The 124,505-nt window shown below is 47.5% G+C and overlaps 3 protein-coding genes across 3 annotated transcripts in view; 1 reads left to right on the forward strand and 2 right to left on the reverse strand.

Annotated features, from left to right (window-relative positions):
- DNTT (DNA nucleotidylexotransferase) overlaps positions 1-393 on the forward strand; it is a 24,798-nt gene extending 24,405 nt beyond the window's left edge. Inside the window, exon 11 of the mRNA XM_087824153.1 lies at positions 307-393. Coding sequence (XP_087680279.1) covers positions 307-393 — 87 coding nt within the window. The remainder of the gene's footprint in view (positions 1-306) is intronic.
- A 2,872-nt stretch (positions 394-3,265) lies between these two features.
- Positions 3,266-12,666, reverse strand: OPALIN (oligodendrocytic myelin paranodal and inner loop protein). Its single transcript, XM_016219831.2, has 6 exons — positions 12,526-12,666; positions 9,751-9,786; positions 8,093-8,128; positions 6,529-6,651; positions 4,967-5,023; positions 3,266-3,439 (listed from the first exon to the last, which is right to left on the reverse strand). Exons 1-6 carry the CDS (start codon positions 12,664-12,666, stop codon positions 3,266-3,268), a joined length of 567 nt encoding a protein of 188 aa, XP_016075317.2.
- A 6,707-nt stretch (positions 12,667-19,373) lies between these two features.
- Positions 19,374-117,921, reverse strand: TLL2 (tolloid like 2). Its single transcript, XM_087824154.1, has 21 exons — positions 117,747-117,921; positions 98,308-98,418; positions 79,386-79,463; positions 68,811-68,966; positions 66,530-66,647; positions 63,623-63,801; positions 62,574-62,679; positions 55,191-55,315; positions 52,866-52,981; positions 47,643-47,745; positions 41,079-41,195; positions 39,909-40,054; positions 39,233-39,428; positions 32,485-32,610; positions 31,614-31,774; positions 30,860-31,040; positions 29,440-29,565; positions 27,313-27,440; positions 24,165-24,378; positions 21,432-21,682; positions 19,374-19,657 (listed from the first exon to the last, which is right to left on the reverse strand). The coding sequence occupies exons 1-21, from the start codon at positions 117,919-117,921 to the stop codon at positions 19,523-19,525; spliced, it is 3,048 nt and encodes a 1,015-aa protein (XP_087680280.1). The 3' UTR covers positions 19,374-19,522.
- Between the last annotated feature and the right edge of the window lie 6,584 nt (positions 117,922-124,505).

Consider the following 124,505-nt stretch of genomic DNA (forward strand, 5'->3'; position numbering starts at 1 on the left):
GTGGCTCTAATGAACAACTATGGTTAAGAACTACAGATCCACAGGAAAAAGACCAAGTGCCTTTAGCTGAATATATAAGGCTGTCATAATTTCACCTTAATGTATTAAGTGTCATGTTTTGGGGTGGGAGAATATAAAAATTACGGAAGTGGGTTAAGATGACTTTTAATGCTCAGAAGCATGGAATTCTGTTTTGTCAATAATTCATTTTGATAAGATAGTTTTACTAGTAAAACTTTCACTATGTTAGCACTGAGATGCTTAACAAAAATATCTGAATGCACCTATTTCTTGTTATGCTTTCAGAGGATATTTCTCAAAGCAGAAAGTGAAGAAGAAATTTTTGCACACCTGGGATTGGATTACATTGATCCATGGGAAAGAAATGCTTAGAAAAGTATGTTGACATTTTAAATTTTTTCAGGTTAAATAAATATGCTTCATATTTTAGTTAGCAATGCCTTAAGAAAGTTGGGGATTCCTAAGTCTTACTGAAATGCAGATTGCTGCTAGAATAAGTTGTTTTGGAAACATGACAAGGCACCGCCTGGTAATGGGTTATGCTCTAATAGGCCATTTGTATGACCATTGCTTACAATTCACAATGCATTTTGCCATAGAAACAGTGTTGTAATTGGTGGCTCCTTTCCAGGGAAGCTCACCGAAGCCCACTTGCCCACAGTGTAGCTGAAATACTGTAAATTTCCAATAAAAACAGGAGGACACGAGATTGTGGAGTCTTCTTTTTTCGCTCAAATATTATAAAATACTTTTAAACAAAAATACAAAATGAGAGAATAAAGAGTTTAAGATTTATCTCGAGGGGAGAAACCGGTTTCATTTGATCGGACATTCCAAAGCGGGGATCATGGAACAGGGAAGCCTGGAATGGCAGTGCCAGAGACAGATGGCCGGTGAGCACAACAGGGAGAGGACTGCCACCTACAGCGAAAGGTGGACATTACAGGCTTAGGCACAGTGGACAGCCATGTGGGCCCGAAGCCCAGGAGGGATCCCAGTTGGTTTGAAATAATGGGAGGATTTGGATCCACACCGTTTTTTTGCTCTAGAATGGAATTTTATCAATTAAAGTGGTGACTAGTTGGTGGAATCCGGACGTCCTCAGTGCCTCCTGCTTTGGGGGCAGCTGCCCTCTGGTGGTGACCAGAAGAACCTTTGGAGGCAAGTACAACGTGATCATGGCAGATGGAGTAAGAAGCCCACGAATACTGAGCAGGGCCTTCGAGACCTTCTAGTCCATCCCTTTGGTTCTACAGATGACAAACCAAGGTCTAAAGAGAGGCGCCGACCTGCCCAGCATCACACAGTTAATGCCAGAGCTGGTTGGGCAGAGAATGTGAACACGGCTGAGCCTAGAGGGAAAGCACTTCGATGAGAGCTTTTCTGATAGTGTTTCCTTGAGTGGATAGGAGACTCCACGTTCATTTATGTGGAAAGACATCTCCAGAAAACCCAGTTGCCTTTAGTCTTTCCATTATGTCCCTCATATTGTCATAGGACCTGGCAGTTCATTTGACATATGAGGGAAACCATGCGTATTTGTTAAATTAGCTCGTGCGTTAATCAATAAATCTCACTAGAATGGTGGGAGTGCACAGACTGTATGAATAGCCAGTGCTTCAAAGTTATTCATTGATGGGTTTTTTGGTTTTTAATTCGCATTATAGTGTTGCAGTGATAAATGCCAGAAAGAAAACTATACAAAACTATTATTTATTGGCAGGATGCAAGAAAAATAAGTCTCTCCACCTTCAAAGCCAAGAGCTGAGAAAGACCTCAGAGGCAGAAGGAGAGGACTTAGTTTGCAGGATTTGGGCAAATAAAAGTAGAATGTTTGAACTGGGAAGATGTAACCTTCCAGGCCAATCCAAACACCAGACGGTACATGAAAAAGTGAGACCGAGACGCATTGTGCGACTGACCCCAGGCCATCCGTAAGCTGGCAGTGGGCTGGGGAGCTCCAGCTTCGGACTTCCTGTCTCAGCGTGTTCCTCACAAGATGGGCTGCCCTCTGTCTAGCAGAGAGGGTGCCAGCACCCTCAAGGTTATCCTTGAGATAACCTTGGTTCCAACCCCAGGGCCAATGTCATGTACTTTAATGTAGGCAAAGAAAAACCAAAGGCGTGCTCTAGGTCCCTCAGAATGACACTTTCACTTTTCACTTTATTCCACAATAAGTTTTTGTCCATTGTAGCAGAAAAAAATGACAAAAGTACTGAACCTTGCTAGTTTGGTAGAAACAATTTGAACTAAAAATTCTAAGCAATGGATTGTAAGTGGGATTAAAATAAATGGCCCAAAGTATACGTCACACCTCATTTGATAGACAAAATGGCCAGATCTGCTTGTCAAGGTGACTGGACCCAGGGGACTTAGAGTAAAACTGAATTTCACAAGAGGCTTTGCAAAGCACAGGATAGCATTTGGCAGTGACTGGGTTTGTAGAACTTGTCCTTGGTTATCTGAAGAAGGCGAGTGTGCTTCTGAGCAATCAGGGGCCCTGTGTGAGGAAGGAATGTTTCCACGGCCAATCAAGGTGGTTCATGGAGCTGGTGGGTGGACTCTGAGGTCTCCTGGACCCAAGCTCTCCCATCAGGAGAGCCAGCCTCCTCCTGAGCAATGGTCGTGCAGCGGGGAGGTAAGGGGGTGGGCCAGGATTCCTGGAAGCTTCCTCACAGAAGTGATGGCGAAGGCCTGGCCCGAGCTGGCTGACACTGTCCATGGCTTCCCTCACATGGCAGGCACATTGCTACTTGCCCCACCCCACTGGCCTGGTGTTCATGTACTGAGTCCTCTGGATCTCTCTTCTTGACAATGAGCTTTTCCCCATGATAGTCCAAGGACTTGGGCTTTTCTCTCTACTCCCACAAAATGGATATAGCCTCATATCTAATAACCATTTGAAGCACTATTTACCCTGCACACACACACACACACACACACACACACACACACACACACACACGCCAATTCCCACTGGGGTCAAGAACAGGACCCAAGGGCTCCTTCTGGATGCACAGTGACCTCACTTGGTGCTTCACTGCTTATTAAACCACAAGATCTGAGAGCCAGAATGAATCTTGTCAGATCTGTCCCCTAAAGAGACAAATCAATCCAAGATTCTCCAGATCTGTCGATGAAATTTGGATTGGTTAAGAAGCAGCTTAGCCTCTCTCCTCACTCCAAGCACAGATCCCTAGGTTTCCAGCTCTGTTCCAGCTCCAGTTCTGCTCTCTGAGCTGCATCATTCCAGGCTCAGTCTGGGCACAAGCCACCACAACCCCCTCCTTCTCTCCGTTTCTACGGCAGGACTGTAAGTGTCGTGCATGGGCTCCTCACTTCCTGCTACAGTCTTCACGTATATGTGAGCTTCTTCTGCTCCCATCATATTCTCACGTGTGGGTGCTCTCCTAGGATTCTTGAGAAAACAAACAGGTTTTTTAAAAATACAGCAAAGACTTCTGCTTCTGGCCAAGTTGGAGTAACAACAATCAAATTTACCCTCCCACCAACAACAACCAAAATTCAGACAAACCATCTAAAACAAGTTTTCAAGACTCTAGACATCAGGCAAGGAAGGACAATGATTGGGACACAGAAAAGAAACTGCCCGAGCTTGCTGCCTTGGGCGGGTTTTCAGGCCATTCAACATTCTCTTGCTTAATGTTAGCATGCTATCTGTTTTTCTATTCTTTTACTTTTAATCTATTAGTGTCTTTATATTTAAAGTGAGTTTTAGTAGATAATATACAGTTGTATCTTGCTTTTATATCCAATCTAAATATCTCTGCCTTTTAATTGAGGTATTTATACCAACTACATTTAATGAGATATTGATGTGGTTGGATTTGAATCTACTATCTTGCTATTTGTTTTCTAGTCCATGTGTTCACTATTACTTTTTAATTTTTTTTTCTGCCTTCTCCCATATAGATTTTAGAAGCACCTTATTAAGTTCCATAGAAAAAAATCTGTTGCAATTTATATTGGAATTACATTTATTATGTAGACCAACTTTAGCTCATTTGACATCTTTATGCTATTGAATTTTCCTATCCAGGAGCATGGTATATAATTCCCATTATGCAGGTCTTATTTAATATCTTTTACTAAAGTTTTATTTTTCCCCATAAAGGGATTATATGTTTTTGTTAGATTTATTCCTCAGGGTTCTTCTTTCTCTCTCTCTCTCTCTCTCTATATATATATATATTTATGGGCACTACAAAATTGTATTTTTAAAAATTACTTTTTCTAATTGATTGTTATTGATTTTTAGAAATGCAAATGACATGTATACTGATTTTGTACCCAGTAAGCTTGTTAGAACTGCCTGATAATTCTAACAATTTATCTGTAGGTAATCCTATCATCTGAAAATAATGAAAGTTTTGTTTCTTCCTCTTCAGCTTTATGCTTCCTATTTCTTTTTCTTACCCTATTGCAGTGACTAGGACCTAATGTACAATACGGAACAGAAATGGTAATAGTGGGCATCCTTGGTTTATTTCTGATCTTAAAGAGAATTCATTAAAAATTTACCTTTAGGTCTGATGTTTGATTTAATTTTTTAAAAAAGATATCTCTGTTCAATTTAAGAAAGTTCAGATTCTATTTTTAGTTTGCTAAGAGTTTTCACACCACAAATGGCTGTTAAATTTTCTGAAGTCTCTTTCCCTATTGAGATGGTCACATGATTTTTCCCTTTTAATTTTTCAGTAAAATAAATTATATTAAATTGATTTTCTAATATTAAATCAAGCTTGAATTCCTGTCCAGCCAATAAAAGTACTGAGAACCTCCTCTATTTGAGTTTCACTCGGTCATCTCTTCTCCACATGTGCTCACACCGTACTCCTGTAATGAAAAAAGCTTTAAAACCCTTGTTTCACTAGGTTTGTTTACTGTGTGATGATACAGAGTGACTGCAACCAAGAGTTCTTACCTCAGCTATCTTGGGATTGTCATCAATTTCTGAAATTTCATATGGCCTCTCACTTTCCTAAGTTGGAAGGAAGGAAGGAGAGAAGGAAGGAGGGAAGGAGGGAAGGAAAGAGGGAGGGAGGGAAGGAAGGAAGGAAGGAAGGAAGGAAGGAAGGAAGGAAGGAAGGAAGGAAGGAAGGAAGGAAGGAAGGAAGGGAGGGAGGAAGGGAGGAAGGAAGGAAGGAAGGAAGGAAGAATAAATCACATTATTTGCCCATGACTGTGATTAAAATCAGTGGTGCTTAAACTTAGGTGCACTTTACAATGACCAGAGAACTTTGAAAACAAAACAATAAACAAATAGATAATAACTCTCTCCTCCCAAAACATAAATAAGAAATTCCATTTTGAGTTACTTCAAAAATAATCCAGGGTTGACAGTGTGGAGAAATGGGTGGGAGTAGAGATGAAATACAATTGGCCATGAATTGATAATTAGGTTTATCACATTATTCTTTCTACTTCAGTATGTTTAAAATTATCCATAATAATAAAAAAAGTTGTGTTTTTTAAAGACCAATGCTGCTGGTCTGATACTGTTTTAACTGGTTTTGGTGACTGATACTTTTGTAGCCTCCTAGATGATTTTAAAAATGCACTGGAGGTTGAGAAACTACTACTTAAATAAATAATATCAGCAACCACAATATTTCTTAATGGGTTAAGTTTACAGCTTGTCAACACATCTTTACATCCATGATCTCATTTCATCCTTGCAAATTTGCCTACCTCTTAAAATAGGTAGGATAGTTTTTATGACTCCTACTAAGTTGAACTAATCAAGGCACAGAAAAGGTGAAGTCACTAGTCGGGGATCACGTCAATGATAAAGTGGCAGAGCCAGGGCTGAAGCCTCGATTTTCTATTTCCCTGTGAGTGCTTACTGCTGTGAGAACACCAGGAATGGTCACAGAGGATGGAATCAGAACCCAGAGTCCACACGACACGGTTGTATCACAACCCTGGGACCTGGCTGGATGTGGGCTGGGTGGCCTTCGCTTCTGAGCGCGGTCCCCAGGGCCATCTGGCATTCGGAAGGGGTGGGGACGGTAGATTCCCTTGTGACTGACATGTGTTCAGATGTGGAAAAGGCAAACAGAGCGACATACTCGGGACATACACCTGCCACAGACGCCTCAGCACCTGTTTGTCTCCCATCCTTCCTTAGATGACCTCCATCCTCTTTATGAAGCTTGTGCCCTTCTGTTTCTCGACTTTAGAAAACCCATCCACTGTACACACATGTGTTTACCATGGCAACAAGCGTCCCTCTTTATTGCCACATTTTGCCACCCCCAAGTACCACCCTTGTGGCCACGGATTCCTCAGGTGAGCTGAGGTTGTAGGACAAACCAGCTCTGCCTCAAGCATAATGTCATGAGCCTGAGAAATCGAGGTGCAGGAACGTCCACCGTCTTGTCCTCAGAACATAGACAAAAGTCCAGATACACTTCACCCAAAAGCCAGTTCGCTGAAATACCGATTCCTGCCAACGCCTCCAGACCCAAGGAAGCTGCTAATCACCTCAGTGGACTCACTGCTGCTGCTGCTTCTTCGGTGAATCAGAGTAAACAGTAAAGCTACCAGCAGGGCGGTGGCCACCAGGGACGGGATGCCCGCAGCTAATCCAAGGGAGGGCCCGCAGTCCTGACAGAGAGAAACGCAGGGTCAGACTCTCAAGAATAAAGGAAATATTCAACTAATTAAAAATAAAAGAGCCCTGGCCAGCGTGGCTCAGTTGGTTGAGAGTCATTCCATGCGCCTAGAGGTCTCCGGTTTGATTCTCCATCAGGGCACATTCCTGGGTTGTGGGCTTGATCCCCAGTAGGGGGCGTGCAGGAGGCAGCTTATCCATGTTTCTCTCTCATCGATGCTTCTCTCTCTCTTCCTCTCCCCTCCTCTCTCTCTAAAATCAATAAAAACATATTTAAAAATAATAGTAATTAAAAAAAAAACCTTCAGGGACCCTAAGTGTCATACAAAAAGATAATGAAATATTCTGAAAAAATGTTTGCAATGTACATTGCAAATGACTCATTTTCAAAGGACTTAATTTACATAGTTTAAGCTGATTAGAAAAAGGCAATAATCCAGCAGGAAAATGGGCAAAGAATATGAACAGGACATTCCTAGGAACAGAAATACAAATGTGTCATCAACATTGGAAAAGCTGAGACCTGACTCAAAGCAACAATTAGATACCATTTTTACCTATCGGTTTGGCAAAAGGGGGAGATTTTATTATAGTCCACACCATTTGATGTGAATTTTTAAAATTTGTTTACACTAAATGCATTAACCAATTAATTTTCAAATTCCCACTTTGTTTTGATCGGAGTGGAAATAGCCACGTAAGTTTTCAGATTTGCAGAGTATCTAGAAATATCAAAGATAATCTGCAGAATCCATATAAATGTGCGGTTCTCATATATAACATAAATTCAGAAAAGTATATAAATCATAAACATATAGCTTGATGACTTTCACAGGACGAACCCGCCCAAGTAACCGGCATCCGGATGAGAAAACAGAACATTGCCAGCACCCCAGAAGCCCCCTCATGCTCCCTTCTAGTCACCCCGTGTGTAACAACTACCCTGAAATCTATCAGCATACATTAGATTTGTCTGTTTTTCAATGTCCTCTAGATGCAGGTAGAAAGTATGTACAGTAAGTTCTTACTTAACATTGTAGGGAGGTTCTTGGAAGGTGGTGAAACAATGCACAATGAAACCAGTTTCATCACGGGCTGGTTAACAGAAACAGGAGTTACATTCCTACAGCACCTCTCCAATGTGACAAGGAAACAACGCTGAACAAAACGTCCTTCCAGGGCCTTCCACACTCTCTTGTGTCTGGCTCCTTTCGTTCAACACACTGTGACATCCACCTGGGACTCGCACGCCCCCCCAATTCTGAGCTGAGTTGGTCATAAGAATAATAGTTGAGCCAGATTTTGTGGTTGGCAATGGTTCACACATCAAATTTATTTACCCCTCAAAACAAATGCCCAAGGGGGGTACAGCATTATTATCCCCATTTTATAAGCGACCAAACCAATGCTCTGAATTTTGAGTATCATACTTACCTCTTCTTTCCCACCTGTAACAACTGGAGAGGAAGTCTGTGTGGAAAAGAACATAGATCTTTAAAAAAACAGATCTGTGGGGTGAATATTATACAAGATGGTCTGTAAAAGGTGAAGCTATAGTGCCGAAGGTTCACCCCTTTGCTAAAGTTCTATTAAAACAATAAATGACAGTGACTCCAAACAGAACCTAACTCGATTGCTTCCCAGGTAGAATAAATGAGAATCTTCTACAAGGGGAGAGAATTCAGAAATTCAGGTGAGGTCTTTGTTATTTACCCCATGGATCTGCCATAACACCTTTTACAACTCAAAAAGGCTTTTCTCCCTTCCCTGGTCCCCACATCCTTCCCAGTAAGCTTTGAGCTTACCTGTCCCCCTTGCTAGAGGGAAAATGATAAAGACTGGTGGAAGCTAGTTAAGGATCTTATTTCTAGGTGTCCCTGCTGCTTGTTTGCAAACAAGCGCTGAAGCAAATGGCTTTGGGGGGGGGGGTCTGTCTAGTTGCTTCCTTCTCACTACAGATGACTTTTTCTGCCCTCGTGAACACCTGCTAGTCATACCAGTTGATGCTTGCAGGGTGCTCACTGTGTGGCGGGCTGTTCACTGTTTCTGTCTCTGCTCACTTATTCCTCACAGTAGCCAGGGAAGCAGGACTAGGATGATCCCCATTTTACAGATGACAAGAGTGAGACACAGAGAAGTGAAGTAACCTGTGCGAGGTCACACATTCCTAGGGGACAGATGCCGAGTGGTCTGGCCCCAGGTCCAAGCTCTTAACCACTGTGTTACCAAATGCCAGTTTTTGTACTTGACAGCCCAGTATGGCCCAACAAGGACCAACTTGCCTCTGTGGCCCTGTTTCTAACTCCTTGCAGAGGCTCTGATGTGCCAGGTATCCACCCCTTCCCAGGGCACTGGCACTCAGCTGCACCAAAGGGGAGGGTCATATGGCAGAGACATGACTGCCAGGTAGGGTGACCAGAGAGGTTGCTAAGTCAGAGTGACAACCAGATGGTCCCAGGCAGATCAGGATGGTGGGTCACCTACATAGGTTTAAAGGGAGAAGGGGACAGTTCTCAGATAAATGGGCAGTTAACCAAGAAGGCCCTCCAAATGGTGACGACAGCATCGTAAGAACACCCCCCCTCACCTCCACCGCCCCCAGCAACATCTTCCTGCTTATCTGAGTTAATGTCAGAGGGTGGCCACGCCAGGATAAGACAGAACCGGGGTCTCTATAGACCTGTGGAGTCTAAGCAGCATGGGGGGAAAGTTCTGGCAGTGACCATATTAAAGGGTTTGACAGTTGAGGAGAGGGAGGGGGAATTTGTCTGCCAACGGCCAGCAGAGGCTGAAACAGGGAGCCAAGCAAGTCAGGGAGGCTCAGAAGGCAGGTGCCCCAGCAGGAGGGCTCAGCAGGTGCTAGGGGCCTCGGGGCTGTCTTGTCACTCATGCTGGCCTCCTGGTGGCCCTCGCTCTTTTCCTTTTCAAGCTGTGTATTTATAATTTTCAGCCTTGAACACATTTCTCTAGCATCCCCCAGTTCCTCACACGGACCTTTGAAGACCTGCGTGCCCGAGGCATATGGGCCGGTGCTCTGGAGGCCTTGGGAGGCTCCACAGTGACATCGGTGAATGGGGACTCGGTGGACTTACCGTGTTCGCTGGCAACGTGAAGTTCAGTGAAAAACTCTGCAACAGAGAAGGAAACACTAAAGCTCCCAGGAATGGTCAAGCTCCCGACCTCTCCACCAAACGTCACTACCCTGCGGGTTCAAGAGCACTCACTGATCCCACAGTCTCAGTTAGCCCATGTCCTCTCCCAATCTCGCCCCCAAAAGAGGGCAGGGGAGCAGGGAAGTTTGAGGTCCCGGTTCCTCCCTCTGCATCAAGTCAGTCTCGCCAAGGCTGGCCTGCAGGGGTATTGCCTGAGGAACCCCAATCCGCAGGGGCAGTAAAAAAATTCTGAGAAATTCAGCAAAGTGCTAAAAATGGTCCCCAGCCCCCGAATTCTTTTCAGGGAGGGAACTGTGTGAATGTAGAAGTACTTGGTACTTTTTGCTTGGGTTAAGAAGTAAGACCCCTAAGGGACCTGCTCTAAAAAAGGCCCGCTCCTTAAACCCCTTCCAGGTGACAGAGGACAAGTCTGTGAAGGACAAGGCTTCCGTTTTTGCCGAGTCCAAGGCAGAGGTTCTGGGCTGCAGAGGAGCTGGTCAGGATGACAGAAGAGAAGCTAACCCTCCCCTCCCCTCCCTCAATACCAGCCTCACCTCTCCCCCTAATATGGAGTCAATATTTAAAGTCCGTGGGTTTAATGGGGCACCAAATTGTTGGCCCGCCTGGGTGCCCGCTTATCTGGGCCAGGCCCTGCCAAGGGTGTGCCTTCCTCTCCCAGCTTCATCTTCTGTCTCCGTAGTTTGGGCTCGTCAATGCCAGTCTTTCCAGGCTACTCTTTACCGAGACCAAGAGAGACGTTATTCTAGGACATCGGAGCAGGAGGGACATCTGGGCCACCACAAGTCAGGGGCTTCTTGCCCAAGGGGCCTACCCACTGCCCTTGGTTCTTAACCACACCAAGCCCACAGATGCTGCCAGGCCACTTGCTGGGCACCGCACGGACACAGCTGCCCAGAGCCTTATCTCATCGGTGAGTGCTGGGCACTGACGTCAGCAGGCCTGGGACAAAGCTTCCTTTGGGGGACAGCAGACGGGAGGAGCAGCAACAAGCGGGCCATTGCGTGTGCTGTTTATCAATATTTGGATGACGAAGGTTTTGGCCAGCTTCAGAAAGACAGTCGTGTTTTGTAGAAACACACTGCAGTGCTCTCATGGAGAGAAAAACACCACGTAAAGTTGGGCGGAGATGAATCTGACGCAGTGTTCTTTAGAGAGGCAGCTGGGTGGGGTGAGGCAACCCTGGGTCTGGAGTCACCTCATCGGGATCTGAGTCCAGACTCAGCCTCTCAGTAGCTGTGTGGCCTTGGAAAAGCGACTCAGACTCTCTGGTCTCCATTTCTTCACAACAGATCTATTCTCCCAGGCTCAGGTTTTCCATCCTCAGAATGGGGATACGATTAACTTGCCCTGCCCATCTCACAGGATAAGTCCCAAGGAAGTAACATCTGGGGCCGCTCCATGCAAACTGTGGGACACTCTGGGTGTGTGAGGTCCACATGGTGCCATATTCGTCATGACCCTGCACAGAGCACGGAAGAGGGAGGACACTTGGGAAGTTCTTTTTGGATGGAATCACATACATGCATCAGCAATATTCAAAGTACTGGAATTAGGTACATTACACTTGTGGGCAGAATACACTTATTGTTAGCAAAGCACAGCATGACATCCACATGATGGTCCTGAAGGCTCTTTGGGATCTCAGCGGCCGAGCGGCACTTGTCATAAGTTTGCCGTTCGTAAGAAGAAGGGGAAGAGTGGGAGAATCACCCCCCGGTACTGGGTGTGCTGGGTGTCAGACGCTGAGCTCACCACCTCCCCGTGAAAGGTGTGCTCTCATCCCTACATCACGGGCGAGGGGACTGAGACCAGGAGGGGCTGCTGAAAGTCACCAGCTGGTAAGTGGGGGGTTGGACTGTAGATCCTCCCAACTCCGAAGCCTGAATTCCACTCCTTTTAACAATCCCTTTAATAAAGAATCACTGAAGCCTCTTCAGTTTCCCCTCCAGCTTAGCAAACTTCATTTGATTGAGTCACAACCAAATATGTATCACAAGGCAATAAAAAATGGAGGGAAGTTTGATGCCACGTATGAATATCTATGTTGCTGATCAGGCAGCAGAAGGTAGACTGGACAATATGGGATAAAGGCACTGACCGGACCCATTGCTTCAACTGAAAAATTAATTCAGCTGAAACATCTACTTTGTACCCTTGCTGAATGTGGGGTATTACAAATAAAACTGAAATATTAAAATAAAAGATGACATATCTTGGATGAGAGGGTGAGAAGAGATAAACCAAAGAACTTACATACTTATATGCATAACCCATGGACACAGACAATATGCTGAAGGCCTGGGCGGGGGGAGGGGTTGGGCAGAGGAAGGTAAAGGGGGAGAAATGGGGGACATCTGTAATACTGTCAACAATAAAAAATATTTAAAAAAATAAAATAAAAGATGAGATCAGCAAATATTTGATGAGAACTTTACAAAAATGATTAATTAGTATTTTGCACATAGGAAAATAATTTAAAACCAAGCCCCTTGACTTTATTGTACCAAGGAAACAAGTATATTAGAATTAGAGATGTGAGCGTTAAAAGCCTGGGAATTGTTTTTATACAGAAAGAAGGAAGGTTATGCTGAGAAAAAGATGCTAGCTGCCACTTACCATTTCGACAGCCTCCCAGAACCTTCTCCAAACACTGTCCAGGCTCCTTTCTCTCCGGAGTTATTGGCTGTGTCTCACATTTGTAGAGACATCCAGCTGGGAGAGCAAGGGTGACAGGGCAAGAGGTGGCTCCAAGAGAGCCCTGGCCAAGCCATTTATGGTCAGGGGAGTAGCCAAGTCCTCAGCCCAGCCCTCAGGGAAGATGGTCTCCTGATCCATAGCTACTGTGTACGGCTGGGCTCACCCACCCTCTTTGCCTTTTTTTCCTCTCCTTACTTTTCGGGTCCCTTCCCCGGTTACACCTCCAACTCAGCAAAGAGGCCACAGCTAGCCGGAGAGCTCGGCGGCTCCTGCAGCTGGATCGTCTTTAGAAACAATGGGTCCCACAGGCTGAGGGTGGCCCAGCTGCCAGGCATCGGCGTCCCAGCAGTGATGGAGGCCACACAATACCAGCATCACTGCGGACGCCGCCTGGGAGACAGGGGCTGGGACCTGCTGTGTATTTGAGGCAGGACTGTGGCTGCCACAGTGCACACACTCCCTATTAATGAGCTGCCTGGGGGTGAGTGCGGCCTCACCCCTTTCTGTTCTCACACTTTGAGTGGAGACCCTCCTAGAGCTGGAGGAGACTGTTGACATGAGGCCACTTTTTATTTCTTATGAGTTCTGTTAGGAGTTTGCTTCTTTAAAATGGGGAAGGAGTTGGAGTCCCAAGCCAACAAAACAGCAGAGTTAAGACCAATAAATCTGACCGTTTAAATGAGTGCATTTCTTCATTTATTTAACAAATCTTTTTGGCACCTCCTATCTGCGGAGTGTTATCCTGGGCACCACTCGCCGAATTGGTGATGAAGACAAATGAGGCCCCAGCTCCTAGGGAATGTTTGTTCCAGTGAGGGCAGGAATCACTGTGGAGGAGCCAACAGGGTGGGCGGGAAGGGTGAGCGGAGTGACCCAGAAGCAGTTGCTTTAGATGTCCCGAGAGATGACATTTAAATTGCATGGGAAAGGTGAGAGGGCCCCAGGCAGAGGGAACAGCAAAGGCAAAGCCCTGGGGCTCAAGCAGGCCTGGTGCCCTCACATACCTGAGGCGCCCCTGTACCTGGAGCGACAGAAACCAGGGAGTAACCTGGAAGGAGTTAAAGACAGAGTGAGTTAGGGACCTACCTATGGTGTGAGCAGGGCAGGGCAGGTAAATTTCTACTGTAGACAACGGGAAGCCTTTCGAGTGTTTTAAGTGGGAAGGGAGCCTGAGCTAATTGATGTTAACGAAGATCACCTGGCCTCTCTGTGGCACCCAGATTACAGGGGACAAGAGTATTAACCCAGACACTGGTTCACAGAGTCCAAGTGGGCGACAATGACGGCCGCCCTGGGTTGGGGCAGAGGGAAAAGAGAGCTGTCTATGGGTCTGTGACTGATTGTGGAGGCAGAGGCCATGATATTTGATGATGCGGGGCAGGGAATGTGGGGCAGGGGAGGGGAGAGAGGATTAGGGAAAGAGCAGAATGGAACCGACTCCTGGGTTTGGAGCTTCACTAACAGAGGGGATGGAAGCCACATTTGTTTAGTTGGGTTAATACTGGAAAAACAGATATGGGGTGTGGATCCAGGCAGTGGGCTACGGACCTGAACAAGACCAACGTGGTCTCTGTCTCACGGGGTTTCCAGTTCCCAAGACAATGCCTAAACTGAATCTATTGGTACGTGCCCATCATGGAGACAGTCCAGGGAGGTCTGTATGGAAAGTCTTAGCTGCCCTTCTGGAGGCTGTGTGATCTTAGACAAGGGAAGTAACTCCTTCCAGCCTCTGTCCCAAGCTATGAAATGGGGATGATACTTCTGACAATGACTGGACTACTTAAATCAGCACAACTGGTACAAAGTATGCTTCTAACTTTGCTTGGTGGGCATAGAATCACACCTGGACTAGATAATTGGACAAGGAACTCCAGTTCATGGTTCCAGCCCCCTCTGGCTATGCTCTCTGTGGATGGGCAAGGCCAGTGATTTCCTTTTTGACTTTTTGTTTGCTGTGCATCCATTGACCACCAACTCTTCCTCCAATGGACATGTTAGTCCTTTAAAAGAATTACTAAGACCTCTCTAGTCCACGGTGTCCTGGCCTAAGTGTCTGGGTCAGTCATGATCCCCAGTCACAAGCATCAAAACAGATTTTGATTAATTTAAGAAGAAGGGGATTTATTGGTTGGGTGCAGTGGGGCTCGCAGAAAGAAGAGGGGGCCGGGGAACCAGGCTCTGGAAAGACAGAGTGAGGTTGCTCCTGAGGCTTCAGCAGCAGGAACTCCTAGACAGTCTTCTCGGGATATCCTCCCAGGAAAAATGAGCTCCAAAATACCTCAGCCCCTTTTCCCCTTGATCAAGACTCCAATTCCAGGAAGAGGATATTATGGTCTGGCATGGGGCATGTGCCCAAACAGGATCTGCCGCCTGGCTGACAATCTGCCCAATGTGGGTCCCTCCAATACAAGAAGAGATGGTTTTGCAAGAGGAACTTGGCACCATCTCCAAAAGAAGGGGGCATGGGTGAAGTGCATGGGCTTTCCTCCTCTGGAAGTATTAGGCCTGAGAATTATTTTCTGAGAAGTTGCAGAAGGAATGCCCTTAGTGGGTGAGAGGTTAGGGCCACCAACTCTGAGATTCTCTGATCATTTGTATTTTGCCACCATTTAAATTTGCACAAGCCAGATCACACTGATGACTTGCCTGGCAACTGGTCAGTTTAAAAAGCCTGTCCATTCTAAGGCCACATGATAGGTGACCTTATTCTAATTGTTAAAAATCTTTATCTAAAATGTCAGTAAGGAAATAGTGATGAAGTAAAATGTTGAAACATAGGAATCAGCAATGCTCCAGGTAGCAACTGGTCCATCAGCCCAGCCAACACCTGACTGATAATGACATGGAAGAGCTACCAGATACCAGAAATCAACATGTACGAGCAAGAAATAAGCTTTTCTTATGTAAAGCCCCTGTCACCCAGGGGTTGTTTTATTGCAGCATAAGCTACCTTTCCCTGACTGATTCATCAAGCAGTCATACCCTTGCACCATTGGGGCTCATCCTTTACGTACTGGTGACTACAAAAGGCAGAAAAGTCATAAAGCCTTGACACTCTACATATAGCATAAAACAGTAGCATGTGTTAAATAGTTTGGCACTAATTCTGAGTGTTTTTATAAACATGGTCCCTTATTATCCTTCCCTAATATGACCCACAAAACTCCAAGCATATCTAAAAGTCTCTTCATTGGGTCAACCTAAAATGATTGTCCTTGATTGGATAGAGTCTCTGTTCTTGAGTTAGAAATGATCCTGTATCAGTTAGGGTCCCCACAGGATATTAGTGACATACTCAATTGTGTGTATTTGAGAGGGTCTTATTAAAAGGACTGTTTATAAAGGTCCCTCATGGGGGACAGATAATGCAGTATCCCTAGGGGAATGAAGGTTAGGCCAGCAGTGTCATTACCATCCTTAGGGGAATGAAGGGGTGAGTGGAAGGAGTGGCTGCCAGAGCCCAGAAAGCCACCTTATAGGAGCCATGGCCTTTAGTTTTAGATGTCAGATGTGGTCCTCAGGCACAAAACCACATGGAGACGAGTGGAGGGAGTTGCTGAGGGACACATGGAAGGTGCCTACCACATCTATACCTGTGTAGGAGCAACCATCTCCATAATCATTACGTTGTCAGATTTCCAGTCCGTTTGGGTCTAAGAAAAGGGGCAACTTTGAAGCCACCTTTAGCTTTGCTCATGACTTTCTGGGCCCAATAGGGAGGCTTGTTCTGGAGTCAAGCATTAGGTACTCACCAGAGAGCAGAAGGCCATAGAGAAGGATCCCCTTTTTCTATGCTCCCCAAATTGTTGTGGTATTGGGGGAAATCATCATCAATCTTATCTGAATGGTAATACACACTCAGGACACAGCAATCCATCCACATTATTTAATAAAACAATTCTTTCTAGACCGAGACACATGTTTGTTCCTTTGCACTTTCCTCTTTGAAATTTCCAACACTTCATAAAATGGAAAATTACACAAAATTAAAATACAATATATTTATAGATAACCCTCTAAAAGTTTTTCTTCCTTATTTTTTTAAAGAAACCTTTTAGGCATTTGGGATTCTTTTTCAGAAGTTCAGTTTACAAAGGAAACTTGAATGACATCTGCTGGAGCCCTGGGAAGATCTATTCACGAACTGAACAATGACAATACCACAGATTACTTGAGGCTTATCAAAGGGACCTGGTCAATGGCAAATCCCAGTGCAAACGTGCCAGTTAACAAGATTTTACAAATGATTTAAACAGACTGAATGTGTCATGAGTAACAGGAAACTTCCCTTTACAAGGAAATGAAGTTGCAGTGAACCAGCCCACAGCCTCGCTTTCTCTGTTTGGAGAAGTTCCACAGGCTAAAATTACCTCCAGACCCTTGCCCTGCCCTGGGATCCAGGTTCTAGCTTCTGCTAGACCAGATGACACTAGCATTGGACCAAGCTGAAGACCCAGACCCTAAATATTTCATCAGGTCGTCAAGACAATTCTCTGAACTGAAGCTAGCCTTGGAGCTCTGTGCCATCCCCCAGGCCCCACATCCAGCGATGTGTGCGGGAGGGTCACTGAGCATCTGAAGCACCGAGGCAGGGGCCTGGACCTTCCTGCTGAATGGACTTTCCTCGCATGGAGCCAGCGTGCAGACACTTACAGAACCTGCCTCATGTGTAAATCCCATGAGTGTGGACTCTTAGGGGAGCAAGCTGACCAGCCCCAGCTGAATCAGAGCTTGTCTTTTCTGGGAATACGTCACTCTCAGAAGGCCCAACTAAAGGTTTTCATAAGAGTCTCATTGTTTCAAATTGGCCATAGGTTGATAATTGTTGAAGTTGTGTGTTTTCGAAAATACTCATGCTAAAGAGATAAAAATGACTCTCATTGTTTCACGAGGGGGCACACACACTGAGGCAAAGCTGTGTGTGTCTGACTCCCTCCCACTTTTCCAGGGAATTCATTACTTTTGTTTAGACTTCTACAGGTTGAAGCTACAGAATTTTCATGTCCTTGGAGAGAGACCCTTAAAGGCCACTTACGTGTCCTGATGTCAGTTTTAACTTGGATAGATAAGCTGAGACAAACCCAAAAGATAAAAAATCAGAGAAATGGAATCCACCCTCACAGGCAGGTGAGACCTCCATTTGCTGAATCAGAGATCCCCTGGCCAGAGTCTGCGATACACAGCGACATGAGAACAGGGTCAAGAGAGGCCGAGAGAGAGCTTGGTAAAAGGAAATGCACGAAATGCAGGGCCTGTCAGGAGGGCCTGCTCAGCAAAGCTATGGCCAGCAGGTCTGTGTCTGTCACACTGCCCAGATTAAGGCTGACAGCTGATCCTTTACACACACACATATATACAGACATATATTATTATTCATAATATTACTTTGATTTTTTTCTGTTTTAAGGAAAAAATATTTCCATGCATTTTTCCACTTTCTTTGTATTACTCTTTCTTTTTTTCTCTTTCTTTCTTCCTTCCTTCCTTCCTTTTTTTTTTTTTTTTTTTTTTTACTCCCAGCAACGATTTTAATTAAACATAGTCCTCTGGGGGCATATTCTGATCTTTAAAAAATATAACCTTTAACCTTTTGCAAATACTTTGTTTAAAATAATGTTGTTTCCTCCCAAAGGAATTCGGGTGCTTGGGAGCCGTCTACACTCTCACTGAAAACTGATGCTCTGTCCTGTGTCCAATACCAACCAGACAGGACTTACAGCTATGTAAACATTATTTAAAATTATTCCAACATAAATACTCTTTTAAAGCTACATACCACAGCTTTTAGCTCATAATGCCCATAGACGCCTTAATGAAATGCCATTCAAAACTACCTCACTGTTTAAAGTTTACCTGGAGGTTCTAAATTATGTAAACAACATGCTCTATACTTCTCTAGAACAAGTGCCAAGTGTGGTGAATTCCGACTGCAGGTTGGTGATTGGAGACTAGTCCGAGGCGAGTCACCAATGCACTCTTTAACCTGATCAGTTACAGGAAGTTAGACACAGGTTAACTTGTTCCACAAAGTTGAGTCTTACATAACTTATAATTAACCAGTTTTCAACAGTGTTCACCCCACGAGGGACCTGAACTGGTCCCTTGTAAGATGTCTTTGCACATCTTGCAAATGCGGTTTGAATTGGTTGTCAAGGAGTCAAGGTCAACCACAGCTGTCAAGGTCAACCACAGCTGCCTCCACAGCTGGAGGAGGAGAGGTTCTTCCAAGTCCATGGAATCCCATGGTGCACATGTCTCCTCAAAGTCAGTGAGCAAAGGAGCATCGAAACGAGCCAGGATGTTTTCTTCTCGGCAAACTGGGGGCCCTCCCCAGCCAATGTTCTGCTGGAATTCACAGCAGATGCCTTAGTCCCCGATGCAATTAGAGAAGAGGGGAAAACCTGGGGGCAGGGAGAGCCGATGACACAGAGGAAAGGCTTGAGGTCTCCTAACTTGATGACAATGATTCTCATACTCAAGCTCCCTCTGGGTGCTGCACACTGCGATGCCTGTTTCAGTCCTGATGTCCCCATTCTCAGGTTTCCTGGTTAACATGTCTCTGGTAGAGTCTCTGGCCAAAGCTGTGAGAACAAACCAGCCATGGCCAAGCCCTTATCTTCATTGCCCGGTGCAGACAGAAGACATTACTGGCACCTACGAAGCACGTCCAGAAATGGAGGAATGACCATCCCAAGGGCTGGCTTTGTGCCCCACAGGACCAAGGGACAGGAAAATGAATAAGAACAGGCATAGCTTGAATGATTGGTGACTCCAAACCTTAATCTTTGAAAGTCCACAATGGATCATGTTACGGCTGGGATCAAAGGAACATCTTCTCTCTTCCTTGTTGGCCAAATGTCATCAAATACACACCTCCAAGACTAGATTTTGAGGTTTTGTTTGAGAAAAATACTGTACATTGTTTTTGGGCAGATTCACAAGGTGCTATGTGTATAAAAACCTTCTCAGTCTCTGTCTTTCGAGAATATCGACCTTATTTCTTCATGTGCAGGGCGTCCTGGAACTTGGTGCTGGTGTATCGGGCCTGAAAGCCTTTCTTGTTGATGGTGTCATCTGTGTGGAACCGAATCATCAGGGAGTCCCCTGCAGAGTAGATTTCTTCCAATGGCTGAGGGAAGGAGAAAGGAAAAGCAGGGCACTTTAAGCCGGATGGCTGTAGATGGAATTTAAAATTAGGGTGAGACAGAACCTTACATAGACACAGGATGGCTCATGCTGCCACGAGGTGTCCCTGGCTCCAGAGACTCTGAAGGGCACCAAAACCAGCTTCTTTTGAAGGAGAGCATGGCAAATTCTGCTCTAGAGAGCTCCCAGCCCTGCTGTCCCAAAGACAACCCTAGACACAGCTCACAAAGAATTTATTAAGTGCATAGAGGGGCCAGGGACTGGTCTAAGTGCTTTCGGATCTTATCTCATGTAAATTTTACTAAAGTTTACAAGGTAGGTGCTATCTCCATTTTATGCTGGAGGAAACTGGGACTCGAGTGCACATAGGTAGGCAGGACCCAAGCCGAGGTCTTTCTGATGGTAAAGTGTGTACAATGAATCATCCAGCTCCAGGGGCACCATTGTGGTTTATCTCCCAGGAGACCTAGGACAAAGACATTGTTTAGGTTGTGTCCTGTCCAAGGACAAAATGGGAGATGGAGTCACTGCATTTGTCAGAAAGGTTTTGCCAGGTAGTCCATGAATGGGAGCCGGGTTCAGAGGCTGCTGTCTGCCAGGTGCTAGTGGAACCAAACTGGATTTCCCACATATTTCACTGCTCAGGACACCTCAAGGTTTTCCCCTGCATGTGGGCCCACAGTTTGAAAGATGTTATCTATGGAAGGCACTGCATTGGTAATGTCACAGGTTCATCCTTTCTTTTTGGGAGGGTGCAGGAAGATGAAGGGAAATTATTCAAAGACTTATAAATGCCAGTTTGAGGTTTTGATTAGCACAAGGACTCCAAAATGACTGGCTGAGTGTTGAGCCAATAGCTAAGAAGCTTGAGTGGGGAGCCCTGGAGTGGAGAGAAGGAGAAGCTGGGGCCCGGTGTGGGCAGGGCCCAGCGTGGTGCAGCCAGAGTGGGACCCGCACACTATTCTGCTGGTCCACACGCCTTCCCTGAGCACAGCTACATGGAAGGCCCTGAGGCAGGTGCTGGGGAAACGTGGACAAAAGGGCTCTGCCCTGTCCCAGGAGGCGGCCCAGGAAAGAGGTGATAGTGAGAAAAACGATGATGACCTTGAGCATAGCTACTGTCTTTATCTTAAGGTGGTGATTTGTAATTTTCACAAGCATTGGTTTTGCTTGGGGAGAAAATTATAAATATATGGAATATACAAAAGTATAATTTAAAAATTTCAACAGCCTAAAGATCAAATAAAAACTGGGGGGCAGGGGAGGGGCCTGGCTGGTGTGGTTCAGCTGGTTGACAGTCGTTCCATGAACTGAAAGGTTGCTGGTTCAATTCCTGCTCTGGGCACATGCCCAGGTTGTGGGCTTGGTCCCCAGTAGGGGGTGTGCAGGAGGCAGCCAATTGATATTTCTCTCTCTCATCAATGTTTCTCTCTCCCTCTTTCTCTCTCAAATCAATAAAAACATATTTTTAAAAATTTGGAGGGTGGGGGCTTTGCAAAAATAGGAAGAAAGTCCTAAACGGAAAATACTCTTCAGTAGCTGACCTCAGCCCAGGGCCTTTATGAATTGGTCCCTGGCTCCTCCCAGCCCCCTCTCTAGCCATTCCCCCCATCTCCCACTCTGTTCCGCAGAATAGGCCTCCTGGCCGGGGTTCATAAATGGCAGGGAGCTTGGACTCAACCCCAGGCGTGTCGACTCCACTACTCAGCTCGGAATCATCACGCTTTGTCCCCTGGGCCCAGCGCCCTGGGACTCACCCCGGAGCCACAGAAGCGGCCGAGCCTGGGCGCCGAGCTGTCGTAGCCGTCGTAGGCCTCCATGTAGTCATAGCCACAGTCAGCCTCCTCCTCGACTTCAAAGGTCCGGAATATCAACTCCACGCCGTAGCCGTCCTCCGCCACAATCACCCAGTCACAGCGGGCCTGACTCGGGTAGTTGTTGTCCCCAAACTGGGCGTGAGAATAGAGCTCTTTGGTCTGCACTTCGGCCTTCAGCCTGCCCCCGCACTCTGGAGCGGAGAGAGAACCGCGATGCTCCCTCGGCACAGAGAACCCGTGTGCCACCCCCACCCTCACTTCCCAGCCTGGGACTTCTCTCCTCACACCCTCATTACAGGCCAGCTTTGTCTGCAAAGCCTGCGAGTGCCCCGTGGGAGAGGTCAAGCAAGTCTGGTCATCCCAGTTTACAGAGGAGTAAACAGAGGACCATGGCTCTGTGTTTCCCAGATCACTGCGGGATCCAAATTGGCCCTTACCAGCCAGGGTCCTGTGTCCCCAGGTTGAAACACATACGGCCTCCGGGAATGTCTGAGCATACCGCTGAAAAAGCTGGCCGCCTGGATCTTGAACACTTAATTCCCTGGAAGTGCTAGAAGCATCTGCCTAAGGCTCACACCAGCCTGACCAACTTGCTGTAATTTGTCACTTTTGCCAACAGAGGGCACCAAAAGCACATCAGAACTGCTGGTCAAGTCCGAAACCTTAGCAACCTCAGAATAGACCTGACCGGCTCCTGCATTTCAGAGCGCTGACCACAGACGGGCCGCCTCGAGGCCCCAGTGCATGTCACACTTTGTATTCTGTAGTCTTGACTTCTGGAGTTTTTACTAGAACTGTAACTCTGGTTGGCCTGGGTCCCATGCTATTTTGTGTCTAGGCCACTAGAGGCCACAAAATATAAATGGATAAATGACAGTGATTAGAGATTAGAAAGCACCAGAAATTTTGGAAGCAAATCCCTCACTCTCTGTCCTCAATGTGTTCCACACCTCTGAGGGGCCCAGAGCTCCCTGGGGTGTGGCTTCTGCACCGTCCAGGCCCAGCTGGCCCAGTCCTGTGTAACTGCCAACTCTCGGGCCCATGTGTGCTCTGGCTTAGAATTTCATCTGGGTGTGAGCTGCCTGAAAAATTTCAAGTCCCTGAGATGTGGATGGCAATGAAATGGGCATAGAGCAGGGCAGGATGACTTCCCTCCCTCCTGCCAGATGCCCTCTCCATCCTCAGGAGGCTGACCTCTAGGTCAACATGGGTGGTCCCCTGCCCTCTGCCTTCCGGCAGCTGGGTTCCGACAGGGGGCGCACCAGCAGATCAGAGGAGGGAGGAGAGAGGTCAGGGTATTTAGTCCCAGCTCCTTCCCTGCCTGGTGGCCAAGGCTGTGTTCTTCAATTAACAGTCACAGCTCCTGTCCAGGGGCCCTCTGCTTGTCCCCGCTTCTGGGTCCAGAAACGACTCCCTCATCCTGACCTGGAGGTATTAAAAGCCCTACAGTTCTTAGTCCTGGCAGCTTCACTGTCCCCTGTGGTGTTCCCACCCCCTGCGCACCCCTCTGTAAACAGTTCCTTATTCAATTCCCCTCAAATAACGGCTCTGTCTGAGTATACCCCCGTTTTCTGCCGTGGCCCTGACCCACCTCAGGCACCTATGCTCTGTCTGTAGGGACTAGAGAGTGGAGTCACTAGTCAATGGCTTTTAAATTTCCCTCTGAGAAGCTAGAAGCCATGAAGGAGCTGAGAGGGTGCAGACAGTGAAGAGTTTTCTGCTAGGCAAGGACAGCTAGTCCACCTAAGGGTGCTGGTTGTTGTTTTGTTTTACCTGATTCATATTTTCTGGCTCTGGGGAAAAAAAAGAAAGCTGTGAGGAAGGGCTGTTAAAGGGATGGGAGAACCTCATAGGGTCCCTTGATCATGATCTCAGGCTCAGTGGGTGGCGGGCAGCCACTGCTTGGCCAAAGGGCCACAATCTAATGCCAGAACCAAAGAGTCATAGTTGCTTCCATGGGTTCTAGTCCCAGGCGATAACATTTTAATGGCTAAAGAGCAGGGCCAATCTTCTTACCGACATCTTCTATTTAACAAAGCAGATAAGTCAGCTATTAGCATGCATATTTCCTCCAAAGGACCGAGTAAAACTACTTACAGTTTAAGTGAGGAAAAATAATGGGAAACAGAACTATTTTCCATTTTCTAGAACTGGTTCTTAGAAAGGGCTGCTCTCCAGCACGCAGCCCTCAGACTTTTGAATTTCACAGACGAGCAAAATTACAAATAAATTTTTAAAAGAGAGGACAGGCCTGGCAGGGCATGGCTCAGTGGCTGAGCATCAACGTAGGATCCAGGCGATCGGGGTTCGATTCCCGGTCAGGGCACATGCCCGGGTTGCAGGCTCTATCAATGACTCTCTCATCATTGATGTTTCTGTCTCTCTCCCTGTCCTTTCCTCTCTCTGAAATCAATAAAGATATATTTAAAAAAAGAGAGAGGACAGGAGGAAGGAAGGAAGGGAGGAAAGGGAGCACCAACAAAAAGTTGCCACTTTAAAAGTTGTCAGTTAAGGACATTAAAAGGAAACAACCCTCCCCCCTATTGTTGCCCACGTTTCATTTTAAAGGGACATGTTATCACACACCTCCCTGCCCCCAAAGCCATAACAAAAAGGCAGCCCTTTCCTGCCCTTTATCCCGTCTATGCCCACGAGGCCCCGAGGCCCACGCACCTGTGCTGTGCTCCGCCTGGAAGCCCTTCCTCTGCACCGAGGCATCTGAATAAAACCTAAGAAACAGGCTGCTGCCCGAAGCCACCACGGGGTCTGGTTTCTTGCTGCCGCAGAAACGGCCAAGGATGGGGGCCAGGCCGTCGGGCCCGTCATACACTTCCAGGTGGTCGTAGGCGCATTCCTGGTGCTGCTCGATCTCAAACTCATTGAACGTCTGGAGATGGAAAAGCACAAAGTGAGGCAAGGGCCTGGCGTCCAGCCGGGGTGGGGGGCGCCTCCCTGGGGGTGGGAGAGACTGGGTGAGGCAGGACACGAGTCTGGCTGGCCAGCTGCACAGGGGGTGTGGACCCCATGGTGATCCTGGTGACATCTGTAGACAGGGAATGGACTTGGCTCCTCTTTTAGTCTCCAAAACAACCCCAGGAGGTAATGACATGAGCTGTTGCTACTGTGACCACTTTGCAGATGAGACAGCCGACTTTGGCTGGTTTTAATGCCTGTTGACGGCTGTGCTCCTTCCAGCACTTCACGAAGCTTCTCCATCACTTAATAAGGTCAGCAACAACCAAGTGCTCACCCAGGGCCAGGAGCTGTTTTAAGTGCTTTACAGGTATTAATCCTCATGACCCTGTGGTGTGTCTACCATTTTAATCCCCACTTTACAGGCAAGGAAACTGAGGCACAGAGCTGTCAGATGACTGGCCCAAGGTCCCCACTGGCAGAGCTGAGTCATGACCAGGAGGCCTGGCTCCAGAGCCCGTGCCCTTAACCTCTGCACTACACCGTGCAATCCTTCAGTACAGGTGATGTGAAGGAGCTTTATGAAGGGCACACAGTGGCCGACGTTAGCTGAACGCCCTGCATCTTCTCACTCAATTCTGATGATGCTGGGAGGGGAGAGCTATTATTATCCCAATGTGCAGAAGGGGAGACTGAGTCTTAGAGAAGTTAAGTGGCTTGCCCAAGCTTAGACAGCTAGAAGATAGAGCTGGGCTTGGCCCCCAGCTAGCCTGACTCAGCCCCTACTTCTAACCATCACCAGGCTACACTGCCTCCCTCCTCCCTGTCCCCCCAAAATGTAGGGTTTCTGAGGCACTGGGCAGATGACTGACTGATGACCCTGCCTATGGTTGCGAGGGAGATGGGACAAGTGAGAGGGGACAGTGTTTAATAAAGACTTGGATCAAAAGACAGGGTGGGGAGAGAGGACATAAGTTGGGGGGGGGGCGAATCAATTCACAAGAAGGGGGCTGGGGGATAGGGCAGGGATGGGGGTGGAGAGGGGCTATTAGCAGTGCAGGCCTTCATAGGAATGACAAACACACTTGAAACAGGCAAAGCTCTTCACACCTTAGAGAAAGGGGCCGGAGAGTGGAGGTAAGGACAGTGGGCAGGAGCAGGAAGGGAAGACCAGTGGCACCAGGGTGGGTGATGCACTGGAAGGAAGACAGTGAGTCAGAGAGGCAGGAAGCTCCCCAAAGGTCCATGGGACACCCTGTTGCTGTCCCCATGCAGTGTAATACCAGCTACTAGGAAGTATTCAACCCACATTGTATGGTAGCAAAAAAACAGAGCATGACCAATAAATCCACCATCCCCTTCCCAAGGAAGTTTTTTATGTGCATATATCTATGAACCTCAGATAAATTTGAGGTCTGGCCTAACTGCAGCCACTGTGATGCATTGGTTTAGTTCCTTAGTACCTTAAAGAACAGAAAAAGACGTTTGTGGCAGCTATTAAAAGCTTGTGACCCTTTGACTAGAAGCTCCCGTCCAGTTGTGCAGGTTGCACATTCCTAACCCCAGGGGGCGCCATTCCCCCGCCGTCCTCAGACATTTATGATGCCACTGTGAACATTCCCCAGCAGATGGCAGTCTTGGGGAAGGGGTGCCTTGAAGGTGCTCTTTTCAACTCACTTTCACCCAGATCCAAGGCTATTCTCGGGAGAGCAGCACCCGAAAACATTTCCCACATGAACAGCCGTGCATATGAGGTGCCCATTGTGAGCACCCTGTGGTCATGGGCCCTGCCTTCTCCATCCCTCTGTGTCCCAGGCCTGGCACTGAGAGACACCAACGCCACACTCTAGCCTGAGAGTCAACACCCTAGCAAGCCCAGGGGCCATCATCTATTTATCATCCTGTTCTCCTTCCAGTCTCCCTGCATCATTGTCCATAATTCAGAGGGACATCCACATGCCTCCTGAAGAGCTTACTCATCCCAAGTCTGAACAACTCATTTTTTTTAAGTTTATTTTTTGTTGTTGACAGTATGTCCCTGTGGGCTGGGTGAACAACCCATTTAAAAACTGTTTGTCTCGTGTACAGCAATTTCTCCAGCTGGCAGGAGAGTTTGTTTTGTGCTCCAGGACCTGGGAGTCCCTAGGGGCTGAGAAAGAGACATGTAGGAAAGACTCACTTCTCTTTGAAATAACCAAGCCTGGGGTGCAGACCACAATCTTATGCATGGATGGGACTTTAAGGAATGGCTTGGAAGATATATATTTTAAATTCAAGGACGAATTAGCATAAATAACTTAATTTGCTATTGTCAATTGAAAAAATGTAAGTCGTCTTAGAATATGAATAAACAATCCATTTGAGAAATTTGGGCAAGAAAAAGGATATCCTCCCCCCCCCCCCCCCCCCCCCCGTGAATATACATACATGATTGTATGCGCATAGACAATTTCTGGAAGATTCACACAAAAATCTTCAGAGAGGTCATTTCTAGAGTGGCATGAGGGATCTGGAAGTTTTCAATTTTCTCTCTCCAACCCTCTGTACTGATTACTTTTTTTAAACCTTGAGACTATATTGATTTGTAAAAAATTACAACAGGAAACAAACCTCAAACAGCACTGTGTGGCAGCTTCTACTTCATACCGGTGCCACTGTGAACAGGTGCCGTTCACACAGCTTGTCTCACCTGCCCCCTGTGCTGAGGGCTTTATGTGAATCCTCTTCTCATCTGCACAACAGCCCCATGAGGTAGGCTTCACTAGCGTCCCCATTTTCCAGATCATGAAACTGAGGCCTGGAAATGTTGAGTAATTTCCCCAAGTCTCAGAGCTGAGACATGGAAGAGCAGAGACTCACACCCACGTCTCTCTGTCCCTGTGGCCCATTAACTACGAAAATGACTCACGAGTTTCACCCTGTGGCCCGCGGTCGAAGAGATGTTCCAGGTGCACTCCCGCCGGCTGGGGTATTTGTCAGGCCAGTTGGGGCTCGCCAGGGTCCCCTCTGCGCCGCTGATCTTGTGCACACAGCCGGCTGGGTGGGGGGGAGACGAGCAGAGAGAGAAGAACTTCACTCGGGGGCACGTAGGAGGCATTCTAGGAAGACCTCCCCTCACTCTGCCGGTCACATGGTCGTAGGAAATGTGGGAGCAGGAGTGAATCAAGTGTCGCTGGCTTAGAGATTTGTTGATTTATGTGGCTTTGCCACCTTCCTGGCGGTAGCTCAGGAGCCAGGGCATCTTTCTCACTATTACTGTTCACATCATGGTTATCATTGGAAATATGGTGGAGTTAATGGCTAAGAGCAAAGGCCCTGGGGCCCCGTGGACCCTGGTTCAAGTCCTGGTTCTGCCACCTTCAAGCTGTGGGACTTTGGGCACTTATCGAACTCTTGGTGTCCTTATTTGCAAAAGGGGTGCCAACCTCATAGGAAGATGCTGTGGAGTAAATGAGATGATGCTTGTAAAAGGCTTAGCACATGCTAACAAAGATCTTCATCACGATGCCTTCGTCTCTATATTACTTTTACTTTTTCAGAGCAGTTTCCTTTAGAGGCTACAGATGTTGCCCTGGTTACGGCGCTGTTAGCAAAGAGGGGCCCCATGACCGACTCAGTGAGTAGCATTTTGACCAGTAGCTAGAGTTTGTCTTCCTCTGTGTTGGGCCCTGTGCTGAGCATTCTGAGTGCATCCTCTCAATTTGTCCTGCCCACTTTGCAAATGAGAAAAATAAGTTGAGAGCAGGTAAGTGACCTGCTGGTAACGGGTGGAGTCAGGACTTGAACCTGGGTCTGCCTTTGGGGGGCCTCGCACCACTGTGGTTTCAGGCTGCGGCAGCTGGAGGGGGCAGTTGAGGGCGGATGGTGGGGGTGAAGTGGCTGCAGGGAGGTCCCCACTGCGCGCCGCTGCTTCCGCTCTGCAGCCACACAGAAAACGTGCCAGCAGGGGCCAGGGCTCAGCTCCCAGGACACGCACTCCGGCACCCCTGCCCCGCCCTGGGGGAACCCGCAGGAAGGCAGCCGCGGCTTAGCTGGCAGGACCTTCATGGAGTTTATATCCCTCATGGCCTCCCCCACACCACATGAGGCAAGCATTGTTCCGTCCCAGGCCCACCTCACGGGTTTGACAACAATTTTCTAAGTTCCAGAATGACCCTTTCTTCCAAGTTCTTCCAACCTGCCTCCCAGCCCAACCCGTGACCGCCCTTGCCTGTGTCACAGGACTGGGCTTGGAAGGGGGACTGCATCCTGCTTCTAAGGACATCTTAGCTCATCCTGTAACAGTCTAGGAAGGCCCTGAGCAGACTGTGCGCCCAGCCAAATCTCCTCACTTCGAAATGTTTATCCGTCACCCTGATGTCCTTAGCAGGGCTCTGTGGTTGGGGCCAAGGCCTGGAGGCCTGTGTGTTTATCAGAGATGTTCACACTCCCCTTGCAGGGTGGGGTAAGAACACAGGAAGGCCTTTCCCAGAATGACTGGACAGTCAAAGCCATCTGGTCCTGAAGAACTCCCAGGAGTGAATGGAGCAGGGAGCAAAGTTTTCCCAATTCTATTTTACTATTAGCTCTGCATATGGTAAATAATATTATGACATAGATGGTAACATTTCAAGCGCTTTCTAGGCATTCTCTCATTTAATCCTCAGAAAAACTTTAAGACGGGGGCATCTTTAGTTCCCTTTAAACAGAAGAGGAAACTGAGGCTCAGAGAGGTTAAGTAACTTGTCCAAGGTCACACAGCTAGTAAGTAGCAGAGCCAGGATTTAAAACTAGATAGTCTGATCCTGGAGCCCGAGGGTTTAACCACTTTGCAGCAGTAACTCCAGGAGAGCGCGTGCGGGCCCCTAATGGCTCCTGAAGGACTGAGCTGCCCTGGGGAGCATCACTCTTCAGCGAGAGGGCAGGAGCCGGGGGGCAGATGCTGAGCCTCAGTGGTGCTCGGAGGAGGGCCTCTCGCTCTCACTCCCGCACCCAGGGCCCTCCTGGCAGCCAGGATAGCTTGCCCACACCCGCCCCGGCCTCGGTCCAGCCTCACCCTCTTTACAGTCGTGTCCATTCTCGTGCAGCCGGAAGCCGTTCCGGCACCGGCACAGGTAGCTTCCGAACGTGTTGACGCACTCGTGCTGGCACCAGCCGTTGTCCTTGGCGCACTCATCCTTGTCTGGGGAGATCGACGGGCTCTCTTCAGGGGAACCGCCAACTCGGGGTGGTCCCCTCAGTTCAAAAGGAGCCTCCCTGACTGCCCAGCTCGGATTGTCCCCTCACCGGGGGGAGGCGGGCGCAGCATGTGCCGGGTGTTACACGGCCCTGGTATGTGCCATTCCCATGCTTATAAAGTTTGCTCCCCACCAAAAACAAGGAGCTCCTTAAAGGACAGGCTAATGTTAATAAGAACAGTAACAACAATAAAAATAGCTACCACATATTGAGTATTTTTTATGCGATGGGCACTGTCCCAAGCACTTTCCACATATTATCTAAGTTAATTCTCACAACCCCCTAGGAGGAAGGTACCTATGCCCCCATTTTACAAGTAAGAAAACTGAGGCTGAGAATGCTAATGTGCCCAAGGTCACTCAGTGAGCAAGTGGCCCATGTGACCCGGGGTCTGGGCTCGTAGTCCACAAGCCCACGCCACCTCCTGCCTGTGGGGCAGGTAAGTGAGGGGCCAAGCGCCAGCCCTGCCCCACCAGTTCCAGCTGTTGTGACCTTGGGCAGCCTTGACCTCTGTGCCTCAATTGCCTCATCTTTAAAGTGGAGTCAGTCACGGCTCCTAACCTCATAGGGCTGTTGAGAGGAGGAAATGAATTAGTACAGGGAAAGCCCTTAGAACAGCTCCCAGCCCAGAGTAAGTGTTAGCTTTTATTTATTATGTTGTATTAACTCAAGTGTTAGCAGGTGTTACTGTTATGGCTCTTGTAGCTCAAGCCAGGGCAGTAAGCAGCCCTCTCCTGAGCCAACTTCTTCCTGTAAAAACAGGACCGACCTCCCTCCCCTCCCCTCCCCCAGCCTGCCGCAGTAACTGCAGGGGTCCAGGGGTCTCCTCTCTGTACCCCCTGCCCACTGCAGGCAGTGGGCCACTGAACACCTTATATCTTAGTCACACCCTCTTGTTTCAGGAGGACAGCCAAGAATCCTCGCACCACATTTGAAGACTGGATGATCGCCCAGCACATAAGCACTGGAGCCACAGCTGGGAAGGGCCAAGGAAGGAGCCTCCCTAGAGCCTGCAGGGGACACAGCCCTGCCCACACCTTGATTTTGGGCTTCTGGCATCCAGAACTGGGGGAATACATTTCTTTTGTTCTAAGCCACCTAGCTGGCGGTAATTTGTTATGGAAATACTGTGAGGCAGGGGCATCGGGCAGAGAGGGGCAGCCAGGTGCCCCAGAGTCTGGGATCTGGAGAAGCCCGGGAGCCCTCAGCACTGTGGCCTCCCCCCCAAACCCCCACACCTGAGAAGAAGTGGGCCCGGAAGCCGCGCTTGGAGACCGTGTTGTCCGACTTGAACTCCACGCGCATGTTGTTGCTCTGCGAGGTGATGACCTCGGGGGTCTCGGAGCCACAGAACCTGCCATGCAGCCTGGCATCTGCGGACAGGCCGCTGCGCACCTCCACGAAGTCATACTTACAGACCTGCAAGGAAGCACCGTGGGGAGCTGCCCGGTCCCCCAGCTCCCCGCCCCGACACTGCACTGCAGGATCCCTTTCCTGAGGGCTGCGCCTTGCCCGGTGGACAGAAAGGCTCAGCCAGGCCCCCTGGAGGGTCCTCCCGAATCCCACTGGGGCCCCTCAGCCCAAGGGACAGGCTAAACTCTGGCTGTAGGGCTCTGCCTGGGCCTCGGCTGACTTGGGTAACCATCGCCCAAGGGAGGGAACAGGCTGTTTACACCATCCTAGTCCCCAGCTCCACCTCACCCTCTCCATTTCCCTCAACTGGGCACTAACCTCCAGATTCCTTCCCCAGGGGCTATAACTGTCCAGACCACCTCTCCCCTCCCCCAAGACCACCTCCTCCACTCTTGGATTTATCAGTGACAAGGGACCCAAGCACTCTCTGTCTGCAGAGGGTGTCCAGCTGAAACTGCTACAGGTTCTTCTCAGCTAAGATGCCTAAGAAGCTACCTCCCTGCTGGCTGACCCCTCACCAGTGCCCAACCCCGAGCCACATCCCAACACAATCCCCAATCAATTAGAGCAGAAACATACATCATTGCCTTCCAGTTCAAATACTTCAAACTGAAGAGAGATCTGGTACTGAGCAGGGGCCACCACCTGCCAGACGCAGTTTTTGTTGGTAGGGTAGTCCTTCGGCCACCCAGGGCTGGTGATGGTTCCATTCAGCTTGGTAATGAAGCCGCCACAGGCCACTGCGCGGGGGGGCAAGAGTCGCTTGGTGTTAATTCCAAGTGATTGGGATTTCCCCTAAGCAGCAATAAGCCCTGCTGTTCTTTAATAATAAAAAATGTTAGACAATCTGAACTGATGAATTCAGTGTCCTTTCTTCTAGTCTGTTTCAACTGAGGATCTGGAGGGATACAGTTGAGGACAGGTCTTTGCTGCTTTGAAAAATAACCACAATGCATTTGTGCGGACCTGTCGCCCAGTGGCATAGTTGGGGACCCCACATGACTTGGACCAAAGGAAAATTAGAAATTTTGCGCCGAGCTGTGCAATGTACCTGACCTACGTAAACAAGCAGTCAGGCAGGTGGGCAAGGCCGCAGCACCGGCCAGGCGGAAGTGGAGTGAGTGGAACGCTACGAGCTGAGTCACACCAAAGTGCTCATGGCTTTTCTTTGCTCTTATTTTCTGCCTTAGTAATAATGTGAATTTTACATGGTCACAGGAGAAAATGAACCAAGGCTCCAGTTATAGTTTCTAGAATGGAGTCCCTGTAATTTGGGCAGTCCTCTCACATTCATGACTTTATCGAGCTGTTTATCCCTGAGAAGTAGGTGGGTCGTCCACCACATCTGTCCGTGTTAACTCACAGTCAGCCAGGGTCCACCTCTGCCACCGGTCCCTTAAGACTTGTCCCCCGCCCCCTCTCACTCGAGCTTGGCAGGTCCAACACCAACCTTCACACGTCTTCTTATCGGAGGCCAGCTCATAGCCTGGATCACACGCACACCTGTAGCTGCCCAGAGTGTTCACGCAGCGCTGCTCACACCCGCCGTGATCTGGCCAGGAGCACTCATCCACCTCTGTTGGGGAAAATGTGATTCCGTGTAAAGGTTTACAAAGCTGCCTGGTCTGTTCCCCATCACATTCCACGCCCCGGGGTCCCCAGCAAGTGTCCTCCAGGAACAAGAGGGACTCCTGGGGACACAGCAAGAGTAACTTGTTAGCCAGAAGCAGGCTCCACTAGGGAGAGATCAGGCCTGGAAACTTTCATTCTTCAAAGGGTTCAGTCAGCTATATTCACTTGTGATTTTAAAAAACCCTCAAAGATTCCATACCCAAGACTGAACCAATTTCAATGCCACCAAATTCCCCACAGCCCCAAATATGGACCTTCTCAGGGACGGTAAATAAAAGGTAAGGACAAGGGGTATGTTTCTAGATGAAAATGTATAAGCATTCTCTAGAGATAGAACAAGAACCTGTGATTTAGCATTGTTATAAATAATCTGAAGAGGCGCACACAGGGAGATTGTCAAGGTTACAGAAAATGCCAGGCTCTTCGGTTAGCCAGTTCTCAGGAGAAATCTCAGGAAGAGGTCATAGCGAGACGAGACTGAGTCAACAGAGGAGTTGGATGGGATTTACTGGACAGTGTCTAGTGATATGTTTGGGGCAATTAAGTAAGATACCAGGAGTGCTATCCAAAGGAAGAACAAAAGATTCATTGGAGAATCTCCCAGACACATCAGCGTGGGGAACCACTGAAGACAAGAACGTCCCAGGCATTGGGCATCTCCAAGAAAAGTATCAGAAATAAAAGGAAAGATCATCATTTTCTGTTGCCAAGTTGTGGTACCTCTCTCCCTGAAAGAGAGCATACAGACTGTGGCCTTACTGAGCCAGAGAGCCTAGTGGAGGAAAATCTGAACACTGAGACATCTTAATAATAATAACAACAGTAATAACAAAGTCTACTCTAAGAAGAAGAAAGGGCTGGGGCAGGGAGGAAAATATTGGCGGTTCATAACACCATGTGAGGTAGGAATAGAGTAAGCACAGAGTTGTCCACAAAATCTTAAAAGACCATATTACACGTAAAATAAAAGAAGTCAGGACATCTTTGAGTTAGTTGGTAAAGACCTAAAAAGATCCTCGATCCTGACACGAAGAGAACAATAACACTTGATTTTAGCATTGTAGGGATTAAAAATGACACGTGTGAAGTCCTCAGTATGTAGACAGAGTCAGTACCCATGGTTATCACTATAGATGGCAGTGGGGTTGCTTTTGAAATTCCTGTGGGTGCAGAGACACAATGATGGGGGTAGTGAAAAAAATGATACCTGGCCATACCTGAAACAGGTGAGTGGAGTACTGCAGGCCTGAGGAGGGGAGGGAGACAAGGCAGGAGCAGAAAGAAGGAAAATGCATGAAGGATGGGCTCATGATGACTAGGTGGGTAGCACAACAGAATCAAGAAACTGCCTGGTGGGCAGAGGGAAAGGGCAGAAAGGAACTGCAGAAAAGGCCCATCAAAATAGACTAAGATGAACGAAAGACCAAGGCTGGGGTGAGAGAGGAGACTCTGACACTAGATGATGCTATGGTTATGGGTAGGACACACGTATGTCACAGGCAGGAAAGGAAGGATCACAGAGGATTTAGCCATGTAGAGGGAGGGAGGCTGGTGGGAATGTAGAGCAAAGGGAATGTAGTTCCTCCAGAGACTAGAAGGGTAGGCTGTTTGACCCAGGGAGGTGGATGACAGGTACACATTTACACCTGAACTCTCTCCAACTAAAGCAGTGGGATGATTGGCCAAACCCTGTTCCAGCATGAGTGGATGACATGGAAGTGTACAAGGCACCCTGATTTGAGCAGGAGCCTAGGTGTCCTCAGTATCACCTCCATACTTAGGTAAAGTAGTGTCTGCTCCAAGCCCACAGGATGGTGCTTGCTCTGGGCTGCAGCAGCCAAGGCCAAGCCTGCCAGGAACATCTGGGAGAGTTTGGGGGTTGGAGAAGAAGCTGAACCAGGAGTCAGTTTTGCATAGCAGGAGCTCTGGCTTCCTTGCCTTCTCCAAGTGGTATTAGTGAGAGAAGGAACCATTCCGTAGTTAGATAATGAGATGACTCATGACTCAGGTAGGATCCCAAAAATTGTTTCAAAGAGGGTTAAGGAAAGAGAATGCAGGGTACATCCCTAAGGTTTTGAAGAAGTGCCTTGAAAGATGCCAGTTTCCCTCATCAAACACCCCATGGTGGTCCATCAGTAATGGGACAGTGGAGTGTGGGGACCAAGGTGGGAATCCTCATATATGTTTGTGGGAAGTGTGTGACCACAATGGCCCTGCCAACCCTCGAATGCTCCTACCATCTCCTGGAGTAACCAGAAATGTGAGGTGCTCTGCCAGCTGCCCAGCCAGCAGGCCCTGAGAGGGATGCCATCTGGCACCAGGAGAGGGATGCAGAGGCCAACTGGCACCCTGGTCAGTGTCATGCACCAGCTGATTCCTGAGCAGAGAGCCTCTGGCCAACTGGCACCGAGGCCAGAGCTTCTTAGACTTGGTCCAATTCTTCTGGGCAGCCTTTTAAGTTACTCTTCTAGTTCCTTTCACCAGAGAAGTCCTGACACACGCACTGGGCCCCATGTGTTCACAGCACATCCTATTCATGGCCTCTTGGGAAACGACTGGGTAACAAAGCTGGCTGTACCCAGTCTCTAGACCTGTGCTGACAGATATAGTAGACACCAGCCTTGTGTGGTTATCAAACACGTGAGATGCAGCTCATCAAAACTGGGATGTGCTGTGAGTGTAAAGCACAGTGAATTTACAACTTAGTATGAAGAAAAGCCCCATAAAATACCCCATTAATATTGTGTATATTGATTATATATTGAAATGATAGTGGGTTTTGGTATATTGGGTAAAATGAAATATAGTAAAATTAATTTCACCTGTTTTTGTTTATGTAAGAAAGTTTAAAATTACATACATGGCTGGCATTTGTGACTGGCTTTCTGTATCTATTGGACAGCAGCTCTACACTGAGTTCTCCATCTCATGCATCCTCATGGGAACCCCAAAAAGTAGGCAGAGCAGGTAGCAGTGTGCCCAATCCACAAACGAGGAGACTGAGTCTCATCCATTCATTCATTCATTGCCCAGTAAGTCTTTATTGAAACCACTGAAGGCCAGGCACTGGGAATAGAGTGGAGAACAGAACAGGTGTGATCCAATCTCAGAAAGGAATCTGGCTGCCTGAGAGTGGACAGCTAGTTAGAAACCAGGGCAGGACGAGAACCCGAACTTCAGATGCTGAACCCAGAGCCCTTCTCCCTATACTCCCATGGTATCGAGAACACAGAAGGGTAACGAAGTGTCAGCATGAAATCACAAACATGAATGAAAAATTCAAGCCCCGTCACTTTACTTGCCTGTGGCTTTTAGTCCCATCATGGAAAGAGTGCGCTGTGGAATCCTGCAGGCCCAGAGTATAGTTCTAGTTCTGCCACCTGAGAACTTGCTTCCCCAACTTGAAATTGGGAGTAATAATAATGCCTACCAAGAGGTTGTTCTGAAGATAAAGTGATAACTAATGTCGTTTCTAGCACACTTGGTAGATGTCCTTTCTTTGCCCTTTAATAGGCTCCAATGAGGTTTCCACTAGCCCTGGTTCAGGGTCAAGGTCGTTCTCCTTGATATTAAAAAGATGTCAAGCTGGGCTCATGCACTAAATTGGTGTAGTTGGATCTCAATGAACACCTTCATGGGCATCTAAAAAGACATTTGCAAATTGAAATGCCCTTGAAGTAACAGGCTGGGTAGCCTGACCCCCAACCCAGGCCAAGTCTGAAGGTCTCCTGGCCTCCTCCCAGGTTCACACTTCTTGGGCAATATCATTAGCCATTTGTTTGTAGGTTTTTGTCACCACCTTAAGCTCTCGAGAACAAAGACTGTGTGTCCCTTTTTGACCCCAGCCCCTAGCACAGTGCCTGACACATTGTTTGATGACTACTGAATGGATGTTCCATGGGGAGGAGGGAGAAGATAGATTTTCTCACCAGCAAAGGGAGCTGGTTATCATGGTTACTTAAAGCAGGCCTAAGGTCTCAACTCAGTCCCTTACACACCAGCTTAGCATCACAGAGAGAAATACTTCTTTTAGTTGCCCTTACTGGCATCTCCAATAGGGCTGTGATGCAAAATGCAGGAGGTCAATTAAATCTGAATTGGGACATACTTAAACTGAAAGGTCATTCTTCATCTGAAATTCAAATTTAACTGGGCAGCCTGTTTTGTTTCTTTTTCCTCTAAATCTGGCAACCCTAACCTCCAGCTTTGGATGGTCCTCTCAAAAATGTACATCGCTGATTATCAGCAGAGAATGAGGGGTGGGTGGGCCAGTGCCAACTGGCTTCCAGGTATCTCACTGGAAAGAAGCCCCAATACCTAATGTACAGACCTGGGGATGGAAGTCAAGGGAGGAGAAGGGCAGGAGAATGAAAGTAAATAGAATTAGAATAAAACCTCATAATCATTCATGATATGTGGCAAAGAAAGTAAGGCCTCCCAACACTGTCCATGATCTAGTCCCTAACACCTATCTGTTACCTTACATGGCAGAAAGGACTTTGCAGATATAATTAAAGATCTTGAAATAGAAGATTACCCTGGATTATCTGTGTAGGACCAATGTAACTACGAGGGTCCTTATAACTGAAAGAGGAAGGAGAGTCAGGGTCAGAAAAAGACAGGACTGTGGAAGCAAATGTCTGTGATGCGGGCAGGAGAAAGACTGAATAGGCCATCGCTGGCCCGAAGACAGAAGGGCACCATGAGCTGGGGAAACAGGCGCCTGCTCTTGAAGCTGAAAAAGACAAGAAAATCTGACTTCCAGAACAGTAAGATATAAATTTGTGTTGCTTTAAGTCATCCAGTTTGTGGTCATTTGTTACAGCAGCAATAGGAGGCTGATCCATGGCAACAGCAAGAAGAAATTGTTGGTCACTTTTTCCAGAGAGGAAAATAACCATCTCAAAGACTCCTTCCTAAGCAAAAACAATGAATGGGACTAAATATTATACCATGCATATTCGCTGACACTATGTCATTTTCTCCTGAAAACAACTCTGCAATAACCTGGACGTGCCATTTTTACAAATGGAGGGATTGGGGCTCAGAGAGGTTGTATAACTTGCTCATGCAGCCTGGGTGGCTGCTGCTAAGTCACGTGCAGTCTGGGCCAGGGTGAGGCTGGGGCTGTGAATTTCTAGGCATCTCAAGTAAGACGGTCATGTCCTTCTTCCTGCTACAAACGCTAGCTAACCGGCATTTGAAATACACTTACTGTGTGGCCTGGCTTTTTTGCTTGGGAAAGAATTAAGTTTTATCTGCAATTATTCAAAGCATTATGGACATTATGATTCTGTTCCTGCTTGGGTTCTGCTTTCCCCAGATACCTCAAGACAGCTTATAAAGTGGCTCCCAGCCATCATTGCGTTGGGACTTCACGACCAGCCATCATTGCGTAGGCAGTTTCCTTCCCCTCTTTTAAGGAGAGGCAAACTGAGGCTTTGGGAAAGAGATGGCTGCCCGGTCAGGGTCACATGGCTTGAAGTGGGTCCTGACACCCATCTGTTTATGCGGAACCTGGGAAAAGGGGCTAAGAGGGGGCGGGTGGGAGACTGGGAGTAAGGGAGGACCAGGATTTCTGGGTTGGCACAGCCAGGAGTCCTGGGAGGAGAGAAGAAAGAAAAGCAGCCTTCTCCTGGGTGTGAGTGACGCCACTAATCAGAGGACCTCAGATGCCGATTTGGTTTCTCGATTCAGAGGCTGCTGGTATGCTATCGGTGCCCAATCACAATGTATTTGGGGACATCAGATATTCCCTTGTAGGGTGTGGTCTGAGAAGCTTCCAGGGCCCCAGGAGCAGAGAAGGAAGACCTACCCATTCAAAGGAATCCTGGGAAGCCCACCGTGCTGGGGCCAGGAATGCTGGCCTTCCCATACCATTTTGGGCTTGGTTTCATCAAGACCCTGCAGAGCAGTCGGTCCCCAAGGCGACATGGAGGTCTGTTACCTGAGCGCCACCCCCACTCTCCGTCCTTCCCCCACCCACTAGTAGGCTGGGGCTGATGCTTCAGGAGCTGAAGGCCTGGATGGCCTCCCTGGCCCATATCAGGTAATGCGACGTAATGTCACCCTCGCTACGTTTGGATCCTTGATCTGCCACTTGACTGTCCGAGTGACACTGAGCAGCCCCTCTCAAAACTGATCAAAAGTGATCCAAAGCCAACTCAAAAGGTTATTTTGGAAATTAAATTACATCATGTAAATCAAGTACCTTATACAGTTCCTGGCACACAGTAGGTGCTCAATTAATGCTAGCGACTACAAAAATATGTATTGTTATCAGTGCTCAGTTTCACTAAGGTTCACTAGGTTGACCTTGAGAACTTATTAAATCTAATTTCCAAGCACAGCAGCAGAACTGCCGGCCATGGAGACCAAGGCCGAGCCTGCTCCTGAATTGCTGGTGTGCCGTCGGGGGCCTTAGCCCAGCCCTCACATAGGTTGCTGCTCCTCCCTGTAGGGAGCCTTGCTTGGTGCTAAGGTTCCGTATGGGTTTTGTGATTCTTAAGCCAGGGGGACGATACCTCTTCCTGTGACTAAAAATGGAAACAACTGCTAGTTCATACCCTTGAAAAAATTGGCTGCGAAGCCGGCTTTATTGATAGAGCCATCGGACACAAACTTCATCCACACCCTGTTGGAGCTCGACTTCACGTCCTCCGGCTTCTCGTAGCCACAGAAGTGGCCAATCAGGGCGCTCTCCTCCGTGGGGCCGTCACGGATTTCCAGGTAGTCATAGGCACAGCTGTCATGCCTTTCGATCTAAATGGAGAAACAGAGGCAACGTGGAAGACGACCGATGGCTTGGCCTTGAGGTTTCTGATGTAAGACGGGAACTTCAATATCTGAAAAATCTAACCAAGAGGCTAGAGGACCCAAGTGTGCACTGGGCTTCTCCAAGCCACTTCCTACTTGCGCAAGTCAAGGGTGAATCAAGCTGTGAACAGACTAAGAGTCGGTACACTGGGCAGATGGATTCTACAACACTTTCCGGGATCCTATCCTAGACTTTCACTTGGATGATTCCTCTCTAGTTGCTTTCAGAAAGGAGACAGATACAATTTCAAAGTCTACAAAGCTTTTGATACCAGATGTCTGGGTACAATACACCATGGCTTGAAATGGGCTCTTCGGCTCCTATTTTCAACCAAAGAATGGAAACCCATCTTTATAGAGCAGAGTGTGTCTGGCAAAAGTTGACATGTACTTCATCCTTGGAAAGACCATCTGAGCAGTACTTACCTCAAAAACCTGGAAGGTGAGCCCCACGTGAAACCCCTCTGAAACCGTGATCTTCCAAACACATTCCTTGGAAGGTCTGTAGTCATCAGGGTAGTTGGGAGATTGAATCTGGCCAGCGTCTTTGTTAATGTCTCCCCCACATGTAGCTTTAGAAAGAGAACCAACTTTAGAGAGAGAAAGGAAGAGGGTCCCTGGCTGGGTCTTACAGAGGAACTTGGTCACTTGTCACCACTAGGTGACTCCACTTGCCAACATTTTCACTTCCATCCAACCAAGACTGTGCCTCAAGAAAGGCATAATTTCATTTGTTTGCAACTCAGAATTTTTTCCATACACAGAAAATAACCACGGAGAGCAGTGGGTCTCCACCTGTGCTGTGCATCAAAATCACCTGGGAGAGTTTTCAAGCTGTAGAAGCAGGGGTCACATCCCCACAAGTGCTGATGGGATTAGGTCTGGGGAGCTCGGAGCCGCAGTGACCTTAGCGCTTCCCAGGTTATTCTAATGCAGAGGGTAGAGGACTGCTGGTACAGAGGGACAGGCCACTCACAAACACGTGTACACCCATGTTCTTTCTTTCATAAACACAAAAATCGGCCTCTCCAAAATTACAATTTAAGGCCAAAAGGGGCCTTAATAACCACCTAGTGGTTCCTTGGGGAACAAAGAGAAGCAGAATTGCCCCGGTGGCAGCTGCTTAGAGCCCATACCTACTGGTTCCCTCAACTCAAACACCATGGTGACCTCAGGGGCCCTTCCAAGAAATGTATTTGAAAATTCCCTGAGATTATCCAAAGTCCTCTTTTTGCAAATGAAATAAACAGGCTCCGAGAGGTTCAATTCTTTTCTCGGGCTAACAGCTATTCAGAGGCTGCTTTCATTTCCATTTCCATTTCCACAGGGCTCTATACCTCCCGACACCACCCATGCTAGACTGGAATGAGGGTGCAGCAGGGTGGTGACAGGTAGATGACGTCTGTCCTGAAGTGAGCTCAGCTGGCCCCCCGCTTCCGGAATGTAGAGGAAGGGGACAGTGAATTCCTCAGCCCGGCCCCCGCTGTGGCTGCCACACCATCGGGGCTCTGGCAGCTGCCAAGCCTGCCTGGGACGCGGGCTGCAGGCGAAGGACAGAGGATACCGGGAGCTGCCCAGGTGGCATCATGAACAAACCTTCATACACCGCGAAGAAGCCCTTGCCCAGGATGTTGCTGCTGCTCCGGAACTCCACCCAGAGCCGGCTGTCCGTGGAGACGAGGGGCTCCGGGGCTTTGTCGCCACAAAACCTGCCTGGGGAGCGGGAAAGAACAGTGAGGCTGCGGGCGGACGGGAAGAGGGGCTCGCTGCAGACAGAGAAAGCAGTGTTCCAAGTGGTTCAAAGCGATCAATAACCCCGCCGTGGCAACTGCTCCTGCGGCACAGACAGGACTAACGGACGGGTGGAGACAGTCACCAGGCGGTGCCCGCTTCACACTGTGCTCAGGGGAGTCCCATGCTCTAGTCATTCACAGTGCCCAGAGGACAGCCCAAGGGCCTCTCTCCCGCCAAACAGGTCCCGCTGAGGTGCTGAAGGTTGGCAGGATGATGGTCTGAGGCAGTGATGACTGCGCCCCTCTGGATTTACCCTTCCCCTGGGGTAGGCCTGTGGGCGGACATCCTGCCTCCTTGCCTCAGCGAGGGGATGCCTGAGATCACATGCTAGAGAAATCGAATCTTCTTGGCTTTTGAATGTCACAGCCCAGCCACAACACAAAGATTTAGAGGAGTACACAATGCGTAAGAGCACACTTCCCCATCCTTGCAGTCTTAGAAAGATTCCTGGGATGGAGGAGTGAGGGGACCAGGGAGAGAGGGAGTTGGAGAGGGCACCTGGGAGCCTCTGAAAGGGCCTCTGTCCCACCCACAGCTGAGACCTGAGTGGAAAGGGTGATAGAGGCGCTAAGTAGGTTTAAGGGTCTGGGAGAAGCAGAGAACCGTGCTCCAGTCCCTAGGCTGAGCCTGGAGGGAAGACAAAACTCAAGATGCCCATGTCCCACCTGGGGTCAGCACGAAGTGTCTGCATAGTTTGTTAGGACATGAGGCCAGGAGACAGGCAGACAGAGTTCCTCAGGCAAGCATGGCATGATGGGAGCAACGGGGCACCGGGTTCCTGGGGGGACGTGGAAGTGACCTTCCCGTAGCCCGAGGAACTGGGGAGCCACAGTTCTCCTAGGGAGAAGTGGAGAAGTGGACTTGGCCTCAAGTTGAGACAAGGAAGAGACACAGCAGCCACTTAGATGGATAGATGGCTGGACACCAGACAGGAGGCCATCCCAGCATTGCCAGCCCACAGGGCGGTCCAGAGGCCTCCCCTGCCACCACTCCCTGACACAAAGTCTGCCCCCACCAGCACACCTGCCCTGGGGGGAGGAAACACAGATGGACTGAAATTAAGTTCCTGCTACCTGATAGAAAGGGGCTCATAACTGTTATTGAACTTTTGTTACTGAAAATTATAAATAAGGGTCTATTTCTTGGACACGTGGGTACGAGTCTGAAATTTGGACCCTCTACAGAGGAGAAGTGGAAAGGCCACACCTTCCCGGCACGTGGGCATCACTGCCCGTGTTATTCCTAATGCCACGCAGGGTGGCGGGGGCAAGCGGGAGACGGCTGTGTCGGACTGACCAGTTCTCAAGAAGGAGCAGTCAAGGACTACCTACGCTGGAGGTCACGGTTCTGACAAGTACTGACTGTGTGGCTTACTCAGAAAATCGTTGAACACTGGGGGACATGGGGAGTGACTGTTAATGGGCATGGCTTTTCTTTTGGGGGTGATGAAGATGTTCTAAAATTGATTGTGGTGATGGTGGTACAAGTCTGTGGGCACGCTACAGACACTGATGTGTACACTTTAAATGGTGAGCTACATGAATTATATCTCAATATATATATTTTTGAAGTCCATACTTAGTGAGCACTCTCTTATTGCCAGCACCATGTTAAGTACTGACTCAGCCCCTTGAAGCTGTAACTCTGCTTTGCCTTTCTGAGAAATGGGGGAGTAAAGATGGGGGAGGAATTACTTCCTAGTGGCCAACTGGGGCATACATTCCTCGGGGAGACACGGGGGTAGAGGCTGCTAATCTCCCTCTGCTTCCTTCCGATTCTGGCCACCTGCAGCCTTTTGGATTTGGTGAGCTTAATATTAAGCGAGATGAGCTGAGACTGCTGCCAAGAATTCAGTGAGGAAAAATCCGTGAGAAGCCTATAAATTTTCGATAATGGTTCCTCTGGCATGGCCAATTAGTGTCAATTAGTTCTTGGAAAACAATATGCAAGCGTGGGGAAGTATTGCTTACCAGCGAGGGGATGGAGCTGCTGAGCCTCACTTGGGCAATGCTGGTTCACAGGGAATTCCTTCTCAGCCCAGCCCAAGTGTCAGGCCAAATTCTCCTTTTAAAGCCCCAGCTGTCACAGCCGCTGGGGACTGTTTCCAAAGGAGAGAGGGATTGCCACTGTCTTGCTGCCTAAGAACCCACCCGGACATGATAAAACACCCACGGCAGGGCCAGAGGACAAGCCATCTCTGTGAGTCCTCCGGAGGAGGTAGGAGTTGCAGACCAAGGTGTATTTTACTGCCTTGGCAGAGCCAGACTCTGTAAAGTAAATTACAAATTACTTCTAAGTAACTCCTCTCCCCAGATCACCTGTAGTTCTTAACTAGAACCCCTAACAATGTCCCTGGACTGATGTCTCAACATTCTCATCTTCACCATAATGGTACTAATAAAACCCCCTTTTGATTGAGCATGTTTATAGCAGACACTGTCCTAAGCACGTTACATAGATTAGCTAATTGAATCCTCCTACCCCCTGAATTAGGTACTATCATTAATCTCGTTTATGAGAAAACTAAGGGTTGAAGAATTTGAGTTGAGTTACACTCAAAGTTGTAAGTGAACACAGGATTTGAACCGTGGCAGTCTGAGATCTTGACCTTCATCATCGGTCAGACCATTTTCACTATCACCACCATCACCACCACCACCACCATCAAAAAGAACTTCTCGGTTTAAGGTGCAGTTCTGAACACTGGACATTTCTGGATCAACAGACATCAAGTCTGCTCTGAGGATGTAAATAACATTCCCACTTTCCAGTTTGGAAGCACACATGGGAATGAAGATCAGAGTCTCCACCATGAAGCAAGTCTGTGGCAACGCCAGGCTCGGCTGTTCCACTGGTTTCTGCTCATTTGGGAGGCCGCCCCTGCCCAGGGAGCCCGGCAGTGGGGCCACGCGACACTGATTGGCCAGCCTGGCCTTTCTGAACTTCCCTCCCCACTTCAGGAGAAGGGGGAGAAAGGGCTTTTGTGCGCATTGTGTGGCAGAGAATACTCAAGGACAGTTCTGCATACAAAAGTACTTTGTTCCAGTCACTCCTCTGCAGAAATAAGGGAGGGGAATCCAATTAACAGGAGGGCATTTCAGATCACTGGACGAGTTCTCCATGCGGCCACCTTCCCCCCCTCCTTTAGGTGCAATCTCATAAGTGACCCCTGAAACTGAAAAACCAATTTGATATCTTTAACCAGCCGTGAAATGTTCTCAATCTACTTACATTTCCCTTTAATCACACTGTGAAAACCCAGGTCCCAAACAGCCTCCTTCCAAGGAGACTTAACAGGCTGGGGAGAAATTGGACTAGAGGAAAGGTGTCCAATTCCTAAATGAAAATCGGGTTCCTGGCTTTGGAGGAGGGGTTTAATAAGGATATCAAGAGAGGAAATGCAGATGAAGACACGACAAGTAGGCTCCGTGGGGAGTCATAAAGGGTTCATTCATAAAAAGTTATGCGCCCATTATGCCTGGATTTTCACACACTGCCCTGGGAAAATATGCAGTGCACGGTTCTTCAGAGCGAGATGCATACTTTCACAATTCGCCTTAATCCGCTCTCCCTCCTGCCAAAGGGGCATTGACCTGCCTCCTCCCGGCAGATTTCATGGCACTGACCCCTCCCAGGGACCAGCTCGGCCCACACAATGCACTTGTTCCAAACACAAAAGTTCACTAACCACTGCATTTGGAAACATCAGAGTGGGCCAAATAGTTGGCAAAGGAGGACTCCTGTGAATGAAGGGTGGTTGCAGGCACCGGGCCATGCCTTGGCTGCGACGCGCGCGCACACACACACACACACACATACTGCACAAGTGTGTAAAATATAAGCCAAAAAAACCCAAAACAAAACAAACTTTCACCAACAACAACGAACAGCAAAAGCCCCATCTCATCTGTGAAAGTGTAGCCAGAGATACCAGGGTCTGCAGTGAGAAAACTCTCGTTTCAAGGAAAGGGGGTGGCTGGAGATCCCTCTGCCGTGCCCGTTCGGGAAGGAGCCTGGGCCTCTCTGGGGAACCTAAGTAACAGAGCGCTTCCTCCTCCTGAGCCCTTTAAGTCCATCACACTCCTGGGGGAGTATAGGGTTGCCAGATTTAGCAAACAAAAATACAGGAAGCCCAGTTAAATCTGAATTTCAGATAAACAATGAATCGTGCGTTTTATCTAGCAATCCTAAGGGGAGACCCTTCTCAGATTCAGCCTCTCCCCATCACCAGGACATGTACATTCTGGTCTGACCTCAGCCCTTAGCAGGCCGTGTGGCCTTAGAGAGTTGGTCCACACTTGGGGAGTGTGGTTGTCCTGTGAAGGTGCGGGGGAACTGACTCTAAGGTCCCTGCCAGGCTGACGAGCCTGTGATTCTGTGTTCTCATGTAACTCCTCCTTTTAGTATTTTAATTATAAACTAATACCAAATGCATTCGGCGTACTTGGTACTAGACAAGCTCGTGAGTACGTACATTTGTAGGTAAGTGGGAGTGTTCCCTGACCCAGCTCCTAGGGAATCTTCCCAGCTGATGCTGGTGGTTTAGGAACCTCTGTCTTCCGTTGTTTTGCCACATCAGTCAGTACAACGTGTAAAGCTGTGCCTCCCTCTCACGACTAGCACACTTCACATCTGCTCACTTTAGACAGGAGGCAGAAATCCAGGGCCGAGAGCCCCAATCTGCCATCAGGTGGCTTAACCATTCGTCCTGCAGTGCACACATGGCTCTATGCATGCGCAGGGATCACTTTCTTGGCTTGCTTACATGGACTGCTACCTGATTCCTCATTGCGTTGGTAAGCTGGTACCCCACTCAGAGCCTACCTTGGCTCCTTTCTAGAGCACCATGGATACAAATTCATACCTTTTGTACCTCTAAGAATTTAAACCCATGACCCTCTGGGCAGAGGGGGCTTGTGTGCTATTCCAGATGGTAGCTGACCTGGCTGAGACCCCTTGGTCATACGGAAGCCTAGTATCTGCCAGGCCCCACTGGGTCCAGCCAGAGCCTCCGGCTCCGTGTCTTCTGATTTACCCTAGAATCTGACATGATGATGGGCTCGGCCTGGCTGTGAAACTCCCCAACGTAGTTCTCTTCTGCCTCCATCCTTAGTCAGTTGTCCCCACAGCAGCTCACTCTCAGGCTATTCACAGCACAAGGTAGCCTTTCTGCCCACGTGAGCATATGCCAAGGACCAAATTCTCACTGAGAACTTAGACTTACAGACCGGAAACCCGCCCTACAGACCACTCTGTAAAGAGGACAGCCCACGCTCAGCTAAGACCCTTCCATCCAGCTCCTTGTGAATCTGCTTCTCAGCCTCCACCACGGTTGCCATTCCTGGGAGAGTCCTCATGCCCACCCCTTGGGCACCAAAGCCATTGGTCCTCCTTATGACATTAATCTTCCCTGGTCACCCGTGAGAGAGCTCACCAATCCTGTGTGAATTGACCTCTCTCTTTATGCCCCTTGCTCACTGCCTCTCACTCAAAGGTCCAAGCTGCCTTTTCATGTGTGAGTTTGTGCACTGTTCATCTCTCCAAAATAATGCATGCTCATCAAAGAAAAATTAGAAAATAGAGCTAAACCAGGAACAACAGAATAAATTTTAAAAAATACTCCATCATCCTGAAGGAACCACTGCGTACAATTTATTTGTATTTATAATTCTACTTGATATTTATATTGTAGGTCACAGGATGGTTTCTTCCAGGTGAATTCAGCCCACACAACGATTTAAGTATCTTTGGTCAGGATACCCATTGTTCACTTGGCCACACTCCCCTCCACGCCTTGTTTTACTACACCAATCCCACCTCACTCATGTACTTCTTGTTCCTGGAGGCATCTGAACTCGCAGTGCCTGCGTAATAGACTTAGAAGTGTATTTTTGTGAGAATGGAATCCTCCTGCCCATTCTATTTTGTCACATCTTTTCTTGTATAACAATGTAAAGGAACACCTTTCTGTGTCAATAGTCATCTCCAACTTTATTTTTAATGGCTGGATAGTTTTCCACTGAAGGGATGAATCATAATTTACTCAGCTAACCCCGACTGTTGAACATGTAAAATGTCTTCAATTCTTCCTGCTCCTGTGACCATCCCTGAAGCTAGGGCTGTGCGCACTTCCTTAATTAGCTCCCCAGGATAAATTCCAAGAAGTGGAGTTGCTGGGTCAAAGGGTATTCACAGTTTTAAAAGCTTTTAACATGTGTGGCCAAATGGAATGTTCGGAGTTTTACAATGACACGGACCCTTGAGAGCTTCCTGTGACTGATGTCTGGATGGGCCCTTCCAAACATTAACAGCATCATACGGAACAGCCGAGCACTCCTCTCTCCAGGCCTCCTTAGGTCAACTCACCCAAAAGGGGGGCTTTCCTCCAATAACCATCCCGGACCTCCACGTAGTCGTACCAGCACAGGCGGCTTTTAAACAAATCCATGGATGTGAAGTTTAAGACGATCTGTAAAGAGTTACCATAAAGTAAGTTTTGGCAACAAAGCCTGAGGAGTTCTGAACGATTCATCTCACACCCAGCATTCTCACGTTACCGGTTAGCATACAGAGCTCTCAGGCCACAGTAGGAGTGTCCCCTCGAAAACACACTCACAGGAAACCTCGTGACATTAAATAATAAACCTTAAGCAGGATGGGGGGTAAACAGAGGAGATGGGTCCTTTGGTTCTGTCTGGGGAATAACTTGAGCTTTTGAAGTCACTAGGTGGTTTACAGAAAGCAAGATGCATTAAAGACGGGCCAGGATGCATCGAGCCTGGGGATCTGGAAGGAGGTAAGGGGTCAATGAAGTTCAGAGATACGAAAAGATCTTATAACATCATCAATCATTCTAAAGGGTCTGGGGTTAGCCTGAGTGCATCTGAGCACCTCTGCGATCCATGTCCCCTCGGCCATGACTTCACTCTTCTGAGGTGTGGTGTGTCTAATAGCTTCCCTACAGTTCATTCGTTCATTCATTCATTCATTGATTCCACCTACTGTGTGCCTTTCGAGACAGAAAGATCAGAAAGACAGGGTTCAGACAAAGAGAGAAGGGCAGATGCATAAAGCCAATTAGAGCAGCATGGAATGAACGCTGAAAAGAGAGCAAAGGACAGAAAGGGTGTTGAGGAGCCCCAAGGACAGAACTGAGTTCTGCCCAGTGACACTGGAGAAGGCCTCTCAGAGGAGGTGGCATTTAACCTAAGGGAACAAGAGTTCCGTGGGCAGAGACGGAGGGTGAAAGCATTTCGGTGAGAGGGACTGACGCGAGCAAAGGCAAGGACATGTTTGGAGACCTGTGCTGTGCCGGACCCCAGCCTGGTTCACTGCGCGTGTCTGGAGTGAGGGAGCAGAAGGCGAAAGGCCAGCAGAGGCTGGGAGGTGGGGGATCCAGCTGGATGGGAAAGGAAGGTTTCGGTTCTTCTGGATGCCCTGAGGACACTCAGTGGGTGCCCGTCCCCACCCAGCACAGGCGGCTGGGTGGCGCTGCAGGGCGGGCACAGATGCTGCCCCCTGAGCTGGCCCTGGTCCCTACTGCAACCCTTCCGGCTCGGGGCTCCGCCGGCCCAGGTTTCCCCCTCCCCTCACCATCCAATCCCATTTCGAAGGGTGCCCCCCTTCTCCTGCGCTGAGCGGCGGGGCTCGTCCAGCCCAGCTCTCACGGTGTCTCTGCCCCCGCTCAGCATGTCCATGTCCTGCTCCATCATTTCTCAGGTCTTCTTGCTCTGCGGGGTCCCGCTGAGGGCAGCCCCGCGCCAGCCCCTGCACCCCTGACCCTATTCCTTTTCCCACTTGGGGGGACCCTCTCTCAGTCAGTTAACTCTCTCTAGCATCTTCATTCTCCCACTTTCGTTTACATTCGGGCTGGAGGGCTGCAGGTCAAAGGTTGGCCAAACAGACCAGACTGCTATGTGTTCGTCTTTGTTCTCAGGGCCTCCTCTGCTTTGAACCTCTCCTCTCCGGTTTTGCCACACTAGCCTGACCTCTCTCCCCTGCCTCTCCCCTCTGCTGACTCTTGTCCTCTCCACTCCCCATGAACTGTGAGGCTACCTCAAAACAAAGCACTTCCCTTCCAGCTTCCCCACCTGGAGGTGACTCCGTGGCCCCAATCACGCAGGTGCAACACCTTGGTGTTATCTCTGCTTTGCCCCTGTTGTTCATCCTGATGCTGACAGGCTCTTTCCTTCAAGACGTCCGTAGCCCCTGCTCCAAGCCAGTCTCTCTGTCCCTCCCACAGCCCTTCCTGCATTGCTCCCGCTGAGATGACTCCCAAACTCCTCCCCGCTGCGCCCAAGTCCATTCCGCACACTAGGGCTTCTAGATCCATCTTGTACTTTTATCTCATGTTTGCTAGAGCCCTCCTCTGCTCAGAAAACTTCAGGGGCTCCCTCTGCCCCATCTCATAAATTAAACTCACTGCTTACCTTCCAGAGCCTGCAGTGCCCACCCTAACAGGTGACCTTATCTCCCAGTGCACCCAAATATATCCACACAAATGGAACCCTCCCCAGGCCCAGCTCAAACCCCCCCCCCCCCCGAGTCCTCTGATTGCCCAGATGGACAGGATCTTTCCCTCTTAGAAACTCCCTCCTTCTCTTTCCCATAGTGATTCCACATCAGGTGTTTTTAGAGTCTAGTAGATCTGGATTTCTTCTTGGCTCCACCACTCACTAGCTTTGGGACCTCGGGAAAATACTTGTGCTCTTGGACCTTTAGTTTCCTCATCTATGAAACAACATGCACGCCACTGGGTTGTTGAGGGGACTGCACAAGACACTGTACAGAGAGTGTACGGTGCTATGCTCAGCACATAACAGCCAATAAGGAAATAGCAATTTTAAAAATCAAGCCGCACCGAGTGTCCCCTTGGTATGCCACAAACCAGGCGCATTAAGGGCTCTTCGCAGGCTGCCTGTCTTGATTGGCGTTAAGAGGGATCACCCGTCAACCTTGGGACAATCCCACCTAATGCTCAGGTCTCAGGACAAGGAGCACCTTCCCCCACAAATCACTGAGATCTCCTGGGGAATGAAGAGTCGGTACCAGAAAGTAACAGGCCAGCTCCTGTGTTGTAGTGTGTGTGTGTGTGTGTGTGTGTGTGTGTGTGACATGTTGCTCTTCTTTCAAACTAGACCAGTGATTCTCAACCCTACTTGCACATTAGAATGACCTCAGAAGCTTAAGGAAAATACTCGTGCCAAGCAAATTCTTCTCCTTCAATTAAATCAGACTCCCCAGGGGTGAGGGGAGACCCTAACTAAATTCAAAGTCCCCTGAAGACAGAAATTGCGTCTTCAGCTCCCTTCGTATTCCCCTCCAGTGCTCTCACATTCAGGTGGACTGGCCCGGAATGCTCGCTAGCTGGTTGCAATTCAGTTCTTTAGCCTTTGTTTTTTAAAATTTCAGGAAGGAAATGTTATTACAAATTCCTTGGTAACACATTCATGATCCGAATGAATGGGATAATTATTCAGGCTAATTCCTTTAAGTATGTTAGTGAGCCATAAAGAACATCAGGGAAGAGGTGATGAACAGGAGGCCATAACGCGAATCAATCAGGTTTGCTAATTACTGGCAGCTCTGGGGAAGGTTGGGTGAAGCAGAAATTGAAATAATTGGTGCAGGAATCTCAATGATATGTATTATCCCTGCCCCCAGTTAGCAATAATAATTAAGGCTGGATGAAATCTCACATAGTTCAAACATATCACAGAGGCTCTGCTACACAGGGCAATTCAACAATTTGGAGATTACTAGGCCCCTTCCTCTCTCTCCTCCACCTTCCTGCCTCCCTCCCACTGCCCCCTCCTGCAGGCACAGGGATGGCACAACCACCCAAGTCAAGTCCGACAGGTCTAGAGTCTCTCAGGCTCAAGATGACAATCACACTGTCAAATGCTTAGAGCCAGAGGAAGGGTGTGTGCATATGGGTGTTGTGTGTGTGTGTGTGTGTGTGTGTGTGTGTGTGTGTGTGTGAATGCATGTTCAAATGTCTTTTAGCCTGTCCCTCCCTTTTGTGGAATAGTATAGGATGATGGTAAAGCACCCAGATTCTCAGAGTCAAACTACCTGGGCTCAGATCCCAACTCTGAAACAAACTGAGTAGCCTTGGGCAAGTCCATTTCCTTACCTGCAAAATGAGTGTGTTAACAGCACCTATCACACAAAGCTGTTGGGATTAAATAAGAGGATCTACATAATACGCTAAGAACAGTACCCAGTCCACAGAAAATGCTCCCAATTGTTCCTAGACATTATTTCTCTCTAGTTATCACACTACGTTTAAATTGACATTTAAAGGAACATTTTTTTAAAGTTATGAATTAGGAATTCCTGTAGGTTGGCTATAGGCACCTGAAAAATCCCAACACCTCCCACTGCACCACCTGCTGCAGGTTTTTCACTCAGCTGCTCATCCATCCACATGTTCATTCAATAAATACTTATTGTGTGACTCTGTGCCATGGGCTGTGTTGGGTGCTGGGGCCCTGGAGGTGAACAGTCTCTGTCCTCAATGAGTCTAGAAGGTGCCCAGGCAAATAAACCAGCCTCATGATTTGAGAGACAAGCTACAATAGGTATGACTGGAGGGAACTAGACCCAAGGGGCAGAGCAAACATTTCAAAGACAGCTGCATCTGGTTTGAGACAACCTGCCATCCCCTGGATTTGCAGAGAGGTGCCGTGAAGAAAACACAAGTTTCAAACGGTGGAAGCCCAGTTCTCAGTTCTATATCTTACTGTGAATCTGGGTCATTTATAAAATGTCGGAGCCTCAGATTCTACGTCCACATAATGGGTCTAAGGAAATGCATGTGCAGTAGCGACGAGAACATACCCCCTGGACAAGGGCAAAAGAGGCCCCTGCCCGGGGCTTAGCTCGCGAGAGTCGTGGGATCTTCAGGGCCAAAGGCAAATGCTCACCCAGAGCTGGCCCAGCTTCTAGACCTCACACCGGAGCCCAGAACCCTGGAATCCCCTGTCCAAACGGCCCGAGTCCACTTCCAGGACCTGCAAGGACCTCTGCCCCGGACCCATCCTCCCAGGTAGACAGCACACCTGGCCAGTCTGCCTCCACTGCAGGGGCGGCCAAGCAATGGCCCTTTGGAAGGTAGGGGTGAAGGGTACTCAGGAGTGTGGGCTGAGGTGTCACCATGGACGCTCCTGAGACGGGACTGGGGCTGGGAGGAGAGGCCAGCTGTGGGTTGGTGGCTAGCTCTCCCCATATTGTCACCTGCCAATGCAGCACTCTGAGGTGTCCAGAAACTCTACATTGGATCCTCGCCTTCCAGGGCATTCTGATGGTGTGTTTATCAAGGTAAAAGGATAGAACCTACTTTGTTTTACAAACTGTGAGCCTGATTTATAACTCATGTGGACATTTAGCGTATAGGCTTCCATCTGCATGAGGGAGGCTGGCTGAAAAGCCCAGAAGGAAATAACATTAAGCAAGCTAGCGCCGCGCCTGGCGCACAGTGGGTGCCCCCCACATAACAGCTGTTGTTACTCCTATTAATTATAACTCCTCACACATCACCCGACTCAAAGAGTGTTACGCCATTTCCTGAGGTGGTCCCACACCTACCTTTTCCCCTGGAGTGACCGATATCCTCCAGACACAGTGGGAATAGGAAGGGTAGCCATTTGGAAAACCAGGTGCAGAGAAGTTCCCCGTTGTGTCCTGCAGAGTCTCCCCACACGCTGCACAAGTAAAAGGACAACCGTGATTCAGGCACATGCACACACGCCCCGCCCCAGAGCGCCCTCTACAGGGCTGCTGAGCAAACGTACCCCTTTACAAGCCACAGCCTAGACTGACATCTTCCTGGCTAATAAAAGTGAAAATAGGGCTGGGCACCAAAAATGAACACCCCAGGGGTTCTGAGGCTCTCAGGATAGAGCATGGCCTAGAGCTAGGTTTAATCCCAGCTCTCCAGCCAGCTGTGTGGTGGTGGCCTTAGTTTTCTTATCTGTTAAATGGGTGGTTAATGACGGTTAATGAAATCATCTGCATTAAGTGAAATGGATCAGCTCCGTGCTCCACACGCAGAGCCTTACAATTACCAAAAACATATCTGTGGCAGAGAGGATATGAAAACCCACGTAGGTAACGCAAAAATGAAAAATGCTTTGAGACTCCTATCAGCTGTTAGTTTGAATCTCGCCTCTTCTTTTTCTGCTACCCACCTCTGAATGAGCTACCAAATAGTCAAGAAAACAGCGAAAAATGACCAGAGGCATGGGAAGCGGGAACACTCTACAAGAGACTATCCTGGCCTTGAATGTTTGAGGGTTGCTGGGCCATAAGTCTAAAACCTAGTCCTTATGTTATGTATGTGAGAATGAATTCCCTAATTTGTCGTCATACCTGGATGAAGAAGCTTGGAGGCTGCACGTTTCATATTTCTTTAAGTCCCAGGGACTCAGACCCAAAGACAAAGGCACTGGGTTGCTCTTATAGGGCCATCCCCAAAATGTGGGAAAGAAGCATCCTTATGTACATTTTCCTGAGTGCAATTCAGACTCTGCAAGGTAAGTACTCTCGCTTTCAGCTACTATTTGAAACTCCTGGGAGCTGCAGTCTTTGGAGCTGCAGGAAGGGATAGCTGGAGAGCAGCCCATCCTCGGCCTCAGGAAATCCTGGATATCAGGGCTTCAATATCATGTTACCGAACAACTGCCAGGCATCAGGAGGATTAGGCCTGGCAGTCACCACCCCCGAGGGTTCCATGGAAATTATTTCAGAATAATCATCAACATTCTGCAGGAACAGATACGTTACTGTATGGCTCCATGGTATTTACCAGCTGCCTCGAATCCTTTTGGGAAGTAAGAGGCAAATACATTATAACTAAATAAATACTATGGCATTTCCCAGGGAATGCTATAAGGTTTCTCTTTCAATTCAGCAAGGTTACATGATACATGTGTCCTGTGCTGCAGCCTTAATGCGCCCCCAGATGACTAATAGCTGGATGAACGTATTTCCTAGAGGTTCGTGATGGAGCACAGCCTCACTCGGCCCTTCGCAGGCCCCGTGATGGTGATGTGATGGCCAGATATTCCAGGATGGCCCCTGTTTCAAATATTCTGTCCCATGGTCAAATCAACCCATGTGTCTGGTCTGGGGCTTGAAAAAGGTTACAGGACCTGTTGATAATGGGGTTTCCTTATTCCACCCCAAAAGCTAACATGCATTCTGTCCCATCAGTGGTAAAACGGCTGTGGTAACCAATGCTTTGTATTAAAGTTCAGCAGCTTAAAGGGGTCAATGTGAGCTCACCCCTAGGACAGCAGGGGGTGTGATGATGCTGAAGTCAAGGGGACAAAAGGCAAAAAAGAGGGCAAATTCATGGGGAGCAGGCTTCTGAACTGGTAGAGAAGTGAGCATCTGCTCAGAGCTTGTGGCTTCTGGAAGAGCCACCATCGACAGCACTGAGACTGCCTCCACCTTCCCGTGTTTGGGGAGCTGACCCCACCCTCCCAAAAGCATTCTCTTTCATCCTTTGTCTTCCTGCAAAAGCCGTGCCTCTTGTTTTGCCAAAACACATCCCTCACTCCCATGGAAAGAAGAGGCGCTTTTGCCGTTACGGGGTGCACTGTGGTCCTACTGTGCCTCCTTCCTCTTCTGAACGTCAGGCTTTGCCGGGGTTCTGCATCTTCCCACAAGAGAAGCTGCGGGCTCCGAGGCCCCCTATTCGCCTCACTGCCAGCAATCACTTCACACTTTGGGCCTCCTGTACCATCTCACACCTCCTAACAGCAGCACGTTGGAAATCACAGCCGCCAGGGGCAGTCTCTGCAGGGTCCCCGAACTGTTTTCCCAGCCAAGGGGGATGTTTGCAAAGGGCAGTTGAGTCGTGCTCCAGGGGCACTCTGGGGGCCCTGGGACGCCCCGGGGTTCAGTTACCTGGGCATTTGTACAGCTTCCTGGCTTGAGCGATGTCTCCCTGACTGAGCCGCACACGCTGGCCAATGGTTGGCCTGACGCCATTGTCGTCTCGACGGGGGAGGATGGTGTCTAAGAAAACTCCTCTACAGGAGGAAAAGGGAGCCAGAGAAAGGAGAAAGAAAAGTCAGGCTGTCAGGCCGTCCCCGCTGGGATTTACAGTGTTCATTTCCTTGCCCATAACCCCAGCGGCATTCCTCCCCACGCCGGCCTGCTCTCACGCTGGCATTTGAGCATTCCATTTCATCAGCTGCCTGCCCCCTTTCCAATGGGAAAATGACTCTGCCAAGTTTAAAAATATGCCCTAGCCCAGTGGCCTAAGGGCTTTCTTATTGATGTATATTCAGCATTTCCATGAAGCCCATGACAGGTTCAGGGCCCAGGACCACCACGCTGCAAAACCGCGGGGAGCACCATTCAGAGAGACTACAATGTGAGTGGTGCCCCCTGGAGTTGTGCGATGGGTAGTAATGAGCATAGGTGAGTCTTGAAGAGGCTGCGGAGAGCACATGGGAACCAGTACAGTGTGAGACTGTCAGCGGCTGGTCAGGAAGTGCTAGATGAGTTGATGAATATTGGGGATTGGAGTTTGAGGGACTCGCTGGCAAGAGGGGTAATCAGATGGAAAGTGAGATGAACGCAGAGAACTAGGGATAATCAAGAGAGTCTTGGCTTAGAGATCTCTATGTGAGGCCTGGCTCTGCCACCCGAGTGAGCTGGGACGAGTCCCTTCAACTCTCTGAGCCTCAGTTTACTTCTCTGAACAATAAGAGATTGGCCTAGATGGTCATGGCAGTCCCTTTTAACTTTAATGTCTTCTACTCCCACGAAAATAAAGTCAAAATGACCAAAACAGACAAGCGGACACTAGGACGCCCAGCCGAGTACAGGCCCTATTCACACATCCATGCTTTGGGCCTGGTGTACCCCCTGCCTGAGCCCGCCCCTCTGCTTCTAGACCCCCGATTTGGGACCTCTCCTGGAGGGGGGCTTCCCGTGACCAGGCTGCTTCTCCAGCCACCACCCTGTTTATTTCCTTCCCTTCTTAACCAAGTTTCTGGAAACAATTGTCCCCATTCTGTCTGCCTGCTCACTTTAATCCAATTCAGATCTGACCACATAGCAAAAGTCATCAGTTACTGACCAACTGACAACTAGGACGGACACTGTTAGTCTTCGTGGGCCCTCTCTACAGCACTGACGCCTCTGCCGTCCCTCCTTCCTCAGACTCTCTTCTTCCTAGTTCCCAGGGCACTGCTCTCCCTGAGCAGTAAGTTAGGATCCTCTTCTGCTTCCCCTGGGAGTGCCATCTCTCAGACATCTTCCCTCTCTCTCTTGCTCCACCTGCTCCCCTGGGCTTTAACTACCTCCTATAGGCTAATTCTCCGACTCCAGGCCCAGAGCCATGTGCTAAGCAGGTGCCTGATGACCCTTCCACTAAGCTGTCCTATGGGCCTCTTACATCCAACACATTCAAAACCAAATGTATTCCATTCTTCTGCTCCTTCCAGGAAACTTGCCTCCTGAGACTGAATCTGAAGGTGCCCTCAGCTCCGCCCACTCTCATGCACACTCCCTTGTCAAAGTCAGGAGCCAGGTCCTGTCCTGGCACCTTCTACGCATGCCTTGGATCCATGCCTTCCTTCTCGTTCCAGACCACCACCTTGGCTCAGGCAATCAGCATGCCCTTCCTGAACCCCTCCCAGGGGCTTCTTCACTGGCCTCCTTCCGTGTAGGCTCAGCCATCTCTGCTCTAACCCCTACATGGCTGCAATATGATCATCCTGAAGTGTAAGGGCAGGAGGAGTGTGCCCCCTCCTCTTAGAACCCTTCACTGACTTACGATCACTGCCTGGATCTCCAGCCCCCCGGCTCGCTGCTTCTGCCTTCCTCCTCGGCCACACTCCTGCCCCCACCTCATTGTCTTAAGTGACACTGAACTCCTGCTAACCCCAGACATGCCCTTCCACATGCTGTCTTCAGCTGAAGCTGTCCATCCCCCATCTTTTGTTCACTCATAAACTCCTATTCATTCTCCAAAACCCCATCAGATGGCTCTTCCTGTAAAGCCTTCCGAGCCCCTTCCATCCCTCCTCCCATCCTGAATTAATCATCCCCTCCTCTGGGCCTTCTTTGTCTAGTCTCTTCTCATCATACTATATTGTCTTTTGTTGAGGGGTGATAGTAATTGTTTTCTCTGCTAAATAGTAAGTTCCCCCAGCAGAGAGACTGGGTCCTTCATCTCTATGTTCAGGGACTGGAACACAGCAGGCCTCAAGAAATGCTTCTTGAACTAAATCACTCATCCAAGACAGGACAGTCTTCAAAAGATTTTGCAAAGTAGTTACTTATACCCAAAAGGAAATGCGAAAATTCTCGTTACCTAGTTATTAGCTGCACTCTCTCTTTCAAACATCGCCTTTTCCCTAAATTCTACACTACATTAGAAAATACATATTATCCCTACTGCTTCCTTTTTGTTTTTGCACATACCTTTTTTCTTAGACTTCGAGCTCACTTTCTTTCCAACTTTAGTTCGTAGGAGCCTAGATCACCGACTGATGTGTGTACTTTTCAGCATCCCCACCCCCTACATTTACCCGCCTGTCCTAATGTCTGACTCCCATTGCCTCATCTGGGCCCAGGGTCCTCCAGGGAAACTTCACTGAAGTCCTTGGTCTCCCTCACTGACCTCACCAAGTTTTAAATCACAAGTGACAACTCTACATGAAATTCTAAATTCAATCACCTATTGATAAAAAAAAAAAAAAAAAGAGGTACATCTGCCCTAACATAAAATGTGTTCATTTGCACTTATTTTCTCAGCTCCTCTGAAGAAAGAAATTTTGCTGCACAAAATGCAAGCAAAGCTCACTACAACGTCTCAGCAGCCAGGGCTGGCTGACCCTGCCGATGACCACACCCCAGCGTCCTGCTGTGTGGAGAACGTGTTCTCACACTCACTGAGCATTCACAAGACCTTCTTACGTGCCGGGCCCTGGCTGGACACTTTACATGCACCATCGCATTTCATCCTTGGAATACTCGAGGAGCAAGGGCCATTGTTATGAGGCTTCCTCGCTCCGGGTGGGAAAAGCAAGCCTACAGAGCTTCATGACCCTCCCAGAGCGCAGAGCTAGTAATGGGGAGCCAGCTCTGGGGCCCAGGCCAGCCCGAAGCCTGCCTCCTGGCATCTTCCAAGCCAGTCTTTCCCACTGCCCAAGAGACGGCAGGCTTGGATGCACAGTAGATAAATGATAGAATCAGGAACGCTGGTGACTTCAAGCAGCAGGAACCACATGGCCTCACACTCATACAGCTCTTTGGGGCTGGAACCTCCCCTCCCCCAGCACATCCTGAGCTGCCAGCAAGGCAGTGGGTTCTGGGAGATGTTTACTACAAGAGACGTCCCCTGTGTAAACCACGGCAGTGACGTCCCCCCTTTTATGTAGGACAACTCGTAGCACTGACATTCTGTTAAACTAAGAAAGGGTTTGGCAGATGCCTTAGGGAATAAAACTGTCAACTCACAGTTCTCCAAACAAAGACGACACTGTACCAGAGAACTCTCCCCTCATCTCCTGGACCCTCGCCCAACAAGTCCCCCAAAGACACCACTACCCACAGCCCGGGGTCCAACCAAGGGGAGGGGGAGGAGCTGCAATAAACTCCAGGGAATAAAGTTGGAAGGAGACAGCTCGGTCGTAAAGACACACGGAGATTGGGTTTCCCATCAGCAGGAATAGCATTTGCCTCCCAGATGAGTAAATGTTCTATGTGCCATTTTCTGCTCTTCTACAGAATCAAAGACGGTGTGCAGGTCAGCTCCAGGGGACGTGTGAGCAGAAGTAACGACACGGAGTTAAGGAGTGGGAAGCTTTTGACAAAAAGTGGGCTAGGAAAGCCCGCCAGTAAGGATGCCATTGATAAAGGCCACACTGAACAAAGGCGTTGTCTGAAGATCCGTGCAGAAAATTGCAGACAAGGGAATGCAGGTATCTGCTTGCTATGAAATAGATTTGCCAAAATCATTCTGAACGCTGGGGCAGAGGTGAGAAGGTAGCTGTGGGGGGTTGTTAAAATAATGAATGACGCCTCCTAATATCCACATCCCTTTGCAACACGCAGGTGCCACTCCCCACAGTAAGAGGTAGAATCTCTCTCTCCATCACTTGAATCTGGGCTGGCTCTGTGACTTGCTCTGGCCAATAAAATGTGACGCAGGTTCTAGAGCCTGGGTCTCAGAGTCTTGCAGCCTGCCAGCTTGTCCTTAAGGAACTCCAAGCTCCCATGGAGTAGAAAGCCCAGTCTAGCCTTCCGGAGAATGAGAGGCCACACAGAGGAGAACCAAAGGGCGAACAATGACCAGACGTGGCGCTGGCCGTCACCCAGTCCGATCGCTCTGTCAAATGACTATTGCTGCAGGAGTGACCAGGGAGGCCAGAGAAGCACAAGCCAGAGTGACCCACAACACCATAAAAATAAGTTGTTGTAAGCTGCTAAGTTGGGGGGTAGGTTGTTCTGCAGCAATAGATAACAGTGGGGTAGCAGGCGGGGAGGCCTTCCTCCCTCCAGTGCCATCAGGGACGCTGCTCTGCTCCTACCCAGTCGCCCAGCAGCCCTGTGCTGCCTCGTCGCCAAGCTCCCTCTGAGAGATCCTGGGAACTTCTGAAGAGGAATCGTCGTTTCGTGGGTTTAGTCCATGGGCTTCCATTGGTCTATGCGATAAAATGCTTTCACGTAGACAACAGTGGTTAATAATGGTTATCTCCTGAAGGGCAAAGGGCTGGCATTATGAACTAGAGACTGCAGAAAAAAATAGAGATTTTAAAAAAGAAAGACAGAAAAGAAATGCTGGTGCCAGAAGACACTCTTTCTTGCCTCAGTCTCTGGCTTCAGAGCTTTGCATAGGAACTGCACACAGCAGACACTGAGAAGGAAGTGCAGCTCCTACAACCCATTAGTAGTAATTAATCCAAAATACCCTACATAGTAGATGCTTGTAGATTCTCCTTAGTGAAGCGACCACTGCATTTGTGAGTATGCGGAAAGAACGGCAATGAGGATACTGGACATTTCTTCCCTCGCTTCGTCCCCAGCATTGCAGATCTCCCTGCCTCCTTGGACTCATTCATTCACTTAACAAATATTTATTGAGCACCTACTCTGTGCCACGCACCATGATGGGTGCTGGGAATTGGAAGAGAGTGAGATAGTCTCTGTTCTCAAAGATCTCAGTCTAGTGAGAGAGAGGGGAATACAACAGATAAATATTGATAAATAAATTTATAATAATAATTAATAGATAAATTATAAAGCAATACAAAGAGTTATTACAGTTACAGAAATAAGACCCAAGTACCAGCGTCCCACCTGGACCAACTTGAGACTGGTTCCCTCCTGAAATCAATGCTTTGTCTCCACTGAGCAGCCTGCAGCCCCTGGGGCTGATGTGTTGTGGCCCAACTAGGCCCTGCACCGTTTCTCAACCCTGTGAGTCATCCCAGGCCCAACACCCAAACATCCTCCACTCTGACCTCTGCAGGGGGTCTGTCATCCTGCCTACCCCATTGGCTTCCTGAGACTCTCCCCACACCCAGAGTAGGTCCCTCAAAATCTGCTTCCCAACCTGGAGGAAGAAGCCTCAAGTTTCCATATGGCAACAAATGAGATCATACCTGTCAATCCTTCACCCAGCTGCACCAGATCAAGAAATTATAGCATAAAATGTTTGAGCTGGAAGGGGCTCCAAGAACTTGTAGTCCAACCCTTTCAGGAGGAAACTGAGGCCCAGGAAGGTGGAGATTTGACACAGCTGCCCCAAATTACTGCCTAGACCTCCCTCAATAGCAAGGTTCCTGGGAGAACCAGGACTAGAGCCCAGGCTTCCGACACAGCTCAGCGGTCTTCATTACACACACTGCCCGTTGTATCTCCTGATATAGAGCCCAGGCAAGAGTAAAGAGAACAGGGGAGCTCGCTCCTACACCAGTTGTTCAAAGATGCCTGGTTAGACCAGATTCCGACCGCTGGACTCTGGAGAGCTGCTGCCTGAGTGCAAGAGGGAGCTCATAACTAAATTAGCTTTGTGGCCAGAGGAACAGTGCTCCGGGGAAGGTGGGATGCCGAGGTTTGGAGGGTCTCTCCCACACATCTGTGATGTCATCAACAGGATGCTTTCAGCAGCCTTACCCAAGAGCCCAGGAGCCCTGGGGTGAACAACCTCCCTTTCACTCCCAAGAGCTGTGTGTCTCCTGAGCAAAGGATTTTCTTTGATCTTCATGGACTCGTGAAATGAGTGTTTCACTCTTTGCTGTGACTGCTGGGAAGCACGGGGCAGGATTTGCTGCCAGGACTTTATGGCATATATTCTGAATATTAAATCAGTTCCAAACTTCCACCTAGCCATCTACCCTTATTTCTTCCCCTCCCCCATGCTCCAATTTCCTCACTTATGTTTCCATTTGTGTCCTATTTATCTATGGGAATCACCTCAAATCTTTTTTTAATGATTAAGTAAATAAACAGCAAACAAGCTAGTTTTCAGAGAAGACTGTGAAAAAACTACCAGGAGAGAAAAATATTTGCCCGGTGTCTCCTTTCACTCAAGGCTGAAAAGACCCACAAAACTGAGACTGGCAGGGGAGAACTTTTACACACAAAATACTACAAGAGCAGTATGGAAAACATTTAACACCTGGTCCAGCACAACACTAACATCACCACAGACCCTGCCAATGCCGGCGATCAGCAATGGGTCCAGCCGTAAAGAATGGGTCTGGCCATACTTGGGGATCCAGCGACCATAGTGTGTGACCAGCAGGCAGGAGACCTGGATCTTTGTTCTCACTTCGACCCCAGCTACCTGTGTGCCCTCGAGCTGGCCAGAGCCTCACTTCCTTTGCCTCTGAAATGAATCCATGATTTAGCACCCTCCCAGCTCTGACACCATCTAGCTCCCAGTAAACCTAACCTCCTTGAGGAGAACTGGTAAACGTCACCATGCCTAGGTCAAGGATGTGCTTTAGAAGATCCCCCACCCACTGGAAGTCTGACCCAGAGCCTCTCAGTTATTACCACACCAGCCTCTCAATAATGTCCCCTTTCCAGTTTGCTGCGTGTGACACTAGGAGTGATGGAGCACCTGCTTCACAATGGGATTCAATCTTATTAGCGGGAACCTGATTAGATTATATTTCACTGCAGCCCAGAGGCCACGGCATTTCAAGGACAGACACGCCAACCGAGCTAGAGCACGCAGGGACCCACTCAGGCCTCAACTCCAAGCCCAGCCTGCGGCAGGCACAGTAAGACAGACAGACGGGGCGTGAGGGGGGTTCCGACCTTGAGAAGGTGTTCCGGGCGTAGTGCATGATGCTGTCGAAGTCGTACGTCTCTCCCAGAGAGCTCACTTCCCCAGCTTCCATTTTTAAGAAATTATACTCCTGACCTGTGACACAACACTCTGTTAAGGCCTTTGCAAACCAAGGCAGGCACCTGAAAGGAGGCAGAGCGGGGAGGAGGGCCCATAGCGACTTCCGAGAGCGCTGGCAGCCCGATCAGTCAAATGACTGGCTTGGCGGGGGTTCCTGTTGCTGTTTTTAAGACTGGAAATTTGAGACTTAGAATAAGCCCTATGTTCTCCCAACACCCCTCCCCAAGTGCCACTCCAAACTCTTAAACTAAGTTTGCAGGCAGGTTAGTTATCAATCTGATTGGGGGATGGGGGGATCTCTGCTCTTGCTATGGAAGGAGCAAAAGAAAACAAGTCAGAGTAAAGTTCAATCCCAAACGGCTCACAATTCAGACTCTCGGAAGCATTTTTAAGGCAACTGTGTTCTTCCACCAGACACTTTCATGGTCAGTATGAACTTCTATATAAAGTTATTTAACATGAGAAGGTATTTTTCCAAATCTAAACACTTCATCTGCCTTGGGGCAGAACATTTCTAGGCAGAAATGCTGTTTTTATATGTTCTTATGTCCTAATTGTATTTTAGTTTTGAAAAGATGTGTTGCCTAAGTCGGCAAAAATAACTCATGAAAGCCACCAGGAGGACTCTTTCTTTTGGTTTATCAGCCTTGATGCTGCAACAGTGTTGGGCTGGTTCTCCTCCTTTTAGGAAGTGCAGTTGGATTTCATTGTCCCTTACGAATGGAAAGTCATTTTGCTTCTGCTCTAATCTACAAGCTATGGCAGATGACCTCCCAGGAAGGGCCACGGGTGGACAGTGACGGGCTGGTGACAAACGCCTGCCCAGTAGAGTCCCTGCTTCAAAACTTACAAATGAGCATTGGTGGGCTCCCAGCAACCCCTCCCCTTCACGCCTGCCCCACCCTGTGGATGTCACCCTCCTGGCCTTTAACTTCCAGACTCCACACAGGCTCCTTACCTGGCTGGATGTTTTCTCTGATGATGGTGACATGCTGGTCTCTGTCTGGCCGGGTGTGTTCATGCCAGAACCCAACCACGTGGCCCAGTTCATGAGCCACAATGCCAAACTTGTCACAGTTTTTCCCAATGGATATGGCCTGTGGGCCTCCTCCTCGGCGCCCAACATAGGAGCAACAGCTGGAAAATGCAAAAATACCCAGGTCAGCAGGCCAGGGAACAGCAAGAGTGTAATGTGTGTGTGTGTGTGTGTGTGTGTGTGTGTGTGTGTGTGTGTGTGTGTAAAAGAAACACAATTTTAGAGCTGAACGTTCTTTCATTGTCCAACTTTCCTCCCAATACAGAAATAACTGCTAAAGGTTCCTGACCTTTTTGGTGCTCATGGATATGGCGGCCTCACTACCTGGAATAAAGCACATGCCCTCCCCCACCCCTCCACGCTGAGTCTCTGCGGAACCATCACTGATGACAAGAAGAATAGATGGGGAAGGAGGCAGCTGAGTTTCTATAAAGATGCAACCAGGTACTATCAGAGGAGCCTTAGGGATGACTCTCCTTCTGGTCACAATTACTTTTTCAAGTAATACTTATTCATTATTCCTAACATAGAAAGGTATAAAGCAAGAAAATAAAATAGCGATAATCTCACCATGCAGGTTATATGTATATATATAGTAAGTCAAGGATATATCCCTGGCATCTATTCTTGTGCTATGTTGGCTACTTTTTTAAAACAAAACATAAACAAAATGCATGCTGAATTGTGCAGATGCCTCTTGAGCATCTATTGAGATATGAATATGGCTTCTTCCCTTTGCCCTATCAACGTGGTGAATCATGAAAATAGATTTCCCAATGTTGAACTAGCCTTGCATTCCTTAGATGCACCTTCTTGGCAGCCCGCTCTTCTATTTTCGCACTGCTGTATACTTTGTGCTTACATTTTAGTTAGGAGTTTGCATGGCCATTCACGTTAGATAAGTCTATGATTTTCTCTTTTTTTGGTGCCATCTTTGTCACTTTGGGGTAGCAATGCCACGATAGTTCCTTAAAAGTAATTTGGAAGGAAGCGTTCTCTTTTTCTATGTTCCAAAAAGCTTAAATAGTACCAGAATAATCTGTTTATTGAAGGTGTCAAAGAATTCATCTGTGAAACTCTAGGCCTGGTGCTTTGAGGGAGAGAGTGTTTTCCCTCAATTTTTCAATTTCTTTCAAAGTTACTGGTCTGTGCCAGTCTTTACAGCTGTCTTGAAGTCATTCAGATTATCAGAGTTTCCACATTTCTTGCCCTAGAGTTTTGCAGAGCATTCTTTTATGATTCTGATTTTGTATATTTCGGCACTGTCACTTTTTGTGTCTTAGACTACAAACTAGTCTAACTGTAGCTTTTGGTTTATTATGTTTAAAAAATTCATGCTTCAATTTATTAGTCCAATAATGTGTTAGCTTGTCTATTTTCTTGTGCTCTCATTAGGTTTATTTTGTTGTGGTAGTAGGTTTTATATACTTATTTATTTTGCTAACTTTTTTGAATTGAATATTCCATTGTCATTCTTAATAATTGGGTCCTGTGACTTTTCCTCTGGACATAGGGTTAGCCATATCTCATTAATGTTGAACTGTAGGCTTTCATTATCTAGACATCTTGTCATTTTAATCCTGATTTCCTTATGACCTAAGAATTGTTCAAAAGAGAGAGACAGAGACAGAGAGACAGAGACAGAGAGAGAGAGGGAACTTTTAACTTACCAGGTAATGCAGGGGTGTTTATTTTAGTTTTTGTCATTGTGTTACTAGGTCTAGTTTCATTGTTTTGCCATTAAAGAATATTTTAATGCTAGTTCTGCCTTTTAGAATTCATTGAGGTGTTCTTAATACTTAAAAGATGGACAATGTCAATAAAAGTTCAGTAGCCTCTTAAAAAAAGATGTATTATCAGGTTATAGAATCTAATAGATACATAGGATCAACTTTATTAATTATATTTTTCTAATTCTCTACAAATCTACTTATTTTGGGGTCAAGCTGACAGTGATCTACGTGCGCTGACAGAGATGAAATAAAGCTTCCTGTTGCTGGTGTTTCCGTCAATCTCTCCTTGAATCCCCCCAGGCTTACTTTATGGCGCTAATGCTATGCTATTTGGCACATAAAGATTTATGACAGTTATATTCTCACTGGAGCTTGTACCCTTTCTCATTATAAAGTGTCTCACTTTTTTCTAACACTTTAAAAACAAAACAAAGCAATGCTTTTCTGTAACAAAATGTGTGATCCCAGCTTTGTGTTTGTTAGCATTTGCCCGTATGCCTCCTCTCCTTTTACTTTCAAACCTTTCTGTATCATTTTCTTCAGTCGTTATCTCATATACACAGCATGTAGCTTTAAGCTTAAGTTTCTGAAACCAAGATGAGAACCTTTTTCTGTCAGTCACAGAGTTTATCACGCTTACATTTATTGGCATAACAGATAAGTTTAGGCATAATCCAGTTATCTTACTATTTGTTGTGTTTCCTGGAGGAAATCTGTAAGTTCATAAAATGACATGCAGCATTTTGCATGTATTTACAACCATCATGAGGGAGCCTGTCAGATTCTCCATGGGGTCACTGATGCCAAATTGGTTCAGAACCACTTCTGCATATAAAACACCCCCGATTCCTTCAACTGCTCCTATGAGGGAGCATCCAGATGCCTCATCTTCCTGGAATCTCCCTCTTGACCCACCTGCTTCATCACTGGATTGTGAGATCACTGAGGGCAAGGGGAGTTTCTGACAAACCCTGGGCTCGTGTATGTTATAGCCCATTGGAAATACTTGGCCTTATAGAGAAAGTTCAAGACTCATGAGCCATGAGCTTGGTCTGTGCCTGGTTCCCCCGAGGCGGCCTAGCTTTCGCTTACTTACCCACAGGTTCTGTAACTGAACACAATGAAGCTTTCTTCGTCTGTCCTCTCTATGAAGGTCACACAGGTGTGCTTCTCCCAGTGCCTCATGGCCTGCTTAAAAATGGCCCTCTGGCTTCCTGCAATGACAAGGCAAGTGCCCATCACTTCACGCATGGCTCCATGCCTTCCTTAGGTCCTTTAAGGCATGATGACTTACAACGAAGCTTATTCCAATGATAAATAAACAAACAAACAAACTTGTTTGGGGGACTCCGAGCAGAAATAAATGTACCAGGAATAGGATTTATCCTGCTAAGAATACAATATAACTTTCCTGAATTACTGAAACATAGAGAGTAGGAGTTTGTGAACTGGGAGATGGGGGAAAATAGATTTGCAACCTATCTAAGCTTCCCAGTTTTCCCTTTGTATTGAAAGTACTTTTCTAAACTTAAAAAAAAACAAAACACATCTTACCCAGGTTATCCGATTTGGAAATGTCAGGCTTCTGAGGTAGCTCACCAGCACTTTGTTCCGCATCCTCACTTTATTTTATAACTATAGAGGATGTGCCCATACGCTCTAAAAATCCTGTTCGCATGATCCATGCTTTGCATGGGGGCTCAGTGTTTACTGGAGTCACCTTGAACCCGATTTGCTAAAAAGCTTTTAAAAACAGGTGAATTTCATACTTTCCCTGAACCTGTGTTCATATTTCCTTGATTAGAAATGTGTTGAAAAATAAAACACTAAGTAAATTGTCTGGGAGTGACAATAAAGTAGTTGCAAACTTCAGTAGTGCAGCTACACTCCAGGCAGACAGAAGGACAAGCATCCTTTTCAAAATCTACCTATCAGAGATGAAGAAGACTATTTTGATTTTGCTAGAAGCAATGAGGAGCTAGAAAAATCATTTGGGAAGTACTGAGGAGCTAGAGTCTGAATTCTAGAGTGACATTTTTGCAAAAAAACCAGCCAACCACTGGAAGGCTCCCAGTCTAAAAAGTGTGGCTGTGGCGTCATATTGCTGTCCTTAAAAACATTCATATAGAACAAAGAGTAACTTAGCTGCCCATTTATATATTTTTTTGACATCTTGATACTTACGGTTCAAATTGTTTATAGCTCAATCACTCAACAAAATAGCAATCCCGCTAATCACAGAATAACAAAAATATCTGTGTAAAGAAAGTTCTCTGTATAACATTAGTTCATTTTGATGAAGGTTTTATAAATCTTAGAAAAAGCACACCAGGTCTGAAAGAACACAGTGAAGATACCAAGTGTTAGACTATAAAGCAGGTGACAGGAGAGAGTAGCTGGTGGGGGTACCAGGGAGGCCTTTCTGTGATCCGTCATTGATCTGAGACTCCAGTGATCAGAAGAAGCCAGCCAAGAGAAGACGCGGGGAAATAACACTCCAGGCAGCCAGCAGGACAAGGGCAAGTGTGCTAAGGTGGTAATGAGGTGGGCATGTTCCAGAAAACAAAGATGACTGGTGAGCACAGCAACTAAGGAAAGAGGAGGAGGGGGGTAAAACTCTAGGTGGGAGGGGGGCAAGGGGGGCCTGGAGGAGGGCTTTAGAAGTAGGTCATGGTCAGGAGTTTCCGTTTCATCAGTGGTGATGGGAAGCCACTGAATGACTTACACATTTTAGGATAGTAACACCAATAGCAAATAATTACTAGTTACTATGAGCTAGGTACTCTTCTAAGTGCTTTATCTAAATTAACTCATTCAATTCTCAAAACAACCCTATAGAGTGGAAAATATCACCCCATTTAAGGGGGAACTGAGGCACAGAGAGGTTAATTAAGTAACTTGCCCTGGGGTGTATGGCTGATGAATGCTGCATCCAGGATGGGACCCAGGTGGTCTAACCATGTCCACTGGTTACTGTGTAGACTACTTCTGGGGTGGGGGTGGTCCAGGGTGCTCATCCAGGCAGAGGACAGGTGGGCCACCCTGTGTAGCTGCTCACATTCTTCCTTCTGCCTGGAGGGCTTTGCTCACATACCACTGTGCAAACTCTGCCTAGCCTTCAAGACCAGGGTCATGTATCACCCCCACATGAAGCCTCGGAGACCAGTGATCACCTTTGGGGACGCAGCCCCAACAGAGACAGTGGTTTCCCCACGCCTAGTGCACCTGACCCTGTAGGCACGAGGGAGCGCTAGCAGGTGGGACTGCCGTGACCCCAGGTCTGCTCAGTCCCACCGGAGTCCTTTCTGGGGAGACTATGTCAACCCAGAGAGACCAAACACCAAGCTCCAAAGCAGGCTTCATCTGGGGCTACTGACCAGTGAAGTTCCCTCCAATGACGTAGGGGATGACCCCTCCGGGCCATATCCTCTCTGTCCTTGAGGTTGTGGCTCTTCGGACCCGGGAAGAGAAGGTCTCAGCTCTGGCATTCCAGGTCCCAGGGCTCTGAGGAAGCATGGCATTCTCCTCGACGTCTGCAAGAGAGTCACACTGCCATTTACTTTACTCTTAATTCCTCCTGTGCATTGCAGTTAAGATTATATTATCCACCAATCCACCAAACGTGTGTTCCAGAGGGGCCATTTGATCTGGTCAGGGTTTTGAACCCCTGGATGGTAACCTTTCAGACAGGGCAAGAGTGTGATAAGTGTACCAGGCCTATGACAGAGTGGGTCTGGCTTGCTGGAGGCCTTGAATGAGGCCACATGGGGCTCAAGGGCAGCTTGTGGGCCACAGAATTAAGTGGGTGCAGACAACTCACATCCCTCTGGGATGGAGCCAAGTTAGGGGTGTGAGCTCTTCTCAGAGCCACCCACATTTGAGGGAACAAACTGAATCACAATGTTGAAGTTCAATTTTTTTTTTTACTGTATATGAAATGTTTTTATTAATTGAAATTCTTATTGAGATTATTGTAGATTCACATGCCATTGTAAGAAATAATACAGAGATATTTTGTGTATACTTTACTCAGTTTCCCCTAATAGTAACATTCTACAAAACTATAGTGCAATATCACAACTGGGTTATGGGTACTAATACAATCGACTGGTCTCATTCAGGTTTCCCCAGCACTATGTATACTCGTGCATGTGTGTGTGTGTGTGTGTGTGTGTGTGTGTGTTCGATGCAGTTTTATCACATGTATAGGTTTCTGTATCCACCATCACATTCTAGATACTGAACAGTCCCATCACCACAAGGATCCTTCATGTTGCCATAATCACATCCGCCTCCTTTCCCCTCTTCCCCAACCCATCCCTAAACTCCAACCACTAATCTGGTCTCCATTTCAAAAATTTTTGTCATTTGAAGACTATTAAAAAATGAAATCCTACAGTATATGACCTCTGGGAATTGGCTTTTCTCCATGCAATTCCCAGAGAGTCATCCAAGTTGTTGCATGTGTCAGTAGTTTCTTATAATTTCTAAGGAGGATGCCCTGGTATGTATACACTCCAGTTCGTTTAACCATTCACCTGTTGAAGGACTTCGGGGTTGTTTCCTGCTATTACAAAAGCTTGTGTGAAGATAAGTTTTTATTTCTCTGAGATAAATACCCAGCAGTGGAGCTGCTGCGTCATATAGTAATCGGGTTTATTTCTGAGCTCTCTATTCTGTTCCACTGATCTATGCATCTATCCCTGTGCTAATCCGGCACGCGGTCTTGATTACTGCAGTTATATAGTAAGGTATATAATGTCAGGTAGAGTGACTACTCCTACTTTAGACTTCTTTTCCATGATTTTTTAAGCTATGTTTCCAAATATAAAATTTTATTGTCTTTCCATGTAAATATTAGAATAAGCTTCTCTATGCCGATAATAAAACCATGCTGGGATTTTGATAGGAATTACATTAAGCCTGTAGATCAATTTGGAGAGAACTGACATCTTTATTATACTGACTCTTCAAATCCATGGACATGGATGTCTCCCCATTCAAGCAGGTCTCTCTCAATTTCTCTCGCCAGCATTGTGTAATATGCAGTACAGTCATGCACCACTTAATGAAGGGGGTGCACTCTGAGAAATGCTTTGTTAAGTAATTTCAACACTGTGTGAACATGATAGAGAACACTTGCAGAGACCTAGATGGTAGAGCCTACTGCACACCCAGGATATGTGGCATTCCACCGTCCTAGGTGTGGCCCGTCGTCGGCCGAAACATTGTTATGAGGAGAGTGACTTTATATAAATATTGTACATGACCTTTTTTCAGCGTACATCTAAGTGTTTCAGTTTCTTTTATTATAAATGGCAATTGTGTTTTTTGTTCTGGTTTCTGCATGCTCATTGTTAGTGTATAGAAATATAAGCAACGTTTGGTGGTTTGGTCTTATATTCTGCCATCTTGCTAAACTCACTTATTCTAAGAACTTTATGTTTGTTTATTTGTTTGTTGTAGATTCCTTATGATTTTTTACAAAGACAAACGTCATTTCAAAATAACATGTTTTATTTCTTCCTTTCCAATTTCTACGCCTTTAATTTCTTGCTCTGGCCTCACTGCGGTACCTTCCAGAACTATGCTGAATAAGAGCATGAGAGCGACATCCTTGCCTGGCTCCTGACCTCAGGCGGAAAGCTCTCAGTCCTGCACCGTCGAGGATCACGTAAGCGATAGGTGTTTTTGATAGACGCTGTTTATCAAGTTAATTTCTCTCTTCCTAACTTGCTGAATTGTTATTGTAAATATATGTCAGATTTTGTGATATACTTTTTTCTGCATCACTTGATGCCCTAGTAGGATTTTTCTTTTAGCTTGTTGATGTGGTAGGTTACACTGACGGACTTTCAAACGCTGACCCAGCCTTACATACCTGGAATATATGCCATTTAATTATGCTGCACAATTATTTTTTTATATTGTTGGTATTTATTTTGTTAAGGATTGTTGCATGTAAGTGTAATTAGGGTTTAAGTGTGTATGTTATCATGGCAAATAGCTAGGCTGTTTTTTTTCTTGTTGTTGTTCAACTTGAGAATCTCTCTTTTAACAGGTGAATTACACTTATTTTATAACTGATATACCTGGGCTTATTTCCTTCCTTTTTTTCTATTTGCTATTTTTTTCTTTGTTTCTTTTTTCTCCTTTATTGCTTTTTGTTGGATTAAGATATTTTTCTATGTTTACTTTTCATTTCCATGATCTCCTTTCTAGTCTTTAGTATTGCCTTTAATTTTTAGCATTCACACTTGACTTAACAAAGTGTAAAAGAGTTAGTGAACTAGAAGAGTGACCTGAAGAAATTAGAATCTCTATTCTCATTCTGAGAATACAAGGATCTTAATGTGCTTTCATTTGTAAACAGACCCTCATATTTTTCATGTTACTGTTTCCCTGCTTTTGAGACACCAAATTAGGCACTATTATTGATGATTTGTTGGTTTGCAATACAGATTTATATCTACTTTCATATTCACACTTTGCTCACTGCTACTTCTTGCATCCAAAATCTCCCTGGAAATGCATCTTTTATTATTCTTTCATGATGATAATAAACTCTAAGTTTATTTCATACTCACTCTTCACCTCCTCTCAGTTTATTTATCCTTACTCTGGAAACAAAGTTTATCTGGGAATGTACAGAATTCCAAGCTGAATGGTATTTCTCCCTCAGCACTTCAAAGAAGATAGTATTCCGATGTCTTTTGGACTTCATTGTTGCCGGTGGGAGGTATCCTTTCAGTTTAAGGCCATTCCTTCACCCGTTATCTGTCTCATCTTTTGTTCCACTTTCCTTCGTTTGTTCTTTGTTTTTGGTGTTCCTCAGCACCATGACAGTTGTCTATATGTGGATTTGCTTGAATTCTCTACTTGAGACTCAGTACAGTTCTTGAAATCTCCTATCGCCCTTTAATTTTGGAAAATCCTAATTCCTTATCTGTTTGACCTTTGGGTCCTCTTTCCCAGTCTCTCTAGGGGAGTTCTCTCCTTTTCCAGAATTCCTACTGATTACACATTAAACAGTCTCATTTTCTTTTCAATGTTGCTTTACCTTTTTTTCACATTTTCTGTCTCCTTATCTCTGGTAAAATTTCTGTGTTCTCCTTAGATCTATTTTCTACTTCACTAATTCTCTCTTCAATTGTGTTCAATATAACATTTACACCATTCCAGTTTCAATAAGCATAGTTGTCATATTTAGTGGCTTTTAAATTTGCCTGTTCTTTTGCTTTGTTTTATTGTGTGTGTTTTTCCCCCCACTATAGTTCAAATCCTGCCATTGACTCTTTAGTTATTTTATGTATAATTATTTCATGTCCTTCAGATTGTTTTATTATTTCTATATCTTGGGGTATTAATTCTCCAATTTATTGTCTCTGCTGATTCTCCTTCATGGGTTAACTTTTTATGTTTCTAATGTTTTTATTTAAAGTTCATTTTTAGGGGAGGTTTTTCCTTTCCACAGGAGTCTGAGATGCCCTCAATCATGAGTGTGACCCTGCCTTTCATTTTTTCAAGGTTCTTGGAATTCTGTGGATCCTAGATCAATTTTTATTTAACGTCTAAGTTCCATATAAAAGAAATGTAATTCAAGAACTTATATCTGTATGAGGACCAGGCTTTGGGGTTCAGTTTCCTATAAAAAATATTTTTTCCCAACTGGGAGCCCAGGAAAGATAGCAAGATTTCTTGCCACTCCTCTCAGTTTCCATGTCCCCTGCAGTCTCGCCACCAGCTAAAGGTTAGTTTTATGTATTTATGTTTCCTATTCTGATCATGGCAATTTCCCTTTCCTTCCTTGAGCTTAACTCTGTATTTTTAATTCGGGGTGGAGAAAAGGTTATATATGTATTTTCAGCAGTTCTATGTTTGTATAAGAGGTCCCCACTTATTCAGCAGGTCATATCACCAGAACCAGAAAATTGGCATGAAATACATTTTTGAACCTGAAAATAATTGTTTTACTGCTAGAATTTCTAAATCAGAAGTCATGCACTTGCAGCTCTTGGGATAAACCCAACCCACAGATGTGTTTTGTTTGGCCTGAACACTTTTGGCCCATACTGTGTGTGTGTTTTTTAAATCTCACTTTAATAGCCAATTTTTAAAAATCAAAAGATTTCACATAAGAATGCAGATTTCCTAGTTTTTCTTTAAATGGAAAGATCTGGCAACAGTGGGCCCATTTCTATCCTTTACAACCCACTGGAGTTTAGTAGCACCTGCTCCCCGTAGTCAGGGCACATGCTTTCCCGTTCCCAGAATCTCTCTCCCACCTCACACTGTGCCATCCAGCCAGCTTTACCCACTGATATTACCTGCGTGGCCTCTACATGTATTCTAATTTGCTATCTCAGTCCTACACTACAAATTGCACCCAGATTTCAAATATGAGTTGCCCCAGTAGACTGGAAGCCCCACGGGGTCAGGAACTGTCACTGGCTTGTTCACGCTCTATTCACACCCAGCACGTTGCCTGGTTGGTGGTAAGAATTCAGGACTTTCTCAGTTTGAATGAATTAATTAAAGAATGGATGAGTTATGCTAAAAATAAACAGCCCATCAGTCCAAACAATTCTGTGGTGGAAACCTCTTCAAAACACTGGCAGCCCTGAAACCCTTAATGTTTAAATCCTGAGAATCATCACGTCTTAAGTAATCAGAGGCTGCGATGTAGCAAGTGGAAGTTTGCTATTCATTTCCCATATGGTTTTCAACAAGTCCCTTAATTTCCCTCTGCCTCCAACTCTCCTTTGGAGAATGGACAAAAATACTTCTCTCTTGGAGGCACTAACACTAAGACATACCATGTTTCTCAGACAGGCTGTGACCCAGTACTGTCAGGGCCGGCATGCAGCCGAGTCAGCATGGGAAAATCTTAAGTGCACCTGGAAAGAGACCGGGGTGTAATTTCCAGAGATGGGTTATTGAATGACAGCTTCCCCCTCGGTCCGGTGAGAAATGTAATTTGCCAAGGACTCAACACAGGAAGCATTTGCCGATTAAAAATATGTCTAAACAGATGTTCCGCTCAGCCTGGAAGAAGGATCTTAATGCAACTGTCATTATTGGATTTTCCTGGATTACTACTATCTGGAGTTGGAGTCCAATTAGAAGGATGTAATTATTTATTATGGCCCAGAGTCCTGCATTTGAAAAGGAGCTCAGGGGCCGCTGAAAGGATTTAACACGCTGAGGGTGGGGTGGGCTGGGGCATAAAGTCCATTTAGATTCCCTGACCCTGGGAGTGGACCCTGTCCTCGCCGAGGAAGCAGAGCGGCCATAACTATTCAATGTTTCATCTCCGGCTGAAGGCACAGCCGTGTCATAAACAGAACCAGGCCTGACCCAGGCTTCTCAAGCGAGGAACTGCAAATTTTCAATTAGTCAACGGATCACTCCCACAACTGGAAGTAAGTGCCCTGACAGTCCATCCATCTCATAACCCTCAGCCCACAGATGGGCAAATCTGCACCTGGCCTGAGCTGTGGCGATCCTGAGTGACTCAAGAGCAGCCCCTCACGGAAAGGGGAGACTGTGGGTTGTTCTGCATAAGTGGTTCTCAAACCTCGGTGCCCATCTGAATCACCTGGAGAGCTTCATAAAAAATTCTGGTGTCTGCTGGGCTGCCCTGAGGCGGTGACTCAATGGGCCTAGAGTGGACTCAAGGCAGCTGTAGTTTTTAAAGTTCCCCAGGTGATTCGAAAGTGCAGGTTAGTTTGAGAACCACAGATATAGCCCAAAGGTTTAAGAGCAAGGAGTTTGGGGTCAGGGGGATTTAGGCGCAGGGTAAACACTGCCGTTCACTACCCTCCCCTGAGCCTTCCTTTCTGCTGCATGGTGGTGGTGTGGGCACTGAACCAGGTAATGCATGTCAAATGCCCGCCGTGGTGAGGGTTCAAGGCGAGCTGCCGTGATGACTACCAAGGTCTGCGTTTGGGGACAAGCTAGACAGAATGCCTAAAGTGAGGCTCAGCGGTTACACCCAGATATGCTGACATTCAGGGGTTCGGTACTGAGCAGTGCTTTAAGCCCAAGTTGGTGGGGCACCCTATTTTCCAGTGCAACCAGCTTCCGTGGTTATTTGCTTCAGCACAAAGCCCAGAGGGACAGTTCCTGGAAGTGAAAGGCCCATTCTCTATTACAAATATGGTTCTGGAAATCAGGATCCAGCAACACAGGCACAGCTTTGCTCCCGGAGCAGTTACATACTCCATTTCATTAATCCCAGTATCAGCCCCGAATGCTGGCTGAGGTCCCATCTCCAGGGGAGGGAGGCCCCTGAGACCAAACAGTCTACCCCAGGGGGATGCTGAGCCCTCCAGCCCTCCCCGGAGCTGGAAGCACAAATCCCCACCGTCAGGCCTGAGGGGAGCCACATAAAGCCAGGAAATAAACCAGCCGCCGAGGCCAGCGGGCCCAGGGCTTCCCTCAGATCCTTTCTCCTGCCTGGGCGGTCTCTTTTCCAGGGGGTGGCAGAAGGGGGGCAGGTTGTGATTAAAGGGGAATCTGAGATTGACAAAACTTGCCTTATCTTTAATTCAAATAAAACAAGAAGCTGCGGCCTGACAGTGTCCTGGAGGGACGACTGCATAAGAAAGGCTGAAGGGACAGGCGAGAACAGCCGGCCCTCGCCTCGCATCTGGGGTCTCCTTCCCCTCAGGACTGCCCTGGATGCTTAAAGGCCTGCTCGCCTGCGCTCTCATGCAGAGTGGAGGACTGGCCTGGCCTTGACACTATCCTCTTCAAACAAACCAGGGTCATTTGAAGAGCTGCAGACGATGCAGCTTTAGGAGTTTGGGATGGGGGGGGGGGCTGTCATCACCCTCCTTAAAAACCCCGAGAAGGTCTCTTGTTGCGGTGTGGTTTCTGTGCACAGCCCCACCGGAGGCAGACTTTCAATGGGCTGCAGCAGCCTTACTCCTTCCTGTCCCTCTTAATTGTGTTTCTGTACAGCTGTTGAACAGCTGTGAAATTCCAGTCCAGAGGTGGATGATGCACTTTCAGCGCTGGATAATACAATTCTTGGAGGTGGAGGTAGAGAAGAAGATATGGAGGAGCTACGTTCATGGAGTGCCTTTTACACAACAGACACCTGGCTACGCACTTTGTGTAAACATTATTTCTAATTCTCTCCAAATCTCTTGTGAGTAGTTAGATAACTTATCCAAGGTCATAGCTAGCAAGTAGCTGAGCTGGGATGCAAACCCAAGCGTGTCTGACTATCCAAGTTTATTTGGTTGGGTCATTTTACACCCAATAAACAAGTAAATACTGAAAACCCTGACGATGTCTATTGCTGGTGAGCAGGTGAGAGGCCATGAGAGAAGGTGGCAGATGGTCTCCAAATACGGCCACCAGCAAGCCCTCTCATCCTTGTGAGCTCCTGCCACTTCTCACAGTAGGGGTGGAATCTGGGCTGGACTTTGGTTTGTTGTGACCAATAGAATGTGACTGAAGTAGCATTCGGGGAGTTCTGGGTCCAGGCCCTAAGTCAACTGATGGCTTTGCTTCCTCCCTCTGGGAAGCCAGCTGCCATGCTATAAAAAAAGTCTCAGGTTAGACAACTAAGTGGTGAAGTCCACGTGGAGAGAGGAGCCACGTGGAGGCACACGAAGCACCAGGGCTGTGACTAAAGCTTTTTTGTGCTTCCCAGCCCAGCACAGTTTCTACCTGAATGTCGTCAAGTTAGTGACCCCAGCCAACATCAGCAGAGCCACGCCACTGAGACCAGTCAACCCACAGAATCATGAAAGATAACAAATCACTGTTTGAAGTCACTAAGTTTGGGGGTAGTTTTTACGTGACAGTAAATCACTAACATCAAGAAACAATTATGAGGTCCGGCATCTACATCACTGCAATGTGATGGCAAACCCCTCTGGTTTCAATCCCACACCCTATGCACCATTGTCACCACTAAGTGCTGGCCATCCATGACAAAAATGAAGTGCCACTGAGTTTATCAGATGTCGGAGAGCCTGAAAATGCATAAGTCAAAATACCTTTGAATAAGCAAAGTTAAACACAGTTAAATACAGATTTTAAAGGAGGCCTTGCACATGGTACCAGAAACAAACTATGTGACTGAGAAACAAGGGCACATTTGTCAGATGATGGTGGTGAGGATTGGGAGCTAAAGCACCTGCCTCTCTAACAGAGGTCACATTGATAAAAGGGGGATCAGAAACCCAGTAAAAAATGGACAAAGGACAGGGAAAGGTGGGTCACAAAAGTGCACACCCAAATCACTGGCAAAGGTAGGAACAGAGGCTCAAAGTCACTGGCAGGCAGAGAATACAAATTAAGTAATAACAAGCTACCATTTACATTACTGAAAATACTGATAATACTGAGAGTTAGAAAGGGTATGGGGAGAGGGGCATGGTTATAAATGGCTATGGAAATGTGAATGGTTACACCTTTTGAAATGCATTCTAGCAATATTGTTCATGATGGCAAAAAGTAAAGATTAATTGATAAAGAAAGGGTTGAATAAATTACAGTCCACTCATACCAGGAATATTTTGTAACTATCCAAAAGAATAAACTGAAGTTATAACAAGGGTCCTAGAGGGATTTCCCATAAGGTATAGATGAGTGAGAAAAGCAGGATACATATAAAACATGTATCAAATGTGATCCCATTTTTTAAAAAATGACAAAGCCTATAGTTATATCTATGTTTCTAAGTATATGTGTATATTTCTCTACATGAAGGTATATGTGCTTATATGTGTATGGAGAAAAATTTGGAAGAGTGCGTACAAAGTCATTCGCATGTATTACCTGGGAAAGGGTAGAGGGGTGACAGTAGAAAAAAGAAGTGAAGAGGCAGCCAAATTAAAAGCAAAAAAAAAAACACTAAAAAAGAGTATGTAATCATCACATTTACACATTTGTGTAAATTATATATATGCATTTGTGTAAGATTAGGTACATGCATGTGCACGTGTGAAATATAAAATAACATGAAAACAAAAACATAAAATAAAGCAAATAATGATTTCCATTTCACCCCTACATAGTCATCCCTGAAACATAAGGTTCCGGCATTTTAAAGTTATTCCTTTTGCTCCGTGTTCATTTTATGTAGCAGAAACGCCGCTGCTGGCAGCGAGCCCCGATTCCCACAGAACACAGGCCGGACAGAAGCCCAGCAGCCCCTCTCCTCCAGCACAGCTTCTGGGCAGGAAAAGCTTCCCCCAGAGTGAGACACCTTCCCACAGCCTCCAGGCTAGAATCTTAGAGCTTGGAGAGCACTCGCGCGCCTGAGCATTGTGCAGATAGGAGGTGGTGGTATTTCCAGGCAGCTACCTGCCCACAGACGGCCCTGCTCACAGAGGCCCCAGCCTCACCTGCCCCTCCCCCAGCAGCCCAGGGCTTCTCCGGCCTACATCTTCCTCCCCAGCCCCAACCCAGCTTTCTTTTCCCTCCTTGCCTCCCATGCCCACTTGTTCTATCAGACCTCTAGCTCCCCAAGAGTCATCATCCCTCCTCTCAGCCCTCAGGAGCTTCCACTCACAAGCCAAGCTCTAGAGAAAAGGTCTAGCACAGATCGCAAAGTTTAACTGAAGACCACAGTCTCCAAGCAACCAAATGCCACCCCTCTGGCAGCCAGCCCACCTCACTCAACAGAAGGACACACTCCCTCAAGCCCACAGGCTTCAGGACTTCTCAGTCCACTAAGATAAAAGGTACACAAAGGTTCCCCAAGCCAGGGGTGTGGAGGAGGGGAAGGAGGGAGTGACTAGTGGGTATGGAGTTGCCTTTTGGGGTGTTGAAAACACTCCTCATCTAGGCAGTAGTGATGCCTGCGCAACACTGTGAATACACGTAATGTCACTCAATTGTACACATTAAAATGGTAAATTTTATGTTATGTGCAATTTACCACATTTTCTTTAAAAAGCATCCAAAGGCCTGGTGGGGCCTCACATTACCCTTTCTAGCCTCCTCAAGGCTGGCATTCCTGGCTGTAGCATTCGGCCAGCTCTCAAATGGCTGTTCTTCACGTCCACCTGAGGGAAGGAAGGAGAAAAGACATGTGAGGACACATCAGCCTTCTTTGCACCAGGAGATGAGGGAGCCACCTGGTCGCCTGGGGGATGATCGGAATCACAGGCGGGGCAGTAAAGATGTATTCAGCAAAGGTTTATTGAGCACCAACCATGTACTGGGCCCCGTTCTAGACACTAGGGCAGAAAATAACCTGCTTTTCTATAACCACATACATAATGCACAAATTATAAAAAAAATTACTCTCCGTGATCAGCTCAAGGGCACTTGAAGTGAAATATACAAACAGGCAAATCCCCAAAGGTCAGCTCCCTCACCCCCAACTCCATAAGAAAGCCCAATGCGAACAGGGCGGGCTCCCCGGGGTCCCCCTGCTGGGGAATGCTCAGGATGTCATGATGCCATGCAGTCCGTGACTGCTGCCTTGGCTGAAACGGGCATTCTGGTTTCTCCTTGGGGTGAGTCTCATTTTAGAAACTGCTCTGTTTACTCTGTAAATCAGACTCTGCAGACACCGCCTCAATCCAGGACAGTGATGCTTGCCAGTAGCCACTATCCGTAAGCCAGTTCACATCCATCCCCATCAGGAACACGGTCAGTCGCCAATTATTAGACCTGCTGTGAGTCAGGTACAGTTCCAGCATGAGGGATCCACTGTGAACAAGACAGATAGGTACATACACTCTAAAGGCTGGGTAACAAACAGTAAGAAAATAAAGAAGTAAGATCATTGCAGGTTTAGAAAATGCTCTGAAGATCCTTCAGTATGTGGTGGAGCATGACTGAAGCAGCTGCTTAGAGGGTTTTCGGGAAAGGCTCTTTCAAGGGGGTGACACACAGATCTGGGTCAGTGAAACCCCAGCAGGAGGCAGGACAGGGAAAGAACCCAGGTAAGGAATAGGCCTGCCCAACGGAGGTGCTGATCATGGTGGAGAGGGGAACAGGGTTTAAAACAGGAGGGGGACAGGGGTGTGTTTTTATTTGTTTTACCAAGATCGCTCTGGCAACAAAAGAGAAAGCCTTGTGAAGGTCCAGAGGAGAGACAGCAGTGGGGTGGGCTGGACAGGGCAATGGAGATGCTGGAGACCTGTCATGTTAGAGACGGCGTTGGAGGCAGGGCAACGAGAGGGGCTGATGGGACTGAGGAGGGCCACCAAGGACTCCTATATTTGAGGCTGGAACAACTGGATGGGTAGTGACACCAGACAGCAGATTTGAGGACAAAGCCTGGGTGCACGAGAGACTATGACACATATGAATCCACACCAAAGCAACTACGGGACAATCTATTTACTAACGCAATAATAGCTCTTGCCTTCGCGAAGAGATTTGCAGTTTCCCCGCATTCCCTTCGACCCTGAGTAGAATCCTCAGTGGCAGACAGAGTGGCATCCCATTTCACAGAGGAGAAAACCGAGACACAAAACGATTATCCCAGGGCTGCCCAGCCCATCAGGGAAGCTGAGGGTTCAGGACAGCCTCTTGATCGGATTCAGGGCCAGATGATCTTTCCCGTGTCCCACAGCTAGGAAGGGTCCCAAACACGGAACCCCATGGTGTGGCCCTGCGGTCCCACAGCCCAACTCCTGATGCGCAGACCTCCCCTTCCCCTCCTGTGACTGACGCTGGCGGAGGACCAGGCGCGCGCTGAGTGTCGCCGGCCTTCATCCTGCTCGTTCCGATGCCTTTCTGGCCAACTCGGAATCCACTCGCACTCCCTGCAGCTGCCGGGCGTCCGCTGCCAGCTCCCAGCCCTCTGGGTATTCTTCCAGTTGCGATATCATTTCCTCTTGGGCTAAAGGTCAGGGGAAATCCTGAAGGTATGAAAATCGCTGGCCAGCGGGGGAATGTGCCATGTGTGGAGGGAAGGAGAGCCCGAGGCCGAGGCTCTGGGGCTAGCTTTGACTTTTCTCCGCTGTGTAGCTGTGGATAAGACCTTGGGCATTAGTATTTTTCATCTGTCAAATGGGCTGTTGCGAGGACCAAATGAGGTCATGGGTTTGTTCAGGAACTCACTCATTCAGAAAATATTTATCCAGCACCTGCAACATGCCAGATGCTGTTTCTGCTGTGCAGGATATGACACTGAACAAACTCTACCCTGACCTCATGGAAATTATATTCTGATGGAGGGTAGGAGAGAAAACGATAAACAAAGAGGCAACTAAGTATCTAAGTCGGTTGTTAATAAGCACTATGAAGAAAATAAATGAAGATGAGGGAAGCAGTGAATGCTAGGTGTGAGGATTTGTGGTTTCAGGTGAGGTAGAAAAGCAGAAGCCTGAAGAAAGTGAGGAAGAGAGTCTGCAGCTATCTGAAAGCAGTCCAAACGGAGGGAAGAGCAGGTGCAAAGGCCCTGGGGTGGGAGTGTAGTTGGCAGGAAGGAAGCGGATATGACTGGACTGGAATGAGTGAGGGAGAGAGTAGCAGGCAATGAGGTCAGCGAGTGGTGCAGGGTCTGGAGAATCAGCTCATGTGGGGTCTTGCAGGCCATTTTCAGGATTTGGGCTTTTATTCTGAGAGAGCTAGATGGGAGCCAGAGGACATGAAAGAGTTTTGTAATTGCAGCTTTGAATATGACCTAGGTTATCAGTAGTGGGTAGAAGGGAGACACAGGAGCTGGGATTTGAAAGGAGATTCCATATAGCACTCCAGCCTGGAGGGTTGGTAAGTTTAGACCTGCTTGGCTCCTGCACAAGGGGTGGGAAACAAAAGAAATGAACCTGTAAGGATACCTGGGCACAGGTTATTTCAAGGGGCTGTGGTTGGGGAGCAAAGGCCTGGGGAGACTGGTATTCAGCCCTGAGGCAGGTAGATGAGGGGATGGGTTGAGGATTTCTGATTCCCTTCCCCTTCTGGTGCCTGGGGTTATAAAGCTCTGGAGTGGCGGGGAGACCAGGTGCCCCCTAGTAGGTGGAGCGGGGAAAGAATTGGTGTTCACTAAGTCCCAATTATGGTGCTGACCATGCACTAAAAACAATGCTAAATGTTTTCCTGGCCTCGAGTTGTGTAATTCTAGCCTGATAAAGACCCAATGACAAAAGGTCCATAAATATCCCCATTTTACAGATGAAGAAACAAGGCCCCAATAGGTGAAGTGACTTGCCTGTCTTGAGAGTACAGAGATTGTTAGTAGCGATGACAGCTGGAGGTGGGTCGGGTCTGACTCCCAAACCTATGTTCCTTTCCCTCAGCCTGAGACCCAGAAAGAACAAGGAGAAGAGGGGTGCCTGGGAGAGGCTGCCATTCCCAAGGGACCCAGGGCATTTTCCAGGTCTGTGGGAGGACATCCAAAGTCAGTGATGAGGTTGGAGCCATGGGCACAGATCCCTCCTCGGTCATCCTTACCAGCAAGAGACTGAAGGCTCTGTCTTTTCTTAGAAGAGCTTTCTCAGAAGCTCCTATCTCATGCTTCCAGTAAAGCCAAGCCTGGGATCCACCTGGAGTTAATGTGGTTTGGCCACTTCCCTGATGAAAACCCTTCCAAGGCTTCCCACTGCCCTTGGGATGAGTTCCAACTCCTAACATAACTGACGAGGCCCCTACAACTGGCCCCACTGGCCTCCTCCACCTGGTGTTTCAGGGCTTCCTGCTACTTTTCACCCCTAGTCTGTGCTCAGCCACCCTCAGCTATTTACAGCACCTTGGATTTCCACTCCCCTTAGTGATGCACCTGCCTCAGCCACACCCACCTCCTTACCTGGCCCAAATCTACTGGTCCTTCAAGCGTCAGCCTGGATACCACTTCCTCTGGGAAGCTGCTCCACTGCTCCTCTCAGGTTGGAGGAGCTCCTTTAGTCCCCATGGCCCCCTGGACGTACATCCCTCATCACAAGGTACTGTGATTGACTGTTTACTCAGCTGACCCCCCAGTCTGGTTTCTAACATGTTGAAGAAAGGGACTTTGTCTTGCCCCAAAATGAACAGCCAACACTGTGCCTGGCACAGAGCAGGCACTCAATAAAATATGTGATGTATGAATGGACAAACGGACGGACGGGTGGATGGCTGAGTCAGGTAGACAGTGCTTGAAAAGAGAACCCAATCATTTCTAACTCAGCCTAACTGATGGAAAATTTTGTCTTTATCAGCTTTGGAGGGAGGAAAGCAGATATTCTTGAAACAATGATTCTCAGCCTTGGCTGCACTTTGGATCTTCTGGGGAGCTTTTTAGAAAAATACTGATACCTCGATCCCACCCCCAGAGGTTCTTGTTTAGCGGGCCTAGGGCATGGCTGGGCCTTGGGATTTTCTTAAGCTCCCCAGGTGATTGTAAAATGCAGCCAAGGTTGAGATTCATTGTTCAGAGACTCCTGTAAGAGGAAGCCCCATCTCATGATTACTTTCTTACAACCAGCCTCTCTCCTTCCAAGCTCACCAGGAATTGAAGATGTGGGGTTGGAGTCAGACACCAAACACTGAGGAAAGCAATTTCTCACATCTAAGCTGGTAGGAACTGTTGCTGTTTCAGTAAAAACAGACAGGTGTGACTGTGGCTAATACTGTAGTAACAGGCACACAGAACAAGGAAGAGAGAACTAGAGCCTGATGCAGACAAAGATTCGGGGCAATGGGGGAGGGACTCAGGGAGTGGGGATATACTTTCATTGGGTGTGATTTTAAAACAAAAATATTTGGGGGGAAAATACATATATGTGCTTATATTTGATCTTTGGTTAATTACCTCTTTAGTGAGAGGATATGCAAAGATCTTGCAGATTTCTTTAGTCACAGGGGTTTATTCAAACATCTCCTTTGCATAAGAAACTCAGGCTTACAGCTGGTCTCTGGGAAAGAATGCCCTCTGGGCCTTGAAAAGAGAGCTCCGGGCCTGTTCAGGCTCTCACTGGAACACAGCGGAGGTCAGCGGCCCGTGATGCCTGGGGCCAGACTGAAATGTTTCTATCCAGCATTTGCAATTCAATCCCACAGTTTCCTTTATGGAACAATTCACTAAATTCAGAGTTGTTCTTTTTTCTAATTCACCATATAATTCACCTCCCAAGTTCAATTAAGAAGCAATCTGTTAGCAACTTTGGGAGCAAGCTGCTTTTCTTTGGGAAAGCCCAATTTTCTTCCGCTCCCAACAAAAAAGTGGCTTAATTAGATGCATCATATGAGACATCCATGTACACACAACGCCCCTCCACCATAATCAATGAAATATTAACTATGTACATCCAAAGACATCCAGGCAGAAAAGCATGGGCTTTTCCAAAGCCCAAGAGGACAGAGGCTGGTTCCATAGATCAGTCTTTTTCACTTGAACAACACTGATTGTGAATTCATATTCTTAATTTGGTAATTAATAAACAAAATTTTATATTAATTATTCCCTCCATCCCTCATTCTCAGAGCCAAACATTATTTGGGTTTTTTAATTTTCTTGAACATAAGAATAATTACCATTTTAAGTGCTGATTATTGCAGGTACTACCCACACAGGGTGTCCCCAAAAATGTATTCACACTTGAACAGCTGATAGCTCAATTTTGAAAATGAAATGTATTTTAATAAACACTTCCTTTATAACTAGTCAAAGTATGTGCATACCTTTTTTGGGACACCCTATATGGTATCTATTTGATCCTCAAGCGACTCCTCTCAGGTAGATATATTCCCATTTTACATGCTGGGTAACTGAGGCTGTCAGCAGTTAAGATATCACTGAGGACACACAGCCATTGGGTGAAGAGGTTGAGATTCTTTCCAGATCAGTCTGATGTCAAAGCCTTTAGTATTCATCACATGCTAAAGTATCCCTGCCAGGGCGGTTACTGGTGCAAAAGATGACATGAGTGGAGCCATGTTAAAATAGGGCCAGAGTAGCCATTTCCTCTTGCTTTTCTTTATCTTGCTTTTCAATATGTGTATTTACAGCCCTGACTCATTAGAGGTAAATCTAGCATAAAACTGCTTTGCTTTACTCTATGAAAAACAAAAAGTACTCTCCAGTAAAGATCCTAAAAATTACTTTACTAACTATCCATTCATTCAGTAAATATTGACTGAGTGCCTGCTTTGGGCAGCCCTGTGCAGGGTTCCTGAAGGCAGGGACAGGCAGGGCTTACCTTCTTGGTGCCTTCATGGTTCCAGGGAAGGGGGTGAAAATCAACAATAAACAACAGATGTTCCTACGGATGGATTAAACACTTTGGAGAAATAAAAACAGAGCTTTTGAAAGAGCAATGGTAGATGGAAGCCCATCTCTGAGTAGATGACATTTGAAAGGAGACCTAAATGATAAAATGGGGACATCCATTTGGGGACAGTATTCTAGCAAAAAAGAAAAAGGTGGGGGGGGCAAGTAAAAAAGTCCTGAAGAAGGAAAATAAATTTGAATCTGATATGGCTGGAGCTAGGGCTGAGTGAGCCACACCAGCTCCTGCAGAGTCTCATCCTCACAACCTCGTCTTAAGCAGTCTTAATTGTAAATGCACAACAATCCCATAAATAATATTATTCCTCTTTTACAGAAGATAAAACTGAGGCTCATGAACAAGTTGTCCAAGGTCATGAAGCTGGTAAGTAACTACACTGGCATTCCAAGGTGGGCGCTTTTACCCCAGAGTCCATGCTCATAAACCCTGCCCCTGAACCCCATGCCTGCACAGGTATGGTCTGAGCAGGCATTCCAGGCCAGGCCAATAAATGAAGCATCTGTACACTTCTGTCAGAAAACTACCTGCAAGACACACGGGCTCAGCTGAGCTTTTAATTATTCATTAGGAAACAAAAATGACAAAGCCCCTTAAACAGGCTGATTCAGGAATGAACTAGGCAACCACGATGGTAACCAATTGTGTAATCATAAGTAATTCGGTGCCAAGTAATTTTTATATCTATGCCAAATTTCAAATGCTACAGAAGGAAAGGGGAAATGAGTTAAAAGATTATTGCCAGTGTTTGTTAATGAACCGATTTAATATTGGCGAGTGTAAAACAAAAAATGGGAATTCTTGTACACTGCTGGTGAAGCAATATAAATTGATAACACTTGATGAGGTAATTTAGCAAGATGTACCAAAGTCTTTTAAAACAGGCAATATGATTTTGATCCAAGAACATGATTTCTAGATTTCGGTACTAAGGAACTGGTTGGCAATGAAGACAACGGATGTTCTTCTCAACACTTTTTATAACAAAGACTATAACAACCACACCCAACAGGGGAGTGGTAAAATGAATTATGATATAATGGAACACTGTGTAACCTTTTAAACTGTTTTAGAAGAAATTTTGCTAAATGAGATACACGTTCATATTATAAGTCAAAAAAACAGGTTAGGAAGTAGTACACAGTATGAATGAAATCGAATGAAGTATGATTTCATCTTTTTTAAAAAGATATACAAAAACAAAAGAAAAAATATTGGATGGAAATACCCACAATGTCCATTGTGATGGTCTCTGGTTGGTGATTTTTGGATGAATTAAATTTTCTCATATACTTTCTGAAACTTCCACATTTTATTCAATATATTACAGCACTTTTTAAAATCAGGAAATAAAAAGATTTTCGAAAAGAACTAGATTACAGCACACACTTTGCCTAGAGACATGTGCTCTGCAGTTTGAGTGTATGTGCATGCGTGCATGTGTATGCGTGCGCGCACGGTTGCTAAGGAAACCTTTTTCCGATGGGAAAGAAACGTAGCTGTGTTTACACAGATGGAAAGTTGTGGTCCAATCTTTTTTTTCTGCTTTTCTGCTCTGACCATGGAAAGAAAAAAATAAGGAGTCCACACCTTGGCAAGATGGAATTCAGGAGGGTCTGTCAAACCCTCTCTCACTTCTCTTGGGCAGGGTTGGGTGGGCCCTTCCTGCCCTCCCTTTTCCAGTCAGCTAACTGTCTCTATGGATTTGCCTATTCTGAGCATTTCACTGACATGGAATCACATAATAGGAGGCCTTTTGTGTTTGGCCCTTTCACTTAGCATAATGTTTTCAAAGTCCATCCATGTTGTAGCATGCGCCAGCATGTCATTCCTTTTTATGGCTGAATAATATTCCATTGTCTGCAAGTACCCAGTTGTATTCATCCATTTATCAGCTGATCAACATCTGGGTTGTTCCCACTTTTTGGCTATTGTGAACGGTGCTGATGCGAACATTTATGTACAAGTTTCTGTGTGGACATGTGTTTTCATTTCTCTTGGGTATAAACCTAGAGGTAGAATTGCTGAGTCATATGGTAATTCTATGTTTAACCTTTTGGAAATACCAGACTGTTTTCCATGGTAGCTGCACATTTTACATTCCCTCAAGCAGTGTAAGAAGGTTCCAGTTTTCTGACAACCTCATCAACACCTGTCATTGTCTTTTTGTTTTAGCCATCCTAATGGGTATGAAGTGATATCTCCTTGTGGTTTTGATTTGTATTTCCCTACTGCACACCTGGGATTTGACCCCAAGTCTCTCAATTTCCAAGTGACTGCTTTATCTACAACAGCAAAGGACAGAGCTGAAGAGAAATGCTTTGGGGGAAGAAAAGTATGTTCTTCCACCATTGTCTCCTACTGTGTCTCAGGGAGATGGATTTGTTCAGGCGCCTGTGTGAAAACTACACTGGACATCACAAGAGGATGGGACAGTACATTTTAGATGATGCAAAAAGCTCTAACCAAAATAGAGTTAGGAAGGCAAGGACAGAGAGGACTCCATGGATGAAGAACCAGCTCATTTAAGACAGAATAGTAAAAAACAAAACAAAAACCATAACAGTACCCAATAGACAATAGACATTCCCATTGCTAACAGAGTAACAGCACAGTGCCTGCCTACCACTCCCTCCCTCCAGCCCCCCCCCCCCAGGCTCTCTGACCATCTCTGCTTGGCTGGGTCTGGTCCCTTGGGGATGCTCATAGCAGATGCTAATGAATACATCCATCTGAACTGAACTGAACTGGATTGGCTAACGCTTGCATACGTTATCAGCGAATTCTCACTGCACCAGTGTAGGGTAAGGTATTATCATTGTTAGCTCCATTTTACAGATGAGGAAATGGAGGCTTAATGAGGTAAAGCACATGATTGTCTTCATAGAAAAATCCTAGAAGGATTTTATCACATGGCCTTTGCACAGATAGACAAATGACCAATAAAGATGTACAAATGTCTCAAAGGGCAAACCCCTTAAATCGGTCACAGAAACAGTAGCAAGGAACTCAGGAAATCGAAGAAAGGAAAAGGCCAACCCACACCCTCTCCAGAGAATGAGAGGAGAGAAACTGAGAGAACAGCATGGAGCTCATGACCTGCCTTTGACCTTTCAGAACTGAATTCAGCTTGGTCCAAGGAGAAGCGCAGAGCAAAGGCTTCACCTTTAAGAAATAATACAGGTAAATAGAAGCTAAGGTAACTAATGTTCTTGGAGGTGATGGCATACGTCAGTGAAGTGTAATAGGCCCTTTGTTTCAGAGAGGTTAAAACCTATTAACAGTTCTATCCCGCTGATTCACTGGGGCAGAAAGAATCTGTCCCGATGCCAATGCACGTGCTGGGCCATTAACCACCCCTGCAAGACACCGAGTGTCCTGTTTGACTTTTCTGTATTTTTTCCCTTGTGCCATCCAGAGCCCGGGACATGACATGCTGTGTTGCAAGCAGGTGCCAGAGATGGAAAGTTCATGGAAAAGAAAAAAAGAGGTTCCAGAGAAAGGATCTTTTTCCAGGCTACCAGGTGATAGTTGAAGCTCTAGGATCCTCCCCCTTTAATGGAGGAGAGAGAAGTGGGCCTGGCCAGTGTCATGGGATCTGAATGAGGACCCAAGGATGGTGGCTCTTCCCCAGTGGCCCAATATGCAAACTCAAATGCCTCGGGCTGGGGGGCCAGGCAAGTAATACATCAGAGTGAAAGAGATCGGGTAGGAAAGGTGGGTAGGGAGTAGTGGGGCCTGTGGCAAATGGCAGAGCACCTTTTCCTCCTGATTTCAGCCCATCACCATGCAACTCCATTGATGGTTGCCATGTGGGGTTGCTGGACCAGCATGGCTAGATTTTCCAATTTTCAAGAGAAGCCAGAATTCTGGATATTTATGAGAAACCTGATTTTTAAATGTTGGCAGTAAATTAAAAAATTTAAGTACTACAAAACAAGTAAAACCAGTCTGCAGACCAGATTTGGCCCATGGGCTGACCCCTTAGGACCTTTGGGCTGCTGAATGAATGGAAAAGTCATGCCTCCAGGGGGAACTAGTGTCAGGGATGGCAGGAATTCCTTGGGCAATAGCAGCCCTGGTGCAGGGGATGCTCTAGGGTAATGGAGGACCTGGGAAGCAGAGAGCAAGAAGCAGGAGGAGCGGGACTGAGACTAGATAAAAATCAGAGGTTCAGTGTCAAGGACAGCTGAGGCTCTGCTCTCGCTAGGCCATACAGGCTCACTGACGGACACCAAAGAGAGATATGATGACTAGAACATGGGATGAGATTCCGCTGGCAACTCCCCCACCATTGTCACCTTCTCTCTCTGGACCTCCTTGGAAACCACAAAAATAATGACCTGCAGGTGTCCTGTAAACAGTCTCAGAAGACACGTGACTTTGTCCTATGCATCCGCCACTGGTTAGCATGACAGCGACGAGTGGGGAACGTCATCCCAAATTCCCGCCAGCAGGGCCACCTGCCGCCCCTCAAGTCATGTCTCCGGCTTTCCCAGTCCAGCCCACTTATTACTGTGCAGTGTCTCCATCCCTCACACGGCTTTGCTGTGGGAGGCAGGCTGGCCTTTCTTAACCTCCTCTCTCCAGCCCATTGTTGTTTGTTGTTATTTTCTACTATAGGACAAAGAGAGGCCACAGCCACATTTCTGCCAACACTTATGGGGGCCCACTGGAGGGTCCCCAGAAGGTCTAGAGTTAGATGCAATCTGAGCAGACTGTTCTGAAGTTCCACGAGGCTATCAAGGAAGGGGTAGCCAAAGGCAGTGCTGCTGTCCATCAGCACGCAGCAGACCCCGCGCAGTGAGTCCCCAACCATTCAGGGTTATCGTTGGCAAAAGGACCGAGAAGACGCATTCTTGGCACTCAGGGAGCTTAGAGTCCAGCCCTCCACTTTACAAATAAGGAATGTGAGGTCCCATCAGGTAGAGTGACATGGCCAAAGTCTGCCATACAGTGGGTAACTCTGAAAGGTCGTGGCACTAATTTTGTCCAAAAACAACTTCGTTCATTATCGCGCCCGATAAGAAAATACTTGAATAGTAAATGCATTTGAACCAAAGGTCCATTCTCGGCTATAACAAAATGCACACATCTAAAAGAGGCCAGGGAACACAGAGCAAACGTGCAGCTTTAAGAAAACTACAAATGCTAAGTTCAAAAATGTCAGGGGGTGATTACTTGTTGGACAGATCATCCTTTATTTTGTCAAAAAGGATCCACCACAGGCTCTCTTAAGTCGGGGTGGGAAACATTTTTTTCTGTCTAGGTCGCTAATGCTAGAACGACTGATTGGAGGGCTGCATAAATAACAAGACATTAAGTATGGTTTATTTCATTTCCTTCTGCTTTAGAAATCAACTACTATTTAAATTAGGAACAGGAAACAGACTACCATTCAATAAATACAAACAAAAAACATACGCATTTAAAGGAGAGCAAAAATAGAATCCGATTAAGAAGAACCAAAGCGTGATGCTTGGGGAGGTGGGGCACAATCTTTCTGTTGGCCAAAACTGAGAAGCAAAGATCGGATCCTCAATGGTGCCCATGCCCAGATCTCATGAGGCTATATCCCCAAATTCCATGTATTAGGATGGCTGACAGGAATTCAAAGTATTTTCCCATGAAAATAATATAACTGGCAAAGTGGGTATGAGGTTACCAGGCTTGGCCCCAAGACCAGGTTCACCCAAAAGGAAGCTGCCTCCTTACCTCCACACCTAGGGGGGTCAGTGGCTCACCCATCACCTCTGCAAACCACAGGCTGCTCCATCGTTCATTCTTCTCTGGAAGCAAAGACACAGACCCACCACCTGCTTCCATTTCACTTTGCTTCCTCCTCTTACCTCCTGTGGCTCTGTGGTCAGCCCCCCGATCGACTCACTTTATACTCCTTTCCTTGGAGATCTTTTCCACTCATGGGACTTCCATCGTATCCCTACAGAGACATTCAGTGGGGGACCCTCGAGTTGAGGGATCATGCTGTAGACTTGGGCGTGGTGGCCATGATGGGCCAGGTACAAAAAGGAGAGGCAAAAACAAGAAACACTCACTTTGTGGCCCCTGAGAAGAGAAGCTGGCCTTGCTCCTTTCTCTCCAATTTCTAGTCCAATCCCTAAGAGGCCAGCTCTCTGCTTCTGTCTTAGATGGCTGTGAGAATATATCCCTAAATAATCTATTTTACTTCAGCCATTCTGAATGGGATTCTGTATCTTGAAATGGAAAGAAACCTGTCTAGAACATCAGGTCCAAAGCTCTTGTTTGCCCTGGTTTCTCAAGCTAATCTCCCAATTTTGACCCAGGTTCCCAGGCTCGTGGCCCATGAGGAGGCCTGGGATAAGGGCTCCCTGGATGGATGGATGGATGGATGGATGGATGGATGGATGGATGGATGGATGGATGGATGGATGGATGCCCACAGGTGGTCTCTGTGTGGCTCTGAGTCCCACTGTGGCTCCAAGTGGACTCCTAGCCCAGTGTCTCCAAATTCTGACCAATGCAGTCATAATAAAAATCAACTGAAAGGTGAATTTTCTTTTCCCAACACTTCAAGTTCACAGTGAACTCTGGCTTCCATCCAAGGTATAAGTCAGCCTCTGAATGAGGCCCCAGGGAACAAGATGATAGAATCCTTATGTTGCATTCTTTTTTCCTTCCCAAAGAACAGATGTGCGCTTTATCAGATGCCTCTTTATCATCTCAAATCATCTTACTAAATTGAAAACTTTATGGGCAGAATGACTGCCAGGCCCTTCCCCCTCCTCTCCCAGCTGCCAACTGCTGCTGTGCGCTCAGGCGGCCCCGTGCTCCGTTGGGGGGAATGAAGGGGTTTGAGATCAATGATTGAGGGTTTTAGCAGCACATCTTTGGCCCTGATTTTAATCTGTGGGGTTCTGCTCAATTTCTGACACTTGTCCCCATCTTTTTCTCTCAGGCCAAGCTTCTGGCATGTTGTCCTCCCTTATATCCACTTCCCAGAAGAACCAGGGATCCGTGCCTACAGAACTGGAACTTTCTGTGAGTCCTCTGATGCTATTTGCCAGGGTCCCTGCCCTCACATGAATACTGCTGCCTCCCCGTGGCTCTGCTCTGTCTTCCATCAGGCCCCATGCCCCAGGCTGGCCCCCAACACCAACCCCTGCGTCGGGAACAGCTGTCACTTGGAGACTTCTCTCCAGGGGTGAGTTCTGCCTACTGGACCACACCTCCTCTGGGAGGTTGGTGGTACCCCCAATCAGTGGGGGTTTTGATCCCAGGTCCTGCCCCTCTCCAGCCTGCCCCATTCCTCCAGTATTCCCAAAACATGACCGCAATCACTCCCATCATTAAAACTCCATCTTCTGAATGGCAGAAGAAAAATGGCCACTGCTGTATCCTTGGTGCTGAGCACAGAAGAGGTCCCCAATTAGCATTTGTTACTTGAAAGAAGGAAAGGGGTGGGGGTGACTCACACCTTGAAGTTGGTGTCAGAGGGCCAGCAGAGCTGTGGGCTGGGCACAAGGGGAGAGCGTAGGGCAGTCCAGAGTAGGAATTCAGCATGAGATCAAGTTCTAAACCATGGGAGCCAAAGCAACATGGGCGGGGAGGGGCTGAAACAGAGTGGTCAGCTGGGGGGGCCCCTCTACAAGTCTTTGAAAAAAAGGGCAGAAAGGAACCCTGGAGAAGCAAGCAGGAACACCAGCACTCCCTCTCTGGCTTGGAAAAGTAGAAAAGACCTGAGGACCACATTTCCATCTGGGGCTCTGTACAGATGGCCCAGTAAAGATAAGCTGCTGACCACATGGCCAAAGGATGCCCTTTCCAGACATTCCCTACAGGGTGATCTGGGCTTGCCCAGCCTGAGGGCACCACCCCTGAGAATGAGCCTTTCTTTCATTGCTGGCACCCACTCCGGGCTGGGTTCTGAGGCATCACACATTCAAACAAACAGTCCTAACCCCAACTGGCCTCTTGGGGACACAGAAGAGCAGGGAAACGAGGAGGCCACCACGCACTTCTGAGGCTCATAGCCCATCCACAATCCACAAGTGTCTGTCTGGCACGGTTCATGTGCTTAGCCTGACGCCGGATCTAAAGAGGGAGGGCCAAGACCAAACAAGGACAAATCACAGCTGTTGACAGTCTGGCAGATACGTTAAGGCGCACACTGAATGGTCACCCGAAATAAGAGGGCAAGAGGAGGTTCAGCCTCATCAGTACATGGAACTCATCCCTGTCTTTTACCATCACCTCTCAAAGGCAGGGGTGGGGAGGCTAAGTCTTCACAGCTCAAGGAGACGGGTTAGTGGTGATGCCCGCAGCTGTTTCTAGAAGCAATGGAATACAGAGGCTAAACGCAGGCCTTGGACATCAGAGAGAGTTAAGTCCAAGACATGGAAACACATTTGTAGCTTTGAGGCTCTTGGGTGGGATTGTTTTCAGCAGCCCCATTGACAGGCTGTAGTTTTTCAGCTCCTCCTCCCATGGAGACACTCCCCAAACTTTGTAGCATGGCTTCATCTTTTCATTAATTTTCTTTATTGGCGGTGGGAGTGCAGCTAACTGACAGATGTCCAGGCAAGAACGGGGCAGTGTTGGCTCCCTGTGATATCTTCTACAATGGAGTCCAACTCAGCCGTCTTTTGTTAAAAAGACGAAATCCTGCCATTTGTGACAACATGGATGGATCTTGAGAATATCACACCAAGCAAAATAAATCAGACAGAAAAAGTCAAGGACCATATGATTTCACTCATATATGTGGGATATAAAATTGAAAGCAACAAACGAACAAACAAAAAATACAAATAAACAAAAACTCATAGACACAGACACCAGTATGACAGCTACCAGAGGAAAGGGGGAGGGGAGCAAAGGGCAAAGGGGGTCAAATATATGGGGACGAAAAAAGATCTGACTTTGGGTGGTGAGCACACAATGCAATATACAGATGATGTATCATAAAACTGTATACTTGAAACCTATAAAATTTTATTAACCAATGTCACCCCAGTAAATCGAATTTAAAAATGCGTTGAGAGCAGAGGCATGTTGGGCCTTTGTCAGACCCTCATACCTTGAAAGGCGGGGCCCAGGAACCCGTGTAGTTCATGTGGGCATCTCACGGGTATGCATTAGCCTTTTATGCCTAAATTTAGCCCCTCAATGCTCAACGGCCTTTGTTTCCCCTCTTTTTTCTAACCTGAAACACCACAGCTCAGAACCAGAGCTCAGACTGGCTTGAAAGAAATGAGGCTGTGGTTTCATGCCGCCCTCTGTTAGATGGGGACACTGAGGCCAGGGCAGGGATGCGCCACTTCAGTCATGGCCAGAGCAGGAAAAGGGGCTCTAGGAGCCAGAAAGGGGCTGCCAGATGGAAGGAGCCTCACACGCAGAGCCGAGGCCCAGAGAGGGGAGGCAAGTTATCCAAACTTACGTCTAGGACTCTCTCTTAATGTATTATTTTGAAGTTAGATGCCCAACAGACGCCCAACACAGATGGTAGGAGTTTAGGAAACAAAGGTTTAGAGCAAGGTTGGTTTCTTAAATAGAGATGGACATGGCCCAGTGGCTCAGAATAGACAAGGCGGGGAACATCAGCTTCCATCAGAGCCAATACGTAATTAAAACCATTTCCCCTTTCAGAGTCCTCATTACAGAGGTCAAGAAATCAGATCCACTATCCGGATGGCGTAACTGCAGGATGAGATTTCCTCTCCAGGTTTCCAGACATTTGCAAAGATGGGAGTGTTCAGCATGGTCTTCCTGGACTCTTTAGGGAAGAGACAAACATACGAAAGTCCCAAACATCGACGGCACAGCCTCTGCCGCACATCTGTGTGATCAGAGGAGAGGGCTCAGGGCTCAGCAGTGGGGCTGTCGGGATCTGCACCGTGTGCGCCTGCGTGTGTGCCTGTGTGTGTGTCCCGCTAAGTACTTCCTTCACTACACAGCTAATCCGATTAACAGCTTTAGGAAACTCTGCAATGTTAATTCAAGGGCCCCATTCATAGAACAGCTTGGCCCATGCCTGCCCAGAATTCCCGTTCTGCTCACTGCAAATAGCACGCACACAGAAGGACATTCTCTGCGTGGAGAATGCGCTCCCGCCCCCTTGCCCCTGCGCCCATCCAAGCGGCTGCTGCCTCCTCCCCCGGCAGCTCCCCTGCGGCGGGACAGGCCTGTCCGAAAACGGGGGGAAATTCCAAGCTCAAAATGAGGCTAATTTTAACAGCAGCGTCAGCTCAGGCGGCCTCCCACACCGGTGGCTGTAGGGCCCTGAGTGAGTCCCTGGCTTTCTTTGGGCCTTCATTTCTTTTTCTGTAGAATTGGGGCTGGGAGCACAGGGCAAAGCTGGGACAGAGGCTGGAAGGGAGGACACTCGGGGCTTATACACAGTGTCCTTGTGTCTGGCTGGAGGATGAGGAGAGGGAAGGAAGCTGGATATGCAGGCTGTGGACAAAGTGCGGAGAGCCTGGGGGGTCAGACTAGGGACTGTTTCTGGGAAGTGATTGGGGGCCACCGAAGGGTTTTAAGGAGCATGCTTTGTATTAGTTTCCTGGGCTGCCAACCTGGGTACGAGGTCTTTGCTCACCTCTGGTCAGGAAGAGTCCAGCCACTTTCTGGCGATGGCGACAGAGTGCTCACACGCACCTCCATCGTTCTCTGTTCTTTCTAACCGGCAACCTGGCGGACAGGTCGGTACGGGGAGATCACACGGCCTGAGAGAGGAGAGGCCTGGGCTCTGCCACTGAGTTTGGGACATTGGGCTCTTCTAGGAAATGAGGCCAAGGAGGTCCCTTCTAGTGCAATGATACTGTTTCATTCTGCAGCCGGGAAAGTAGCTCCAAGTTCACAGGATGAACCGGGGAAAGGAGGCCTCTTGGGCTGCACCGCATCCCAGCCCCTCCAGAGGTTCACCTTTGAGCCCCCTCAAAACCAACCAAACAAACAAACAAAAAACCAAGGAACCTCCCAAAGCTTGGAAATGAGATAACCTATGCCTAAGAAGACATCCTTTCAAACACTTAGAAGTACAAAGTGGGGATAAAGACATGACTCCTTTTTAATTTATTTTTTGAATCAAAGCAAGTGTTTAAAGGTTTGTGCACACCGTCCACAGTAGTAGTTTCTAACAGGAAGGAACATTGCAGAGAAAAAGGGAAACAGCCTTCATGCCCATTTGTACGGGATTAGCTTGACGAATTGTGGCCTAGTTGTACATTAGATGCAATAGACCCCAACGTACCACACAAGATGTCCATTGGGTGTGTTAAGTGAAAGATGCGGGTTACACAAGATGTGGTGAAAAAATCCCTTCACATGGGTGGAATGCAGGAGGGCTGGAAGAGATCCAGCAAACAGATAATGACCGGGATCTCTGGGGCTAGCATAACAGGGGATTTTCACTTTCTACAGTGTGAACTATTGGACTTTTTTTTTTTTTTTTAACAACTGGCAGTATTCGTTTAATCAGCAAAAACAATCAAAATATTCCCATTCTGAAAATAAAATAACTATTCTAGATAGATGCAAAGTACTTTTGGCCCTCTGAGAAAAGTAATCAGGATAAAAATTACCTTACCAGAAAAACACACTGGGGAGAGAACATATATATATATCAAGCTCGGGAAGGAAGAAACACCAGGAAGGTACATGTTTCAAAGGCCTCAGGCCCAAGCCCCCAGTGCTCTAATTCTATTTTTAAGTAGTAATGCAAAAACAACAAAAACCTTTAGAATAATTTTAAGCACATAAAGATTACAATCCGGTGGACTTCCGTAGGCCTCCAGGTAAGAACGTGGGTAGCACTATGATTAGTTGGAGTGGTAGGATCATGAACAGTGAGTGATTCTACCTCTTCTTTCTGTTAGAGCTATTAAAAATAAAGTTTCTGACACTGTTTGTACACTTAAGATATGTTAAGAGGGTAAATCTCACATTGTGCTCTTACCACAATAATTTTTTTTAAAGCCTCGAGAAAAAGAAAAAGAGGGTGGGAGGAAGAGGCTCTGGGGGGTCTCAGGTAACAGAGACAGTGTAGCATCAGGCATATCTGAGCTTAAGTCACCAAATAACAAGCCATCGTCAACCACACCAGCCCATCAGCCCCATAGCTCAGCCCCCCATGCTGCTTCTGAGAAGCCAATTCCACAGAGCTGGGGTGTCTAAGCCCAATGGGCAGGCAGGTGAGGAGCCCTCAAGAGATCAGTTCCATTACTAGTCACCCCGAGGTGGAGGCAAGGAAGGAGAGTGGGAGACAGTAACCCAAGTCTGAAGCTCACCTGGGTTTCCTGGCCCCAGGAGACTTCCACCTGAGTTGTCAGCCAAACAAGTGCAGGATACCCCAGGGGCAAACGTTGCCAGTGCCGATCATTATTAGCATCATCAGACATGCCCTAAATGTATCCCATCCAGAATCCTCTCCAGGTGTGAAGTGCTGGACCCCGAGGCCAGAGTCCCAAGAACCTACACTGAACTCAAGTCTGAACCCACTGAGCTCAAACCTGAGCACGCAGAAAAACAGGCAAATGAGATTTTCTTAGAAGGATCAGCACACTTGGAGGCGCCAGCTCCACAGCCTCTGGTTCTCCACAGATGGGTACTGACTGACAGGTCAAATACTGATGCCTCGTGGTCCACATCTACCCTGATGAGTCCCTGGCCCCTCCCTCTGGGGCAGGGGAAGGGGGGATGCAGTACTTACCGGTTCGATGTCCCGTTTCCTCCACTGACGGCTTGACCCAGTCTTGGGTCTTGTCGATATGAAACAACTTCAGGTCTTCTTCATCTAAAGCAATGTCTCCCCAAAAGACAGCTGGGGAGAAAAAAACATAAATGAGTCAATTTAAGTGGAGGTCAAGAAATGGATTTACTGAGCCCACTAAATGCCAGGGAGGGGAAGGGATAATATGAAGCCGGAGGGATGGGGGAGACAGTATTTTCTGTAACACTATACAACTAATAATGGATTTCCCATCTGCGTCGCTTCTTTTCCTTTTCTTATTCCCATTTTACAGATGAAGAAACTGAGACTCAGAGAAGGGAATGACTCACTCAAATCACAAAGCCAGCAAGTGGTAGAGCCAGAATCCAAAAACTGGGCTCTTTCCAGTCCCCCAAACTGCCTTCCTCAGCTTGTGGCATCTACTCAGCTTCCCAAGTTCTGCCAGTTTCTAAAGCGTCCCCGGCACAGGCTCTAGTTATACACACACATATTTCATACAGGAAATTCCATTTAATACACACTAAGGAAAGTCGTCACATGAGATGCTGTGTGTGCCTCGTGGTTAAGAGTGAACGTTGAGCTTGTGTACACTTGGGCAATGAACTTAACACCTCTGTGCCTTGGTTCCCTCATCCTTCAAATGGGCATAAACAATAATATCTTCCCCACAGGGTTCCTGGGAGCATCAACTGAGATAATATGAGTAAGTGCTTATTAGCACAAGGCTGGCACCTGGCACCATTCAGTAAGTAGAAGACAGTAGCCAAGCTGCATCCTCCAGACATGGAGATCCTTGACAATGGCCTACACTAATGGTGATGTGCAGTGAGGCCAAGAGATGTTCTGACAGTTATGATCCCCATGGGGGTCACTGACTTATAGACAGCGCCCAACTCAAGGCAGTCCTTACCCACAGTAACAAAAAGAGGGTGCGAGCCTGGCTCTCCTCTGGGAGCACACACTGGAAGACCACATGGCCTGCCACTGGACACCATCCCATCTCAGGTCCCAGAGAGCCCCCTGCCACATCCAACCTGGTCTCCTACCCTGTGGTCCTGAAGGCTCCCACACTCTGCCCTTCTGTCCCACAGATCCTGTCTCAGGATCCCAAAGATAGTTCCTGTGGGTCTCCCTCAAGAACACAGGCCAAGGAAGCTGCCTGCCGTTACCTAGAAACGATGCCTCCCATAAAATGATTCCTCAGCACTGCTCTGGGCCTTGGAAGCCACCCAACATCAAGCTCAGACCTACAGGCTTTAAACCAGAGTGGCAGGCACCCCAGGACAGAGGTCCAGAAACAGGATGGCATCTGAAGTTCTACCCCCACCCTATCCATAGGTATCAGTATATTGTGTAGGGAGGCTAAGTGATTTGTTCCAGGTCACTTAGCAAGTAATTTGGCAGGGCCAAGACTCAAGCCCAGGGAAATTCTCATCACGCTCTGGTCCGAACTACCAGAGCAGAATTTGTGCACATGCATCTAGGAGCCAGGGGTGGAAAACCTCACACCAAAGGGGGTGGAAACTGGCTTTTGACATTCTAAATAAGCCTGAGGCAATGGTGGGGGGCCAGTACCCCAGACTCCGGCCACAACGTGCTCTTCCTAACAAAATTCCTTCAAGGATCTCCACCAATGCACTGTAGGGGAATTTGAGAAAGCTCAGGAGCCTGCTTGGAGTGACACACCCAGGTGGTGTCATTATGGGATTCCCCAGATGTCACAACTTTATGTCAGCGCCGTATCTACTGGGGCTTTATGGCTCCTCCTCTGGGAAAAAGGCATGGCACATGGCAGACTGCAGAAGGAAGGCAGGAAGGAAGCATTTGTTGAGCCAAGCACGCAGGAAGGGCTCTGTTTGCAACCTAAGAGATGGCAGAGATGCCACCAGTGCCTCTGGGCAGCTCACATCCTGAGAGGGCAGGCTCCAGCTGCAGCGCAGGGATTTCGAAGGCGGCATCGTGGAGTTACGGAGGAAGCCCATTTCTGAAACAGCCTCCCCCTCAGCCAGAGAAAACCTGTCTCCTCCCGACAGTTGCTGAGCCCTCTCCTGAATGGTCTGGAGGGTGCTACTGTTTCAGAGGGGTCTCAGGAGGGTCTATCACACCCGAGCCATCCTTAGACATGAGGCTGCACTCTAAAAAACCAGCCATTCTACTTGGACTTCTCTATGGAATCATCACAACTGAAGATAATTAATATTCAAGTTTAACTTCTACCTTTGCAGTTTATGAAGGCAAGGACGCATCTACCTGGCCTATTACTGTCCTATCCCAGCACAGGGCACACTGAAGAGGCACAGGAAAATTTTGATGAATAAATGCCTGAGGAAGCTCTGGAGGCCACAGGGGACTGTCTTCTGCCCTGGGTCTCTCTCTACCCTCGGGCGGAATCTGAGACCCAGCAGAGCTTCTTGGCCCTTCTTTAGGGGTTGGTTAGTTACACCCCCACAGAAAGGAGTGTATGTGATCCTGTAGGGATGGTCATTCTGTTCAACAGACTGAGATCATGTCAAGAAATGAGGACAGGCCCGGCCAGTGTGGCTCAGTGCTGGAGCATCGACCTATGAATCTGGAGGTCAGGGTTCAATTCCCTGTCAGGGCACATGCCCGGGTTTCAGGCTTGATCCCCAGTAGGGGCCGTGCAGGAGGCAGCTGATCAATAACGACTCTCTCATCACTAACGTTTCTATCTCTCTCCCCCTCTCCGTTCCTCTCTCTGAAATCAATAAAGATATATTTAAAAAAAAATGCTTGTTGAGTGGCTGGATGTTCTTCAACTCCAGAGTTGAACAGTAACAATAGTAATAGCAAATGTTCTTTGAGCTCTTATTAGAGGAAATTTAATTTAGCTAAAGAAAATAAGAAAGCTATATTTTCTTTCCTGTGTGGGTAGTAAGCAGGTAATGCTTTACCTTTCTATGATTTTAACTGGTTAATACCACAGTGTTTGTGAGATCATAGCAGTGGTCTCCAAACATTAGTGTTCAGACTCGAACTCCCCCTCCCCAAGTCCCCACCAGAAGAAGTAGGGAGCTTATGTTTTAAACAAGCATCTCAAGTGAATCTGAACCAGAGATTTCCTGAGCCACATTTTGAGAAATACTAATCTAGAGAACAGGAAGCACATAATCAGCACAGCCACTCACCCCAGGGCCCCAGGAAGAGGGCACCTCAACAAGAGGAGGAAGACTTTTTTGATCACATCATAAAATACTGAGTATGGAAAATTTTTCTCCGAAACAGCGTTGCCTTTGGTGCTTAGTTAAATCATGGCCCCAGTCTGTGCTGCTTGGAGGTAGAGATGTTCAGGTGCTTTGTAAGGTCTTTTCCCTCCAGACACCCCTGGTCCTTTGCCCAGACCTGAGTTACATCTCCGACGTCAGTCTGCTGGTGTCACTTGTTAGGTGTCCATCTCCCCCACTCCACTGGGAAAAGACAGTGCAGATCCTCAAGGGCAGAATGAAGTCTTTTCATCCTTGTGCCTGCCTCCCTCCACCCTAATTCCCAGAAAGTAGCTCAAAAAAATATTTGTCAAGTGAATGGATGAACAAATGAATGAATGATTGAATGAATGGACAGATATTATTCGAAGCTTGAGTGCTAATAACAATAATAAAAGCAAACGTTCTTCCGGTGCATATCAAATCCGGGGATTGCATAAGACCTCACATACATTATCTTATGTAATTCTTACGGAACCCAAGCAGGTATTTTTATTCCCATAAATGGAGGGACGTAGAGGTTACTAACTTGCTCCACACAGTAGAGGAGAGGAGATCACCAGTAGACCGTCTTTGGTCATTGTGATCACGTAGTCAGACAGAACTATGAGAGATCTCTCGAAGTCAGATGTCATTAATATTGAGAAGAACTGTGGCCCTAGCCACAAAATGAAAATAATCCAGTCTTTCTTCACATTTAAATATCCATGGAGCTAGATGGGAAAGCATTTCAAACTTTTAAAAGCAGAAGAAATGCAAAACTGGATCAAGTGCTGTTGCAGCCCAGGGGCATGCGGGACAGAAGAAAAGAATCAGATGACGTGTAACTTGAATCTGAGGACCCCCCCCACCCCCCACCCCCTCCACCCCCCACCCTGCTCTGGCCATGAGACCACCCCAATGGGGCATCAACAGAGCAACTCGGAACAGGATTCACACTATATACCAAAATAAATTCCAAATAAATAAAAAACATAAAAAGTTAAAAGTTAAATCAATAAATTGGTCAAACAATATTTAGAATTCATCGAGCTAAGTCTATATATTCAAAACACACAGCTACTGAATTCTTACCAAAAGGCAAAACATGGCCCAGGGCAGCCTCCAAAGAGAAAGCTTTTAAAGGATTCTAAGTAACTTTCTTCTCCCACCACCACCCCCTTGCTGTTGGAAGTGTAATCTCCAGATGAACGGCATCAACATCGTCTTGGGGCTTAACACAAATACAGAACCACAGGGGCCACCCCAGACCTGCTGAATCAGAAGGTGCATGTGAACAAGATCCCGAGGAGAACGTGCACACACTCAAGTCTGAGAAGCGCTGACTCACAGCACCAGAGACGCTGCCTCTATCAGCTGTGGCCCTGGGGTCATGGGCGCCTCTGCACCTCTTTTATACTGGTCATGCCTGTAAGCAGGATAATTCTTCACAGGAATGTAGGCCTTCCATGGATAGGCCATAGGAAGCATCAAAAATGCACATCAATGAAAATGCTATCTGCTGCAGCTTTGGCCAACCCCACTGGGCTCTGTTTCCTGGCACCAGAGATGAAGAGGCTGACACAGCTCAAGGATACCCTTCCCGCCTTCCCAATCCTTCCTGGCCACAGCCCTTGCTCCAGCGCAGGGCTCACTCCAAAACCAACAGAGACCTGAATTTATCCCATGGGAGTGACCTCCAGCAGGTACTCACCTTACCTCGTCCCACCTCTACCAATGGGCTATTGCCTGATCTTCATTTCAACACAACTTGGGCTTGCAGGTGCTTTATTTTTCAATCAGCTTCCCACTTACAGACCTGATCACAAATGTTGCACGGAAGAGCTGCTTCCGGAACACGAAGGGCCCAAATTCAAGCAGTGTGGAACCACAGGCATAGTCTGTACTGGGGAAAAGGGAGCTTGGATGCTGTGTGTGACACTGGGCCAGTAACTTGTCCTTTTCGTGGCCTTTTCTTCACACATTTGATGAAGCAGCTGAACCAGCACAGTGTTTTTCAAGCATGGTCCACAAACCACTTGTGTTAGAAGCACCTAAGGAGAGGGTTGATATAAAGATCCCCAGGCTCCAACCCAGATTTATGATATCAGAATCTTTGGGGACAGGGCCCAGAAATAGGCATGTTAAGTTCATGTTAAATTCAACCCCAGCCCTCTGCCCAGGTGACTCATACACACTGAAGTTTGGAGACCTTGGATTCCATGGTCTCTGGGTCTCTGAGGGCTCTGCAGCTCTAAGGTTTGATTTCTCCACAGTTTCTATTAGTGAAGTGTAGAGTATCCATCCAGGGCCTGCTGTTGGTCCACCCCGATAACAAGCCACTCAGGAAGGACCTTGCTAATGTTCCAGGAGATAGTCACCTAGAGATAGGCCGGGATTATTGGAGGAACTAAATATGGAGCACTCGAACCACTGGCATTCCTCTCGGGAAACAGGCTGAGGAGGGGCGGAGGGGCAGAGGCCGGGAGAGTTCCAGGGAAATCCTCCCCAGAGACACATTTAGTTCACTTCAAGTTTCCAGCAGAGGGATTTAACAGGTTTAAAGCAGTTTTCTGTGAATCTTTGTCAAGGGAGTGTATGTACAAACAAACAGGGAGGGTTTTTTTTTAGTAAAAAGTTAATCGGCTTAAAGTGTGCAACTAAATAAGCAAAGCTTACGTTAAAGTGACCCACAGAGAAAGGACCCCATGGAAATAAAGTTCTAGGAAATACAATATGGCCTCTATGTTCTTTTGTAGTTTCACGCTATAAATATTCATGGGGTGGCGTTAATGGGGTCCACAGCTCTATGCAACCACAATAGTTTTTTTGTTTAATTCTCAGGACCATGAACTTTGAAACCATGAACCTAAATTTCAGAACTCTGCATTCAGGCGCGTTTGCAGAGCAGGAGGGGGGACAGGTTCAGGCTGGCAGAGGACAGAGGAGAGGAAACGGGGCGAGATGTGAATCATGCCTCCTGGAACTTTTGGTTGAGATTAAAGAGTGGGATCTGTTTACTATGGGAGGCCTCCTGTCTCCAAGGTCTCCAGCTGCTCCATCCTGGGGACATGGCCTTCATAGGGATAGATAGCTTAGTTTCTCAAGCACAGGGCAGATTGGAGTAGGGAGCTGGAAATATTTTAACAGAATTAAAAGCCATCTAAGCAATGTCCTTATTTTTCATATGAAGAAACTGAGGTCCAAGAAGGCTAAATGACTTGTTCAAGCACCAAGAAGCCTTATCTACTGACTCTAAACCAGTGCTCTTCCCCTACAGCAGGGATGGTGGATATGAACCATGTGCCCTCACTTACCCCTGTCGCCAAGGCAGGTATCCCTAATGGATCATGCTCCCCCCCCACACACACACACACTGAACCTGAACACAGTCTTCAAATCCATCTCAACACAGCGCTACAGAGCGCCAGCACAAATTGATAGCAACGGCAAATGAGTCGGGACCTGTTTGCTCTCTATGCCCTACACCATGCTGGCAATGTCTATAACCCATTGCCCATTTGTCCCAGCTAAGGATTTTCTACTGAAAACCACTTAAAGCCTGAAGTCGGGTCCAAGAGTGCACACCAGAAACATAATAGGACCTGAGAAGCTCATAGGTCAATCAGGACCTAGGAGAGCGCCTCACACAGATGGGTGTGCCATCGCAGCTCCGCTCTGAAAGCTGATTCCACCTCAAGAGAACCTCCAGCCCTGCCTTCCACCTTGGCTGGCATCATCCTGTCTTACAGATGAGTCAAGAGGGTCTGGCTGGTGCCTGGGCTGGTGGCCATCTTACTCAAGGAAGGCAAATGTGCCTCCCACCTTGATTCTCCATCTATATCACAATAAGGTTGCATTAATATATTTCAGAGCATGTCACTGCTCAGCTTTCCAAGCAGGACTCCCTTAGCTTAAGAAATACCTACTCAGATAATTTCCCAGGAAAAAAAGATTACCCACCAGATCGTCATGAGCAGCATGCCTATTTAAGTCTTACAGCTCCAAATAGGCTTCATCTCACGTGCCAACCCCACTCAACTGGTGATGCTTCTGTGCGCACTTCTTGATCCCATAGGCAAGAGAGCCATAATCATTTAGCCATGTCTGCCACTGGCACAGAAGAGGAGTGGCATCAAAGGTGCCACACACTTGCTATTTACTAATGTATGTTGTAAAGACACTAAAAATGTTTTCATCCCTGTAAATGAGTATGTTGGCAAGGCCTATGCTAAGATTAAAGTTACTCTTTTTATACTTACTCTCCACCCTCCTGCTCTGTGCCCAGGAAGGCTGAGCCTGTGGCCACACCCTCCACTTCCCTCCTGCTTCTGGTTGCGGTCAACCTGGGGGAGACTCTGGCAGACCAGACAGAGGAGGAGAGGCTGGCATTTCTCCCCTGCTTTGGTGCTGTGTCTGGGGCAGTAGCCGCATCCCTCCGCCACTGCCCCCCTGCACAGTTCCAGCTCCTGTGACACTCCGCTGTGCCTTCAGCCACAGGAACAGCTTGCTAGTCTCTTGTTTGTTCCCATAACCCTGCCTCTGTAAAGAGTCCCGGCCTTAGGTTTCTTCATCTGAAACATCTGGGGTAAAGTCTGTTTCCTGCTGGGATCCTGGCTCAAATAGCTGTTCTGAGAAAATCCTTCCATTATTTTCATAGCTAAATAGAATGATGGGATCTTGACGGGTAAAGTGAGTGGCTACTTTGGCCTAAGATGACACTTCACTGCTTAATTCCAGCAGAATGTGACTCATTGCTCTCTCACACCTGCTGCATTCCCGAAGCCTGAGCTCACATGGCCTCCACTCAGTAATGGAGAGAAGGGTGCAGTTTAGGTCCAGAAGCTTCTTGTGCTCTAATTTTGCATCTCCTATGCCTGATTGCAGGCCCAGGCACATCTCATAAGCCCTAATATGTCCACTGTGGAATGACCTCTCATAGAGCCGTTGGTTACCAGTGACTCATTCTGAAGATGAAGGCCCACTGGAGACCCTAAGCAGTGCAGAGAGTGGAAAGACATACCAGGTGGAGAGCAAAGGAGACCTGGGATCTACCTCCAGCCAGGCCAGCTGCTACCCACATGACCCTGGATAAGTAACTGCCCCTCCCAGGCCCTCAGGGTTCTCATAGGAAACATAAAAAACTTAAATAATCCCAAGGGGTTCTTTCAGCTCTAACGTTCTACAGACTCCCAGACAGCTATCTATGACCACGTGACTAAGTTCTGGCCAATGAGATGAAAGCTGAAGTAACAATGGCATTTCCTGGGAAACTTCTTCTCGCCTATTCTTTGCCCCCTTTTCTTTTCCATACCTTCCATGTCTAGACTGCGTCTGTGATGGCTTAAGCTCCGGTTGCCATCCTGGACCATGAGGACCTAAACTGCACCCTTCTCTCCATTCCTGAGGGGGTGCCATGCGAGCTCAGGCTGCGGGGATGCAGCAGGCCTCAGCCTAGGGTCCTTGAAGGAGACTGGATCTTCTGGAGCTGAGCGGCCACATGGGGCCTCCGCTGCCCACTCCAGACTGACGTGAGGAAGAAACGTCTAGCCTGTTTAAGCCAATGTTCCAGCTATTGCCTATCGGTTCTAAATCTACTCTTCTTAGCCACTCTTTGTGATGCTGAGGCTGGACCCTAGAAACATCTCCCCTTTGCCAGTCAGCACACTAGGCTCTGTCAACAGAGGGCACTAGAGAGGGGACACGGCAAGAGGAAGGGCCTTCTCGCATTGGTCCTGCTGGTCTCATCTTCCTCACTCCTACGGAGAGGCTGCCAGCAGTGTTCAGGAGACCCAGTGGCACCCCCCTTCAAAGTTTGGCCAATACTCCAGTGGGCAATTCCCAGCTCGTCAGCCTTTTTCTGCAGCATCTCGGTGAACTTCAGCCTCCACTGGGCCACAGCCACACCTTCTCCTGTGAAATTAGAATTTCAGCCCAGTTGGGGGGGGGGAATGACCTCTTCCATGTTTATGCCTTCCCTAGTAGTTGCTCCCTCCATCTGCTATTTCTGTTGTCTTTAGAGTTCTCCTGCCACCTTTAGTAATCAATCCCCTTTTGCTAGTTAATAACCCTTTATATTAAAATTTCAAATTACTGGTGTGGTTTCAGTCTCCCAACTGGACTCTAATGGACACAGCCAATTAACTTGGGTCCGTTACTAGCAATTTAACCTCAGCTTAACTGATACGGCCCTGCAATCATCTACATGGAAAAAGTGAATAGGTTGGTACTGAAGAAGCTTTCTGCTTTGTCAAAATCTCTCCAAAATTCATTGGTGACAAAATGGCAAACATGACAAGCAAAAAGTTAAAGTCCTTAATATTTAAGAGTTCCTACAAAAATGTTTAAAAATGAACACCTAATTAGAAAACAAAAGGGGAGGAAGCACACAAACAGGACATGGACACATCAAAAGAAATACAAATGGTCAAAACATATTTTTAAAAGTTCAAACTCATTTGAAAAAGAAATACAATTACAATGTAAATACGAATTAAAGAAATAGCAAAACGTTTTTCTCTTATTAAACCAGTCAAGACTTTAAAAACTAGAATGCAAAATGTTAATCTTAATGAGAGCGCAAAGGAACAACAAAAATTTGAAGGGCACTTTAAAAAGGAGAATCAAAAACCCTGAAAGCATCTATACTTTTGACCCAGCAATTCTATGTGTAGGAAATTTTTCTAAAGAAATAATTTTAAATGTACATCAAAATCTAGCAACAAGGATGACTCCAAAATCAGTTTGTAAAAGTAAAAGAAAATGATTGGGAAAACAATCAGTCCAACAATAGGGGACTGATTAAATAAATTATGATGCCTCTATAGAATGGTGTACAAAGGAACTAAAACTGATGTTATACATTTATTATACAAGCACCTTTATTGTCCTAGAAAGAGGTTCATAGTACTAAGTGAAAGAAACACAAACAGGTTCAAAGTGGTACATACAGCATTTTAAAAACATAAACATGCATAAACAATTTGGGAAGAAGACACAACAAAATGTTAACAATTACTTCTAAGCAATGGAATTACTGGAAATTTTTACTCTTGCTCTCTGTATTTTCTACCTGTCCTCCAGCAGGCGTGTCTTAGCTGTGTAATTTTTAAATATTGTTTTAAGTTAAAAAAATAACCTCCCTTTTCTGCCCATCTCAAGGGCACCCCAGTGCTTGCTGAGCATGTCTGGATGAACTCATTCATGTTTCAAGGATGACTCTGCGACACAGCTCAGCTTGGTACCTCCGCCACACAGAGGAATGTCTCTCCCATCTTCCCTTCCCTTCCCTTCCCTTCCCTTCCCTTCCCTTCCCTTCCCTTCCCTTCCCTTCCCTTCCCTTCCCTTCCCTTCCCTTCCCTTCCCTTCCCTTCCCTTCCCTTCCCTTCCCTTCCCTTCCCTTCCCTTCCCTTCCCTTCCCTTCCCTTCCCTTCCCTTCCCTTCCCAAGGCCATACTCCAAGTCTGGTCCTCATGCTCCCAGGCCTAGGACGCCTGGTGGTCCTCCTACTTCCTGCCTCTACAAATCCTAAGCATCGTAGGTCTTCATTATGATAGTCCTCTGCTTAAAAACCATCACTAGTTCCCCCATTTCTTCAGGGATGTTTCAAATATGCACTGTTCCAAGCCTCTTTACTACTCTGCAGAGTAAACCAAAGTAGCCCTCCAGCTCCAGACACATCACAAGTAGTCCTGCTGCCTCACTTTGACTCACACTGTTTCTTCGACCTGAAATGCCTTCCCCCGCATCCCACCTTCTCCATATCCCTTCCATCATCCTTCTAGGACAAGCCCATGGTTTACCGGCCCCCTCACCAGGAAGCCTCCTTGATTGTCTTACTGTGATTGCTACCTTTTCTGAGTCCCTATGTGATCTCATTTGCTCAGTTTTTCACTAGACAAATATTAGTTGAGCATCCACCACGTACCAGGCACTATGCTGGTGACTGGAAAACCAAATTAGTTTAGTTTCTCCCCCTTGGAGTTTGCTGTCTGATGTGGTGACAGACATTGAGTAAGTAATCACACCAGTGCCTGGACCCAGTTATGGGCTGTAAAAGATGCCATGCAGGGAGACAAAGGTGATGAGAAGGGGCCTGGTTGCAATGAGGGCCTGCACTGGCCTCAGGGGGAAAGGGGGTGAAAGCTGAGTCCTGGGGCATGAGCTGGAGTTGACCAGGCGGACAGTCCGGAGGCCGTTCCAGGCAGGAGGAAGGGCCTGTGGGAGGTGGCGCATGGCAGGTAAGGGGGGAGGCTGGATGAATAGGAGGGACCAGGTCTGCTGACTGCTCCCATCCCAAGCGCAACGGGGAGTCATGAATGGGTCCTAAGCAGGTTGGATTTTGCAAACATGATCAGATGTAAGTCTCAAAAAGATCACTCTGCCTGCAGCATGGAAACCAGGCTGCAGGAGGGAAGAGGGGTCAGACACTTGCAGGAGAGCACATAAGGGTTGGTGGGGGCTTGGGCCAAACAGGGGCAGTGAAGATAGAGAGAAGTAGATTTCGGAAGCAGAATTGGCACTTGAGTCCACCTGAGTTGGACTGCATGAGACGGGGAGGAAGAGACACTTGTCCAGGACGATGCTTGGGTTTCTGTTTTAAGCACCTAGGTGGACTCGGGTACCACCTGCTACCTGTCACCATGGAACCCAGGCCTCAGTGAGCCACTGCAGACTCTGAGCCCAGAAGAAGAGCAGGGGAAACTAGTGCCAGTTCAGCAGAAAGGAGAACTGACCCAGGGACATGAAAAAGAGTTAAGGAGGGAGGCAGTCCGCTCCTGTGGGAAACTAGCTCACTCAAGACTCGCATCAATTCAAGGCCAGTAACCCAGGTGGGAGGAAGGGGAGGAAGCTCGGTGCAAATTGCAGGATGAGCTGGGAGATAAGTGGCCCAGCTGGTGGAGCAGGCAAAGACTCGGTGGGCGAACATCAACACTTGATCAAGTGCTCGTGCAGACGAGCCTGAGAATATTTATTGGTGATTGACAGAAGTAGTTAGAGGGTGGTGTGATCACAGATAGGTCTGTAACCAATTGGCAGGAAAGCTTGGTTCCTGTTGCTATGTTTGCATCCAGGCATAACTGTGTTATGCGCAGCTAAGAGGATACCCTGAGAAACCTGCTTATATGCACTTGGTTTATCTGTCAACCTCTCCCACTTCATGGATGAGAGCGAATGAGCGGTGGAGCAATAAATTATCACTTGCCACAAGCTATGGATCCCAAGAGAACTCTCCGCAGCCCTGAGAGGGGGAGATAAGCACACACAGGCCCCGGAGAGATTGTCACTTATAGAGAAATTCTTAAATGGGGAACAAAAATAGGGGTAATAATAATACTAGCAAGGAGAAGTAAGAATTAAAGGTTGCTTGCTAAACACTTCATGTTTACTGCCCCAATTCAACCTCAAACAAACCTATGTGATGGGTTTAATATCATTCCCATATTCCAGATGAGTAAACGGAGGCAAAGAGGTTAAGAAACTTAGTCAAAACCACGCAGATAGTGAGGGCAGACAGGCTTCACACGCCACAGGCTGCCTGATGCCAAAAACAGCCCCTTAAGCAGGGTGTTCCACTGCTTCTGCTCCATCACCCAGGCTGCTGCCCACCCAGAGCCCCCTCAGGAAACGTGGGCCAGCTAATTCTCTTCCTCCGGGAGACGGCTGGGCCCAGCACCCTCAACTGACCTGACATCCACGCACTGCCCCAGGCCTCCTGGGAAAGGGACGGGGGAACAGAAGGGGACAGGTGCAATTCAACACCCTGATCATTCATTTATTCCTCCCTGTGCAGTGGGGCTAAGAGCACTCTGAGGGCGAGAACTGCCTCACTGTGGCTGGAGTCCTAGGAAAGGGCAAAGGCAAAGGTAGGGAGAAGGCTGGGTGACACGCTGCCTGGAAGAGGTGCCCAGGCATGGCCTTCAGACAGGGCAGCGTGCAGATGCACGGACTGTCCGGAGGGAGCCGGGAGAAGGGCAGCGATCCCAGGGCGGAGAGGCCATGTGCTTAGAGGGGAGAACAGAGGTTTGAGGAGTTAGTTTCTCCACTTAAAGTTCAAGGGCCTGTGTGGGTCCCAGCCCAGACTCTCCCCTGTGCAAGCACACAGGCCGCGTCCTGCAGTGCCCACAAAATCACTGGAGCCCAGACCATCTCCTGGCTGAGAGGCCAATGGAGGGAACAGAAGGAAAAGAGCTTTGTAAGCTATCAGGTGTCACCCAAAGCTCTAAGGCAAAGCTGGAACCCCTGTGAGGAGTCGTATCATTGTTCTTCCTCTTAAAAAATATGTTGAGGGTTGAGAAGGAAAAGTCCGGGGACCAATGAGGTTATAGCCTCTATTCAGATTCCTTGGCTAGGTCTCCATGGCAAAAGCATGGGTGCCCCCATTAAATGTAAAGTGGGCCCCAGTCCTGATCACACTTTAGCTGTTTGGAACCTGGTGGCCATAGGAAAGGGGAGCAGCTGGGAGGAGCCATTGGCTGAATGGAGGCTCGGGCCCAACACCATTCACACATCTCCAAACACAGTAAGTCCTCACTTAACATCATTGGTAGGTTCTTGCAGCTGCGGCAAAACTACATATAATGAAACCAATTTTACCACAGGCTGATTAATATAAATAAGTTCCTACAGCATCTCATCAACATTATATAACAAAATGTCACTGAAGGAAATGACATTATTCGAAGACCTGCTATAGTCAGGGGCTGGCTTCTCAGGTGGGGCCCAGACGCCTGGTTGGCTTGCAGAGCATGGAACCTGCCACCCCAGCCTAACCTCAGAAAGCCAATGAGATTCACAGCAGGTGCAGAGACCTTGGATTTTAGACCAAGGTCTCTGGATATAGAGGTGCTATCTACATTGGCATCATTAGGAAACAAAACTCTGAAAACATTCTAGGGTTTCAGTTGTCCAGATACTTGGTTTCCTGCCACTTAGAAAACTTGTTGGGTTAGTATGAGATGATAATAAAAAAAATGACATTGTTTACTGATTTTTTACCACGTTCCAGGCACAATTCTAAGTGTTTTGTCTATATTCACTCATTTAATCTTCATAATAACCCTCTGTGGTAGATATTGGTAGCCACATTTTATAGATGAGGAACCTGAGATCCAGAAAGCATAAGCAGGTCCCACAGCCATTAAATGGCAGAGCCAGGATGCGAACCTGGGCGATTTGCCTCCAGGGTTCGCCCATTTAGCCCCTGGGCTCTCTCACAGGGATGGAAAGTGGTGCTGTGTACAGGATTCAATTTAATCCACAAACATTTTGCACATGACAGGTTCTTTGGGGGCCACAAAATTACAGCAATATTTCACATTCATTGATTGTTTAGCACAGTATCAACTGCCTTTCATAGAACAAGCTTGTGAAATAGGAGTTTCTATTAACTGCATTATATAGACCAGGAAACTGAGGCTTTAGGATGAAGGACTGCTCAGGGTCTAAGCCAAGATGAAAAGCCTAAGTCAGCCGGACTCCAAAGCTTGGGTCCAAAACAAATGGGCTGGGAGGAGCCAGGCACTCAGGCAACCATGGCCCAGGACAGCGAGTTCCATGAAAGTGGCTGGAAGCAGTGATCAGCGGAACTGACCACAGGAGGTGCTGAATGAGACAACCTGCTTACCTGTCTACACTCAGCTGCCATCAGGAGCATCTTCCTGCTGAAGACGCCACACCCTGAGCTGGAAGCTCCCAGGGACAGGGCTGAGGTCTGGTTGGCACTTAGATCCCCAGCACCCAGTGCACGACCCTGCACATCCAAGGAGCTGGCACATCCAAGACTGCTGTGGGTGGCTCTGTGGTCCAGTTACTGCCCCATCCCTCCTCTCCTCTCACTGTGCTGGACAGAGGATTGAAGGACACGCTCCCAACACACAGGAGAGGGTGTGAAACACTGACCACTGAATGACCAGGCAGGAGAAAGAAGACAAGACGGGCTCCACTGATGTCAGAGTGGGAATCTACCTTGGATGACACCATTGAGGACTTTTCTGTGTGCAGAACTTGAGCTCTGTCTATAGAAGTGGCGTCGGAAGTCAAAGGAGCATCGATGCCAGGCAGGTCTTGGCAAGAAGCTCAGGTTCTCCATGTACAAACGGAACCTTCACTATTGCTCGTCTACCCCCAGGACTGGGTCAGAGGAAAATAGGGTGTTGTTCTGGCTATCACTCAGCCCCTAACCCAAAAGGGGCCAATACGTCTCCCTTCCTGGCCTCCCCTCTCCCAGATACTACCCACCCCAATGTGAGTCTTGGCCAGAGTTGGTATCCCTAGGTTCTGTGCATTTCCTCCCCCAACACTGCCCTGGTCCATCCTCATTTTCACTTACATTTTTTAAATCTTCACTGAGCTATAACTCACATACTATAAAATTCACCCTTCACTTACTTTTGCGATAATTATTGTTTACCAATAATTATCACGTCTGAATTCAAGTATCCCTAAGTAACTACACTACATGAAATCAGTTGTTTATTTATTACAAAAATTCAAATTCCTCTATAGTATTTCAACAAGAGTTCAAGAAGTACTTGTGGCCCTGGCTGGTGTGGCTCAGTTGGCTGGGCATCATCCAGTGCACCGAAAGGTTGGGGGTTCAATTCCCCATCAGGGCACACACCCGGGTTGCAGACTCAATCCCAGGTAGGAGGCCTGCAGGAGGCAGCCAATTGATGTTTCTCTCTCACATTGCTGTTTCTTTCTCTCTCACCCCCTCTCCCTTCCTCTCTCTCTAAAAACCAATAAAATAATATTTTTTAAAGAAGGAAGTACTTGTGAGCACCTGCTCTGTGTTCTCATAACGTACAAATCAATCACAGAATACTTGCCTTGTGCTAGAAACTGTGCTAAGCACCTGGCCAACATTATTTCACTTAATCCTTATAGCAGCCCCGAAGAGTGAATATTAGTAGTCCTTTTTAAGTGAAGAAACTGAGGCTCAGAGAGGTTAAGTAACTTCCTCAAGGTCACAACACCTTGCATAGGTGGTAGATTTTTGAATCCAGGTAGGTCAGGCATCAAGTCCTGTGCTCTTGACCACCTCACGCCCTGCCCCAGTGCACTTCAGCGGTGAAATACTGGAGACAGAGGTAGACCAGATGGTGCTCCTGCCTGGAGAAGCAGGAAAGATAAACACTTTATCTTAATACATCCCTGAAATATTCTGACTCCATCAAATCAGCACCAGCCCATCAGCAAGAACACCATGACAAGTAGGAATGAAAATAAACCTGTAAAAATGCCAGTCACCCTCACCTGGGTGTGGCCCATGCAGGTGCCAGAGAAGGGGTGCCAGGGAGATGGGAGCAAGCAGTACCAGGGAGACAGGCTCTGGGGACACCATGGAGGCCTCATATCTGTGCTTAAGAATCCAGGAAATCTGCCCCTGCCATGAAGGATGGAACTCTCGAATTCAGCAGATATTTCCCAGTGCCTACAATGTGCCAGGCACGGTTCTAGGCACTAGGCTTAGAGCAACGGCAAAAGCAGACAAGAACCCCTGACCTCACAGAGTTTGACATCCCAGCCTTGCATCAGTGATATGAGGGCTGCTAGCAAGAGCTTCCCTGGAGAACACCATCCTAGAGGGCTCTGGGTGACCCCCAAAATAAGGAGGGTTTGCAGAGGCCTGGTGAGGACAAGACCCCATCGATGAAAACAGCTGCCTCGATTGCACTCGCCTCACTGGACTTCCTCCTTTCCTGTCTCAGTCTCCCTGCTTCCTGGTATCCACTCCCAAACAACCTACACACGAGTCCTGGTCTGAGGCTCTGCTCTCTGGAGAATCCAGCTACAACTAGCCTCACATCTGCCCTACGAGGCAAGTGGTTTTGTGCCCATTTTGCAGGTAAGACTGAGACATGCAGAGTCAAAGTGACTTGCTCAAGGCCACACAGACAGTAAGAGGGAGAAGGACCCGGGCCTTCTGGCTCTGAATCCAGCTAAAGAATTATGAACGAGGGCAAGCAGGCAGAAGCCCTCAGAAGCTTTGCAAAGGCTGCTCTCAGAGGCATGGTAGTTGGGAAGATGCCTTGTAATTTAATGTCAAATGAACCCTTGGCCAGCTTACAGCATCAGATGAGAGATAACAGCAGAGCTATGAACCAGTCAGAGACAGTGCCCAGGGAGTTAAGATTTGACTGGACAGGATGAGAGGCTACCCCTAAAGGTTTCGTTTAAATACGTGGCCGGGAAATGCAGTGTTCCTCTGAGCTGAGAGGCATGTTCTTTCATTGAGACCTCAGTACACCGGTGAACTGCTTGTTGTCCTTCCAGAAGGCTGTTCCCTAGATCAGGGAATTTCCAGAACCACAGGCAGATTGAGATGTGACCTTTTCCCAGGGTCTCCCTTGCCATCGCCCTCTTCTGGCCACTCTTAGCATCAGCAAAGCCCAGGGAGAGGCCAAGGGGTTGGAAGGATCATGGATGGCTATGCAGGATGCATGGAGCTGCCTGAACCACACTCCCAAGATCCTCTACTTTTCAGTCCTGCCCACCCATCCCATCCTGTCTGCAAAGAGTCACAAAGCACACATGCCCTGATTATCCAGCATTTTCTCCAAAATTTCCCAAGAAAAATGAGGCTCCAACAGGCAAACCTACTTCAGGGTTATTCCTCAAGGCTGAGACCAGGAGATGGGAGCTCTCACAGACAGACCTGTGCCTCTTTCACCTGGATTGCAGCACCCAGCCTATCAGTGGTGTTCAATACATTCTGCAACAAAACGATCACTTCCCCAGTCCAGGCCCCAGCTGCCCACACTGCCTCCTACAGCCCCAGCTCACATTCAGTTCAGTCAAGGATCTGACAGATGCAAGTGATGGTTAATCCACCCTCTTTAGCCCCCATCCCATTACTGCAGCCCCAGCGTCCCTCTTCTCAAGTCAAGACCACGGTTCCTACAGTGCTCCGTCAACAATACCCGTTGATATTCTCTCAAGTTACCCAGGAACCAACTCTTCTGCCATCATCCCCCCTCAGAAGCCCCGCAGGGTACAGCCATAGGTGGGTATTATGGAGGAATCTTCCCACACCCTAAGACCAAGCCCCTCAAGCCTGGTTTGATCTTCAGCTTTCAAAACATTCTCAGGTCTCACAACCCCCTAGGTCCTCCGGCCCCCTAGTAACCTGATCTTTCCCAGATTTCACTCAATTCTGACCTGCCCGATGCCCAGCTCAGAACACAACCACTTAAGTAGCAATACAAATAATTACAGGGCCATCATCATTGTTCCACTTGCAGAGAATTTCCCTATAAATCCTCTGAGTCCTCCTCAGTTTAGAGGTGAGGGATGAGCCTGCTAGAAGTCCAGGGCACGAGGAATCGGCCACTGGCCCAGGGCTCGCCCACAGACCTGGCCCACACCTGGGAGACGCACCCGCCCCTTGCGGGTGGAGGCCGCCTTTCCCCTCCGCGGCTCATTTCTCAGGCTGCCAAGTGAAAAGGCCAGACCGTGCCCGGAGGCAACACCCCTCTCCAGGGCCTCCGGGACCATCCTGCCCCGGCAGCGCGAACTGCCCTCCGCGCCGGCTGGGGGCTGCCCTCCGCCCACAGGTGCCCTTTGGAACGTGCGCTCGCCCTCCCGGGGCTGACGCCTCAGCTGCTCCGGCGTGGAGCCGCTTCCCGCGGGCGCACGAGCCGGCGGGCGGTTCGCGGGAAGGTCCGCGCGCCCCGGGGCGCGGCTGCCCGGCGGGGCCGCGGCACCTGCCGGCTCCCACCTCCGCCCGCCCGGGGACCCCCGGGCGGGGACCACGCTGGGGGCCACAGGGAAGCGGGCGGCGACTTGAGTCGCGCACATGCCCCTCCGCTCCCCCGTTCCTTTCGCCCGCGGGGAAGCTTTTCGGTTTCTAAAAACCCTCTTCCCAAGAGTAACCACAAGAGGCTGGGAAACTTTGCGGAAACTTAGAAACGCCGTGCGATCGGAGCCGGCGGCGGCCGCTGAGCCGGGACGCCGACCCCGCAGCCAGCCGGCCGGCCCCGCGCCCCCGCCCGGGCCGCTGCGGGAACGCTCCCGCGGCCGCCACCGCGAGCGCGCCGCGAACCGAGAGCCCGGGCGTCCCAGCCCGACCGGCGCTCCGGCCGCTCCTCGGGCGCATTGTTTCCGGGGGGCCGGGGGCGGCGGGGGCGGCCCGCCCCACGGACGGCAGCGCCGCTCGCCCACCACCCCATTTGCATTTCAAAGGCAAACTTCGGCCGGACCGCCCGGCGGCACCTACCGGCCTTGCACGGGTCGTGGTAGCGCCCCAGCTGCGGCTCCGCGCCCTCCGCCGCCCAGGGGTCCGCGGCGGCGACCCGGCGCTCCCCGAGGCCCCCGGCGCCGCGGGGCAGCCGCAGCAGCAGCAGCAGCAGCAGCAGCGGCCCGAGCGCCCCGAGCGCAGTCGCCCGGGGCATGGCTGCGAGGACGGGGCGGCTGGGCGCGGAGGGCTGGGCTCGGGCGCGGGGCCGTGGACGGGGTCGGCTCGGCGGCGGCTACGCGCGGATGACCCGCATGGCTCGGCCGGGAGCGAACAGGGCGCGGCGCCGGGTCCTCGTCGGGGCTCCCCGGGCGGCCGCCGCTCGGAGCTGCCTGCCCAGCGGCCGGGGCTGCGGCGCGACCGTGGCGGCGGCGGCGGGAGCAGTGGCCGCCCCGCCCCGCCCGGCTGGACCACACAGCCCTCGCCGGGCGCGGCAGCCAATCGCCCGGGCGCCCGCGGCGAATCCCCTCCTCTTCCCTGCACCTCCGCGACTTCGGAGGAAGGGGGCGAGGTGAGGATGCCGAGGGCAGGACGCCGGGCTCCCGGCGCTCCCCGAGCGCGCCGCTCCTGAAGGTCGAGGGTGGACTTCCCGCCTCGTTTCGCTCGCACAACTCACTTTACAACTCGCCCGCGCACGTGGGCGACGGCAGCGGCGGGCCCGGCCCCACGCGGCCCCTCCCCCGGCCCCGGGCTGTCCGACGGCCGTTTCTCCGCAGGCGTGCAGTCAACCTTCCTTCCCTCTGGTCGCTTTCAGTGCAGAAAATGTAATAGAGGGTTTCGATTCTCGGCCATGAAGAGGTGCTCGTTGCAGCACCCACCTAACCTAGTGGCTTAGGGAAGAATGATTTAAAATGATTTCCCCTCTAAGTGACCCTATCCCTTAATAAAACAGCCCAAGATGCCTCGTACAGGCAAGAAGATTGACGAACGAACAGCTGTACGGTGCTATTTGTGTTAAATGGCAGACATGCTTTATTAACTAAGCCATTCACCATTAACTTGATGGAATAAAAATGACCAATTTCTGAAGTCTGGTTGTTTTTTGCCAATTAAAAACATATGCCCAAATAATTTAGAATAATCAAGAGATATTTGAAACCCACTCCTATGGTGTCCCTTAAATGTAAAAATAGTCAGAACTGAGCTATTTTGATTTATAGACATATAAAGTATTATTACCATGAGGCTTTTCAAAGACCTTTCATGCAAGCAAAATTGCCCTAATCAAGAAGTAACACACACCAGTGTGTACAGATTTTCAGCATCACACTCAGAACCTTTTTTCATTTAAACTGTAAGAAAAATAGAATTTCCCTTTTGGGTTTCCACATGGCTTCGCAGCCTCCGATGACAAAATAGCCAACAGGAAGTCCAGAGCTTGGCTTTACACTAGACTCCAAATTTCCTGCATTATGCTCATCTGTCTTCTCTGATAATTAGGATAACTAGTCCTTCAAACCAGTAAAGGTTTAACCACTGGAAGGATGCTACTGGGTATTTTGTCCTGGCCCTTAGAAAGAAATGCAAGTGACCCTGCTTCGTGCTATCCATTTTCATCAAATAAGCACATACTGTATGGAGCTAGACTGGGCAAGATCTGGTTAGGAACTGACAGGGAGGAGGAATTTGGGGGGAATGGATGCCACCAAATGGCAGGAAAGGCCAAGTGGCCATTAAATAGGCAATAGGTGTGGGAGGGGTTGAATGGCATTTCTGCCTGAAGGCTAGGAGTCAAACCCAACGCCCTCGTTCTCTGCCTTCAACCCAGTGAAGGTCACCACCTGTCAGTCCACAAAGTCAACATCTAAAAGGCCTAACAAACTTCTGTGATACTTCCAGGTCTCCAGATGGCACTAGGCAAACAGCCAACTGGCTTCATTAGCAGGGAATTCCTCTGGAAAATAGACATTCCGGAGACCTGTGGTGCACGCACTGAGGTTGTGAGCGTTTATTGCCTCTAATCCCCACCTGGTGAGTAGCTGCCAGGTCTTGTCACCAGCACTTTGTCCAAACATTTTTAAGACAGTGGTGCTCCTGGCTGATGAAGCTGCAGTTTTATGTCAGAAGCCCTGTTTAGATGCTACTTTTGCTACCAACCAACATCAACAAAAATATTTGGACTATAAATAGGAATAGTTGAAAGGGATGCTTAATATCTTTTCTCATTTCTATAGTTCCTAATTTCATTTACCACTTTATGTATTTTTAAAACATATTTTTCTTTAAACCCCATGGAAAAACTAGAAATAGAACTTAAAATTCATGACCTGAAGTTCAACTTCATTCCACTATTAAGTTGGTATTATTTGTGGGCTTCCTCCCCCATACTTCATGGTTGTGCAGAAAACCTGCAAGTGTACATAAGCTTTCCCCCGTTTTAGTCAGATGCCTGCCCTCCACCCAACTCATCCCACCTACACCCTTATTCCCGGAGTGACCCATTTCTCATGCAGTAGCTCTCAAACCCCTCCACATCCTCTCTTCCTCCAAGGCAGGGAACAGAAGCTCCAGAATAGAGTGGGTACTGACCACTGAGAAGGCACTTTTGAATTCTTTGGAGAAGGCAATGAAAAATATTTAATAGTTTTTAGCAGCTGCTTAAAGCCTTTCGTAGCTCTCCAAAGCCTTTATCCAAGCTCCTCAGGGTGGCATACCAGGCCCTCCATCCATCAGGCCTTCCTTTCCCAGTTCCAGCCTTGGCTCTTGCCACCCGTGTCTCTCCACTCTTGTTGCATTAAACACCTTGCAGTGATCCTAATAAGGCCTTGCTGCTTCACGTCTTTGCTGGGGACAACTTGATAACCACACAGCCCATATCCTCATGCCACCATCTATTATTGTAACACCTACCTATTTGTCTGTCCTACTCTACGGGCATATAACCTGCTGCAGACCTGTCTGACCAACTCCAACTTGGAACCACCTTCCATATACCACTCTGTAGACCCTTCATTTCCTTCCACAACGTTCAAGGTTAAATCCCATAACCTTAGTGGCTTGGACTGAACCACTAATAATAACCATAACATCGACCAGATAAAATGACTTACATCTTCTCCCTACAACTACTTCCTCCATTTTTGTAAAATTTGAAACTATCACCTTAACCATTTAAACCTTTGAAAATAATTTCAAATACATGTGTAGACTACATTACCATTGATCGACTCCACATGTCCCAGTGTAAGCTTATTCTCCCCTTCTGTTAAACTGTAGATTAATAAAAGTTCTCATGTTAAAATCTAGGAGCTGGTTGTAGAACATATTTCCATATTCCCCTAGTTTTCCAACCAGATGAAAATTGTTCATTAGAGAGATTAAAAGTGATCCAAATTTGTACCAACTTAAACTACTTGGCAACAGGAATTGTCAAGCACAAGTGTTGGCTGAGGCAGCTAATAAAATCAGGGGGAGAAAAACCCAAAGAGGTTGACAAGGATTTAAATAACTAGTTAAAACTGGAGATGAAAAGAAGTACAAACAGATCAGGAGAAATTAAGCACTGATTTTTATGTAGTACAATAAAAAGAATCCCTTCCATCGGTAGAGAACACTCATCTCAGTGTGATTTCTACATATGCTATTTGCTTCACAGGCTGGAGAGGTGACATACCCTTTTTATGGTAACAGCAATAGGACCCTAATCCTGATGACTTCTGGGCTAAAAATAAGAGACCCTTTCATGGCTTCTATAAAATGTGGGTGTCTACCCTGTCAGCTCCACAGGATGGTTGTAAGGGAACATATCTGAAACTCCTTTGAAAAAATAATAAGCACTAGACAAATGCAATCTATTATCAATCAGGAGCATGACAGGCATGGGGGAGTGTGGGGTTTGAGTGTAGGAGTCGGAGCTTGTATGGAAAAAAATGTTAAAAAATGATAAAAATCATTTTTTTGAAAAAGACAACCCTTGTTCATTGTAACATTCTTTCAACTGTATTTAATATTGTTTTTCAAAATACAGAGTTGGTGGAAATGAAATCTTAAATTTTAAATCTTTCATTTCAGGGATCAGCAAATAATGGCCCACTGGCTGTTTTTGCCACTCGACTGGAACACAGCCATACTGTTGACATACTGTGTACTATGTGCTACAATAGTCAGATAGTCGCAACAGAGACTGTATGGTTCTCAAAGCCTCAAATATTTCCTATTTGGCCCTTTACAGAAAAGGTTTGTTGAACCCTGCTTTATTTAGTTGTGGGGAGCTATCAGTAATTTCTTCATATGCGTGCCAGTAATAATGGGTTATCCCTTATTCTTGGTTCACTTGTTTCAAAAAGGAAAGAAAGGCAGGCTCCAAGGGAAGTACATTTAACTTTTTATTACTTTTTAAAAATCCAACTTCAGTTAAACAGACTAGATTAGAACCTCAAATGTATTTGATACATTATATACGGATTCCTATTACTAAAAAGCCAGCTGGAATATGGCGTACACAAACCAAGGTGTACAAAATGGAAGTAATCACCAAGCAGTAACTGTTTCCTTCCAACTCTGTCACAATTATCTGTGCTCTATGGGGATTTACAGATTCAAGTTTGACCAAGTTGAAAAGCCCAAGCGGGACTGCTTTTCCAAGTACGCTCTGTTGGCTTTCATATAGAATCCCATATCTCATTTCTTCCTTGCCTTAAGCTCTTACTTATAACAATTAAAACTTTCAAGTGACCTAAACTGATGAATTGGGGTAAAGACACAGAATGCTGCTTTATCAGTCAATTATTAGCAATCCTAGTTTGCCAATTCTTCAATAGAAGCAGCTTCCATAACAGTTCTTCATTCCCATTTCTTAGCAAAGTGAAATAATTTAATTTTTACTTTTGTCTCTGTATACTTCTGCCTACAGTTCTGATAAGAATGTCAAATCAGATAGCTTTTAGAAAATGCTCACAGGGGAAACAAGTCATTCCTCATACTGAATTTAAATCATAAAAAAATTTCTGCAGCTGTATGTTAACTTTCTGCTCTACCCTACCTCTAAATCTAGTCTATTTCTGCATATACTTCCAATCTTTTAAAACTGTCACTTCTCTTATCTTTCACATCTTGATTGCTAAAATATAGCTTCATAATTGAAATTTTTATGAAGATATAAAACATTAATAAATACTTGTGTTTCCATACATCACTACTATTTATTATGTGTTCCAATAAATCAAGAGAATGAACTACTAAGACACACTAAAATCTAAACTTAAAACCCAGATGGAACTAGTGTATAGATTACAAAAAGGCTTTTCTTTCCCAGACTTCATATAGAGAAGCCCTTCGGTATGTAGCTTTTCCTGAACAAATTACATTAATACATGTTTTTCTTTTTTACATTTGTAAAAATTCAGGAAATTTTAAAATAACATTTATTTGCAAGACATTTGGCATAAGGTGGATTGTACACATTTAAGAAACAAAAGTTTTATCAAAATGAATACAATTTGTGGATAAACCTTAAATAAAGTGGCTTTTGGAAGAACTGGAATTTGCAGCAACCATCTTTATAGAGAGGTCCATCCACTCTCAATGGAAAACACCCAAGCATACCATTCACTAGGTGCATACACCATTCACCATTCAGATATCACCACAGAATAATGAATTATAAGAGTATGGGGCTTGATTTATGGGCAAACCCAGTACAATCTAGGAGCCCAACATGACCTACTAAATGCTTTACCATCCCTCCAGCCATTACAGTTCCACCTTACCCTACTCTTGTACAGGGATATACATATATAATGATATCAATTACTAATGCAGCTAAATTTTAGGAGAAATATGCTTACAGACACAAGGGGAAAGAATCTTTAGTTTTTGGTAGTGTTCAAAGCATCAGTTGGGAAGTTGAACAAATAATGTTAACAAATGAAAGGCAGATACGCAGCATTAATGGAGTGGAAAAACTCTGCCCTTTAATTATTTAAATAACATTTTATTTTACTAGTCTACAACTGAGAGTTAGGGAGCTAAACCATTTGTGAATTATATCTTCTTTAAGACACACCACATCCAGCCCCTCTATGAAGCCATAAATCAATACATATTTTCTAAAGGACTTTTCAAGATGATTTATATTCATTTTAATGGAGCTCTTAATATATATGGAAATCAGAAAACTATTTTTCATTGAAGATTCTAAAGGATTTCAAACAGAGCTCAACTTAATGGAAAGAACTGGTGTACCTGAAAGCCGCTAAATCACTCATTCTTTAAAAACCCTACATCTTACCTGCAAGACTCATGAGAAACAAATTTCATTTTATTACAACAAAAGCTTGCTGTCCAATTTGTGCTCTACCAGGCAGATTATATACTATTATAAGTACTTTACTTGCAGTTAGAAACATAAACCATTAAATACTGACTTTTCAATTTTCTTAAGACCTTAAAGGCAGGTGAGAAGGAAAAGAAAATGGAAGAACCAGTGTATTACATTTAATATAACATTTTGGCCTGAAGGAGAGGATTTACCTACAGCTTCTGATCAAATTTCTGTCAGCCACACTTGAGTGGTAAGATATCAAACTTTTCACTCTTTATAGTTGTTGCATGCCACATGATAGGACGCAGAGTCTACTAATTTATAAACATATTTTTAAATGAAAACATCTTATGTAACTATGAATGGCATGAGTTTCACAATTAAGGTTTAAATATAGCTGTTCTGACTTTCTAAAAATACCAATATACAGTATTATTTTAGGTGGTCATTTGCATAGCAAACTATTAAACTAGAAACTC

Source organism: Miniopterus natalensis, chromosome 14 (genome assembly GCF_054644295.1).
Source record: "Miniopterus natalensis isolate mMinNat1 chromosome 14, mMinNat1.hap1, whole genome shotgun sequence".
Classification (NCBI taxonomy): domain Eukaryota; kingdom Metazoa; phylum Chordata; class Mammalia; order Chiroptera; family Miniopteridae; genus Miniopterus; species Miniopterus natalensis.

Excerpts from the sequence above, each read along its gene's own strand:
- OPALIN (XM_016219831.2), bottom strand. The coding sequence starts at position 12,666 with ATGGATCAGGAGACCATCTTCCCTGAGGGCTGGGCTGAGGACTTGGCT. Across the intron at positions 8,129-9,750 it reads TCACGTTGCCAGCGAACACG|ACTTCCTCTCCAGTTGTTAC; the intron begins GTAAGTCCACCG and ends TTTTCCACACAG. Across the intron at positions 5,024-6,528 it reads GCAGCAGTGAGTCCACTGAG|GAAAGTGAGAGGCCATATGA; the intron begins GTGATTAGCAGC and ends CTTCCAACTTAG.
- TLL2 (XM_087824154.1), bottom strand. The coding sequence starts at position 117,921 with ATGCCCCGGGCGACTGCGCTCGGGGCGCTCGGGCCGCTGCTGCTGCTG. Across the intron at positions 24,379-27,312 it reads CGGGCCACAGGGTGAAACTC|ACGTTCAATGAGTTTGAGAT; the intron begins GTGAGTCATTTT and ends TTCCATCTCCAG. Across the intron at positions 19,658-21,431 it reads GCCGCTTCTGTGGCTCCGGG|CCATTGGAAGAAATCTACTC; the intron begins GTGAGTCCCAGG and ends TCCTTCCCTCAG.